Raw genomic sequence first — 106,831 nt, 5'->3', positions numbered from 1 at the left:
CTGGGACTACAGGTGAATTTTTGTATTTGTTTTTTTTATAGAGACGAGGTCTCCCTTGCTGCCCAGGTTAGTCTCAGACTCCCAGGCTCAAGCTATCCTCCTGAATAGCTGGGACCACAGGCGCACACCACCATGCCTGGCTAATTTTTGTATTTTTTTATTTTTGTAGAGATAGAGGTCTAATTATGTTGCCCAGGCTGTTCTTGAACTCCTGGGCTGAAGCTATCCTCTCGGCCTCTCAAAGTGCTGGGATTACAGGCGCAAACCACTGCTCCCAGCCCTTAATTCCACATTAGCCAGAATTCAAAGGCATTTACCCACTTAAGAAAATAGGGCATTCTCAGCTTGTTGAGATTCACGGTACATTGAGAATACTTATCTCACAGAGAGATATTCCTGAAAATCATGATTGTAATGACTGCGCCATATGCGGGCATGTCTGGAGCAGAATTTCCTTTGCCCCCTCCCCGTTGGTTTGCTCCACTTTTTCACTGAATTCAGACCGTTGAACACCGTGGACATGCTGTCTTGCGTTTCCGAATATTTCCTAGAAGGATACAGACGTTTCTTAAGACTCACGGTAAAGATTTTCTGATCGCCTTTCCAAAAGCTTGACACCAATTTGCACTCCCACGAATACTGTTACCGTGCCCATCTCGCCATGCTCTCCCCAGCACTGAGCGTGATCTCGCGTGTCATTACCATCGTTGCTAATTTGAACATGGACAGATGGAGTCCTATTATCCTGGGGTCATTGATTTCGTAGCAAGTGCAGTTGAAGGTGTTTTGCATGTTCATTGTGCAGTGCGCGCTGGGATTACAGGTGAGATTACACCTGCACCCTTTGGCCGGCAGGTGGGATGCTGGGCGGGGCTGTCGGAGCGCGTCCGCCGCCTGGGAGGCCAGTCTGCAGCCATCCCGGGCCCCACGGCCAGGGGGCGCTGCAGCCCCCCCAACCCCCGCCCCGTCCGGGCAGAGGCGGAGAAGCGGGCGGGGAGCAAAGGTTGGAGTCTGGGCGCTCGGACCGTCGCCAGAGGGTCCGCGGCATCATGACGGTGGGAGCCAGGCTCAGAAGCAAGGCGGAGAGCAACCTCCTGCGCCGCGGGCCCCGAGGGCGAGGGCGTACCGAGGGGGACGAGGAGGCGGCCGCCATCCTGGACCACCTGGAGTACGGAGACGAGGCGGAGGCGGCGGCCGACAGCGGGGCGAGCGCGGCGAGTGCGGCGAGCGAGCGGGGCCCGGGGGCCCGGGGCGCGCGGAGGGTGCACCTCGCCCTCCTGCCGGAGCGCTACGAGCCGCTGGAGGAGCCGGCGCCGGGCGAGAAGCCCAGGCGGAGGTACCGGCGGAAGCTGAAGAAGTACGGCAAGGTAGGGGCCCTGCCCGGGGGGCGCGGGGGCGCGGGGGCGCGGGGGCGGTGGCCCGCGGGGGAGCGGGAGCCGGGTCCTGACCCCCGACTCACCCGGTTTTTCCGGGCTGCACCTGCGACCCCCCTCGCCCCCACGCCCACTCCCACGCCAAAGGGGAGCCGCGAGTTGCGAGTCGCGATTAAAACTTAAATCGGGGGTTGCACTGGGTGGGCCCCGCTGCGCCTGCTACTGCGCTCCTGGCTGGTTGAGAACATTCTCAGGGGGCTCCTACCAAGGCGGTTCTTATGTAAGATCAGGAACCCGTGTCCCTGATTACAGATCGGATACTGAAGCGTTAGCGTGGCAGGTGACTTGGAGAAGGTGGCCCCTTTGGAAGGAAAGAAAGAAATTCTGCTACTCGGGAGGCTGAGGCGGAAGAATCGCTTGAATCCGGGAGGTGGAGGTTGAAGTGAGCCGAGGTTGAGCCACGGCACTCCAGCCTGGCGACAGAGCAAGATTCCATCTCAAAAAGAAAGAAAGAAATTGCAACCCACTGTATCTGTTTTCCAGTAACATCCCTCCAGGATATCCCACTAGTCCAGGAATATTTGGATTATTCCCCCAAATATTTCCAAGGTTATTTCCAGGGCCTGGGAGCGCAACAAATACATAAATAGGCGCTTGCTGACTTTATTTTTCTCTTCTAGACAACTATCTGTGTATTGTGGGACCTTCAAAACATTCTGCCATTTGTCTCTGGGAGATGGGGTTAGGAAGGATGAATATGGGAGAAAAATGACAGTTTCTGTCTCAGAAATCAAAGCCCAGATGCACTTCCCAGGTGTTTCTGCCTAGAAGCACTGGAAGTTGCTGCCTGAAGCTCTCCTGGCCTGGACAAGGCCACCCAGAATAAAGTCACAGAAGTGACTGTCCTGGCCAAGGGCCACAGGCCTCATCTGATTTATTGTCCAGTTATCTGTGTCACCCAATGCCCTCTTAAACCTGAAGCCATTCAGTCTCCATGCCTGGGAGCTTACATTTATCATCCCCTTTAAAGGTATACCAGCAGCTTCTGGAGCACAACACAGGCAGGGGTAAAAAATATTAATAAAAACTATAAAGTTAGGTCTTTCGGGCTTAGAGCCCTTGTAGGACGAATTGTCTCTGGTCTGGGTCCAGGCTGAGCACAAAGAAGCCGTCGTGTCCCTCTCCACTGGTAAAGTGATATTGTAGAAATCCTAGCTCAAGAAGTAGGACTTGAGGATATTTTGGGGGTCCTCAGTATGTGGCAGGCATTGTGTTGAACAGTAGGGGTGTGAAAATGAATACAGTGAGCCCTGCCCTGGAGAAGTGCACAGCATCCCAGGGAGACACTGACATAGCTGGGGCGCCACCCCCAGGGGCTTCAGGGCACAGAGCTCAGGCAGTTCACTCCTCAGCAGTGAGCTTATAAAGGCAGGGAAGTTTTCAAATCATGCTGACATGAAAACTGGGCACAAAAGGACGAGTTAAGATTTCACCAAATAACAGTGAAGTGGTCTGAAGTGGGGATATTTCATACCCACTAGGAAGGCTACTCCAAAAAATGTCCAAACAAACCAAATAACAAATGTTGGTGAGAATGTAGAGAAATTAGAACCGTGGTACATTGCTGGTGGGAATGTGAAGTGGGACAGCCACTGTGAAAAACAATTTGGCAGTTCCTCCAGAAGTTCCGTGTAGACTCATTTTCTGATCCAGCAGTTCCACTCCTAGGTATGTAACCGAGAGAATGAAAACAGGCACCCAAATCCATGTTTATATGCACATTTTCATAGAAGCATTATTTACGATAGCCGAAAGGCAGAAACAACCCAAGTGTCCATGAATGGATAGATGGATAAACAAGTGTGTTATATCCATACAATGGAATAGTATTCAGCCCTAAAAGGAAGGAAATGTACTAATCCATGCTACAGCATGGTGAACCTCTAAAAATACTATGCTAAGTGAAGTAAGTCAGACCCACAGGGTCACGTATGGTGCATATGATTCTATTTGTATGGAATGTCTGTGATAGGTCAACCCAAGGAGATGGGACACGGATTGGTGGTTGCCAGGGACTGGGGAAAGAGGAATGGAGTGCGTCTGCTTAATTGTCATGTGTTTTTTCTTGGGGATGATGAAAATGTTTTGGAGCTAGATGGAAGTGAAGGTTGCACAACATTGTAAAAGTACTGAATGCCACTGGGCTGTACGTACTTTCAAATGGTGAATTTTATGTTATGTGAATTTTGCCTTAATGAAAACAAATAAAAAAAAAAAAGATTTCACTGGATAGAGAAGTGGTGTCGTTTGAGGTAGAGGGACCATCACAAGCTCAGCTGTGGGCATGAAAGCTCTAGAGTGTTAGTTCAGCGGACCCAGGAGGCCAGGCGAGAGGACATCATCAGGTTAGGGTTGGATCTCTCCTTTCTGACCTTCAAAAGAATGAGTTCAGCGTCTACTTTCTTGGAGCCAACTGAGAGGGTTTCCAGGCTCAAACATGGAGAAATAAAGCAGGTGACTCTCTTTGTTCCCTTAGACCGCAGCTCCCCTCTGAGAGATTAGTTGGGTAGAAAGCTCTACTCAGATCAAAGAATCCCAAATGCACTCTCTTAAATGACACTGAAATAGTGGTTGAGAGATATTTTACATTTCTTCGCATTTCATTTCTCAAACCTGTGTTTTTGACAGTGTTCCAGTTAATGAGCCATTTTAGTAGATTTTCCCCCCTAAATTACAAAGACAAAGTGACAAGCAGCTTTTAAAGTATAACAGGCTGAGTAAAATGGATGCACAAATACCAAAAATGTCATATTTAATGCAGGCAGTTGTGATTCTGATCTTGTTTATAATGGATCACTCTTGATTGTTAGGCTTGTTCCCAGTGAATGTATTTCTTTTGTTGTTTCAAACATCTAAGTAAAATTCCCCCAATGAGTCTTATCACACATTTAGAGGAGTGTATCTCTTAGCAACATCACATACTCACACATGTGCATGCCCCAGCCCAGTGTCTCTGAGAAATCAACAGGGTAATAATGTCCAGGAAAGCAGTGTCTAGAGAAGACGCAGGCAGTACTTGGTTCTTGCAAAGCTCTTCATTTAGCAGGAGAGGTACCAAAGGAAACACCCAGCGTCTTTCTATGTGCTCAAGATACAGTAATGAGCACAACCGAGTCCCTGCCTTCCTTATGTTATTGCGAGGAACCCTGTTATTTAGACTATTGAAAGATCGGCTGGGCACAGTGGCTCACGCCTGTCATCCCAGCATGTTAGGAGGCAAAGGCAGGTGGATCACCTGAGGTCAAGAGTTCAAAACCAGGCTGACCAACACAGTGAAACCTTTTCTCTACTAAAAATACAAAAAATTAGCCAGGCATGGTGGCACATGCCTGTAATCCCAGCAACTTTGGAGGCTGAGTCAGGAGAATCACTTGAACCCGGGAGGTGGAGGTTGCAGTGAGCTGAGATTGCACCATTGCACTCCAGTCTGGGCAACAAGAGCAAAACTCTGTCTCAAAAATAAAAAATAAAGTAAAAGAGAAAAGAGAAAGCCCAAGTAAGCCAGAAGTCATAGGAAATTGCACTCCTTAAGAAACTTTCCCAAACAGGCAACAGATACCTTGGGTTTATGTATTACCACCACAAACCCAAATTACTATGTAATTTTTAAAACGTAGACGTTATTTTGCAGTAATAAAAGCTGACGCTGGGGAGCACTTACACTGCCTGCAGTTTTTACTGGGTCCTGTTCTAAGTGCTTTCCTTGCATGATCTCATTTACTCCTCTTAAAACCCAGTGAGGTGGTTACTAAATATTCCCATTGTATAGGTGAGGAAACTGAGGCCATGGGAAATTAAGTAAGTGATGGAGTTGGAATTGAAGCCCAGGCCGTGAGTAGTTAGCTAGAAGCTTATATATTGCCTTTATTTCAAAAGGGAAATATAGTATGGGGGTTAAGGTCATAGGCCCTGAAGTGAGATTCTTTTAGGATTGAACTTCAGCTCCTGTAACCAGATATGTAAATCTGATGCAATCTCTCTGTGCTTTCTCATCATTAAGCCTGATAGACAGAGTCCACCAGGAACATACCAGCAGCCGATCCACGTTAGGTTTCTGTGCTTAGGGCTGTGAGGGAGAGTGCATGCCAGAGGAATTGGGGGTCTCAAAAAGTGGAGATCTCAAGTAATGAATTGAATATTTGAGTCTGAGCTGAAGAATTCTTCAAATCTGGGAAGTACTTGTCATTAGAAATGGACGAGACCATCTAAGGAGAGATTGGAGGGCGAGAGAGAGGAGAGACCCAGGACTGAGTACTGAAGAACACCAATGTTTTAAAGTCTGGTGGAGGGATAATTAAGCAAAGAAAGCTGAGGAGGAGCTCCCTGTTTAGGTAGGAGAGAACTAAGAATATGGAGTCAAACAGGCCAGATGATTATTTCATAAAGTATGTTGAAAGCTGCTGAGAGGTCAGGGAGAGGGAGGCAGAAAAGCATCCATTGGTTCAGGCAGCATGGGAGTAGATGGCCGTGACCAGACAGTCCCTGCATAGGTTGGGGCAGGAGCCAGAGTCAGAGGGAGTAAGAAGTGCAGACATGGAGAAGTACATGCGGTTGGCTCTTTTGGCCGGCTTGGCATGATGGAGGGCAGAGACTGGGGTGGGATACGGAGGCAAGGTGATACCCGAGCATGTGTAATCTAATGGGATCCAGTGGAGAGGAAGCGAATGGCGGAGCTGGAGAAGGGAAAGCCAAGGTCAAGGTGGGAGAGGGCACCAACAGCAAGTATCAAGGGAATGGCTCGGAGGAAGAGGACCATTTTCTCCACGGTAACACAGACCAAGCGAGGGAGGCCAGGGGCAGACACAGGTAGGGCTGTAGAGAGTGGTGGAAGGTGACTGTGTTCCCTGATGATGTCTGGGGGTTGGTTTTGTTTTTCTGTGAAAGATGAAGTGGAATCATCTCACGGAGGTATGGAGACTTGGGTGTGTCTGCCTGCGTTGCAAGTGGGGAGTCTTAAGAAGGGAAAAGGTATGAGGCAGTACCTGGGGGAGAGAGAAATTCATCCTACCGGACAGATATGGTAGGTTTGTCAGGCGGTGTTGGAAGGCAAGGTGAGATTTGTGATTGTGATCAGGAACTTGAAGTCAAACCAGTGTGAGTGGTTTTAGTAATATGGAAAAGTCAAAGGACTGAGAGACAAGGTATGTGGCCTAAGGCACAGGTTATCTGCATGGGCAATGATGTCACTAAGAATGATGACAGAAGTTGGGGTAGAGAGGGGAAGACCGGGGCAGCCATGCAATAAATGTTCATTGGTGGTGGTGGTAATTTTTCTGTTGCAATCCCATTTGAGTCCTTTAGATGTCCCCTGTCTAGCACCTGACATTCCCTGAATGTTCCCTATTCAACCTCGCAGAAAACTAAGAGGAGGAGTGGTTACCAGGAAAGCATTGCCCAAGCCTGACTGGCAAGGAGTGTATAATGGTACTGGAAATGCTGAGCTTATGTGGATGTAGTAATTAGAAAATGACAGAAGACTACAAAGGGACAGATGTATGGGTCAGACAGAAACATGCCCTTGAGGTAGACAGAGGAGAAGATGGCTTTCAGGTAAGTCGAAGGAAGGAAAACTTAACCCTGCCTTATGATGGTCCAGTAATTTTTAGCTGGAACAGAGAAGAGGAGTGATCTTTGGTTTAAAAAACAAAACAAAACTGCTTTAGTTTTAGACTTGGCAGCCTCACTGCTGTTTCCAAGAAGGGCTTTGAATTATCTGGAAATAAGCTGTGCTTGAAAGCACTTTGCAAGTTGACGATGTTGCTGTGAGCCCCCACATATTCTTAGGCTGGGGGTGGGCACGTGGTAACTTGCCGATTTGCCACGGGAGAATCAGGAAAAATGATCTTTATGTATGTTGCCATGACTCATGGGTTTTTTTCTTTCGTGAAACATGGCAGAATTTAAAAATTGCCTACCCTAATCCTTTGCTTTTCCCTTCTATTCCTAAAACTAGAATGTCGGGAAGGTCATCATGAAAGGATGCCGCTACGTGGTCATCGGCCTGCAAGGCTTCGCTGCAGCCTACTCCGCCCCATTTGGGGTAGCCACCAGTGTGGTATCGTTCGTGCGCTAACGGGAGCCCCTGCTGTGGGAACCATGTGAATCTGGAGCATCTCAGACTTGAACACACAGCATACTTGGAAGAGAAAACATGCCTTTCTTTGCTGAATCACATGAGTATGATGATTGAGTCACCCCTGCCCATCTGCTGAGCTTCTCACGCCTCTCAGTCCCGTGTGGACCCAATGGTCAATCCTGCAGAGAATTGAGCTGAGGTTAGGTTTGGGAGTGGAGCTAGTGTGCTGAAGCCAGAGCCTTCACGTGAAGGTGGCAGGTGCTGGGGTGGAGGCCGACGCTCGACAGATCCAAGCAGTGTGGGTGTACAGCAGAATATTGGGGGGAGGAAGAGGATGTTACTGGAGTCAGATGATTTGCTGTATTCTCCTGGAAAGGTTGTGCTGACAGGCGCTCACATTCCTGGGCTGCCTCGATTCTAAGGGCAGCTAAGGAGCTGTTTATTCCTCAAGTCATTCTCCCCGATCTCCTTCCTCTGCCACTCTGTCACCAGGAATTTAATTACAGGCTTGAGAAGAGGGAAGGAAGAAAGAGCTCTTTGAAGGCTATGATGCTTTGAAAACTATGTTGGCAGTGTGGCATAACTGTTTAAAGTAGACCAAACTTGTCATTTTACCCCATCCTGAATGGCCGTGAGGCTGGTGAGGAAGGAGGGCAAGTTTGAACGCAGGGTGGGTGGGTGGCTGGGACAGGTTGGCCAAGGGACCACTCCTGAGGGCTCTTGTGCCCAGCGTTGCCCACTTCAGCCCAGCCATGTGTTTGCAGCCATCAGAGTCCCTGCAAACACGTGGCTGGCTGTGGTCAGGGCCTACTAACACCATCAATGCACTTCTGCCAGAGGCTCAGCTCCTCTCCGCCAGGCCAACCAAGAGTGCTTGTCCTGGGTGGGACATAGGGGCTGAGAGAGATGGAGGGAGACATAACACATCAGGAATGAAAATACGGATTTAGAGAAGGAAGCAGTAAGTAGGAGACAGATGTGAAGGAAGTGGAAACAAGACAAGAAGATGCTGGAAGAGAGAAAGAAGGTGGCCATCCAGGAGCCAGGCCTGGAGCATCAGTGTGGGGAGTTCAGGTAGGCTGGGCCTGTGCCGCTAGTAGGGACAGGGGAGGCTGGGTGGCCAGAGGTGTCATGGCTGGTGCTTAGAACCCCTGAGGCCATGAGCTCATTGGCTGCCTTTGTAGCATCCTTTGCTCTTCTATGCTGCCCAGTGTGACCTCATCTTACCCGGATTCAAAGGGTAGGGTGGGCTTGGGTCTTAGGCCTGACACCCACCAAGGATGACCTGTGGACTGCCATGGGATGCTGAACAGGGAGATGAAAGAAAGGAGGTCCCCCTTCCCATCTCCCCGAAAGGCCACTGTTCTGACTTTGTTTTCAGAATATCTGGAAATCCAAAAGGGCTGTCGCTGAGCAGTCTGCAGGATCAGTGACAGCACCCACCTGTCGTCCCAAGGCATGCAGGGGAGGCCTCCACACTCATGCTTCTCTCATCAAGCCCCACCAAGACAGACAGAAAGACAGACAGACGGAGAAAAAAGGAGAGGGTGGGGGACAAGGTTGAAGCTGTGCAGCTAGACTCCGCTTCACGTCCTGAAGCTTCAGCTTCATGTTGAAGATTCACTGGGACTGAATTCCTGCGCTGTTAATATTGGTGAGGAAAAGTGAAACAAGTGATGTGGCTTTCGCCCAGATGATGAAAGTGGATACGGCACATTTTCACACACGTGAGATAATTACAGCTTGCCCACCGCACTGGGTGTCAGAGAAAGGGAGAGCGAGATGTAAGCGGAAGAAAAAGCCAAGCACAGTGAGTGGGAAAGAGTGAGGGCCTGTGGGGGCAGGGGACAGAGCTGTGGGGGCCTTTCCTTGCCTGGAAATCTGTCCCAGGAAGAACTTCCCCACTCGCAGCCGCAAATTGGAAAAACTATACAGTCAAGCCTGTTTGGCCCTGAAATTCTTAAGAATCTGGTTAAGGCCGGGCGTGGTGGCTCAAGCCTGTAATCCCAGCACTTTGGGAGGCCGAGGCTGGTGGATCACGAGGTCAAGAGATCAAGACCATCCTGGTCAACAAGGTGAAACCCCATTTCTACTAAAAATACAAAAAATTAGCTGGGTATGGTGGTATGCGCCTGTAGTCCCAGCTACTCGGGAGGCTGAGGCAGGAGAATTGCTTGAACCCAGGAGGCGGAGGGTGCAGTGAGCTGAGATCGCGCCATTGCATTCCAGCCTGGGTAACAAGAGTGAAACTCCATCTCAAAAAAAAAAAAAAAAAAGAATCTGGTTAAAAATTAACTCAGAAATGTCAAAAGTCAAACCTTCCCAGAGATGAACGTCAGATGTCACTTGGCCTGAGTCCTCCTTCTCTGTGACGGGGCTGCCCTGGGTGTCTTTTACTCAGTTCCTGGAGCATAAGCATTCGGTCATGTCACCGATAACCATTTTACCTTTTCTTTCTCTCTCTTTTTTTTTTTTAAATATCAGTGTCCACACCTTACTGAGAATTGAGTTTTAGAGCTTTCGCTTGATGTGCTTGACCGAGAGACTTCTTTTGTGCCCTTTTCTTGTCCTCTGATGTAAATAAAAGCCTCGGTTTATGTAATGTTTCTTGTACGAAGGGTTCCTGGCTCCTCACGTTCTGGCCTTGCTTGAGGGACATTGCTGGAGTCCAGCCACACTGAGAACTGGGCACAGCAGGTGATGACCAGTCGGGAGAGACCCCCTGGGAACCAGTAGGAGCCCACAGCTGCTCCCCAAGGATCCAATGGAGGGAGAGACCCCAGTTCACCTGGGAATTCCGCATGTGTGTTAAAGGGGCAGTTCTCTCTAAGCCAGCAGAACAGGCTTTGCCATGTAGGAGCCTCAGCTCATGAGTTTGTTAAAAGTGGGGCTGGGCACAGTGGGTCGTGCCTGTAATCCTAGCACTGAGACGGGCAGATTGCCTGAGTTCAGGAGTTCAAGACCGGCCTGAGCAATGTGGCAAAACCCCATCTCTATTAAAATACCAAAAATTAGCCGGGTGTGGTGGTGCACTCCTGTATTCCCAGCTATTCGGGAGGCTGAAGCAGGAGAATTGAATTGCACGAACCCAGAAGGCGGAGGTTACAGTGAGCCAAGATTACAACACGGCATTCCAGCCTGGGCGACAGAGTGAGACTCTGTCTCAAAAAAAAAAAAAAGATTTCTAGAACCTCCAGCTCAGATTTAGAGAGCCTAGCATGGGGGCAGGAAGCTGCATGGCCCACAGGCTGCTTAGAAAACTCCAATGCAGCTGTTCCTCTGCCTCAGCTGGGAAATGCTGGCCCCCAGGGCCTGCTGCACATTGCACCTGCCAGTGGGACTCCAAGTGGGAGGCTGGGCCAGAGCGGGGGCCCTGCCAGGTTCCATCCCTGCGCCGAGTACATGTGGTATGCCTGCTCACTGAGTCATCACAGAAGTGATATTGAAGGTCTTGGAGGTGGAGTAGGTGGAGAGGAGAGGAGTGGTCCTGGTAGCCATCAGGGCCCACCGGTCCCAACCTGCTGTTAGGCTTACAGCAAAGCAGAAGCGAGGGACCACTGTGTCTTCAGCCACCTTGGAGTCATCCTGCTGTCCCTCTGCCCAGCACCTGTGTCTTGCCAGAGAAGTCCCGATGGCATCTGTGACCAGGAAGCAGCCAGAGGCAGGACTTGAATTTAGACCACCTCCTCCACCCTGCAGTGGTCTTCCGAGGAATGGTAATCTTTTTGTGTTTTTAAGCAGAAAACAGTTGTGGCATCAAGAAACACTTATTCCAGTGTTAGCTCTAGGCAGCTGTGGTTATGGGGTTTGCAACCACCATGTATTTTCCCAGTCTCTGGCTACAGGAGTACAGAGGAGCTGTGGAAACTCAATGAAGCCGTCACCTCCAGAATGTTGCTGGACATCTGAGAGAGCACCCCAGAAGCTTATTTTGTAATTAAAAAACACACACACACAAATACATTGGAGAGGTTTCATGGTTTTGCCAAAAACCCAGATGGTTCTTGAGTAAAAAGTCTCTACTGCACTGAGCATTTCAAAGACTCTATTGCCGGAAGCCTCAGGCCAAATCTCCAAGTCTGAGTGCCTTAGTTTACCCTTCAACCTCATCTGAAGACACAAACTCCGATCAGAATAAAGCACCTTGAAGATGGGCTTTGCTTTTTAAAAAAGCGTTTCTCAGGTAGTTCCTCTTGCATAACCTGTTGACAAGGCTCTAAACAAATGCATCTGGTTCAAACTAGACCTAAAAATCTCAGCCAAAGGACCAGACAGAAATAGAGCTGAAGAGTTCACACTTCCTTTCACTCGCTCTTTAATTCCATGGCGTTATCGTGCCCATGGCCACAGAGCGCGGAGGCAGAGATGCTTTCTGGCAAGGATGATGATTTTTGCATTTTGAGTTATTAGAGTCAAGGAGAAAAAAAAAGCTTATAATTAGGAATTTTTTCACAGCTGTCATTCTTCTATACAAAATCAGACTTGAATTTGTCTTTCAGTATTTTCATTTTAATAAAGCAATGAGCCATTCATAGAATCCCACAAGCCCCTGAATAGAAACCCATCTGCTTCCCCTGGTCACAGTTGGGGCATGAAGGATCAGAGCAAAATAAGGTGCATTGAATATTCAGTAGGGGCCAGGTGCGATGACTCACGCCTGTAATCCCGGCACTTTGGCAGGCCGAGGCAGGCAGATCACTTGAGGTCAGGAGTTTGAGACCAGCCTGGCCAACATGGTGAAACCTCGGTCTTTATTAAAAACATAAAAATGAGCCAGGTGTGGTGGCAGATGCCTGTAATCTCAGCTACTTGGGAGGCTGAGGCATGAGAATCACTTGAATCCGGGAGGCAGAGATTGCAGTGAGCCGAGATTGTGCCACTGCACTCCAGCCTGGGTGACAGAGTGAAACTCAATCTCAAAAATAAAATAATAAATAAAACATCGAGTACGTACACGAGACACTGCGCTGGGTGGTTTAACATCATTTTATTTAATTCTCCATTTCATTTTCCATAACAGTGTCAATGAGGTAGATACTATAATGATCATCTCTGTTTTATAGATAATAAAACCAAAGTGGAGGAAAGTTGGGGAATTCGGCTCTAGTGCTTCGGCCAGGAGGTGCTGAAACCAGGACCCGAGGCTGTGCGCTTTCTGTCAGTTTCAGCTGCCTCTTATTTCCATTTCCTCTCAAGCTCCTGTCAACTGAAGTAAAAAAAAAAATCAAGAGTTTAAAGCATTAAAATCAGTTTTATTCAGAAATCTTCTAGATTGAGGCTTAAAGCCAAGGACCAGCTAGTTAGAGAGTTCCTGTCAGGCGGCCCCAGCACTGTTTCAGCCCATTGCATAGATGCAGGTGGTGGAGGTTTAGTAGCTGCAAATCACATCCAAGTTTAGGTTGAAGATGACATCTAGCTCTAGCTTACAGAAGCATAACCGCTAACCGTTGGTCGTTCCAGCACCCGGACATACGGTGATGGATGTTTGCTAGATCACTTGATGTCTTCTCCAGCACACTGCAGTGACTGTGGAATGAACCCCCGTCTTCTATTATTGCTTGTTGGGGAGACGTTATCTCATGCGTGGGAAAAGGCAAGGGCTGTGATCATTTATCTTTTAAGGAATGTAGTGACTCAGGAAAGAGATATGGGGGCGCCCTGCACTCCACCCTGTTTTGTCTTCAGGGCATCTTTCCAGAGAGTTACGTGTCGTCACAGTCAGGGGCTTTGTAAAATGATGCTGGCAGGCAGAGTTGAGGGAACGTGGCTTCTTACCTTTGCTGCTTTGGCTCACATTCCTGTTACTCAGTGACCACGAGGAAGAGAAAGCTTTGGATGTAGTTACAGCCAACATGCATTCCTTGTTGCATTATTGTAATCAAAGTACTTAGCAAGACTCCAGTAAAGGCTTCAGGGGCTGACATTATACTCTGGAGTTTTGAGATGCTGAGATAGCGTAGCTGTGGACTTGCCATGGTTAAAACACAGAAAGGAGCATGTGAAGGGGTGTGTGTGTCCCCCAAGTCGATGGGGTTGAATGTACTTTGCTATTTTGCCACACTTTCTTGGGATGATTTCTGCAGCTGCTGTAACTGTTCCCATTGGCTGCAATTTTGTTCTCATGAAGCAACTCTCTGTTGTTCACCCCAGGGGCCCAGAAACCACCTTTCAAAGCTCCACGGGTAGCAGGATGCCATCCTGCCTAACAGGAACAGTGTTGGCATCTGACCAGCTGGCTTCCTATCCTGTATTTGTGTGACCTTGGACAAGCTCTTCAACTTTGAATTTCATTTGCAAATTAGATGGCATGGACTTCAGAGGCTTATTTGGAAGGTTAACTAAGAAGTATATTAAGAGCCCAACAATCTGTAGGATATTGTTCTGCCTCTGCAACTGCCCCTAGCTAAAAGTCGGCTGCCTCCGACCCGTGGGAGGAGAGGAAAGAGGCCTGAGAGTGGGGCGAATGTGGGGAGAGTGCAGGGAGGGAATCGGGCATGGGTGAGAGCGAAAGGAGAGGAGAGACACAACCTGCCTCCCCATCCATTAGTGTTTTTCTCTCCTTCCAGCCTCATGATCTAGATCGGAGACCCAGCTATCCCTTTGCTGGAAAGCAGGAGCTGCAGGGGACGTCGGTTGGGGGCTGGGGCTCGGGAGCAGCAGGAAAGAGAGGCCTGGAGAGGATGGAGCTGGGCTGGTTCAAGGCAGCGGGAGAGAAAGGGTTTGTGTGTAGCTTTTGGTCTCTCCCAGCCACCCCCGACAAGGAAGGACTCCATTTTTGTCCTGAACTCACTTCTCCTTCTGGTCTGCCTATGGCCTTGTTTCTGGATACCCAAACTCAACTTACCTGTAACGGGATGGAAGAAATCCTGTCAGCTTCTCAAGGCACAAGCGTGCACAGAACAAACAGAGAGTGTGAGGATCGATGGGAAAGCCCCTGGGCCCTCACTGATCTTCACACAGGAGGTGCATAGGGATCCCTGTCACTGCTCATTGCAAACACGATGGAAACATACTTATTAGTAGCGATTATGACAGCCTGGAAGGCAAACATGCACTGTCCTTTATCTCCCAAAGGGTCTTTTCATTCGTGTGTTATTCACTTATTCAACAAACACAGTTGAGCCCCTGCTATGTGCTGGCCTCATGCTAGATGCTGGGCTCTAATGGGAGGTGTTAGAAGGGATGGAACCGTTATGGCTGTGGGTCCTAGTGTCAGACTCTCTGTTAAGGGTTGGAGTTTAGTGTACCGGGTGATGACTAGCGGGAGTGCCTTGATCAACCCCGCAGGAGAAGGAAGCAGGAAATGGACAGGGGGAGAAGTTGAGCTGCAGTGCAGACTCAGCAAAGGCCTCAGCCCACCACACTAGGAGCTTGGAAACTAGAATGGCCCTTCAGGGTTGACCTGACTTGCAATGGGATGGCCAGACCATTATGTTAGCGAAGCAGGGGCCTCAGAGAGCCAGAGTCACACAATTTTAAAATCAACTCCATCTGCCGGGTGCAGTGGCTCCCGCCTCTAATCCCAGCATTTTGGGAGGCCAAGGCTGGTGGATGACCTGAGGTCAGGAGTTCAAGACCAGCCTGGCCAACATGGTGAAACCCTTTCTCTACTAAAAATACGAAAATTAGCTGGGCATGATGGTGGGTGCTTATAATTCCAGCTACTCAGGAGGCTGAGGCAGGAGAAGTGCTTGAACCCGGGAGGCCGAGGTTGCAGTGAAATGAGATTGCGCCATAGCACTCCAGCTAGGGCAACAAGAGCAAAACCCATCTCAAAAAAAAAAATTAACTCTGCAAGCAAGACACATTCCTTGCCAGTCATGACCCCTCCTAGGATGTTTACAGCTAAGGAAGTAGCTTGATAATGCCTTCGAGGACAAAGTGCTATAGCAGAAAGTCCAGCTGTCCCAATACCCATAACAATATAGGCTTTCAGGATAATTATAGTTATACTTTAATATCTTCACACACTAAAATGTTAGGGATAGTTTTCTTTAAATCAATACAAGAATAAAACTTCTCAGGCTGTCAGCCCGCATGCATGCAGGCACAGCTCACCTCGTGTTGACATAGGGAAGTGCCCCACGTAAGAACTTAGACATTGCTCTGCTTGCTTTCCAAGGACACCCTACTCTGTAACGGAGTCATTTCAATAAACTCGCTTCTTTGGCTGCACTCCACAACTTGCCTTGAATTCCTTCCTGCACGACATCCATGACCCCTTTTTCCAGAAACAATTATACCCCACGTTGATCAGCTTGTGGGTGCGCTGCCCTGGGACGAGATACCTTCAGGCCAGGCAGCTCTGGGTGGCTGCGGCAATCCTTGAAAGGGCCCTGTGCTGAAAAGCCGTCTGCTGACAACACTCTCAGCAAGTGGCAGAGTCCTTGCTTGAAGGAGGATCTGGGTGGCACACTTCTACCACGCTGGCTCTGCGGAATCTGACTCCACAACTCACTGTGTGACCTTCTTTGGCTCATTTTATTTTTTTAAAAAGAAGGTGAACTCGTGTGTGTGTGTGTGTGTGTGTGTGTGTAGCCATAGTTTGTTCATTTTTATTTGCTGTATGTTCATTTGCTATATAAATGCACCACATTTTTTCTACCTAGTGTGCTGCTGATGGACATTGGGGTTGGTTTGCCTATCACCAATAATGCTTCCCAAAACATTCTTGTATGTGTCTCAGTTTTCTAGGCTACTATTTAAGGTTACTGGAAACCGGGTCTCTGTTTTTATAAGGACTGCTGTTATCATTGCCAGACTCCTCCTTTCAGTCATTGCTTCCTCTGGGCTTTAGAATATGGCAAAAATGAAAGCAGTTCACTTGGCCCAAAGAAGCCTGGGAAACCTTGAGGATTTCACTGTGGCTGCCTTGAAGGCAGGATTGCTTCTGTCTTATTTACCATTAGACCTTCAGTCCCTACCAGACGTGGTTGGTTCCATGATTGAATTATGGAGGTGGGCGTTGTACCATGTCAAGCCAAACTAAAGCAGTAAACCTTTCCTGAAGTGTCTATAGGTCAGACATGTATTTCGTTATTATAGTATTTCCCAATTAACCCACTGTCTTTATTATACCATATGCTCAACAGGGTCACGATAAAGTGAGCCAGAGTGGGGAGTTTTTGATGCTTCTAATCTGAGTTCTTTTTTTTTTTTTTTTTTTGAGATGGAGTTTTGCTCCTGTTACCCAGGCTGGAGTGCAATGGCACGATCTTGGCTCACCGCAACCTCCGCCTCCTGGGATCAGGCAATTCTCCTGCCTCAGCCTCCCGAGTAGCTGGGATTATAGGCACGCGCCACCATGCCCAGCTGAGTTTTTGTATTTTTAGTAGAGACGGGGTTTCACCATGTTGACCAGGATGGTCTCGATCTCTTGACCTCGTGATCCACCCGCCTCGGCCTCCCAAAGTGCTGGGATTACAGGCGTGACCACCGCGCCCGGCCCTAATCTGAGTTCTTACTGGTTTTTGGAATTTTTTCATTAGTCATCCTAATAATTGGCTAGGAACATTCCAAGCTGTAGACTTGGGCTCCCCATATGACACTTGAAATCCATATGGCCTTCCTCAAGGAGTATCAAAATCTAAAGGTACACCCTTTCCTATATATATGATTAGGGAAAGTTGGTCCTTTCTGCATTATTCTCAAATATTAAAAAAAATTGTGAAACCTCTGAACTGGAAGAGAACCTCTAGAAGCTGTACAGTTAGATTAGGAAAACCGTAGGATATGAGAGAAAACATTTGTCGTCATGATGGCTTTTAATTACAGAAACTAATTGGGTGGAAGATAGACTTCTAGGTCTCAGAAATAATTATTCATGCAGCAGAAGGGGAACAGGGCCTAAATGAGGCACATGTACAGATTCTTTCTTCTTTTAACCGGGTATCTAGCATAGATCACGCCAAGTCTGTTTGGGCATTTCCTTTTACAACTTCTCTTAATACGTGCCCTGGTACCAGAGTGAGCTCCCCATTCAAAATATGCTTTTTGGTCTTTTTCAACAAGAAGGATAGAATCTTTCTCTTGACTCCACACCAAAAGTTATTTTTCCTCCCTTCGAATCTCTACATCACTAGAGATTTTCACCTTGAATTATATGTTTTTATTTATTTATACATTTATGTACATATATATATATTTTGTATACACTTGATTCTAAGATTCCAGGGAGAAAAATGCACCAAATTTGTTTTGCGAACTTAAGAGTCTTGCATATCATAGGTGCTCAGTCTGAGTTCATGTGTATCAATATTACAGCTTCTGGTGAGCAAACAACACTAAAAGAGATAATTGTGGGGAAGATGCTGATGAGGTTGGGTGGGGCGAGTATTACTAAATCTATTGGTCCTCTATTTTGATTACTGAGAGACAAAGAAAGACTGTTTCTTTTCTTCTCCTTCTCCTTCTTCTACTTTTTCCTCTTTTTTGAGACAGAGTCTTGCTCTGTCGCCCAAGCTGGAGTGCAGTGGTGCCATCTTAGCTCCTTGCAACCTCCGCCTCCCGGGTTCAAATGATTCAATGGTCTCAGCTTCCCTAGTAGCTGGGATTGCAGGCGTGTGCCACTACGCCCAGCTAAGTTTTATATTTTTAGTAGAGATGGGTTTCATCATGTTGGCCAGGCTGGTCTCAAACTCCTGGCCTCAAGTGATCCACCTGCCTTGGCCTCCCAATGTGCTGAGGTTACAGGCCTGAACCACCATGCCTGGCCAAGAAAAACATTCTCACACTGTCAAAGGCTCAAGTGATTTGCCGAAAGGAAGAGAATTTATTTGAAGTTTTGTTTTTGTCTTTTGCACACACATACACATACACATACACATACACACATGCACAGACACACACATGTATATATATTTTTTATTCTTTCATAAAGAAAAATTGTTTATATGGCAACAAATGTGGCTTTTGGTTATAAAGACATGTTCTTCATCCAAGAGCATTTATTCTCCTTTGTTAGAAGTTTTAATGTAAAATCAGCCAAGATTCCTTTTGTTAAAGCCAACAGGTGTTTTAGCACATCTTTCATATGAATTAGTTTCCTGTTGTGTTTCACAGGCCAATCAAAGATGGGCTGGGACGGTCTCAAATTGACCCTCTACCTGTCCTGTTTCTGCTCTGTGCCTATAAAGATTGAACTGTATTCTCATTCCACATCCATGAACACACGCAACTCCAGCTGCTGTTGAATAATGAGCTCTGATAAATGTAAACTTACTAGCACGTTGATGGAATTTCTATAGCAGGATGTATTGAGCCCATTTTTTATAAGTTAGTTGACAATACAGTATTCCGTTTCACTGTACCCTTTGAAGGAACATGAAAAGAGGGCAGTTCTACAGAAAAGCACCCCCCCAACCCCTGCATTTCCTCAACTCTCTACACACTTAGAAAGGGCATTGTCTTAGCTATTGCTGTTCATTCTCTGAGGCTTGGATTCAAAGAGACCTCAGAAGTCTTACAGGAGTGAGACAAATTGCTGGCCTATACTCTTTTGCCCCTTCAACAGTGGACATGTACTAAATGTTCTCAGACAGCTTCTCCATGTTTTAAATATCAACACCTAACCCTTAAACTGATGAGGATAAGAGATTGGCAAATCTGCTCCATGCTGCTGACTACCCTGTTCCTCCCCATTTTCTTCACCATGGCTTGGGATAAATTATCCAGTGTCCTGAGGGTTATTGCCAGGTGTCTCTGCACAGGCCCTGTGCAACTATCAATTCATGCCCTCCCTCTCCTTGATGACAGGTTCATCTAAGACCATTTAAGCAATCTCTTAAATTGTTTTTGTTAAGAAAGAGGGAATTTCAATATTGATGGGGGGAATTTAAAATGGTACAGTCACTGCAGAAAATAATTTGGTAGTTCTTCAAAAAGTCAAACACAGAATTAGCACAGGACCCTATGAATCCACTCCAGTATATACCCGTGAGTATTGAAAATACGTTATCTTACAAGAATTAGCCAGGTGTGGTGGTATGTCTATAGACCTAGCTACGCAGGAGGCTAAGGTAGGAGGATTGCTTGAGCCCAGGAGTTCAAGGCTGCAGTGAGCTGTGATGGCATCACTGCACTCCAGCCTGGGCAACAGAACAAGGCCTGACTCAAAAAAAAAAAACAAAAAAAAAACAACATGTACATGAGTATTCATATTAGTATTATTAATAGTAGCCAAAACAAAGTTCATCAACTGATGACTAGATAAACAAAATGTGGTCTATTCATAAATGGAATATTATTCAGCTATAAAAAGGAATGTACTGTTATATGCTACAACATATAATAGAGAGCCAGGTGAAGTGGCTCTTGCCTGTAATCCAGTACTTTGGGAGGCCAAGGTAGGTGGATCACAAGGACAGGAGTTTGAGACCAGCCTGGCCAAGATGGCGAAACCCCGTCTCTACAAAAAAATACAAAAAAAATTAGCTAGGTGCAATTGTGGGTGCCTGTAATCCCAGCTACTTGGACGCTGAGGCAGGAGAATCACTTGAACCTGGGAGGCGGAGGTTGCAGTGAGCCGAGATCACGCCACTGCACTCCAGCCTGAATGACAGATCAAGACTCCATCTCAAAAAATATATATATTTTTATTTTATATATTTTTATATATAAAAATATATAATGTATATATAACACATGTTTTCTATATGTATATATAATATATAAATATATGTAAATATATGATTATATATTTTATATACATTGTGTGTGTGTATATATATATATACACATATATATAAAACAGGGATGTTATATGTCGTATGTTCAGGGATGAACCCTGAAAACATTATGCTAAATAAAAGAAGTCAAACACAAAAAGCCACATATTGTATGATTCCTTTTGTATGAAATGTCCAGAATAGGCAACTCCTTAGCCACAGAAAGCAAATTAGTGATTGCCAGAGGACAAGGAGAGGACAGCTGGGACTAACTGCTAATAGGCATGAGGTTTCTTTTTGTGGTGACAGAAATGTTTTATATAGAAGTGAGGGTGAATATACTAAAAACCAATGCATTGCTGATAAGGTTTTCTTGTGTCCCTACCCAAATATCATCTTGAATTGTAGCTCCCAAAATTCCCATGTGTTGTGGGAGGGACTCGGTGGGAGATAATTGAATCATGGCACCAGTTTCCCCTATATCATTCTCGTGGTAGTGAAGAAGTCTCACAAGATCTGATGGTTTTATAGGGAGTTTCCCCTTTCACTTGGCTCTCATTCTCTCTTGCCTGCTGCCATGTTTGTAAGGCCTCCCCAGCCACGTGGAGCTATGAGTCCATCAATCCTCTTTTTCTTTATAAATTACCCAGTTTCATGATGTCTTTCTCAGCATCATGAAAACAGACTAATACAATTGTACTCTTTAAAATGGTACATTTTATGTTTTGTGATTTGTATCTCAATTTAAAAAAAACCATGACAATGGTTACAACCCACATGCTGTAGAGTGGATCATAGGTCACTATTTTCTGGTCATACTTAGGAAAGATGTTAGAGTGTCACAGAATAAATGAATGAACAAATGAATCAATGAATGATGAATGGATGAATATGTAGAGTGAAAGGGAGTCTGGGAAACAGAGGTCTTTTGTGGCTAACCATGGGTGAGGAGACACTTTGTATACTTTTTTTCTTGGGCAAGTAGTAGAACATGGAGAGTTCAGAGGGAAACGTTAGGAGGCCTTTACTTTGCAGGGGCCTTGTTTGGGAAAGGATGTCCCCAGGTTAGGAGATTCTCTTCCCTTCCCAGACCACTGTATCCTGCCATAGCCTTCTTCCTTCACTCTGAGTGGGGCACGTGCTGCCAAGATGAAAAGCAAATCTCCCTACAGCAGCCAAAGAAAACAAACAGAAAAATAGCAACTGAAAACTGGGAGAGGAAATAGGATTCTGCATCCTGGCTGATAACATCCACAGGATCAAAGCCACAATGACACACAGTCTCGGCCACTGATGGAGCTTAGGGGCCAACAGGGCAGGGACGACCAGCGGTGAGAAGGTCCTCGGAGCCTCAGTGTCATCAGCCCAAGCCCCCATAATTTTGTAACTAATATTGAAGGAATAACAGGGCCCTTCCTATATACAGGTTAAGGCCCAACAGATGCCTTAGACTATTTATTTAGTAAATATAAACTGAGATTTACTGGGCCTGAGATAGAGGGAGAAGCATAAGTCCCAGCCAAGGAAGGGCACCTTACAGTTAGGAAGTGTCCCAGAACGGATCTGTCAACTTCTTTCTTCTGGCCCGTCCCTTACATATTCTTGGCACCCTGTCTTTCTCCAGGGCTTCCCCACCCCTCCTAAAAAGGAAAGTGTGAGGAAGCGGCCAAGGCAGGGGAGCTGCCCCTTTCTGGCTGGGTGGGCGCTCCTGGGCGAGAGGACCTCTGGGTGGCTGGGCAGGAGCAGCCCCCTCCTCCCTGGGACATGGGATTGCTGTGAGGACCGAATAGACCTCTGAATCCACAGCGTTTGACAGACTGCAAAGTGTTTTCCAGATAGGAGGGAAAATAGAAAAGTGTGGCGTTGTTTCTCCCACACTTCTATGACTTCTGAGACTTCAAATCTAGTATTCCTCCTACTTCAAAATACTCTTAGTCCCGACTCCACTGAGCTGGGTCACAGCAAGTCGTTCCACGACTTACCCAAAGGAAAGGAGGGTTTTCCTTTCACTTCCCGTTAGAATCAACTCCGAACACTTCCTCCCCACCCTTCCCTTCAAAACGCTGATCACAGCGCCCCCTCGTGTAAATCTGGAGCAACTGCCCGGGAAATCCCCCGTCTACCCCGGGCCAAAGTCAAAGGCTGAGGGAGGGGGTCCGGTTGAATTCTGAGTGGGCGGGAACTGGGGATCCTATAGGGCGACGGGGATCCTACAAGGGACAGGCTCCAGTCAGGTCCGCTTGCTTCTCCTTATGCTGAATATAGACCTCATATTGCCAGATATTTTGGTTTTAAAAGACAAGCTAGAAACTTCTCTTTTAAAACAACTGTGTAAGCCAAATAAAACAAGCCATGGGCCAGGCTGTGGGAGGCTGCAAACCGCCAGGAAGCTTTGATTTCTTGTGGAAAAGATGAAGCTGATGATAGCTAATCCCAACACAGTGACGAGGAACGGTCCTGGTAACAGAAGATCTCTTAGATGATAAATAAAGATCACAACTCTGAACATATTTGACAAGGAGAAAAAAAGAGCAAACATACTTAACATACTTGCTTCTGAGTTTTCCCATCTATATTTGCTGGCTATATACTGATTTTCTTAACGTCCTATGTTAACCAGAATAAAACCAGGATGTTTCAGTAAAAATTATGGGAAAAAAATCAAAATAGAAAAAGAAATTCCCATTACTTTTTCCCCCACTATTTGGAAATAAAATCAATTTTCCTAAAGGTACGTATTTACCAAGTTCCAGAATACCAATGTCCATGAAAGGTTTCTGGAACTTTCTAGGGTAGAAAAGCCTGCACAATTTGGCCTCATCCTGACTGTCAGCCTTACCTCCTGTCATTCCCTTTGTTGCTCTGATCATCATCCCAAACTATAAGTTTTTTTCAGAAAATTGTATCTCTCATTGATTAGTTACTTTTACTCTGTTTTCCATTTTTGAAGCTCCTATGCGTTCTTCAAATCCCAGTTTACATGTTACGTCCCAGGAATCTTCAAGCAGAGTAATCTGTCCAGCCCCCAGCCTACACTTTCAAAGCTCTGAGCCTGTATCGTTGGGAAAACAATTATTATTTGGCTTACAATTATTTGATTACACACCTTTTGACATTGGGAATCTATGTAAAGCTGTATTGTTCACTGATGGGCCATAAAACTTGAAAAAGATCTAGTAGATTGTAAGCTGATAAGGAATATTTCCTGTCTATTCTGCTCACCACCAGACTCATTGTATCATATTTTTAAATAATTTTATTTAAATTTTTTTTGAATAAGTAATACTTTTCACGGTTAAAAATACAAAAGACAGATGTATACAAGTGAAGTTTCCATTCCTCCCGCGTTTCCAGCCACCCAGCATCTCTTCTTATTGGTACACAATGTTACTCACTTACGTGGAATGAAGTCCACATTCTTCTGCACCCAGTATAATTTCTTCTACCGTCTGTGCTTGTTTACCTTCCTATGACTCTCCTCTTTTCTGGCCTTTGCTCCTTACTTTCCAGCCAGGATTGAAGTAGCTGTTTCCTGATGTGTGACCTTAGCAATTTACTGGCTTCTTGAGATCAGACACTCTATCTTCCTCTATCATCGACTACATACTAACATCTAGCATATTGCAGGGCGTGAATGAAAGTTGCTCACCCAGTCTTGGAACCAAAGACCCCAAGAGCCCACTTGGTGCTGTACTTCACAGTGGCCGAGCTGGTACCCGAGCTTACTCTTCCCTCTGCTGGAAGGAGTCTCTCCCTGCAGCCACCACTGCTGGGAATGTGCTGGGTCACACCTGAAGCCAGCATGTTTCAGGGTCTCACCCAAGTTGAGACTTGCTTCCTGGTGCTTTATTTAGTTCACTTGGTGAGGTCATGTTTTCCTGGATGCTCTTGATGCTTGTGGATGTTTGCCAGTGTCTGGGCATTGAAGAGTTAGTTATCTATTGTAGTCTTCATAGTGTGGGATTGTCTGTACCCATCCTGGGAAAGCTTTCCAGGTATTCAAAGGGACTTGGGTATTGTAATCTAGGGTTACAACCTAGTATATGCTGTGTAGTATATTCACAAGATATACTACCTGGATACCACTGCTGATTATTCAGAGCTCTAGGGGTCTTTAGTGAGTAGGTGATGAATCCTGCCAGGACTGAGTCCTTCCCTTCAAGGCAGCAGGTTCTCTTCTGGCTGAGAGTATGTTTGGAAATGTCATCTAGGACCTAGGGTCTGGAGTGGGGGCTTCACAACCTCTGCCTGGTATCCTATCCTCCTGTGACCTGAGCTGGTATCCACATTGCAAGACAAAGCCCCCTTTACTCTCCTTTTCCACTCCTCAAGTAAGAAGTCTCTTTCACAGCTGTGAGCTGTGCTGCCTGCGGTGAGGAGAAGGGTGGGTCAAGAACTCGCTTAGATGCCCTGGCTGGTGTCTCACTAGGTTGCATGCCTCCCGGGTCCATTGCTCTGAGCCCAGCACAGCTCCAGGACTTGTTTAGGAGCTGCAGTCCTTGTGGCTTACGCTGCCTTTCAAGTTTATTTAGCACCCCAGAGTCCTTTAGCCTGTGGAAGCAAGGCTTGCTCAAACTCAAGTTGTGACTGCTGGAATGGGTGATTCCCCTCTGGCTAGTGCTGGTCGAAGTTCTCCCTCGATGGGTGTCAGCTGAGTTCTGCCCTGTATTACTTTCTGCTCTGATAGGGAAGCATTGAGTGCCAGTGCAAAGTTCCACAATTGCTGTGCCCCCCGCCCCCGCAAGAGCACAGATTGTCTCTTGGCACCAATCTCTTGGCCAGGAGATTGGGGAGGGGTGGTGTTGGCAATCTGAGACCATCTTTCCTACCCTCTTCAGTGTCTTTTTCAGCGATAGGAAGTTAAAACCGGGTACTTTGCTCACCTGATTACAGTGCTTTGTAATACAGATAGTTGTTAAATTGGTGTCCCCACATGGAGGATGATCAGTGGAGGCTTCCAATCAGCCATCTTGCTCTGTCCCCACCACTTGGTTCATGTATTCAAGGGAAAGCAGGTGAGAGGATCTGATGCCATCTTCCTTTCAAAGCTGAACATACTGACTATCAAACTTAAGTTTGTAAACGGGTGCTTTGAGCCCTGATCATGTGGCTTGCTTTTCATAGCCACGAAGGCACTTTGACTTCCTAGCGATGGTTCTTCTACCATGTGTATGCGTCATATCCATTCACACTCCTGAGTTTAAGTGGCCCTTCTGCCTCAGCATCCAGAGTAACTAGTAGTACAAGTGTGAACCACCATGCCTGAATCATTCTTTTTTTTTTTTGTCTTAAATTTTTTTGTAGAAACAGGTTCTCATTATGTTGCCTACGCTGGTCTTGAACTCCAGGGCTCAAGTGATCCTTCTGCCTCAGTCTCCCAAAGCACTAGGATTACAGGGGTGTGGCACTGGGCCTGGCCTAAGGGGACCTTTGATTAATGCTTGGCTTGCATTGAAGTGGGATGTAAGTGAAAAATAAACTTTTATTTTGTTAGGCCATTGAGATGGTGAGGTTTTTACAACATTTTAGCCTAGCCTGAGTCATAAGATTTGTTACAGGAGTTGAAGGTTGACTGTCCTCACAGCCTGACAATCTGCTGTGCTCATCTCCCCAGGAAAGAGAGCATACCTCCATGGCTGCTGGCACTCACCTTCCTGAAGAAAGCCTGGCTGGGCAAGGCAAGATTTGGGTTTTAGGCTTCTTTTTTTCTCTGCTTTCTTGGCTGATATTTTAATTGACAGAGTTGTCTTTATCTATATCAGTGCCTCTAGGGAGACAATGATGTCTTATTCACTACACAGAGAGATTCTTCCTAACCCGAGCTTAGGGTTAGGAAGATGACAAAATATGACAAACTTGGGGAAAAGGTTATGACTCTGGAAGGCATGATTAAAGGGTAATTTTCTTAATTTACAAAAGGATCTCATAAATCAACAAGAAAAATATAGATAAGTTGATTCAAATCAAAGGGGACAAAAGAAATACAAACAGTGGATTAGACTAATGAATCCTCAACCTCTGATACGGTTGGGATTTGTGTCCTTACTCAAATCTTATGTTCAATTGTCATCCTCAGTGTTGGAGTTGGGCCTGGTAGGAGGTGACTGGATCATGGGGCAGTTTCTCATGGTTTAATACCATTCCCCTTGGTGCTGTCATCACGAGAGAGAATTCTGGCTGTTTAAAAGCATATGGGACCTCCCCCGTCTCTCTGGGTCCTGCTCCTCCCTTTGCTCCGGCTTTGCTTTCTACCATGAGTGAAAGCTCCCTGAGGTCTCCCAGAAGCAGAATCCACCATTCTTCCTGCACAACCTGCAGCTCCATGAGCCAATTATATCTTTTCTCTTTACAAATAACTTAGTTTCATTATAGCGGTGCGAGGACGGACTAATACAACCCCATCATTTTGCACATGAGGACTTGGCGACATGGAAAGTTCAAGTTACCCATGTATCTAGGTAACGATTTCCTCTTTGATGTCCACAGATACCTCCCACTCCCTGTACACGACAGGCTCATCAGTTTTTTCCCCAGACTGTCTTCTTCCATTGAATTCTTAATCTCTGAGAATGGTACCCCCCACCCCACCCCAGACTTTGATGCCACAGAGCTGGGAGGCCCGTGGGCTCCTCCTCTCCCTCTGGTTCAGTGTTCTGTCATCACTACCTCTTGTTAATTCTGTCCCCTGACCATCTCCCCTAACCACATCTCTCCTAACACCCATCCTTGGTGTTCTCCGAACAGCCAGAGTGGCCTTCCTAGCCCCCAAATCTAATCACGCCACACTGCTGTTCAGAATTCTGAGGTGTCTTCACATTCAGTAGAGGTAATACGCCTGTTGATCTGACCTCTGCCCACCTGTCCTGGCTCAGCTCCCACCACCTGCTGCATGACAGGTACATCCGAATACAGCTGGATTGCTGGTGGTTGCCCAAACCTGCCACACTCTCTTGTTCCTTCCACTTTTTCAGGCTATTGCACGTGCTGTTCTGTTTGCCCAGAATCCTCTCCTCTACCCATCTCCAAACCCCTCCTCATGTTCAAGTTTCAGCGCCAAAGCTCCCTCTTCTGAAAACAGCACTATTCTGAGACTCAGCTGCTCTTTCGCCTCGCTTCCTCTGCTTCTTAACCTGGCTTCTCCTCTGGCATTATCTTCTAGACTTGCAGGGGAGGTGTCAGTCTTCTGGGGAGTCGGTGAACTGGATCAAAGGGCAGCTTCTTCTAACTGTTAAATTCCCAGCGCCAGTCTAGGACAAAGCCTGGTGAATGATTAATAACTATGTGGTGAAGGAAACAGACGATTAATCAAGAAGACATTTGCCCCGTCCTGGAGCTCACCTAGAGTCAGGCGATGATGGCTTTACAAGCCCCGCACACTGACAGCAGGCTCATGGGCAGGAAGGTCTCTGACCTTCCTCTGGAGCAAAGAGAGTCAGCTCCAAGTGTACGCACATCACATTCACCACACCATGCTCAAAAAACAAACGCCTTGGTCTCAGCTGCCAAGCATGATGTAAATGTATGCGGACTGAGGGACTAACTCTGCTGGCCTGAGGTTTTTCTCTGGGTGGGGAGAGATTCAGGCTGTTTTGTCTTTCACTTTTCACAAGGAACAGCCGAAGGGAGCCTGGCTCCTCCGGTTCTCCATCCCTCCCAGAGTCTCTTCCCACACCCTGGAGTGCACCTCTTCCCCCGGGGAGGCGGCGGGGGGGCGGGGGGGGGTCAGGCCAGATTTGGGAGGTGGCCCACTGGTTGGCCTCCTTACACTTTCCTAGGACTGTGCCACAGTTTATGTGACAAACTTTTGAAAAAAACAGAACAACAACAAAATCATGAAAGACTTCAAACCTTAATTTGTCTAAGAAAATCCACTGTTAACCCAATAGCTTGCTTGAATGGAGCTGTTAAATGTCAACAAAGTGGAACATTAGTTAAGGCGTGAAAACAGATTTTACTAAGTACTTATAGCAGGAGAAAGGGCTGATCATTCTCATTCGTGCAGAGGAGACTGGGCGTTTTAAAGGATGAAGGAGCGAGTAGGGCAGGGAAGCTAGAGGGGGCTCAAGTGAAAAATCACGAAGGGGTGGTCAGTATGGATGCTAGCGGTTATGAAGCTGGAATTCTATCCTCCCACAGAGACCAGAGGACACAGAGACCTATCCTCCCCAAAGCAATGGCTTTCAGGTCCTTGAGAAAGACGCTTCTGAGTTGTAGGCGATACTCACACATCTTACAGCAGCAGAGAAAGGATTCACAGCTGTAAGGCCTTTAAACAAAATTCCCCAAAAAGGGGAGGTCAGGGGCCTGACCATCGGGTGTTGACTAGAGTAAACGGGAAATTCTCATGGCTGCCTTGAGCCTTCTCAGGAAGACATTTTACTGCGGTCGAGGTTAGGGGGCAGCGGAGGGTGGGGCACCTTGAGTCATGCTCCTATAAGCCACGCTGGAGTTCCTGGTCTTTGAGTGCAGAGGTTTAGGCCGAGTCTTCGTGTGCAGAAAGTCTTGCAGTTCTCGCAGCGGCCTGCCAGAAAAAGTCGTTCCCAAATGTTTGTGAGTTCTCCGTTCTGCACCCCACCTTCACGTTCTGGGGTGCTCTAGTCGAGCGACGAAGCGCGCAGCATTAGCAGAGAAGGGGACGGCTGAGTGTGGGCGCTGCTGCATTGAACTCAGCACAGAAAGTCACCACCAGAACAAAAGGATGCCAAACTGCAGGGTTTATTGCCGGCGACCACGGAGGACTCACTTCTCTCCAACCCGTGGCAGACAAAGAAGAGTGACAAGACCTTTTTATACCCACAAAACCACTTTGGGAGTGGGGTTGAGGAGCGGAGATGGGAATGAAAGCTGTCAATCACCTCCTAGGCTGAGACGAGGGTGAGGGGGCTCCAGATATTCCAAGGGCCAGGGGACTTTTGTCATTCCAATTGCCACTTAAGTGGTTTACAGAGGTCAAGATAAACATTAGTTTATACATTATTTGGACAGGTGGGGGTCCACATAATTTTAGGTTACTTGGCGCCAGGATGGAATTATCTGGGGTGCTTACTTTGGTAAACAGAGGCCAGCAATTCTGGCAGTTACAGATAAGAGAAAGTCTGCAGCTTGTCCTCTCTTTGCATTTTGCAAGGTCATCTTAGTAGTTTACAGAAGCCGTGGCTAGCAGTCATTGTGAGGAGAATGGAAACAGTTTTCCCATTTTAGATGGCATTGTACTGGTTCTCATTCGAGGCCAGCTGTATCACAGGCGCGCACGGTCGTGTGGCACGCCGTGTAGGGCGGGGGCGAGGAGGGGTAAAGCGACGTGATCACCCCAGGGGCCGCCCACTTAGCTCGCAGGCTTTGGGGTCCCCGGCCGCTCTCTGCCCGTCTCCCCCGTTACCGCCTGGCTTTGTCGCCGCTTTAAGGCATTCCCGCTCTCGGCGGAACCGCCCCTTCCTCTCGGTGGCGAAAGGGGTGACACAGCCGGAGGTTGGGCCAACGTTGACTCCTCCCGCCCGCGGGGATCCTTCAGGGCCTCCTCGGCCTCCCGGGCTCCGGTAGCTGCCGGGTCTGTGAGCAGTTCCGCGGCCGCGCTCGCTCTGCCACGGGCGCCTCCACCTCCTCCATGCCGGTCAGCCTCGGCTTCCTGGCGCAGCGCCCGCCCGGGTGGCTCGGGGTCGCCGCGCTGGGACTGGCCGCCGTGGTGCTGGGGGCTGTCGCCTGGCGCCGCGCAGGGCCCAGGCGGCGCCGGCGGCTGCAGCAGGTGGGCACCGTGGCGAAGCTCTGGATCTACCCGGTGAAGTCCTGCAAGGGGGTGGCGGTGAGCGAGGCGGAGTGCACGGCCCTGGGGCTGCGCAGCGGCGACCTGCGGGACAGGTACGGGGCGCGGGCGCGGGGCGGCGCGGAGCCTGCCCGGGGTGAGGACGGGGAGGGAGGTGGGGCCCGACCTGTCCGCGGAGGAGCACGGAGTTTGCCACCTGGGTTTCTGGGCTGACTGTTGGACCGTTGGTTGTTTGGCTGGGAAGTTCAAGCTCATGTCACATTTATTTGTTGGAAAAGTATGTAGGGGCGATTCCTCGTCCTTCCCTAGATGAGAGATTCCTCGTCCTTCCCTAGATGAGAGATTCCTCGTCCTTCCCTAGATGAGAGATTCGTCCTCTGTAAGAGGAGGGAGTCTGACCTGTATCTTCAAGGCTCCTTAGCTCTAAAGTTTGTGATTCTATCCTAGTTTACAAAAGAAAAATAAATGCTATTGGCATTAGAAAGCAGCAAGAAAGACGCCAAGTGTGGTTCAAGGACATTGGCTCAGGCCTTGCCGGGTCTTGTTCCTCACATTTCTCCAATCCTGGGGGTGCCGGGGAGGCCTGATACATTTTGACAAAGGATGAGCAAGGGGAATGGGGACTCTGGGGCAGGGGCGGGATCCTTGCCGTTAAGGGAATAGTGTCCCCTCCCACCGGAAAAGTTGTTCACAGCCTGGAACTTTGGGACTTTTGGGTCTGACACATAAACAGGTCATACTTAAGATTATGAAACTTTTTTTTTGGCGACAGAGTCACACTTTGTGGCCTAGGACGGAGTGCAGTGGCATGATCTTGGCTCACTGCAACCTCTACCTCCCAGGTTCAAGCAATTCTCCTGCCTCGGCCTCCAGAGTAGCTGGGACTAGAAGTGCATGCCACGACACCTGGCTAATTTTTGTATTTTTAGTAGAAACGAGGTTTCACCATGTTGACCAGACTGGTCTCGAACTCCTGACCTCAGGTGATCCACCTGTCTTGGCCTCCCAAAGTGCTGAGATTATGGGCATGAGCCACCACGCCTGGCCAAGATGTCTTCTTATCTGGTCGAGATGATGGTTTAGCTGTGGCCCTGTGTCCTAGGGGAGGGAGGTTTGCAAGTTTATCATACAAGGAGTCCTCTAGCAGAGAGCCACCTGCATCCCTGTGTTCACTCCAGGACCCGAGAACGCACTGTTTTCTGAAGACTGCTATGCCCTCTTAAAGAAATGTGGGCTATCAGTCGGACGAGGTGGCTCATGCCTGTAATCACAGCACTTTGGGAGGCTGAGGCAGGCAGATCACCTGAGGTGGGAGTTCAAGACCAGCCTGACCAACATGGAGAAACCCCGTTTCTACTAAAAATACAAAATTAGCTGAGTGTGGTGGTGCATGCCTGTAATCCCAGCTACTCGGGAGGCTGAGGCAGGAGAATCGCTTGAACCCTGGAGGTGGAGGTTGCAGTGAGCCGAGATTGCACCATTGCACTCCACTCCAGCCTGGGCAAAAAGAGCCAAACTTCAAAAAAAAAAAAAAAAAGAAAAAGAAAAAGAAATGTGGGCTTCCATACTATTGGAAAACTTCAGTGAGTCTTAGGGAAGTGTTGTGTACACAGACCACGTGAATCATGGGAGGATTTTCAATCTCCCACCCCAGATTTTTAATCCTGGAAGCTTCTGAGATTCCCATCCAGGACTGCTGAAGCAGAATCACCAAGAGTGGGACCAACTTGCATAGAGTATTTAATTTCCCCCTGGTGATTTGGATGCTATAATTAAAGGGTTTTATCTGAGACCATGAAGAAGAAGAGATGTTTGGAGCTTATTCAAATCTGAAGCATAAGAAAAGCCTTCCTATTGCTGGAAAGACTATGGGAAGCTGGACACCTTCCAAAAACCTGGGAGAACCGAATTTTCACGATGCATGTCCAAAGAAAGGGTTTCAGGCCAGGTTGCATGGCTTCCCTCCTCACTTGAAGGACTGGGTACACAGACAGATCTCCAGTTCGAATCTGCACTTCCTCTGATCACCTGAAGAATGGTTTATTTCCCGCTTCTCTTTGTCACTGTTTTGCCATGATTGTTGCAACCGTGAAAGAAAATATGTGTCCTTGCTTTTTGCTCTCATTGGCATCCTAAAATAAATACAGCTCTATTTATTACCTTTTCCTTGTTTTAAACAGTAAATGCCTAGGATGGGGTGGGGTGATGTGAAGCCTGGGGCGGAGGGAGAGGCCATGAAATTAATGTTAATTCAGTGTTAAAATGCAGCAGATGCTGAATCCTGTTGCATAGATTAGCATATTTAAGCCTCATGACAATCTTGTGGGCTAGAAATTATTATCACCATTTTGCAAACAAGGAAACAGTATCAGAAAGAATGAGTATCTCATCCAAGGTCAGAAAACCAATGTATACTGTGGAGATTTGAACTTAGATCTGCGTGAGCACAGCATTTATGCTGTTTGTATGTAACTGGTGCATGATATAAAAGTCTAAGGATTGCATGAGAATCAGGAGACTCTGGGCACAAACTTTTACAAAGTTTTCTCATTTGCAAAAGAATGAGGTTGAACTTGATGGTCTCTAAAGCCCCATTTTAACTAAATTTTATTTATCAAAGGATAACAATTTCAAAGCAGGCTTGCTGGAGAGAACTCTATTTAATGGCTGCTGTTCTCTCAACGTGACAATATGATAGCACTACTACAAATGTTCCTGGAGTTCAGGGAAAGGCCTTATTTAATGAATTCCATTCTGAACCTGTGTTTTTGGAACTAACTGTTTGAAGAAGCTGGGATTGTTCTGGGTCTCAAATTTCTAGAGGAATGTTCAAAGCTCTTAGTATACTTGTGAACGAACACTTGGCTGGAGCACGCTAAGCATTGAGTGTTTAAAGTCCACCTAGCAGAATGCTGGCATTGGCTGCCTGGTGCCGTAGGGCGTGCTTGTCCTTGCTGACCTTGGAAATCTCAGCTCTCCGTAGCAGCCATATGTGGGCTGATCAGTTGTATCTGTCCAAACCCTTACTGAAGCCAGCCCTTTATTTCTTCTGCACAAATGACTGTTAGAGAAAGGAATCCCTTAAGTTTGTTACTATCCAGAGTGTTTTCCCTGCCCAATTCCTGCTGTTTTCTCATTCCACTCTCAGTGGTAGTGTTCATGCTTTCCCTCACTTTTCAGTTCTTCCTGCTCTCCAGGCCAGTTCGTAATTAAGAAATGAGATTTTTCTGTTGTTTCAGGCTCCACTTACCTGTTGCTGTTAGTCATTCAGAGCACTGTAGCTGTTTTGGGGAATCCAGGCTCCAGGCTTTCGGACTGATCCCTCTATCATGTACTCATGTTTTACCTGTAAATTCAAGGTGCCAGCTTTTTAGTGTTGTAGACTAGGTTGGGATAACTTGGTCATGATGAAATCCACACTCCAGACTGACCTCTTCTTTTAGATCTGGCAGAATAAAACTAGTTATTCATTCACTGGGCATCATTTTGTGCATGAGAGGTGAAAAATACTATTGCCCAGGTTGACAGGGAAATGAGATGGTTGGGGTATGTCACAAAAGGCAACCTTTTAACCTGTGATTGCTGTTTTTCTCCCGTCCCCAAATTGGACTCCTTGCAAGTTGCCACTTGCTTTTACAGTGACTGATGAGTGGGAAACCTCTAGTGACCACTTCCCGCTGTTAACCCCAGCAGTTTAACTCCTGTGTTATACAATAGGCTGGAGCCATGAGCCAGGCTGTGAGCCTCGGTGAAGGGCAACATTAGTAAGGGATGAATGGGAGATGAAAAGAGTCAGCCCAGGGAGGGGCTGTCAGAAGTGATGTGCAAACATGTTTGCCACTCCTGTTTGGACATGGCCCTGGTTTTGTGCAGATCTCAAAGGGAGTCTTGTCTGCGGATGGGGAATGCTGGGAGTTAAGAGTAAAGGCTTTGGTGACGTTAACCAAAGAACTCTGCACCAAGGGACAAGGCTGGAAATAGGGAATAGGGCCTAGCTCTATTCGGCATCTAAATCAGAGGATGCCTGCCTCTTTCATTTCATTTCATTCTCTGGGCAGACATCCTCTGATTTACAGAATCCAGCTCCAGGACAAGAGAGCCAGAGAACTGTGGGCATCTTCGACCAGGCAGGATGGCTCACATCTGTAATCTCAGTATTTTGAGAGGCTAAGGAGGAAGGATCAATTGAGCCAGGAGTTCCAGACCAGCTTGGGCAACACAGTAGGACTCCATCTCTACAAAAAAAATTAAAAAAAATGTGCTGGGCTTGTGGGTATGTGCCTGTAGTCCCAGCTACTCAGGAGACTGAGGCAGGAGGATTGCTTGAACCTGGCAGTTCAAGGCTGCTATGAGCTGAGATCATGCCCCTGCACTCTAGAGCCTGGGTAGTGGAGTGAGACCCTGTGTCTCTGTCTTTTGAAATTAATTAATTAAATATAAATCATCTAAATGAATGAATAACACACATATGCATATATACACTTAGAAAGGAAAAGATGGTCTCCTCAGAGGGATGGGGACTTGCTGCTGCCCTGTGTCACCAGCTTTTTGGAAGGAGGTAGGCAAGACACTTACTGAAACGCCTTTACATTGCCACACCATCATAATGCCAGTTAGCAGGGCACAGGCTGCCAGCCATTGTCTTCTGGTGTGGTGGCAGGGAAGGGACAGTTTAGCCAGCACCTGGAAAGGACTCTCCCGATAAGGAGGTTGCCTGCCAGGGTCAGGACAGGGGAGAGATGGAGCTCCCTACGATCTGATATTGGATGTCCTCCTGAGGTCTCCTCAGGTTTCCCTGCTGGCTCTGGTCACAGTTTGGAAAATCTCCCTGGGAGATTCTGGAAGGAGTTGTGCTTTTTATCCTCCTCACATTTGGAAAGCCTCTGGCTTTTAGGTGCTTTTTACTCAGCAGTGCCTGCAGTTCCTCACCCACTTGTCTGCAGATTCTATCTTCTTTCTAAAATAGTGATATTGAGCTGGGCACAGTGGATCACGCCTGCAATCCCAGTACTTTGGGAGGCCGAGGCGGGTAGATTACTTGAGGCCAGGAGTTTGAGACCAGCCCAGCCAATATAGCAAAACCCTAACACCACAAAATTTAAATATGAAATTAAAATACAAAAATTAGCCTGTTGTGGTGGTGCATGCCTCTAATCCTAGCTACCCAGGAGGCTGAGGCAAGAGAATCACTTGAACCCAGGAGGCGGAGGTTGCAGTGAGCTGAGATTGTGCCACTGTACTCCAGCCTGGCTGACAGAGCAAGACTGTCTCAAAATAAAAGAAACAAAACAACTAAATAAAACGAAACTAAAAAGTGATACTGAAATTTATTTTCCCTAGGAGTGGAAGATTTTTTCTTTTTGGCAACCCAGTCTTTTATGTGGCGCAGTCCCAACCTCTATGCTAGGCTGTAGGTAAAAGCCTAGCTAACTGGGCCTGGCCAGCTTTCCCTCACTCTTCAGCTCATCCGGTAGAAATACAAAGTGTGAAAACCAAGTCCAGCACAGTGGTGGGCTCTCTAGGAGATAAGTGGGATGCTTATCTAACATGTGACTTCAGTGAGTCTTTGTTCTCCATGTCAGAATGTGTACATGAAGAGGAAATGCCACTTGGGAGGTTTCCTGATGTAGGATCTGCACGCCACAGCAAGTTAAACAACAGAGGCCGGCCTGGGTCCTCTTGGAGGCAGCATTGCAAGACATTTGACTCAGGCTCCAATTCACTTGGCCAACCTCCTCTTGTTCTATAACAAAAGGACCTGAGCTGGGTGCGGTGGCTCACGCCTGTAATCCCAGCACTTTGGGAGGCCAAGGCGGGTGGATCACGAGGTCAAGAGATCAAGACCATCTTGGTCAACATGGTGAAACCCCATCTCTACTAAAAATACAAAAAATTAGCTGGGCATGGTGGCGTGTGGCTGTAATCCCAGCTACTCGGGAGGCTGAGGCAGGAGAATTGCCTGAACCCAGGAGGCGGAGGTTGCAGTGAGTCGAGATCGCGCCATTGCACTCCAGCCTGGGTAACAAGAGCGAAACTCCGTCTCAAAAAAAAAAAAAGGACCTGAAAGTGATTTTACTGTTCCCAGGGCCACAGAGACATATTTGACAGACCTACAGAAGCTTCTAACTAAAGCAGAGCCCGCAGGCAAGTGGCAGGGTTGCCTCAGCAGTGAAGGAAAGTCTCTGAGCCAGGCTCATGTTCCGGTGTTTGAAACTGGAGATTTCCATACATTGGCCAGACTCTCTCCCAGAACTGTTTCTGCCAAATAAGCTCGTTTTGGGGTCACCAACTTTTAGACCCAAATCATTTGGCTGGACTGGAATAATGATCTAGAAAATAATTGTTGGGTCCCAAGTCAGGGCGGGTGGAGAGTTATGCAGAAGGAGAAAGCTGGAGGGAAGCTGCTGGGAGGACGGAAGAGGATTTTCTGAGTGGGCCCTGGTTTGTTTCTCTGCAGGTTTTGGCTGGTGATTAAGGAAGATGGGCACATGGTCACTGCCCGGCAGGAGCCTCGCCTCGTGCTGGTCTCCATCACTTACGAGAACAACCGCCTGATCTTCAGGGCTCCGGACGTGGACCAGCTGGTTTTGCCTACCAAGCAGCCTTCCTCAAACAAACTCTACGACTGCAGGTGTTCTGCTTGGGGGCATCCAGGGAAGTGCAACAGGCTTGATTTCCTTTCAGGCTCCTCCCTGCCTTCTGTCTTGCTCTAGTTTCTACAGTAGAGGATGGCGTTGGTAAAGGAAATATTGAAGAGAAGTGTAATTTGGGTTGGGATCAGGCATGAGTGGATGATTCAGGGTGTTGTTTTAAGGGTACCTGGGATTTGTTTCATTCAGGTATGGTTAGACATGCAGACCCAGAAATGACTGTCCCGAAAAAAGAAGACGTTTATACCAGCAGATTCCCTAGAAACTGGAGGCACGCCCTGCCGCAGAAGGCCAGGTGGGGAAGCACCAGCATGGGTCAGGAGGCAGAGGGAGCGGGGAAAATGTGGGCAAGGGCCTTTATTGTGCTTTCCACAGGAAAGGAGAAGCAGGGCAGGGGTGGCAGGATTAGGGATGGCTAGTTTGGATAATTTCAGCAGGCTCTGGGCCACATGTTGTCTGGTACTTGGACCTGGGGTTGACTAGGGCAGGGGACTAGTGGAACGGCATGTAAGCACTCGATAAAGGAGGCGACTGGGAGTGTGGGCTCTGCATGGGCCGGTGTTCCTGTTACAGGCACACTGGCAGGTCATCAGTCTATTATTTCCAGGAATTGGTCAGCCCTGGGAAAAGTAGTTTCCTTAGTGTCAACAAGGCTCCAAGATGTCAAAGCAATAAAAATGCAGAAAATTGATAGCAAGGTTACTACAAGTATAAAGGTGTACAGTGTGTTCGTCTTTAGGGGTTTTCTCCTTTCGTTAAAATCTTTATCCAGAATTGTCACCCCTCCAACTAGGAGTTAGTGGAGACTTCAGCAGCTGAATCTCAGGGCTGGGTGAGAAGGATGCTGGAGCTTCCAGAGCTTTTCGGGTTGACTCTGCAGCCTCTGAAGTGCATGACAGAGATGAAAGCACATTCCTTGGGTGTATGAGATTTCCACTTCTGGGCAAAGACACACCTCAGGCCTTGGCTTCCTTTCGGCCTGTGAGACTTCTGTTGGGTTGTTGAGTTCCATGGCTTGCCTGGGTCTTGTCCTTCCACATTAGGAGGACTTAGCTGCTTGGCGAGGGATGATCTGGACCCCTTGTCAAGCTTTTGGGACCTTGGACAACACTAACTTCCACACACCTTAAAACCTGAGCTTTTGAAAAAGTGTGTGGAAGTTGGTGTTGTCCGAGGTCCAGGGCTCAGAGAGCCTCAGAGTTGCTCCCTCAACTCTCATCTCTTGCTTTTTCAAGCAAAGTGTCTAAGCTGAAATCCACCACTCATGGTTCCCAGTTTGCAAAAGTCTGAAGCCATAATTGCTGAATTCAGTATTTCCGGTAATTATTTAGCAAGCCCATGTGGGGGTTTCATTAATTCCACTTTGCAAATGAGGAAATGAGGCCTTAGATCACTGCCCTGAAAATGCAGAGCTGGGATTTGAACCCACATGCCTCCTAAGGCTTTTGCTTTTAACGTGTATGTGTAGGGAAAAGAAGAGCTTTTTCATAAATGACGGGTTTTGAGCCCATCAATTCATTGCAGAGGAAGAGTGTAGCCATCTCAGCTTGACTGGAAGACATGTGAAGCCCATAGGTAAATACATAACTGACGTGTGTCACATGAGTAATATGGGTGTTGGCTTGTAGACTCATTGTGTGGCCAACAGCGAGCAAGTTTTTCCCCCAAAGGCTCTTTACCAGCTAAACAGGCAGAAATCTAGGGACACACACACCTTCCTGGATGGAAAGAGGGAAAGAGAAAGCCCTTGTAGGGGAGTTGCCTAGGTCTGACAAAGACCCCAAGTGCAGCCTGTTCTTTCTTTCTTTATTTTTTGAGACAGAGTTTTGCTCTTGTCACCAGGCTGGAGTGCAACGGTACAATCCCAGCTCACTGCAACCTCCGCCTCCCAGGTTCAAACGATTCTCCTGCCCCAGCTTCCTGAGTAGCTGGGATTACAGGCATGCACCATCACGCCCAGCTAATTTTGTATTTTTAGTAGAGATGGGGTTTCACCACCTTGGCCAGGCTGATTTCGAACTCCTGACCTCAGGTGATCCACCTGCTTCTGCCTCCCAAAGTGCTGGGGTTACAGGTGTGAGCCACCGCACCCAGCCTGCAGCCTCTTCCTATGTCATTCTGTTCCACGCATCAAGCGTAGATCTGGATGCAGTGGGAATAGAGAGCTTGGTGCCCTGGCAGTTTGGTGACAATGACCGAGACCTGTGTATTTGGATTGACACAGATGCAATCAGCACACTGCCCTCTTCAGCAGGTTAGACATGCTGTACCTAGTTCAGCCTGTATTTATCAGCTATTTTTAATGGATTGGTTGCCAAGGGAACTGCTAAAAACTGAAGAAATGATATAAATTAGTGTGTTTAGTTAGTGCCAGCTGCTGTGACAAAACACATAGTCTGGGTGGCTTAAACAGCAGACATTTATTTCTCATAGTTTGGGAGGATAGGAATTCCAAGATCAAGGTGCTGGTGGATTGGTGAGGTCCCTTTTCAGGATTGTAGGTGGCCACCTCTCATATGTCTTCACATGGCCTTTCCTGGTGCCTGCATGAAGAGAGAGAGCGTCTGTGTGGTTCTACCTCTTCTCATAAGGGGACCAATCCCAGCATGAGGGCTCCACCTCATCAAGACCTAATTACCTCCCAAAGACCCGACATTGGGGGTGAGGGTGTCAACACAGGAATTTTGGAGAGACACAAACATTTAACCCCTAACAGATGGTGAGTGACAGAGCGATTACCACAGCCAGCCCATCAGAGCTCAAAATCAAATAACATAAACCAACAACTTCAAGTTAGAAAAAAGAAAAAGAAGTCCCTCAACAGCCATTTGAACAAGGCTGAAGTGTCATGAACTTTATAGTATTCTATACTTATTTTTGAATCAGCTTTCTCTGTTCACCTTGTGTGGTGTTAATTTTTTTTAGACTAACTATAGACTGGTATAGATTTTTTATTATTGCAAGGTTTTATGAATCATTATTATCTTTTTTTTTTTTTTTTGAGATGGAGTTTTGCTTTTATTGCCCAGGCTGGAGTGCAATGGTGCCATCTCAGCTCCAGCCTGGGCAACTGCAATCTCTGCTTCCTGAGTTCAAGCCATTTTCTTGCCTTAGCTTCCTGAGTAGCTGGGATTACAGGCATGTACCACTATACCCAGCTAATTTTTGTATTTTAGTAGAGATGGGGTTTTGCCATGTTGGCCAGGCTGGTCTTGAACTTCTGCCTGCCTTGGCCTCACGAAGTGCTGGGATTACAGGCATGAGTCACTGCACCTGGCCTGATTATTGCCTTAAAAGGTGCAGCTAATGTTTTAAAGTAGGGGAAAATAAGAAATGACTTCAACCCTACATTGAATTTATGGCTCAATTTAGAGAAAATTGATGTGAAAATATGTGTGCGTGTGCATCTGTGTGTGTTTAAATAAAGCACTTGCAAGAGAACCTGGTACACAGTAGGTACATAATTAGATATTAGTTCTTAAATAGCTATTATCTTTATTGTATTAATCTACCCTATCTTTGAATATTATTTTTCTCCACTTAATTGTATCTTATTTGATCTCTTTAATAAAGTTTTATAATTTTATCTATAATGAAATTTTACATGTTTTGTTAGATTTAGTCCTAAACATTTACTCTTCTTCCACCATTACATGGCAACTCTTAAAATCACTTTTTTGGTTTGCTGTGTAAGATTGGAATTATTTATTCTTTAAGTATTGGTAGAATTTGCCAGTCTTTGTAAGAGTCTATTCAAGTTTTTAGGCCCTCTTCCCTAATTTTTAGTGAGTTATTTTTGCTTTGTGAGTTAGTAGATTGCTTAATCATGACGTTTTATTGGATGCACAGAGTGAGGGTCGGGTTTTTCTGCGGCATGTTCTGATGAGACATTTTGTTTTAAAATGTGGAAGAGAGTGGATTCTGCAGAAAATTCTGCAAGATTTGGAGAAGACGGAATGGCAGAGGGAAAGCTACTGTCAGCTGCAGGGATGGAAGACAGGCCTGGTGGAGGGATCCTTTCATGGGTGGGAAGAGGCCCTGGTCAGTCAGTGTTCCCTTGCCCTGTTGAGGGCTTTCTACTTTTCAGAGTGCCACCCATAAGCTTCCTTGGGCGGAGAACGCTGTGGGTGGCATGAGTGCACTTACGTACCAGTGCTGCTCTGAGGGGATGAGGGAAGAGTTCCATCCAGGAGCAGATTCTTAGGGAACTGCCGAACAGCGAGATGGAATCAGTTTTAGGGGAAAGGCAGAAGGCCAGGAGACGATCAGAGATGTCCACAGAGCCAAGAGTTAATCAGAGGTGAAACAGTGACTTCAAGAAGGAGGTTTAGAGAGAAAGAAAAGGCTCAGTAACTGTGAAAGGAACAGCACTGAGATCTGGCAGTAGATGGGAGAGGAGGCGAGAGGGTAGAGTCTCTACCCTCAGACCAGGATTGTGAGCTGTAGGGTACACGGGTTCATCTAAGTGGGAGCACTTCAGGTGTCCACACTGGATTCCTCAGGAGTCCTCCTCGCAGTGGTGTGAGCCTTCCTGTGGGAGTGGCAAGCCCTTCCCATGGTAGATGAGGGTAGGGGAATCAATTTCCGATCCTCTGAATCATATCGATAATCAGCAAGTTCTCCTGTCCCACCATAAGCCTTTCCTCTTTGTACAGAGGAAAGGCTTTTATCTGCCCACCCCACATCTTACTAGGGGCATTACCCTTGGAGGGAAAAACATACAGGGTCCGAAACAATGCAAAATGCTAGGCTGGATAAAGAGGGTGGCGTTAATGACGGGGAAATCTGCTGTTCAAGTCAGTGGTAAAAACTCATTGTCTTACATTAAATTGAAGGGGCCTCCAATCAAATTCTTGCTGATAAATAATTAAAAGTACTTATGGATGACAAATCACTATGTAACAAATATTGCCTAGAGGTTCAAAGAATAAGTGAAATTACTAAAACGCAACTTCCGTTTCTATTTATTTGTGTGAAAAAATTCTGCAGGGTTTATTTAAAAGAAAGGAATAAAATTGATACTGAACCTTGTCTTATTCTGGCAATATATAAGATTCATTCAGAGTTTTATGGATACTCTATAGGGTTCATTAAGCATTTAATTTCAAATAAAATCTCATTTTTTATGTTCAGTAATTATTAATCTATATAGCATAGCTATTTTGTTATGGCCAATTGCATACAAATCATAACTGTAATAACTCAGTCCTGAAAACATTTCTTCACACTTGAAAGCTTAAGAAAAAAAAAAAAAAACAAATTTAATTGATTCAAAAGAAATACAGTAAGTGATCAATAGGATAAAAGCCGGGTGTGGTAGCTCACGCCTGTAATCTTAGCACTTTGGGAGGCCACGGTGGGCAGATCACCTTAAATTGGGAGTTTGAGACCACCCTGACCAACAAGGAGAAGTCCTGTCTCTACTAAAAATACAAAATTAGCTGCATGTGGTGGTGCATGCCTGTAATCCCAGCGACTCAGGAGGCTGAGGCAGGAGAATCACTTGAACCAGGGAGGTGGAGGTTGCAGTGAGCCGAAATCATGCCATTGCACTCCAGCCTGGGCAGCAAGAGTGAAACTCTGTCTCAGTAAATATATGTATATCTAATTTATATTATATATATTAACCATTTAAACATTTTTATATTATTCTTTTTATTTGCGAACATGAATATTATTTTACTTGTGTAATTTTAACCTAATATGTATTATATATTTTATTTATTTATATTTTTAATATATTGCATTTATTTTATATATATTTGTACATATTATTTATATATATTAGGATAAAATTACGTAAGTAAAATAATACACATATGTGTTCATGAATAAAAAGAATAGTAATACAAAAATGTTTAAATGGGTAATGGTGGATATCAAACCACATGGCATTTAGATCCCATTCCATACTTTTAAAAGCATAATCATTTTGTTTTAAATATCAATGTCTAGAATTCAATGGAAATTATCTTTCAGAACAAATTAAACTTATGATGAAAAAGTTGACCTGTCAACTTACAGTTCTGTGAAGCTTTTAAAAACTCCTCTAGTGGAATTAAAGCAAGAAAACCTTGAGGGCCGCCGTGTTATCTAAAGTTATCTGTTCCCACCAAGGGGCATAAGTAGGTACCATATTATTATCTCTAATTTACAACTGGAGACAGGTCAGAGGAGTTAAATGATTTGCTTATGGTCACGGAACTAGAGGATGGCAGAGTTCCAATTTGACCTGGGTCTGTTGGATTCTAAGCTCAGGGTGCATCGGCCACAGGGCAGCCCCTCTCCTCTTGTGAAAGTGCCCTAAATCCCTGCTACTCAAAGCATGGTTCATGGACCAGCAGCTTAGGCATCCAGAAGCTTGTTGGGAACACAGAATCTCAGACTCCAACTCAGACCTACTGAACCAGAGTCTACATTCAGACAAGATCCTGGAGGCTTTGTGCGTACATTAGGGTTTGGGTAGCTCTTCCCCAGCCACATTCTACTCCTATGTCCTGTGCTTCTGCCCAGCTTTGACCCAAGGACCACTTAACAGCCCTCTGGGATCGTCAGGTCCCAACAGTCCAGCTGTCCATCTTTGACACCATCCCTCAGTGTATTGATATAAGTAAGTAACCTGGTGTTCTTTTGTGACCTTTCCAGAATATTTGGCCTTGACATTAAAGGCAGAGACTGTGGCAATGAGGCAGCTCAGTGGTTCACCAACTTCTTGAAAACAGAAGCGTACAGATTGGTTCAATTTGAGACAAACATGAAGGGAAGAACATCAAAAAAACTTCTAGCTCCTATTAATTGGAATTACCAGGTGAGCTTACAGAGATTCACCTTCACTCCTACTAGTTACCCTTCTCTTTCTGGCTTCCTTCCTGGCCAGCAAAGAGCCTCTCTGGGAACCTCAGTTAAGAAAATGTGATAATGGCCTCGGTGAGTGATAATTAGGGCACAACCTGGTAGGCAGAGGTATTGGGGGATGGAGAAGAAAGTGGATACGGAAGATGCCTCAAGACTGGGATCTCTAGGGTGTATGGAGGATTAAATATGGGAGATATTGTGCAGCGGGGAGCCAGGGGTGACTGCCAGGCAGATGAGATGAAAGAGAAAACTGGTTGGAGAAACAAAAGTGAGAAGTTTGTTTGGGACTAAATCCAAGTTTCCTGGAATTACAGAAGCGGACTTAGTTCTGACCCTCCCGTCACAATCTATGAGGTGTGCTTATTTCAGGGGCTGGCAAGCTGCCTCCCCTAAGGAAAACTGCCCTCTGGGCCAAAGACCAAAGTCTTTGATTCTGCCATGAGTTAACGCTTAAAATACAAAGACCTCAGGGAGTTTCTCTCCATAGCCCCTAATTTACAAGCTCCTTGAGGGCAGGGTTTTTTATCTGCTTTCTTTACTGTGGTTTCCTACCAGAACAGTGCCTGGTAGGTGTTCAATCAATGCCTGTCGAGCGAATGGTGTTGTTGAGGAAATTATTACTGGAGTATAGCTGATTGGCAGCAGGACCCCGCTGTTTGAGGATGATGTGGAAAGGGGTCACTGCTGGAGTGGGAGTGGGGACCCAGGAAGAGGAAGCCTGGTGGGTGATATTGGCCCAGAGCCGGCCCTGGCTGCAGCCCTGTCCCTGTGTATGGGTGGGAACTGCTTCAGCTCCTGGTCACTTGCAAGCCTGAAGTCTCTCCTTCCCAAACACTGCTCCCCTCTTCGGCACTGAAGTGTGGGTTGGCTTCTGGACGTTACTTAGCTTTGCAGTTGGTCTAAGCCATTTTGTGGAGTGGTGGGGACCTGACTTTCTTGTGTTCTTGGCAAGGTGGCTTACCCAGACTACAGTCCCCTCCTGGTCATGACGGATGCCTCGCTGGTAGATTTGAATACCAGGATGGAGAAAAAAGTAAAAATGGAGAATTTCAGGCCAAATATCGTGGTGACGGGCTGCGATGCTTTTGAAGAGGTAAGCGACCCACAGCTTTTGTGCATTGTGCTAAGATGTGCTGCTCGCGGTGCTAAGGGAACTCTGCTCTAGCCAGCGCCAACTCAGATCCACCAAGGTCAATAGCAGGGAAACTGCTTCCTTAAATGCACCTTAACCTTGTGGAGTCCTTCACTCATTGCTGCTGCCATCAACTCACTGGCCTCAGGGGGGCGTTGCTCTCACCCTTTAATGCTTGAGCCCCAATGCAAACAGTTAAAACTCGAAATTGTAGCAAATCTGAGGTTGGAATGTGTAATCACAGCTCAGAGATAGCCGAGGGAAGGAAGATCAAGAGAATCGCCATTTTCCCTTCTCCATCACTCAGCAGTGCTCTCGAAGATTTGAGACTTTTAGAAGCCCCATGCCCCAAGTGGAGGCCAAGAGGACACAGGCAGTCTGTCCTGGAGACATACCATGCTGTGGCCTGAGTTCTCTCCCAGGGCACCCACATGCCCTTTTGTGATTGACACCAGAAATGTCCCCCCTTTTCAAGGACATACCTTTGTGGTCTTAAGGGAAGACTACATTAGAACCCAGAAGAAACCCTGAACTCTACACGAAATACGTATGGCTGCATACTGCTTGGTAATGAGAAGCATTAGCTGTCACATTAAGCCTGAGGGGTGACCTAAACTTTCTGAGCAGTGGGAGTAACAATGACGAATATCATTTATTGAGTGTTTACTGCGAGCTAGGCATTGAGCTAAATAATCACTTCAGAGAAATGACTTTATTTGATCTTTGCAATAGTCCTGTGACGTTCGTGTTAATGTCTCCTTTTTATAAGGAAAATGAAGCTCAGAGGTGTTGTACACTTTGCCTGGCAGAGAAGTGGTGGTGCTGGTATTGGAACACATGACTTGTAACTCCAGCATCTGCAGAGCTGGGGAGACAGTTCCAATTTAGAGATCCAAAGTCGTTCACTGTGGGAGGAGAGGCTCTTAAACACCCTTTCAATTCTTTGCTTCCCTGAATGACTGCACTTCCTTTTGTGTGAGTAAAATATGCCCTATTTTTTTTTTTTTGTGATGAAGCCTCGCTGTATCACCCAGGCTGGAGTGCAGTGGCGCAATCTGGGCTCACTACAACCGCCGCCTCCTGGGTTCATGTGATTCTCCTGCCTCAGCCTCCGGAGTAGATGGGACTACAGGCACGCACCACCACACTTGGCTAATTTCTATATTTTCAGTAGAGGTAGGATTTCTCCATGTTGGCCAGGCCATTCTCGAATTCCTGACCTCTGGTGAGCTACCTGCCTCAGCCTCCCAAAGTGCTCAGATTATAGGCATGAGCCACTGTGCCCGGCCCCTAGTTTGTTGATAAACATTGTTCGTTAGGATAAAACTTTGCACAGAGCCTAGTATAAATTATCATACATGTAGGCACTTCATATTATTTGATAATTTGAAAAATAGCAGCAAGGCTCAGTGGCTCATGCCCTTAGTCCCAGCACTTTTGGAGGCTGAGGCAGGAGGATTGCTTGAGCTCAGGAGTTTGAGACCAGCCTGGATAACATGGCAAAACCCCAACTCTGTTAAAAAAAAATATATATAAAAATTTGCCAGCTATGGTGGTGCATGCCTGTAGTCCCAGCTACTTGGGAGGCTGAGGTGGGAGGATGGTTTGAGCCTGGGAGGCAGAGATTGTGCCACTGTACTCCAGCCTGGGTGACAGAGAGAGACCCTGTCTCATTAAAAAAAAAAAAGAAAAGAGAAATAGCAATTGATACAGAAGTTGTCTACTTGATGATGTTATCTTGTCATTTGTGATCTATTTGAATTCCTCTGTGCCTTTGTTACTTTTTAAAAACCAGTCATCTGTTGTGGGCCAGGCATGGTGTGTAGGAACCTGGACACAGATGAAAAGATCTAGATCCCGCCCTTTAGAATGTTTCAATGTGAGAGGCATGGCCAGGGAACAACGAAGCCCAGCATCAGAAGTGCTTTAATGTACACATTTAGAAGGTACCAGAGATGTGTAGAAGTAGAACTGCCTAAATCTGCCTGGAGAAGGGAAGCCTGGGCAGGGGAGGGGTCAGGTCCAGCTCCCGGGAAGCCTGGGCAGGGGAGGGGTCAGGTCCAGCTCCCGGGAAGCAATGCTGTTCATCATGTACTTGTGTGGACTGTGTACCAGGGGAGGGGTCAGGTCCAGCTCCTGGGAAGCCTGGGCAGGGAAGGGGTCAGGTCCAGCTCCCGGGAAGCCTGGGCAGGGGAGGGGTCAGGTCCAGCTCCCGGGAAGCCTGGGCAGGGGAGGGGTCAGGTCCAGCTCCTGGGAAGCCTGGGCAGGGGAGGGGTCAGGTCCAGCTCCCCAGAAGCCTGGGTAGGGGAGGGGTCAGGTCCAGCTCCCGGGAAGCAATGCTGTTCATCATGTACTTGTGTGGACTATGTACCAGGGGAGGGGTCAGGTCCAGCTCCCGGGAAGCCTGGGCAGGGAAGGGGTCAGGTCCAGCTCCCGGGAAGCCTGGGCAGGGAAGGGGTCAGGTCCAGCTCCCGGGAAGCCTGGGCAGGGGAGGGGTCAGGTCCAGCTCCCGGGAAGCCTGGGCAGGGGAGGGGTCAGGTCCAGCTCCTGGGAAGCCTGGGCAGGGGAGGGGTCAGGTCCAGCTCCCGGGAAGCCTGGGCAGGGGAGGGGTCAGGTCCAGCTCCCGGGAAGCCTGGGCAGGGGAGGGGTCAGGTCCAGCTCCCGGGAAGCAATGCTGTTCATCATGTACTTGTGTGGACTGTGTACCAGGGTCAATGGAGGGTCATTATGGGTAAAGGGGACCGGTGGGTGGGAGGCCTAGAAGCATGAGAGGCCATGAATGAAAGGGTGCTTGGGAGTATTTTTGAATCACATGAGGGTCAAGGAGAAATGTCAGGGAAGCTGGACTGGAGCTGGCTAGAGGCCATCACATCAAGGAGTTTGGATTTTATACTATGGATATTGATGAGCTGGTAAAGATTCTGAGTAAGGAAGTAATTATGATTTGCATTCTTCCCACAAATATCTGCTGAACGCCTGTGCAGTGTGCCAGGCACATATTCTGGCAACTCTCTTGAACAATCACTGAAAGGCAGGGAAGCCTGAGACAGAAATATCAAGGCAAGGCCCAATCACAAGAGAGTCTTTTTTTTTTTCTTTTTTCTTTTTTGAGACAAGGTCTCACCCGTTACCCAGACTGGAATACAGTGGTGCGATCACAGCTCACTGCAGCCTTGAACTCCCCAGCTCAGGTGACCTTAGCCTCCCAATCTCCTGAGTAGCTGGGACTACAGGCGTATGCCATCATGCCTGGCTAAATTCTGTATTTTTTGTAGAGACAGGGTCTCCCTGTCTTAAACTCCAGGCTTGTCTTAAACTCCTGGACTCTGCCTGCCTTGACTTCCCAAAGTGCTGGGATTATAGCATGAGCCACCTCACGTAGCTAAGAGTCTTTTAAGTGCAGATTAGCAGGACTTACCTGAAACCTACATGAGCACTGTGACAAAGCCTGTACCTCTGTGCTGGCAGCATCATCCCAGGTGAATCTCCTGCCCACAGTGTCTGCAGAAGCACTGAGTTAGGGGAGTGCAGGGACCATGGGGGTCAGAGATGATCAGAGGTGACACGAGGGTGGGGTTGGGAGGGCCATGGAGAGTGCTAGAGAGGAAGAGGCTCCAGTGTGCTTAGGAGACTGGTTTCTTGAGGGAAGGAACTAGATTTTTCTCTCTAAGAATGAATCTAGACTTGGTAGGACCTGAAGTTTATACAATTTGGGGGACCTTTAGGAAAAAAAAAAAAGGTAACAAAAATAAAATTAGGTTAGGTTCAGGGACTTGAAAGGTTCTGTGTAAAGAAGGGGCCTGAGGCTCAAGCCTCACGGGCTTCCCAGTAAACCCGCCTGCTTCCCGGTTCTAGTTTCCCACGTTGTCTAGTAGGGTGCAAATGACATCGGATTCATTAAATGCTTGCTAAACACCAAATGAAGTGAATGCTCTGTGTTAAGAATGTATGTTACTAAAGCTTGTGGTGGAAATTAGTTCTTGGGTAGAAATTCGTCTGTGAAGCAGCCGTTCCTCCGCAGGAGTCCTGTCATTCATCCATGATTTTCTGAGAAACTTGCTTTTAGGGAACAAAATTTTTCTTGAGTTGTCTCCACTAAAGAACAGATTATTTTGGTATCAACTTTAAGATTTTGTGCCAAGAAAATAAGAAAAAAAGACACATTTGTCCTCGGCTGATACATTTTTGCTGTCCTGTAACTTGCCAACCCATAATTTTTGCTCTCCTGTAACTTGTCAAACTGAACCTAAGGCTAATGTAAATCTCATGTTGCTTTCCTAGGCGGTGAGAGCGGATTCTTCTTCTTTTTTTAAATAATAAACTGAAAATAAGAATACAAAAAAAAGGCCGGGTGTGGCCCAGAACTCTGGGAGGCCAAAGTGGGCGGGTCGTGTGAGTCGAGGAGTTTGAGGCCAGCTTGGGCAACCTGGTGAAACCCCATCTCTTAAATAAATAAATAAATAGTGAAAATAAGCTGTTAAATAAATCTGTGCTCCCAAGTCCATTTGTCATTTTATTCCTGCACAGTGATGGACTTACAGAAATAGAAATAAGGTAGATGCTCTAAGCTTGTTGGAACAGTCCTCTGGCCATCCACATTGGAAAAAAATCCTTCCTACTGCGAGGCCGAGGCGGGTGGATCACGAGGTCAAGAGATCGAGACCATCCTGGTCAAAATGGTGAAGCCCCGTCTCTACTAAAAATACAAAAAGTTAGCTGGGCATGGTGGCGCGTGTCTGTAATCCCAGCCACACAGGAGGCTGAGGCAGGAGAATTGCCTGAACCCAGGAGGCGGAGGTTGCGGTGAGCCGAGATTGCGCCATTGCACTCCAGCCTGGGTAACGAGGGAAACTCCGTCTCAAAAAAAAAAGAAAAAAAAAAATCCTTCCTACTAAATGATGCTAATGTTGCTGATTTATTCTTCCTTAAATCGGAAGCCCAGTAGTTACAGGGCTAATGCATTAACTGTCTGCCTGGTACCATCACAAAACCGTAACTCTTTAATTAGTAGGACTCTGTTAAATATTAATGTAATATGATAGAACCCATAAATATTTACCAGACCAATTAATCATTAAAAAATAGCAAACCTCAGGATGAAATTCAGGCCATCATTTATTGCAAAAACACCGCGCGATGGGAGAATGTATTGTGTAACGTTTATACTTTTTGTGGCCTAAAGTATTTTGTACTTTTTCCATGTAGCTCAGAATATTAAGCAATTTTTAAAAGGCTACTTCCTTGGGTCAGTGTGATGTGCTTGAGTTCTGGGAATGCAGCACAATGCAGTTTAAAAATAATACAGTCGACCCATGCTTCCTGCCTCTGTAGTCAGCCATGGTGGGGTCAGTGTTTACTGAGTTTTGCTCACTGTTCTGATGAGCTAAACTCGATATTTTTAATGGAATGTCTTGTTTGTGTCAGTCCTCACTCCGCCTTATGAAAGAACTGTGGAGAAGCTTGCAGAAAACTCTTGGTGTTTTATCTTTTTCACTCAGGAAGTGCTTCTCCAGGAAATGTCCAGAGAGGGAGATTTTGAAGCTGGACAGCTGTGCTTGGACTCTGAGCATCACCACTTACTGGCTGTGTGGATTGGGAAAGGATAGGGTCCCAGTCCTATCCTTTCCAGCTGCTGAGAAACAAAGTTTTTATAAATCACGATCACTAGATTTTCAGTCCCCAGAACCTGGGTTTGGATGGGTTAGGATTTGAGATAGTACATCTCTTTTCTGGTGTAAGAACAGCGGTCTCTACCAGGCTTCAGGGATTTCTTGAACTAGCAATAATGATGACATCTATGAAAATGACACCAAGCATCATGGCTACGGCCATTGAACACTTACCAGGCTACAGGCAGCGTGCCAAACACTTTACATGCATTATCTCATTTAATTCTAGTTCCCTTTGAGACTGTGGGTCACAACCCATTATTGGGTTCTGACATCCGTGTAGCGGGTCCTGACCAACACTTTTTAAAAAAAGAATAGGATGCAATAAAAGATATTGGAGTAAACTATATGTAGAAGGGTTAGGAATTGTCTTGCACAACTTGTGCTTGTTATATGTGACATGTACACATGAGAGAGTATTAGGAAACTGTGTAAAATGTAATTTTTACCGCGGGTCATGGTGGAAAATGATAGCCATTGAGGCCGGTAGTGTTTTGATTCTTCTTTTTCAGATGAGGAAACTGAGACTCAGAGAAAGTGAGTAACTTGCTCTTGAGGCTGCAGAGCCAGCATGTGGCCAAGTGAGGACTTGCAGTCTGGCTGGCTGTCAAAAGTCCATGAATATCAGCCATGTACACAACTCTGATGCCTTGTTAAAGCCGTTTTCAGGTCATCTGACAAACCTGTATTGGGCCCCAGTCACTGTGGGTGGGCTGGAGGTCATCGGTGTCAAGGGCTGCCCTCTGAAAGAAGCAGGACAATTGTGCTCAGTAAAAAATGGAGAGGAAGAACAGGCATTAGCTTTGGCATAATGAAGATTACCCTGAATTTCATGTTCATTAACTCTGTCAGAAGCAAGCTGAAAGCATCTGAACGTCATTTTTCTTTGTCCTTCTTAAGCTACACCCACTGTCCAAGCAGTCCCATTGAAATGCACCTGGTACCTTGGTTGGAAATGCGGAGATTGCTCACCTTCTGCGACGCTCTTGCTGGGAACTCACTCCAGAGCTGCTCCTATTCCTTGATTAAGCAAAGCCCAAATGATTAAAAGAGGAGGCTAGGGATCAGGAGCGGGTGGAGTAGGAGTACAATCATGTTGCTGAAGAATTTGCCAGCAGACCTCCTTTATTTAAGGAGGCAAACCTATCCGAGACTCTTGCTGGAGTCCCCTCACAATATATGCATGTCAGAAGCTTCCCACATGAGAACGGAGACCTCCTTTATTTAAGGAGGTCTCCTTCTACATTTGCTTTTTTGATTACACCTGTGTCATTTGAAATATTTCCCAGAGGGACTTTTAGGGATTGGGCAAGAGGGAGTGGAAGATGGCACACCCAGGTACTCCAGGGCTTTTTAGCTTCTTTCATAAGTAGGAGAAGGAGGAGATGCTTCTCCCGGGTTCCTTTCACACAGCCTCACACGGATTTCTTCATCACTACACCCTGTGAGTAAGTGAGACACCCCTGGAAAGCCTGCAGCTAGGGTGGTCAGCAGAAGACGGAGTAAGAGGAGATCAGCAGTGAGATCTACCCGGGACGGGGGGTTCCACTCACTACACTGCACATTGGACTACCGGACAACCTTAAACAACGCTGGTGGCCTGTGGTGGCCTGTGGTGGCCTGTGGCTCACGCCTGTAATCCCAGCACTTTAGGAGGCCGAGGCGAACCGATCACCTGATGTCGGGAGTTCCTTGTTTCTTTCAGTTTGAAACCTCCATGGTTTTATCCCTGCACTCTAAGTAAATGTCACTGGGGCCTAGATTTCGGCAGACTGTAGAAAGGTTGATTACCAGCAGGGGCGCACTAAGCATCTCGAGCTGATTCTGTGTTTAGGGAAGACCCTGCAATCTTTTTCTGTACTTATTTTCTTATTTCCAACTTTTACTTTAGGTTCAGGGTTACAGGTGGAGGTTTTTTATATTGGTAAATTGTGTATTGCTGGGAGTTTGGTGTAGAGATTATTTTGATAGCCAGGTAATGAGCATAGTACCTGCCAGTGTTTCGATCCTCACCCTCTTCCTACCCTCCACCCTCAAAAGACCCCCGTCTGTTGTTCGTTTCTTCGTATCCATGTGTATTCATTATTTAGCCTCCACTTTTAAGCGAGAGCATGTGGTATTTGGTTTTCTTTTCCTGCAGTAATTCTCTTAGAATAATGCCTCCAACTCTATGTTGCTGCAAAGGACATAACCTTGTTTTTATTACGGCTGCACAGTATTCCATGGTTTATGCATACCACATTTTCTTTATCCAGTCCACTGTTGATAGGTATCTAGGTTAACGCCATGTCATTGCTGTTGTGAATAGTGCTGTGAGGAACATATGCATGCATGTGTCTTTGTGGCAGAATGATTTATATTCCTTTGGGTATATTCCCAGTAATGGGACTGCTGGGTTGAATAATGGTTCTATTTTAAGTTCTTTGAGAAATCTCCAGAATGCGTTTCATGGTGGTGGAACCAATTTACATTCCCACCAACATTATATAAATGTTCCCTTTTCGCCACAGCCTCACCAGCACCTGTTATTTTTTTTACTTTTTAGTAATAGCCATTCTGACTGGTGTGAGATGGCCGCTCACTGTGGTTTTGATTTGCGTTGCCCTAGTGATCAGTAATATTGAACATTTTTCATATGCTTGGTGGTCACATCTGTCTTCCTTTGAGAAGACACTGGAACTTGCCGAATAGTGTATTTCGCTGTTATGAATGTCTAGTAGAATATAATGAAAATTTTAATTTCATGCATTATTAAATTTATTTTAATGGTTTAAAATTATTGCTTTTAATAACTGAGTTAAGTTGCATTTAAACTTAATTAGCATAGTATTTTTTTTACTGCAAATAATGCTTTACACCAAAATATTGATAGTGATCAGATTAGTGTGAGAACATACGTGATTATATGTAGTGATTAATATTTTAGGAAGTAACTAGAGCTGGCATTTTGGGGTGCTGCAGACGATTCTTACCAATCCAGACAATTTTCTAAACCAGACCTTGCAGTTGTCTAACAGTGAGAATAGATGACTAACTGAATTTGTCAGACTCCCTGCTTTCTATCATAAAAACGACGCAGAATTGACGCAGTTACGTGGCTTGGAAATCTTAAATTCATCAGCACTCATTAAAAAAAAAAAATTGAATGGAAGATACTTGGAGAGGCTGGGTCCGTTCAGCACAGGGCAGCTGGGTCGGCTCCCATTTCTGTGTCCGCAGCGCCCTCGTGTGGTAAAATGCGCCCAGTTTTCCTGGCTGCCTTTCAGGCCAGGGGTCCCATTGGTCCTCACCTCCCAGTACAGGAGCTGCTGTCCTGGGTCACACCCCATCGGAGATCACCATCTGCCAGGAGGCTAGATCCCCGCTCCGGTTGTTTTGTAGTTTTGCGCAGTAAGTTACTGACTGGTAGTGCTGGTAGTAAGTCCTGAGTAGGACATGGTGATTCCATTCCTTACCCATGATGTGTACACGCAGTTATCCTCACCCGGCTGCTTGGAAGGTGGTGTTTATTTCCACAAAGCAGCAGTTTCCTAGAGGATGGTTTAGAACCCAGCGCATCCACGGAGACCTCCTTACTTCAGTCTGTAGCTGTGGTCATGCCCAGTAGGAGATTTCTGAGTTTCGAAGACCCGGTTAGGTACAGGAAAACCTTTTGCATTTGCTGAAGCACCACAAGGCTGGGGAGGGGGTTGGGGAGAGGCTGGCTTACTGCTGGAGGAGGACAAGACATGGCCTGGTCATCAGCGCAGAGGGGGAAACGTTATGGGGTTAGTCCTTACCCCGTACCCTGCTCTGCCTCCTGCAGAGACTCCAGATCTCTCATGCCAACCAGGTGAGTAGGAATACATTTCTTTGTTTCCTAACTCGTGAAGATTTTTTTATCCAAATTCCTTAGACTCACACAGTGTATGTTGTTGATTTACAGAGGCAGTAGTGAGGCCCCATACCCCAATGCCTCCCACCTTGAGACCTGGGCAGAGGATTGCCCTGGGAAATTCAAACCTTAAATCAGTAGGTATCAGCAGAGACAGGCATGGTGGCTTAAAGATGAAGAACACAGATGGCCTCCCTATTCATGGAGAGGCCCGCAACCTTTATGTGACTCTACATACACCTGCTCCTGTGTGCGGATGCCTCTTGACTTACCATGGGGTTACCTCCCAATAAACACAGCACAAAGTCAAAAAGTTGTCATCTGTCTGGATATATGTATTAGTCTGTTCTCACATTGCTATAAAGAAATACATGAGACTGGATAGTTTATAAAGAAAAGAGATTTAGACCAGGCATGGTGGCTCACGCCTATAATCTCAGTAGTTTGGGAGGCCAAGGTGGGCAAATCACCTGAGGTCAGGAATTCACGACCAGCATGGCCAACATGGTGAAACCCTATCTGTACTAAAAATGTGAAAATAAGCTGGGTGTGGTGGCATGTGCCTGTAATCCCAGCCACTCTGGAGGCTGAGGCCGGATGATCACTTGAACCTGGGAGGTGGAGGTTGTGGTTGCAGTGAGCCGAGATGGTGCCACTGCACTCCAGCCTGGGCAACAGAGTGAGACTCTGTCTCAAAAAAAAAAAAGAAAAAAAAAGAAAAGAAAAGAAGTTTAATTGGCTCATGGTTCTGCAGGCTGTATGGGATGTGCAGTGGCTTCTGCTTCTGGGGAGGCCTCAGGAAGCTTCCAATCCAACTTCCTACATGGCAGGAGCAGGAGCAGAAAAGTGAAAGGGAAGTGCCAGACACTTTTAAGCAACCAGATCTGACGAGAACTCACTCACTATCCCGAGAACAGCACCAAGGTAATGGTGCTAAACCATTCATGAAAGATCCACCCCCATGATTCAATTCCCTGCGCCAGGCCCCACCTCCAACAGTGGGGATTACAATCCGGCATGAGATTTGTGGGGACACAGACCCAAACCGTAGCATGTATCATATTATATATGTAGATGTAATATTGAAGGAGCTAAGATCACATGGCCCCAGAATGTGCTGCTCCAGCACACTGACTTTTTTGAGTTAAGGACACTTGAAAAACAGCAGGTGCCAGAAAATCATGCTGCCCTTCCTTCTGTTTCTTAAAAGCAGGAGATGAAATTCCTGTGTGAAAGATGTCTTCCAATACCAGGAGAAAAGTGTCATGCTTATCATCAAGGACAAAAAGTTGAGGCTGAGGGAAATCTGTACAAACCCTGTTAAACCAACCCTCCCCTTCCCTGCCACTCTCTACCCAGTTAAGTACCCCAGGCCTGCCACATCTCTGCCCAATTCTGTATATAAATGTAAGCGTTCAACTCTAATCGCACCTTCATTTTGCTGTGGAGTTTCCTATGCCATGTAAAAGTAGATTAAATAAATATGTATGCATTTTTCCTGTTGATCTAACTTATGTCAATTTAATTCTCAGGCCTAGCTGAAAAACCCTAAGAGGGTGAGGTGATATTTTGCTTCCCAATAATATAATCCATATAACCACCATATATATGTGTGTGTGTGTGTGTGTGTAAAAACAAATCATATTATATATAATACAATCTATACATCCCTCATATATGTTTCTGTATATGCATGTGTGCATATATAAATCTGTATATATATGGTTAAAAGCTGGGTGGTTCAAAGTCCTACCTTCAGAATCAGAAAGATTTCAAACCCAGCTGCCCTACATCCTCCTGATGTGACCTTGGGACAATTTTGTATCTCTCTAGTCCTCCATTTCTTTGGGTAAAATGGGGCTCTTGCTAGTGCCTCCCTCAAAGTTGTGAGGATTGAGTGCAGCCGTTTGGCAAGCGCTGGTGGCACCCATGTTCAAGGGTGGGAAGGCACAGTGTGGTGGTGGGATCGGGACTGCGTTAGGCTGCCTGTCTGTGAATGTGTGAATCATGACCGCCTTCTCTTGGGTGATGTCCCCATTCTTCAACGAACCCTCAGGTTGCAGCTTGGCTTCCATCTCCACTTAGCTATGAGGAAAGCGTGGGCTTGTCTGGCAAGTTACACATTTTTCATTGTATATCTACACATTGGCCTCCCTGTTAATTTATGACTCATATGCCAAACTGCACCCTAGAGAGGATCTGTCATCCCTGAGATGATGGAATTGGGTTTTGAGACAGGGCATCAAGAGGTGGACCTGAACTTGCCAGCATGCTGCCTCCCTTTGGGTCCTTTGGGAGATATTTCTTGGTGTCACTTTGTGCTGCATTCTTCTGCCGTAATAATTTCATACTTGCTATGAGTCAAAGAATAAATGAGCTCAAAGACTAATGAAGCCTCCATTTAAAAGATAACTTTCTCCTTTCTCCTAGGATACCTGGGATGAGCTCCTAATTGGTAGTGTAGAAGTGAAAAGGGTAATGGCGTGCTCCAGGTAAGGACCTTGCTAGACCCCAGGACGGCAGTGCAGCCCACCCATGGGTTCCTAACCACCACCTAACCCTTGGTTATTGCCTCACAGGTGTATTTTGACTACGGTGGACCCAGACAGTGGAATCATAGACAGGAAAGAGCCACTGGACACCCTGAAGAGGTACAATGCCAAACTGGCCAGTGTATTGTAAATATTGTCTCCACCCCAGAACTACCTATGGGTTTAGGTGGTATGTCTGCTTTAAGGAAGACACAAGCTTTCTCTCCAGAGAAACTTCCACTCTGTCTTCGAACCGATTTGTGTCAATTGGTTAATGAGAGCACTGTTCTTCCTCTCTTTTTCTGGATGGATTCTCTAGTGGTTTGGATAAACCTTTTTTTATTTTTTTAATTTTTTTTTTGAGAGGAGTCTCACTCTCTCCCCTAGTCTGGAGTGCAGTGGCATGATCTTGGCTCACTGCAACCTCCACTTTCTCAGTTCAAGCAATTCTCCTGCCCTGGCCTCCTGAGTAGCTGGGACTACAGGTGTGTGCCACCATGCCTGGCTGATTACTGTATTTTTAGTAGAGACAGGGTTTCACCATGTTGGACAGGCTGGTCTCGAACTCCTGGCCTCAATGATTTGCCTGCCTCGGCCTCCCAACAGTCTGAGATTACAGGCATGAGCCACCACTCCCAGCCTTGATAAACTTTGAATTGCATTATACTACATTTTGAAATTTTAATATCTCTCGTATCAATTTTTAATAATATTTATATATGCCTTTCCAAATTTAGGCCTCAAACACTTTATTTAATCATGTTTATTGCAACTCAAATTCCTTTATTAGAATTGATATCAAGGAATATGAGAATAATTGAAATTACATAATAAAATATTAGAAAAAAGTGAAGGCAGTGAGTTGTTAGAGTTGGTTTACCCAGAAGCTTCTTATATGCTATACATTTCTCTTTTGTTTTGTTGTTTAAAGAAATGTGGCTGACTTTAGTTCCCAGCGTAGGGAGTGTTTTTAGGCAGAACGTTCTTTGGAGCTGTCTTCCAGTTTGATTCTCTCCTCCATTTTGTGGTTTGTTTCCAATGGGTTTAGCTGAGAGAAGAGGTTATTTCATGACGCCCCCAGACTTGCAAATCTATTTTGTTTCTGGTTTTTAAGATGTAGTGATAATTATTTAAGACGCCGGGACAGTTACTGTTTTCTTTAGACGGGACAGTGGAGAAACTTCTGCAGTAGTCCAGGCCCACTTGCCACCTGCATCTCTGCCTGAAGCTTTGTTCACCACTGAACCCCAGCTTGGGCTTATAAACCTGGAGGGGGTTGAAAGCACGGTGCTTAAATGCGCTAAACAAAACGGCTGCAGAGTTCGGGGCCATTCCATTTTCAGATTTCATGGGGGTCTGTTTCAGGGAGTCGTGAAGCTGAAGGTACCCATATAGCCAAAGTATTGATTTTATACTTACACATATGATTTTTCCTTCTGGCCTTAAACTGAAGCCATGGAGAAGTTGTTTAGACTTTCAGAAAACTTCTAGAAAAGCTGGAAGTCACTTGCAGTTTGACTGATTGTCCACAGACTTCTCGGTCAACATTTTAGAAAATCCCTGCTGTGTATTTGTAAATAACATGGAAGGCAAGCTTGAGTTCTCCTGAGAATACTTCATTGCTTCCTTTTGGTGTCTGATGATTGAATTGGTGCTTGTCTCAGCTACCGCCTGTGTGATCCTTCTGAGAGGGCACTGTACAAGTCGTCTCCACTTTTTGGGGCCTATTTTTCGGTGGAAAAAGTTGGAAGTCTGAGAGTTGGCGACCCCGTGTATCGGATGGTGTAGTGGCGGATGCACTAGGATGATATGGTAAGGGGTCAGCTTTGCTTCTGAATACAGTCTTGAAGCCATTGCTGCATTGTCTCGTGTTAATTTTTTTTATGTTATGCTGCTTTAATTATTGAGAGAATGAGCAGTTTTGCATTCTGATCTTTGGAGTCGGAAAATGCCTTAAATTCCATTCCCTGCAGTAGTCTGTACTCCTGCTCCAGCCTTCCCTACCCCTATTTCCCATCAGTGATAAATGGTGATGGAAGAGCCCCAGCTGAAAGACAGGTATATACTCACAGCTCATTACAGAGCAGTATTAAGGAATAGGGAAAGGAAGGTGAGTGATTCTCAAGAGTTATGTATTTATTTTTTCTTTCTCAGATAGAAGGGGAAATATTTAAATTATCCAACATCAACTTGGGGAAAGTGTTTAAATTGAATGCCTTTTATCAAATGTATTTTTAATGTATAATTGAAGTTTGAAAAAAAAATCCATGCATCGCCTATAATCCCAGCACTTTGGGAGGCCGAGGCGGGTGGATCATGAGGTCAAGAGATCGAGACCATCCTGGTCAACAAGGTGAAACCCTGTCTCTACTAAAAATACAAAAATTAGCTGGGCATGGTGGCGCGTGCCTGTAGTCCCAGCTACTCGGGAGGCTGAGGCAGAAGAATTGCTTGAACCCAGGAGCCAGAGGTTGCAGTGAGCCAAGATCGTGCCATTGCACTCTAGTCTGGGTAACAAGAGCAAAACTCCGTCTCAAAAAAAAAAAAAAAAAAAATGCATATAGGTGATTCCTGAATCATGAGTTAGGAAATAAGGTTCTCATGTTGATTTCATTGTGCCCAATACAGCCCTGAATCCTGGAGGTAAAAGCCTAACTTCCAAATGAAAGGAATGAGAAAGTTGGTCAGAACACCTCAAGTTGGAGATTTTAAGCAAGTCATCTCATAAAATCCATGACCCACTTCTTAAAGTCACCTCATCTCCAAAACCCTTGACCATCCTTCTCTCTGATTCTGCCCCGGGCTTCTCATGTGTGTTACTTGCCTTTGAAGTCTTTACACCCACAACCTGACTGTCCTTAAGGACAGTGTAACACAGTGGCTTAGCAGGTCTAGATCTAGCATTGGATAGACTTGGGTTTGTAATCCAAGCATCTTCCTAACTTGGTTGAGATGTTAAACTTCTCTTAAAGTCTCAGTGCTCTTATCTGCAAAGTGAGAAAAGTAGTACTTACCAGAACAACCCATAAACGTTATCTTGAGTATATTCACATAAAGTTGCAGCATTGCAGTGCAAAGCAAGTGCTCAGTAAATATTAGCTACTGTTTTTATTGCCATCGTTCCATCATGATACAGTCTTAGGTTCTATAGTGGGTAAAAGATGACACAGGCTTAGCCCTTGAGGTGGGCAAAAAGGAAATACATTTCTATTGACTCCTATTATGACTACGCATTTACAGAACCATAACCATATTTCATCAGATCTGAGATCCTATTCTAACGTCTCTCCTATCTGTCAGCTTCTTATAACATTCAGGATGCCTTTTGAAAAATATCAGTGCTGCATAATATAATAGTACCTCTTATGATTAGTGTATCTTGGATTTGATGAAATACAGTAAGATTAAAACTAGAGAGGAAATTGTGAAACTCCTAAGTGCCTGCCACTTCTAAAAGCCCCATCTGGGGATAGTGGACCCAGGCCTGAGCCATCTAGCGTGAGTGAAACTGATCCTGTATCCTGCTTTTCCAGCCATGATTGACTGGACCTGGATCAGTGTGTGAGCCAAGGGCTTTCACATGTTCTCTGCATCTGTGGGAGCCCAATGGTTGTGAGATACCTTAATGATGGAGGGTTTTCCATATCACTTGGTCACAAACTCACCCGATCAGATCCTGTTGTGCCATGGATGGAGGCAAGGAACATCTGTGGTTCACTCAGTCTCAATTTCCAGTTGTCTCTTCTCCCCAGAAGGCCTTCTATAATCTTTCTCTATGCGAGGATCTCTGTGAGATAGATACGATAATAGGCATTTTATCGATGAGAAACAAAAGCTCAGCGAGCTTAGCTGACGGAAGGCCATGGAGCTGAAGCTATTTAGAGGTAATAGGCCATGTTTTCTACACAGCATTGTCCCATACATTTATATGTGTAACCTTATAAGTGACTGTTCTGTGGGAGTTTGAATTATTTATGAATGGTAGGATAAATCACCAAATCACCAGAGATTCTTATTATTTATTCAGGTTTCAGCAACCAGGAGGGATCGACTGGGACCTTAACAACAGTGGCAACAGTACATCAGCAAATCCTTATTATCCAGCCTTCAACTATCTTTACCCTGGAGAGGAATCTTGATTTTTTGACTTTTCACAGTTGTGTATGCTCCAGGTTAATGCAAGGAAAGGATTAGAGGTGGGAATATGAAGGTATATATGTAAGTTTTAGGTACTGAAGCCTTCAAAAATAGTTAATATCATCAAAAAACTATTTTGGGTGTTATCATGGCTATTATGCTTTTTTACTTCCTGACTTTAATATTGATGAGTAAAGCAAGTTTAATGAATCAACTAAAAAGCTGCAGAAATATTTTTTAAATGTATATCTCTTATTACCTGTCAGTCTATGTTTTAGGAGAAATGGGAAGCAACAGATCACTGTGTCTGGATGAGGAGGACACATGTTACCACACTCACAAATGCCTCATGTTGGTCTTTACACGGCTATGGAGTCCCATTGACTTTTCACTCACGTGCCTTTTACTCTAGCATGGAATCAGGGCTGTGCTTGACTATGGAAATTGTCTTACAGACTTTGCTTTACACTCTTGTCTATCACACCTTTATCAAGCCGTATAAAAGTAACGTGTATGAAATTGCCAGATATACCACCTGAATTCCAAGTAAGATAAAGGAGAGGATGACATTGAAAAGAGAATGGAATTCTGAAAGGAGGAGTGGGAGGAAGGCAGCATGAACATATTTTTTTCAGTGCAAAGAATTTTTTTGTAACAAAGAAACAAAACTATTTTGGTATGACCTGAAGCAAAAAATACTCACTGAAGTGGTCTATAGATGAATTCAAAAATAGTTAATTTTTACTACTTACAATTTTGTGGTTTCTTTGTAAATAATAAACGTGAATTGCAATCCTGCTTTATCTTGGGTGTTTGTGAGTCTTCTTCCTGGGTTTTTCTCTTTATATTAGAACTTGAGGCACGGCAATTTATTTTTCCTTATTCTTTCTGATTGCCTCCAGAGACACAGTCTGACTCCACACACACTGGCTTCTGTCATTGATAGGGGCGAGGGCGTCGTGAGCTGCGGGCACACAGCTGGCCTGTCTGCGGGAGGATGGCCAGTGTCTCCAAGGGACCTTCCTAGTGGTCAGTGAGGAGCAGCTGTTCCCTCCTCCTCCATTTTCCTTTGCTGGGTTCTGGGACTGAAATTCACCACCACTCCCCACACCCTGTGAGGTAAAAGTGGTAAGTGAGCTGTAGCCCTGGGTAAATTCTGGAAGTGATGAAATTGAAAAATTGGAACTTTAAAGTCAACCATTAAAATAGGGAAGCCATTTTCCGCTTAGATTTTCAAAGAGAAAATCAGGAGGGAGATAAACAGAAATGCACAAAATTTGGTGCCCCAGAGCTGCCTTTCTGCCGGAGAATCATGTCCCTTGTCCTGCTGAGCTGTGTCCTTCACAGAGAGGGTGTGACCTGGGGTTGGTACAGAATAGAGAAGAAAAACAGGACAGATAAGTATTCAGGCCAATAAAGACAGAGACTCCCTGAGCACGGAACTGGTCTGCGGTGAGTTGTCAGCTGCAAGAAGACTGTCGTTCTTTTTTCTTAGCAAACTCTCGCTTCTCTCATCCAAGGCACCCTTGCCCTGCATGGACAATTCTGGCTGAGTCTTGAAACGTACACTCATGGTTCAGGGGACCGTGGCTGAGCTGGGATGACACCGAATCCCCTTGACCAAACTTCGGTCTTATCTGAGCCATCTTTTTCATGAGGCCTTGAACTTGTCACCCTCCTCCCTTGCAGAGCCCAATTTTAGCCAGAATCCTGCTTAGTCAGTTTCAGGAGTATTCTCCCATCCTTAATATCTGATCACCCTTGATGTCCATTCAGATTCCTCATCTGTCACCTTCAGTGTGTAAGTCCTTGCCTTGTTCAGAATCCCTGTTAAGTGGGTTTATCAAGAATCCTCTACACTTGATTCTCCTCTTAGTGATTTTCCATTCACTGACCCCGAGGAACTTTGCTCCTTGGCTACAAATCCTTAGCTATCTTTGCTGTACTACAGAGTTGAGTCCAATCTCTTTCCCCTGTTGGGATGCCCTCGTTGCAATAGCCTTGAATAGTCTTTCTTATCTTTTTAACAAGCGTCTGTGTAATTTCTTTCTTTAAAAGCTTGGTACACCAAACAGGAGCCTGACTCCTAAACCACCTTGTTCGGGGTAGTCTGACGTTGTTTGGAGTATAACCTGATTTGGAAATGACAAGTGACTGAGGTGAGTGCCTGCAGGACCAAGTGGCATTGCCTCACGGTGGAAGCAGCTGAAAACCTTGTGAAGTGCTAACCTTTTGAGCCAAGGCCCTTGCCAAAGCAGCTCTAGTTCGAGGTTCCTCTAGGGAGGCGTCGAGCAGCCCCGGCCGCGTAGGAGGCGCTGTCAGACGCTCATTGCCGCTCCGAGCTGCCGCTGGGAGAACTCTGGCCTCGGCTTGCTGGCGGGAGGGCCTGGTAGCATCCTCCTCCTTCAGACCCTCACTCTCTGGAAGCTTCCTAGCCCCTGGGCAGCCTGCGGGGAGGGCGGCGGCAGCAGATGGCTGGACACTGCACAAGCGGGGCGACCCGCTCCCCGATATTTCCAGGAGAGGCTGCTGCCCGCTGCCTGATTTCTAATTTCAAAATCACGCGTTGTCCTGCAAATGTTGTATATTGTCTATTTTTGGTCAAAGAACCCCATGAATACATAAATAAATAATTGGTTACTTGCAGCAATCGTGGGGGAGGGCACAGCGCCCTGCTGCTGCAGGCGACGAAAGGTGGCAGAGGCAGCGGGGCGCAGACCACGTGGAAGCTGAGCCACCGACTCCCACGGCCTGCGCCTTCCCCCAGAAGGACGCAGTGCACTGATTGGCCCGGAAGGGTTCAGGAGCTGCCCACCCTTTGGGCTTGGGGCCAAAGGCCAAACCTCCCCCAACCCGCGGCCCGGGGCAACCAGTGCGCTCCTGGCCCCGCCGCCGCCACCTCGCCGAGGAGCCAGCCATGAGCGCCACGGGCTCCTCCGCGCTGGCCCGCTTTTTCCTCCTAGCGCAGCTCCGGCCCGGGTGGCTCCGGGTCGCCGCGCTGGGACTGGCAGCTGTGGCCCTGGGGGCTGTCGCCTGGCGCCGCGCTTGGCCCAGGTGGCGGCGGGGGCGGCGGCTGCAGCAGGTGGGCACCGTGGCGCAGCTCTGGATCTACCCGGTGAAATCCTGCAAGGGGGTGACGGTGAGCGAGGCGGAGTGCACGGCCCTGGGGCTGCGCAGCGGCAACCTGCGAGACAGGTACGGCCCAGCGTGGGGACCATGCGGCGCCAGCTCGGCTCGGGTACAGGGGTGAGAAGGGAGGAGCGCAGGGGAGGTCTGCAGAGTCTGCCGACAGCTCCTTCCACCCATTACAAAGAAACTGGGAGCTGGGTGAGACAAGGCCAAAGAGGAAAAGGAACCCTCAGTCCCTACAGCAGACCCCGGGGCTCTGGGACTCGGAGCACGTGGACCCGCTTTCCTGGAGTGGGCGGATTTCCACCTCCCACTGGCTCTTTGGCGTCATGTGCTCCTGCTGAGGTGTGGTGTCCTCCCAGGTGTCTGCCAAACTTCTTAATCTCCATGTAGCGGTGGCGGTCAGTTTAAAGGGATTGGTTCCTGGTCGTTTTATTTTGAGTGACTTTCTTGAGATCTTGGGGAAAGCTCTACAGAGTCCTCATTATAGTAATGACAGCAGTTGAACGAATTCCTTCTTGCAGCATAAAAGGGGCCATTGGCCGGGCGCGGGAGCTCACGCCTGTAAGCCCAGGACTTTGGGAGGCCGAGGCTGGTGGATCATGAGATCAGGAGTTCGAGACCAGCCTGACCAATATGGTGAAACCCTGTCTCTACTAAAAAAAAAAAAAAAAAAAAAAAAAAAAAAAAAATTATATATATATATATATATATATATATATATATATATATATATATACAAAAATTAGCTGGGTGTGGTGGCGTGTGCCTGTAGTCCCAGTTACTCAGGAGGCTGAGGCAGGAGAAGCTCTTGAACCCGGGAGGCGAAGGTTGCAGTGAGCCGAGGTCACGCCAGTGCACTCCAGCCTAGGTGACAGAGACTCCATCTCAAAAAATAAAATAAAAAATAAAATAGAAATAAAAATAAAATAAACAGAGGGCCATTGCAAATGCCATTTTCCTCAATTCTCTCCAGCACTCTTGTGGATAAAGAAACTGAGTTCAGAGCCACACAGCAGTGGGACCAGGACTCTTACTTTCTTTAGCACACTGGGGCGTTGTGAAGAGTGATTTTGTTAATATCTTGTCTGGGTTTTCAATGCTGCGTAAATTCCTGGGGTTCAGCGAAGGTTGTAAAACCCGGGAGCCAGTGGCTTTGTCCTCTTTGGGGTCTGGCTTCAGACCAGCTCTGGGACTCATTGTGAGGCTACACTTGAAACTCTTTTCCAGAGCAGTCCTCACAGCTCAGCAAGTGACAGAGGACTGATGGGAGCTGTAGCCTTTCTTCTACCAGCTCCCCAGAGAGAGAGCAATTCATGACATAGTTGAAAGGTGATGAATGCGTACATCTTTGCTTCAGGAAGGAAGCCAAGAATCCTAAATATTCCCTGTTTTCTATAGAAGGCTCTGAAAAGTGATATAATTTACTGAATTAGTTTTCGTAGGCCCCAGAGGCAAAGGGCACTGGCATTTTACTACATAGATTAAAAAGCAGTTTTTGAGCTCATATTATGATAGATGGTAGGAAGAGCTGGCCTTTGTAACAGACACTATGATAAATGCTTTATTTTCGTCATCACACACTCCCAAAAAGTGTGACCAACACTGGCTTCAGTCCTAGGTGATAACCGACTAAACAGAGGTTTTGACAGCGCCAGGGAGCATAGAGGGCGCAGTGCTGGAAGCTGGCTGGGGCCGTCAGGGACAACTTCAGAGAGGAAGTAACAGCTTGAGCTAAAACCAGGGAAGTGATTCAGAACTTGCTGGGTTAAGTTAGGAGAAGAACTTTCTAGAGAGGGAATAAGCTGAGCAAAGGTACTCGGCTTGAGAGGATGGGGTATTCTGGGGGAAAGCTGGGGACTCTATGCCAGGTGGGGGGTTCCAATCTTTTGGTTTCCCTGGGCCGCATTGGAAGAATTGTCTGGGGCCACACAGAAAATACACTAACAATAGCTGATGAACTAAAAAAAAAAAATCACAAAAAAACTCATAATGTTTTAAGAAAGTTTATGGATTTTCAAAGCTGTCCTGTGCCACACATCGCCACACACTGGACAGGCTTACTCTAATGTATTTACCAAAAGGAACTGGGACATAAATAGGATGAATGTTCTTTGCAGCATTGAATGTTGAATGTTCATTATGATGTTATTCACAAAAGGTGGCAACAACTCCAGTGTCCATTGATGGATGAGTGGGATAAGCAACATGTGCGATATACACACAATGGAATATTATTCAGCCACGAAAAGGAGTCAAGTTCTGATACGTGCTGTAACATGGATGGCCCTGGAAAATATAATGCTAATTGAAACAAGTTAGACACAAAAGGACACATATTGCATGATTATGGTTATATGAAATGTCTAGTAGATAAATTCATGGAGACAAAGTAGATTAGATGTTACCAGGGACTAGGGGAAGGGGAAAACGGGGAGTTATTGCCTAATTGGTACAGAGTTTCTGTTTGGGATGATGAAAAGGTTTTGCAAATAGTGGTGATGGTTGCACAACACTGTGACTGTACTTGATGCCGCTGAATTGTACACTTCAGAAACGGTTAAAGTCATGTTTAAAAAATTCCGTTCTCTTGGGCTGTTTCTACCTTTTTGCATTTTGAATAAAGCCGCAGTGAACACTGATAATGCACATGTCTGTCTGAGTTCCTGTTTTCAATTCTTTTGGGTCTATACATAGGAATATGCCAGGTATTTTATGTTATATATGTTTTACTGCCATTAAAATAAATAAGTATATAACAGGCTGGTCTGTGTGAAGACCTGGGGAGGTGAGAATGGCTAGAGCAGCCCCTGGATCATGAAGGGCTGTGCGTGCCTTGCTTAACAGTTGGTTTTATCCTGAAAGCAGGAACCGTGGAGAGATTGTGAATGAGGGGTGATAAAGTTAGATTTGCATTTTAGAAAGATCTAAACTGCCGTTACCAGGAAGAATATTAGAGAGAATATTCACCTGCTGGTCCCAAGGAATTGGGGGCAGGGGAGGCCTCTGTGTGTGTGGAAGCAAAGTCTGCTAAAAGGGCAGGTAGGGAAAGGACTTATACTAAGGCTGGTTTTCTAGTGTAGCTGAGCAACTCAACCATGATACCCTGCTGGAGTGATGCAGGAAATATCTTGAACGATCTAAAGTATCTGCCGTACTTTTTCTTACGTCTGGAAATCTCAAAAGCACACGCTTATTTCTGTAATGCAATCATTTGATCACTGTGTACTGAAATCATTGAAATGCCAGTATGTTTTGCTTCCTTGGTAGCTGAGAGATAACCTACAAAAATGTGTTCTTCTTGTTCTGGAACTGGCTCTCTCTATTGCCCTCATTTCTCCATTTCTCTCTTTTCTAGCAACTACCTGTACACGAGTAGGTAGTTTCTAGAAAAAAGAAAAATGGAGAAATGAGGGCAATACTGGGCCAGAAACAAAATACTGTCTCATTTAGCAAACTACAGAATGCACAGCACTGAATATTGAAGCATAACAATTTTTAAAAGGTGGGGGAGGTGGAACTGGCAGAGTGTAAGTGGCACTGTACATTGCTCAGCTAAACTCCATGCTCTGTGAACTATATATATGAGCAACAATCCTGCTCTTTCCATTGACGAGAGCCCACTGCCCACCTGGTCTACCTGGTGCCAGATCCTGTGTTTCCTCCTGCCCTTAAAGTCTTCCTGTAAAATCGATTCTTGTCATCTGCTCGAGGCATGTTTGGTGAAAGCGATCAGGCTTTCTGGAGATTGAGATGAAAATACAACGAACATCTTTGGTTTCTGGGCCATCAAGGAGCTCAAACTGTTCCGCAGATATATGTTGGATGCTTGAGTGGTTATTAAACCCTTTGAAATTAAGCGACAGACTCAGTCCTGCTGGTTTGATGTTTAGGACAGACACACACACTCAAACTCCCACACACCAGGCTTATGGGGAAGAAATCAAAGAGGACATCAGTGTCTAATTGAAGCTCCCCCTGAGTCTGGCTTCCTGTCATAATGGTTCACACATATCCTGTGTTTTGAAAATGACAGGTTTTGGCTTGTGATCAACCAGGAGGGAAACATGGTTACTGCCCGCCAGGAACCTCGCCTGGTCCTGATTTCCCTGACCTGTGAAGGTGACACCCTGACTCTCAGTGCAGCCTACACAAAGGACCTGCTACTGCCAATCAAAACGCCCACCACGAATGCGGTGCACAAGTGCAGGTAAGGGAGGGGCAGGCCTTAGCCCTTGTGTGAATAAACAGTCATGCAATTTTGAGAAAGCACAAACTCCAGAGGGAATCTTGAGAAACATTTCAACAATGAACCATGGATTGCGTGAGTACCACATGCAGGGCCAAATCCTCAACATTATGGAGATCTAAAGGTAGGAGAAAGAAGGAAGCAGCTTCAGAAACTTGTGTTGTAGAGATGATAGACATGAAAGTGCTATGTAGAAAACCGTGAGAACAAAAGCAAATTGACATCTCAGCTGGAGAAAAATACTACCACCCAAAGATCGAGCACAAAAATGGGGTTGGAGTGGTGGGGGCCAGTGTCCTAGCAGAGGTGGCGATTCCATCTTTGTATTCTCATAGAAGTTTTCTTACTTTGCTTGGAAAAAGTGGGAACTTTCTAAATCTGAGTTAGGAAAGGAGTTGCAAATGGCGATTTAGTTCTGCTGAAAGGAAGTTCCAAAATAAGAAAGAGCAGCTGCAGCTGGAAGAGTGATCTGGCCAGCGGCTGCCCAGGGGTCAGTGTCAGACTGAGTGCAGCCCAGAAGCGTGTTCTATACAGAAGCCCTACCCTCAAATCAGAAGGGCTGCAACGAGGCAATTCTTCTGGGAAAACTAGCTTTGCCTCTAAGCAGTCATGTCTAAAGTTGATTTCTTGTCTTATTATGGGAAAATTAAAGTCCGTCCAGTTATCTTCTTGTTATAGTTTCCGCATATGAAATAAAAATGCAGCGTGAATGTTACATGTAGTTTATAGCCTATCATAAAAAATAGTATCACCTCAAAAAATGTAGTCATCTGAAAAATGTCTAAAGACATTGAGAAGTTCATAAAATGTAATACTGATACAATTTCTATGTTTTAGAGTTTTAAACATGATAATATAATTTTATTGAATTTGGTGGTTTTTCAGATGATAAAAGTAGTACATATTCATTGTTGAAAAATTGAGAAATACCAAAAAAAAAAAAGAGAGAAAGAAACAAAAACTATCTGTGGTCAGGTATGGTGGCTCATGCCTATAATCCCAGAACTTTGGGAGGCTGAGACAGGCGGATTACTTGAGGTCAGGAGTTCAAGACCAGCCTGACCAATATGATGAAACCCTGTCTCTACTAAAAATACAAAAATTAGCCAGGCTCGGTGGCATGCCCCTGTAATCCCAGCTACTTGGAAGGCTGAGACAGGAAAATCACTTGGATTTGGGAGGCGGAGGTTGCAGTGAGCCGAGATCATGCCATTGCACTCCAGCCTAGGCAACAAGAGCAAAACTCTGTCTTAAACAAAAAACAAACAAACAATTATCTGTGATAACTGTAATTAATATTATGGCATGTTTTCTTTCTGTCTTTATGTCTACTATTTTAAAACCAAATTGAAATAATACAAAAAAAGCCCCCAAAGCCTTGAATATTGTTTATATACTTAAATTGATATGTTGAGTATTTTTTCATATTGTTAAAAAATCTTCAAGGATGCCATTTTTCACGTTGGCATATTTCATTTTGTGGGTATCATCTAGTGCATTTTAACCTGGCCCATGATTAAACATTTTGATCGTCTTAATTTTTTTCCCGGTATGAAGAATGTGATGACTATCTTGGCGTAACTCATTGTTCATATCATTTGTCATTTCATAAGGGAAAAAGTTCTAGCAGTAGTTTTGTTTGAAATAAGAATATGGATTCTGTAGGCTTTTTTTTTTTTTTTTTTTTTTTGAGATGGAGTTTCCCTCTTGTTACCCAGGCTGGAGTGCAATGGCGCGATCTCGGCTCACCGCAACCTCCACCTCCTGGGTTCAGGCAATTCTCCTGCCTCAGCCTCCTGAGTAGCTGGGATTACAGGCACGCATCACCATGCCCAGCTAATTTTTTGTATTTTTAGTAGAGACGGGGTTTTACCATGTTGACCAGGATGGTCTGGATCTCTTGACCTCGTGATCTACCCGCCTTGGCCTCCCAAAGTGCTGGGATTATAAGTGTGAGCCACCGCGCCCGGCCTCTGTAGGCTTTTGATACATCTTGCTAAATTGTTTGCAGAATGGTTTTACCAACTGCGTTTTAACCATTGTGTTAAAAAATATTTTGCCATTTTTATGGTCAAAAATGATAATTTCTTGTTAATTTAATTTGCATTTTCCCCTGAATGAGGTAAGCTTTTAAGTATTTCTATTGTAGTTTATAGTCATATTTGCCCATATCCTGGTTTATGCTTATTTGCCATGGTTAGATACTTACCCGTATTTTCCTATAGTTAATTTTTTTGTTTAATTTTTCATTTATTTGAAATTGTGTGGAAACTTTTTTCACAGTCCCATATGGGCATTTGGTTCATGCCCAAAAGACTAAACAAGGGTATGCTTGGAAATTGCAGAATGAAAAGGCTTAGAATGCTACAGTAGTATACAGACTCTTCGAGCAAAGATTCCAGGGATCTTCTGAATTCAAGTTTCTTTTGACAACCCAACCTATCCTCTTATGTGGGAGTTGTAATCTCAGCCCACAGTTTCCTAAAGATTTCTGATGAGTTCTTGGGGCTCTGGAGCCATTTTCAGAAGGTCGTGATCAGTGGCGGTACACCTGTTTTCGTGGTCAAAGTTGTTACTTGACCTTCTCACAAGCCTTGCCTGCTACTAATAAGACACAGAGAATTAAGGCCTTTTGCTATGGATTATTCAGGCAAACTACCTCAAACCTCACACCACCTCACACCATGCCTGCATTATCTCTGTCAGAGGGTCAAAAGTTATCGGAGCATTTGGAATTTTATTTTATTTTTGCTTGCACTCCCTGGGACAGTGTGCAGGTGGAGTGCTGGGGCCAAGATACAGCAGAGGCCAATCAGAACTCAGGACAGATGTGGAAGGAGCAGGAAGAAGACAGAACAAATTCTATTCGTTGAATAGAACCTCAAGTTCTGAGTGACTATGAATCTGAACCCCAGGATCTAGGAGTACAGGTTGCAATGGAAATCAGTGTCAGATTAACTGGGCCGATGTTTAAATAGCCCAATATAGATGCAAATGCTTTGACTTTGTAAAACTAGCCGTTGCCAACTGAAGCCCTAAGGAGTCAAGGCAGCCTTCCTGTCCACCTCCTTTGCTGCGTGCCCCGCCACCCTCCTGGGCTGCCGAATGGCAGGTTGAGACTGAGAGGGTGCCTCGATGGGCTGTAAGAATTTGACTCAGGGGAAAGGAGACTGACTTTTTTTTGCATAGGCACCAGCAACGATGCATCTAACAAGGAGATGACCTTCAAGGCTGTCTCCATACATAGATTTTTGGTAATGCTGCTATTTCACAAGACGCTTCTGAAATTAGTGTTTTAGACATTAAACCGCACACACACACACATAGATGCTAAGCCCCTCAAATACACTTAGTTCTAGAACTGGTGAATTTGATTTTTGGGAGAAGTAAAACAATTATTTGGAGCTAAACCCTGTGAGTAAGAAGACAATCAACCTAAATAGGACCATTTTTTTTTTTGTTTAAAAAATGAAATTAGGCTTAAAAATTGTAATAAGCAGATATGATTAATATTAGCTTAGAACGGTTACTTCCCAAGGTGACTGCTCTGGAAGGTAATATCCACTTGGGTGTATGAATTTGGGTATGTTTATTTTATTCATTTTATTTATGTTTTATTTTGATCCAGAAAAGACAGACACTCCTGGTATTTGTAAATGGTCTCATTACTCCATAGGCCTTGCGTATATATTTCAGCCCTCCGATGCTCAGGAGGTCAGTTTAGGATGGGTGGGATGGCAGATGGCAGTGTGTGAAAAGGCATCAAGCCATGTACTACAGCAGTACACTTTTCTACATGAGTGCTATACTTCTATAAAAAGCTCTAAAAAATTTAAGAAAACTTTGAATACACTAATCTCACTGCTTAATGTAACCCAGACACTCTTAGTAATAATTTCTCATTTTAGATAAAAAGCAATAAAATAATAGAAAAATATTTAGGATACTATACTCAATATATTTTACAATATAAAACTCCATTTATACATTATTAGTAGAGAATTGGTACTTATATTCGATTAAATGTTTGATTTCTGGAGTAACTATACAAAGCTTGAAATAACTTGGGTGGGGACTGTCAGTCATTGCTACTACCTACTGAGTGTAACCCAGCCCTAAGAATTGTTTGGGAACTCCTGGACTGTTCTAATCTTCACAACAAAGTTGTGCTTCTATCCCCATTTTATTGATAAAGAAACTGTATCTCAGAATAAGAAACTATCACCAAGGCCGTGGAGCTAGTCATTTGTGGAAATGCCCACCAGGCAGATTTACTTGATGTCCTAGCTTTCTCAGACTTCAGGCATTTGTCCGCCATGACAGGGGACAAACCACAAGCCACCTGTGCTCTTAGTCACTTAATATTTTTCTTTAAATTGATTCAGTTTAAAAACTTGTCTTAAATACATTTATTTAAAAAGGAACCTTTATATGGCTTTCTATATAATTTGCCAGGCATGTGGCCTTATATGGCTTTCTATATAATTTGCCAGGCATGTGGCCTTATATGGCTTTCTATATAATTTGCCAGGCATGTGGCCTTATATGGCTTTCTATATAATTTGCCAGGCATGTGGCCTTATATGGCTTTCTATATAATTTGCCAGAAGGTAACAAACACTCAGGGTACTAAAACATTACTTTGCCTACAGAAGTCTCTGAACCTAACGTGTGTTCTTTCTTTGTTAAAAGAGGTGATTATCAAGTGTTGCTAAAAGGTAGAGGTTTATTACCATGAAACTGAAAAGAATCACTTTCTCTCTGTGCAATTCACTGTTATTTAATGCTGTACCCAGATGCCACCTACAGTTATCTTGAAAGCCAGCAGTGGTAATGGTCCTGCACTTTGTGAAACACTGGCCTCACCATATCATTTTCCTCTCTATAGCTGTGAAATTCATGTAACATCAAACAGCCCTGCACACAACTATGTGCTAAAGACCAGGAACTTCAAATCCTACAAAATAATTACTAGCAATCAAATCCAGTAGGTGATTATTGTCATTATTACATAGACTATTATTGTTAGTTTGATTTATGTAGCATTATTATCTGTAATGTTTTAGACTGTATAGAACATTTCACGTTGTTGCTATTACTATTCTGGCAAAGTATAGCCAGGTCTGTGGATAAAGATTTCTGGTCACTATTCAGCTGGGTGAACCAGATTTTGCAGTAATTCTGAGTTTAATTATTTATTTATTTATTTTTGAGATGGAGTTTCGCCCTTGTTGCCTAGGCTGGAGTGTAATGGCATGATCTCGGCTCACTACAACCTCTGCCTCCCAGGTTCAAGTGATTCTCCTGCCTCAGTCTCCAGAGTAGCTGGGATTACAGGCATGTGCCACCATGCCTGGCTAATTTTGTATCTTTAGTAGAGATGGGGTTGGTCAGGCTGGTCTCGAACTCCCGACCTCAGGTGATCTGCCTGCCTCGGCCTCCCAAAGTGCTGGGATTACAGGCATGAACTGCTGCGCCCAGCCTGTTTACTTTATAATGACGTATTCGTTTTCTTCTGGAGAACTCAGTACATTTTCAAATATTTCATTTCATCCTCCCTGCATTCCTTCCAGGTAGGGAGACACAGCTATACATCACTTAATTTTTAAAATGGAGAAAGCAAGGCTTAAAGGGGTGCTTTCATTTTCATGTGGGCTTATGCAGGTTTGTAGGCAGGCCCAGGACTAAAATGACATCTTCTGGTAATTAAGAAATGACAGTAATGTCGCAGCCAGGAGCAGCTTTTCTCATCTATCTGGGACATGTTAGGGTGCTCAGATTTTCAAAGCCATGCCTACCCTTTGCCCCTGCCATCCCTGCAGAGTACACAGCCTGGAGATTGAGGGCAGGGACTGCGGTGAGGCCGCCGCCCAGTGGATAACCAGCTTCCTGAAGTCACAGCCCTACCGCCTGGTGCACTTCGAGCCTCACATGTGGCCGAGACATCCTCACCAAACAGCAGACTTGTTCCGGCTCAAAGACCAGGTGAGAGGCTCGGGCTGACTCCATGGGTGGAAAGCAGTTGCCCCCAGCCCGGAGGGGCACAGGTGACATCTCTGATGACCTTGGCTCTGTTTTCAGGGCAGCTGTCTGGTAGCTCAGATCACAAGCAGTAGGCAGAAATAAAGCCCTTTCCTTGGAAGTGTTGTTTCTTCATATGGGGGACTCTTCAATTTTTGCCCTTGAGCATCTAGCTTCCTATTTGTGGAAGCAGTTCTGGTGCCAGGAGGGATTCCAAACTCTTCTGCACCAGTGTCTTTTTAAAATCCCATTCTGTAATTGTACATGGAATCCAGAAATGTTACAGTTTGCAGTTGAATCTCAGATTCCAGTTGTGCGGGTTGGCGTGGGTATGGAGATGCACAGGCTGAAATGATCAGCCTTAATGGCATAGAGCTGTAACGATTCATCATACAAGCAGGGTTCACAGCACCATATACTGCTTTTACCGTCACCGTAAAAAAATTAGGCTGTAGTCCTTGCTACTAAGGAGGCTGAGGTAGGAGGATGCTCGAGCCAGGAGAGTGGAGGCGGCAGTTACCTGTGATGGCGCCATTGCACTACAGCCCGGGTGACAAAGAGACCCTGTCTCAAGATAAATAAATAGATGAGCAAATGCATAAATTATGGTCAACATAAATATTAATTTGTAAGTTGCATACAAATAAGTATCCATGGAATTAGTGAACATTTAAATCAAACATAATGAGGTCATCAAACTCAACCACCTTATGAAACATTTAAGAAATTGGAGGCTGAGAAAGGTGCAGTGATATCCCCAAGGGCACATGCATCATGGCAGCTCTAGGATTGAAGTTGAGTCCTTGTTCCTTTCCACCATGCAGTTCCTGCTATCTACCAGGCTATTTAAAGCTTCTGAGTCACTGTGACTTCTATTAAAAGAACTAGAGAAATACTTTGAAACATTCTGTGTGAGGTGGGGTGGAGTGTGCAGGGTATTCCTAAGAGCTAAGCACACCTAACCCCTGAAAAGGTGCTGTGCTACAATATGACCATATCTATTTCCTTAGCAGATTGTTTACTCTGACGCCAGTCCATTCATGATCCTTTCCGAGGCGTCGCTGGCGGATCTCAACTCCAGGCTAGAGAAGAAAGTTAAAGTAACCAACTTCAGACCCAATATTGTAATTTCAGGATGCCACGTCTATGCAGAGGTAAGATGCGTCCCTTTGCATCTTTCCTTGGATTTGACTTCTTTTTCAGGGTATTAGAGTCTTTGACAGTGGATTAGATGATTCCGAACAAGGCATTATTTATTGACTCTGGAATACACAGCAATTTGATCTTTAGGTTTATTGAGCACCTAGTAAGTGCAGACTTCTGTGTGGAGGATACAAATATTGATGAGTCAAGACTGTCTTCAGGGAGGCAGTTCAGGACCTGAGGCTTCTAAGGAGAATTCTGAGTTGGCAGATTCGTTGTTGAGCTGAATTTGTTTACACAGACTACATGGTCGATGTGGCTCACGGAACAAAGTGTGGGCTCCTGTCTTGTGAAAGGACGGTCTTCCTGTTTAGCAGACGGCTCCCTAGGAGAAGACAGGCGTTTACTGCATGGCTGCTGGGTGGGGTGGGAGAGGTTGTTGCTCCTAAGCTTGATGGCACTGCCCCAAAACACTTGCAGTGGCGCCTTCCATCTGCCCTCGATGTCTGCATGGTGACTTAGTCTGCACAGCCCTGAGGCTTGCTTTCCAGGATTCCACGTGATTCTGGCAGCAACTTTACCTTTGTAATAAATAGCCTCAGCTGTTTAACCTGATTCTCTCCCTGGGCTCCGAGGAAGGCAGAGGTTGGTGGCCTAGAGGCTTGGTGAGTGCCCACCAGCTGTGGATGCTCAATAGAAGCCCTGGCCCCCAGCTAGGAATTCAGGAGCTCTGGTTATGCCTCATGTTTATGTTGAGAGGGGAGAGGTAAAGGGGACAACACAATGATTCTTATGTCTGCCCATTTCCTACGCAACAGGGAAAAACGGAGTCAAAGCAATTGAGTTTTATTTAACGTTTTATACTCAGGCGAACCAATTCTGTTCTTCACTTTTGTTGTACGGAGGCAAAACTGTGCTGAAAGAGAAGTAATCTAAGAATTTGATTCCCACATTCAGACCAGAGGATGTGGCGCCTGGTCTCAGCTTCCGTGTTGGCTTCTCACGCCTTTGAGCAGCCCCACCAAGTCCCATTTTCCTTGCCTGAACAATGAGGCGATCATATTTCTGCCTATAGTAACCTTAAAGGTCTGTTGAAGGATCAATTTGGATAATGTAATTTACGAGATGTACAAAGACAATGTCAGTTGATGGAAGATAATAAAAGTACGCCTAAATCCAACTCTAATGCTTTAAAATACTCATTGCTCCAGCCTTCCAAGGGTGGCGTTTCTTCTAAAGATGGCAGATAACTTTGTACTGTGAGGTGGGTGAACCGTGTCAGATCCCCCACGGTCCTGGGTTGGGCATGTCTAGGTGCTTCTTTGTGACAAGGGAGCTCTGCACGTCCTGCTCCTGGGCGTGGAAAGGCACACCTTGGCTTAGACAACAGGAAAATGATCAGTGATTGGCTTCACCATCTGCTTTGATTCATCTTCCCACCAGCTATGGCCAGGAGAGCCATTTCTCCCAAGAGCATTCCTTCTCAGGAAAGGAGAAATGAGTGCGGAGGGTTTTTAAGGAATACTTGTGTTGCACTTAAGCATGTTGTCCCTTCTGGGCCTCACAGCAGCCCAGCAGGGTAAAGTTACCTTTTCCATCTCACAGGAGAGAAGAGAGAGGCTTGGGGGGGCGAGGTGGCCTGCCTAGATTATACCACAGCAATGAGGGGCTGGGTTTTGGACCCCGACTCTATAAGGCCAGAGGAACTCTGAGAATTCTAGGGGATATGTATGGGGCTGGGATAGCTGGATTCTAATCCGCCTGCTTCAGCAAGTGACCGTACAAGCCTGGACAGGTCACTGAGCCCGCCGAGGCCTCCGCTTCCTGCAGTTGTAAAACATGAGCAATTTCAATGGGTCCCTCGCCTGATGGGAACTGTGAGAATCAAGGTCGAGGACAACGCGTGGAGAAGTCGTAGGACATTAAGTACCGCAGAGGGGTAAGGAAGAGTTCATTCCCGGGAGCTTGGCTCAGGTAGCACTTTTCTCCCCATGATTGACGTTAAGCTTTCGTTCCCCCCGGTGTGGTCTGTGCACTGAGGGTCATGCTGAAGTCATTTCCACTCCAGAATTCTGTGACAGTAAGATTCGGATGAGAGGAGAGGAGGAGATGGCACAGAGCAGAACTTCAGATCTCCGAGAGTTCTTTCAGTTGACTCTTACTCTAAAATCCTGAATCTCTGTCTATCTCTGAGTGTTTCCTAATTGAGCACATTCTGTATGTGGAGTTGGGCAGTGACACAACGGTGGCTGAGTCAGGCTGGTTTTTAGTAATTCTCTCATCAGCTAGTGGGTTGCTGCCCCTGTGTGGATGCGCTGTGAATAGACATGTGGGAACAAGGATTGAAGAAACACACTTGATTCTCCTAAGGAGCTCAGGGTGGTCAGAGAGTCAACAAGCAATCACAGCCCAGTGAGCTGTGACCAGGAGGGTGGCGAGCAGCCAGCCATGGGGATGCGACTAATGCCTGCGGTGCGGGGGGAGCTGAAGCCTGGGGCACCCAGGGCTCCGGGCTCAGACCCTTTCTCATCGCACTCACTTTTCTGATCTGTTCTTTCTTTTCTTTTTTTTTTAAATCATCTGTTTTCAAAACCTTCTCTGCCCTGAGGACGCCAATGATACCCTTCCACCAGAGCTTTCCCCTGCCTTCTCCATATCTGCACGTGGATGTCAAATCCAAGCTCGGGATGTCTGAAATTGAGGGTCGGGTTTCACCCCAAGCCTGCTGTGCCCGTCTCGCCCGGCTCAGCACTCAGCAGCTCTGACTTCTGCTGCCTCGGGCTCCACACTGCAAACCACCCTTTGTTCTTCCCTTTCTCTCACATCCCCTTTTCCTGGTGGCTGGGCCCTCCTCCCCGCTCGCCTCTCTCCCTGGACGCAGTCACCGCCGGTGCTGCAGCAGCCGGGTTCACTGGTCTCCCTGCCCTGTCCTTGCCCCAGCCCTGCTACTATCCACGGGTTGTTCTCAGCACATCTGTCAAGGTAACCCTGCTGATGTGAGTAACGTCACGTGATTCTTCCACTCAAAGCCTCTCGGGGTTCTCCACCTTTCTTCAAGTAAAAGATGGGGTCCTTATGGATGGCCTTGAGGGCCTAACATGACCTGCACCCTGCCAGCTCCCGGCTGCCAGCTTCTCTCACTCCCCTCTGCAGTCTCTCTGCCCCAGCCATACTGGCCTCCTTTCTGTGCCCCGGCCGGGTCCTCTGCCTGGCATACCTTCCCTCACATGCCTCATGGCTCCAGTGCCTCTTTCACGCCCTGCTGTGGGCTTCATTGACCCCACTCACCCAGCCCCCCACAGCACATCATACCCATCATATCCCCATCTAACAAGCCGTGTGCACTGAGGTATTAGTGTATTGTCTGTTTCCCCTATGCTTGCAAGCTCCTTGAAGACAGGGCTGCTATAGATCCAGCCCCTAGAGGAGCCCCTGGCACATAGTAGGTGCTCATTAATTATCTGTGACATGAATGACCAGATTGGTATTGTCCAGGAGAAGGGGGAGCACTGAGGGAGGGGTGCATACACAGGGCTATGAAGGCACGAGAAAACAGCCACCTCACAGGGCTCAGGAGAGGAAGGGAGCTGAGAGCACAGGTATTTGATGTCAGGTTTTGGGGGGTCTGGGAAGGATTTTTGGCCAGGGAGTGACAGAATCCGACTTATATAATACACAGTTGCCTCTGTCAGGAGCCTGGAGAAGGATTAGAGCAGGCAGGGCCAGCATGCGGAGGAGGAGGCTAGCATGGAGGAAGGCCGAGGACCTGCACAGAAGCTTCTGGAAAGCAGACCCACTCCTCGTCTTGGAACCTACCTTCTCTGCACTTTTCTCTGCTTCACTGAATCATCTGCACTCCTCACACTCAGTTCTTACACCTCGCTTCTCCCCAAAGCCACAGTTGATACCCACCCCACCTGCAACAGTCAGTGACCTTTTCCGAGTCACCACCACCCCACTCTGAGGACCCATGGGCGCTACTGACTGAAACGTTTCTCCTTTGGCACAACAGCCCTTCCTTCTCTGCTGTTTGTCCTTGTTCCTTACTTCCAGAAGTTCTAGCCTTGACCCTTTTCTCTCCCCTTCTTGGTGATCACTCTATCTCCTGTGGCGTCACCCTCTATCACCCCACATATGTCCCTCAAATGCCCATCCTGAACTCCCTCTGGAGTGCTGGACCACAGTTCCAATTCTCTGTTGGTTGACGGAGAAACTGGGACTTACGTGCTCCCTCCCTAGCTCCTACACTCTCACCCCACCTCTCCAAACTCATTCTTTCTTCTTTTGTTGAAACAGTGTCCACTCTGTCACCCATGCTGGAGTGCAGTGGCATGATCTCAGCTCACTGCAACCTCCACCTCCCAGAATCAAGCAATTCTCCTTCCTCAGACTCCTGAATAGCTGCAATTACAGGAGTGCGCCACCACACCCGGCTAAGTTTTGTGTTTTTGTTAGAGATAGAGTTTTGCCATGTTGGTCAGGCTGGTCTCTGACCTCAGGTGATCTGCCCCCTTGGCCTCCCACGGTGCTGGGATTACAGCCCCGAAACTCCTGTTGGCTTCACAGTTTCTATCAGGGCAGCATGCTTTTTCTTTCACCCAGGCTCAGAGTGACAGTCGGCCCTGGCTCCTCCTCTGCTGTCTTCCTCCCAGCCCCAGCCACGTCTGCTCCCCTTTCTGTTCTCAGCCACCAGCCATATCTGACCTTTGCTACTTTAAGTTTGTACTGCTGAGTGCTCCCTCTTGAGCGTGGCCACAGCCAAGCCTCCCCGAGCTGATCAGCGTGATCTCTCCCGCTCTACAAGTTTGTAACAACTCTTGCTCAGAAGCCTCTAGTGGCTTTCCATGCTGCATAGTTTCAAACTTCCCATTCAGTCATTACATTCCTCCGTAACCTCACCACAGCCTGCTTTTCCGGCCTTTATTACCAACCATATTAGTTTATTTTCATACTGCTATGAAGAAATACCCGAGACTGGGTAATTTATAAAGAAAAAGAGGTTTAATGGACTCATAGTTCCACATGGCTGGGGAGGCCTCATGATCATGGCAGAAGGCGAAGGAGGCGCAAAGGCATGTCTTACATGGTGGCAGGCAAGAGAGTATAAACCATCAGATCTCATGAGACTTACTATCACAAGAAAAGCACGAGGAAGACCTGCCCCCATGATTCAGTTACCTCCCACTGGGTCCTTCTCAGGATATATGGGGATTATGGGAGCTACAATTCAAGATGAGATTTGGGTGGGGACACAGCCAAACCATATCACCAGTGAAAGCTCCAAACTGCAAACTGGACCAAGAACCTAATAGGTAGTTGCTGTTTCCTGGTTCCTGAGAATCTTAACTCCCTTCCCTGCTTAAAACTCCTGACCTTCTCCAAAAGCCTGGATTAAAAGCCCCCTCCCTGGGAAGCTTGCTCTGATGGTCGGACCTCAAAGCACCCCCTCCTTTCTCTGAAGCCACACTGTGCTCTGCAGCCTCTCCGGTACCAGGCTTGTCGGGTTTTAACTGGTCACCTCCAGGTGCTGAAGGAAGACTTTCCTGGGCTCAGCATCGCTTATGACTCAATTCCCAGTAGTTTTTACTGGACATGGAAGGGGCTCTGGAAGTATTTCTTTAATTAATAATTTAATTCTCTAAGCAGAACCCTCGTTTCTCTCCTTTTGCACCCTTTATGTATTTTTGTGGCCACAGTGCCCCCTAGTGGAGAAATGTTCACAGGACAGGCTGTGGCTGTGCTAATCCGCTGTGTCCATTTTCTGGACTGTTGAAAACAGGCACTTGAGACCCATTTTATGATTTACCGCAGAACAAAACCCCCGCGGCACGTGTATCAAGAATAACACACGCTACTGGAGTTAAAATTCTGAGCTTGAAACTCTGTCCCTCAGCTCATGATCAACCAAGGACACGGCAGTGTGCTTTTTTTTTTTTGAAACGGAGTTTCACTCTTGTTACTCAGGCTGGAGTGCAATGGCGTGATCTCGGCTCACCGCAGCCTCCGCCTCCTGGGTTCAGGCAATTCTCCTGCCTCAGCCTCCTGAGTAGCTGGGATTACAGGCACGCGCCACCATGCCCAGCTAATTTTTTGTATTTTTAGTAGAGACGGGGTTTCACCACGTTGACCAGGATGGTCTCGATCTCTTGACCTCGTGATCCACCCGCCTCGGCCTCCCAAAGTGCTGGGATTACAGGCGTGAGCCACCGCGCCCGGCCCGGCAGTTTGCTTCTTAACTCCAGGTCTTTGCCTTTTGCCCTGTATGGCGGGCACTTCTCTCTGAGAGTAAGAAGGTCAGCACTGTAATCAGATGTCGTCCTCGGAGCCCTTCCTTGTCATTGCTGTCCTCTCTGCCCGGAGTCCCCTTACGCTTCTTTCGTGCCTGTCCTTTTAGGCTCAGCACGCATCTCACCTATTCCATAAAACTTCCTCTGACCAGACCAGCCTGGAGAGCTGTGCCTCTAAGTCCCCAGAGTAAGTGTTGCCTGCACAGTTAAACCAAGACGACGTGCTGCCCTGGAGTGATTTTTGTAAACATTTCTGGCATTTAAAGATAGAATATTTTTAGCGTTCTTAAAAATAACGCTATTTTTTGGTCCAGTTTGCAGTTTGGAGCTTTCGTTGGCGATACGATTTGGCTGTGTCCCCACCCACATCTCATCTTGAATTGTAGCTCCCACTGTAGCTCTTCCTCTGTCTTAAAAATAGAAGATCTTTAGCGCTCCATGCATGGATGGCCTATCTCGGCTGCTGGATGCAGGGGCATGGTCCACTGATGCGGTTTGTCGTGGAAAATACACTCCACTGACCCAACCCACAGGCAATGCCTGCAGAGCTCCCCTGGCTGCAGTTCTTCGTAAATGCTCCAGCAAAGATGAAAGAGGAGTGAGGGCCGGGCGCGGTGGCTCACGCCTGTAATCCCAGCACTTTGGGAGGCCGAGGCGGGTGGATCACGAGGTCAAGAGATCGAGACCATCCTGGTCAACATGGTGAGACCCCGTCTCTACTAAAAATGCAGAAAATTAGCTGGGCATGGTGGTGTGTGCCTGTAATCCCGGCTGCTCGGGAGGCTGAGGCAGGAGAATAGCCTGAACCCAGGAGGCGGAGGTTGCGGTGAGCCGAGATGACACCATTGCACTCCAGCCTGGGCAACAAGAGCGAAACTCCATCTCAAAAAAAAAAAAAAAAAAAGGACTGAGGTCGCTGGTCTGGATGTGTCCATATCTGGCCAGGGGAGACGTGCACACGTGCAATGACTTAACTCTGAATCCATGTAACTTAAGGATATTAATCCATAAAACTTAATGCAGGCACGAAGGGATCTGATACAACCTGAAGTAATGAGTAATCCTCCCACTTCCACCACCCCATCCACCTTGTGCACCCCAACCCCCACCAGGAGTCAAGTGGGATGGTCAGGGAGCCTCCCTGAGGGAGGTGAGTTTCCATGACAGTTTTGTAAGTGAGAGGAGAGAGAGCGTCTCATCTCAGGGGAATGAACTGGCATATCAAAGCCAGAGAGAGGGAACATGAAGATGTGCAGGTATGGCTTGGCAGAGCAGGCTGGGGGTGAACAGAAGGCTGCCGTCGCTGATTTAGGTGACATCATTAGGTCTGAGGGCTCCTGAGAAGTCCCCATACACGCGTCAGGGCCAGGGCCCAGAGGTGCTCATGGGAGTTTGTGCTTTGTCCCCCAGGATTCTTGGGACGAGCTTCTTATTGGTGATGTGGAACTGAAAAGGGTGATGGCTTGTTCCAGGTAAGGGGCTTTCCTGTCCCTGTGGGGTGGGGGTGGGGAAAAGGTCATTCTGCTCTGTCCCCCTTATGATGCTCTTTGTGTGTGTCCAGGTGCATTTTAACCACAGTGGATCCAGACACCGGTGTCATGAGCAGGAAGGAGCCGCTGGAAACGCTGAAGAGGTAGGATTGGGCAGACGGGGGTCTCATCCTTGGACTTAGGTGCCTGGAAGAGAAGTAATACTTGTTGCTTAATGTTTATACGAGGAAGCAGTGAAAACACCACACACATGGTCTTGAAGCTCAAGGGGGTCCCATTAATGAGATACTGGGTGTCCTAACGGCATTGCGGTTATATAAGAAATGTCAATATATTTTAGAGAGGCTGACTGAAGTATGTGTGTAGGAGTAAAGATGTGGCATCTGGAGCTTGCTATATATTATTTTAGCAAAAAGAAAAAAAGGATAGATGAGTACATTAAAAATGTGTCACAATCTTCATAAATAGAATCTGGGTGATAATTATGTGGGGGTTTATTGCACTATTCTACGTTTATGTTTACTTTAAAATTTCTTGAGAAAAAATTTTAAGTGAAAGACACAGTACTGAGAATCCTTGTACATTGTGGATAAGGATAGTCAAGGTACCATGTTGATTTTACAAAGGTGATTATAAAATAGCACAATTTACTTTTTCATTTCTGTTTATTTGATTTTACTTTTTAAAAAACACATAAATGCACATGAGTAGATAAAAGGCTGCAAGAATAGAAAACGCAGTGTTACTGGAGGTGATCTTTTGGGCACAGTCATGGAATTATGGAAAAAGGTTCTTATTTGGAGGCTCCAAGCTTTCTCTAATTCCTCTGCATGACTTTTGCTAAAACAGCAACAATAACAGTTCAGTATCTGAGAACTTCAGTTCTGTTATCTGACACATTTGGGACCCAGGAAATTGCTGAGACTGTGAAAATGAACTAAAGGTGCTTCTCTTCATTGGTCCCTTTGACATTGAATGCTGAGTCACAGGCCGGGTGTCAGGTCTCATCTCTATAGTCCCTGAGACCCCTCCTTGCCCTTCGTCCTGACCTGTCATCCCCAGGTGTAACTTGTAGAAGGGAGGGTCCTGGGAACCTTGAGGAAGGAATGCAGTTGAGATGTGACAATCTTGCATGAAAACCTTCATGAACGAGAACATGACAGAGAGGTTGTGCTGGACTTCGTGGAGGAGGACTCACTCCCTGTAACATGAGGCTGCCTGCCTCCCTTCCTTTCAAGTTCATGGCCTTTTTGGGGGCAAATCAGTCTTCTCTGATCACCACCAATCCCTCCCTGACAATTCAACTGCCCCAGATCTGGCCCTCTCTCTGGGCAAGCTGAAGCCCTGGGCTGGAGGGCTGTCATCCCAGCTGTCACCTGAGCATGAGGCTCTGTCTGGCCTGATGTCTCTGGCCAGCACCTGTAGTCCAGTAGATGAGCCCCAGTGAAGGGGCCAGGCTGCTGCAGGGTCGGCAGGTGGCCATCAGGGCCTAAGCCACCTGGCAGAGAGACAGCGGTCAGCAGGGAAGTCAAACAGGGTTGATGGAGGGAGTTACAGAGAAGGGGGTTTGTGGGACTCAAGGAATCCTTGAGGTGGATAGCAAGCGGCTGCTCTCTACCTGGCTCCGACAGCACTGGGTATGATTTGCAGCGCCCTTCAAAGAGGGGGCTACAGACCAGCTTAAGGGAATCCCAACATTTTTAGGGATGTTTCTCAGTACTCACAACATTAACAACTTTTTTGAAAAAGCTAATACTGTGGAACATTTAAGATTGGTATATTTCATTCCATGTAACTTTCACCTCAAAAAAAAAAAAAGCAAATAATGTTGTTTACTTTAGGTAATAATATTCAAGCTGAACTGTTCAGAGGTGAAACGTACTGATACCTGCAACTTACTTGGAAACCTAAAAAGACAATACAATAGATTGATGGATAGATATGTATGTGATAAGGAAAATATAGTCAAGGCTGGGCACAGTGGCTCAGGCCTGTAATCCCAGCACTTTGGGAGGCTGAGGTGGGCGGATCACTTGAGGTGAGGAGTTCGAGACCAGTCTGGCCAACATAGTGAAACCCTGTCTTTACTAAAAGTACAAAAATTAGTTGGGAATTGTGGTGGGCACTGTAGTTGTAGCTACATGGGAGGCTGAGGCAGAATCGCTTGAACCGGGAGATGGAGGCTGAAGTGAGCTGAGATTGTGCCACTGCACTCCAGCATGGGTGAGACTGTTTCAAAAAAAAAAGAAAATATACTCAAGTGTTAAGTGTGGAATTTGAGCAGTGGGTAAATGGGTGTTTGCTGTAAAATTATTTTACTGTAGGCCTGTTTGAGAATTTTCATAGTAAAATTTTTTGGGGAAATGTCAGTATGTGTGATGAAACATTGATTGATTGGAGGGGCAGCGTCATAGTTATTCTTTGAAATGTGCTCGCTCACTGTCAGAACAAACCAGAATTCAGTCTTTCTGTTTTCCATGGCTACAGAGGAGCTACAAGGGGCAGAAAGCAGGGTGGGCCAGCAGGAAGAGCCTGGCCTGGGAGTCTGGAGACCTGGCTCTGCAGCACACCAACTGCTGTGCTCGCCAGCACGTCCCCTCCTGTCCCCACCCCCACTCAGGCCCTGAGTGTTCTCTATAAAATGAGGGAGGCAGGACAGAAATAGATGATTCTGTGTAAATCAGCAAAATGCTTTGGGGAATTGGCTGTCATCCTTTTTTTGTGCATCTTGCTCTCTCTTTCTCCCAGCGTGGTGCTCGGTGTGGGGCGTCTTTCCCTCTGGATTTAGAAGGTTTATGCTCTTGCAGAAACAGCCTCCGCAAAGTACTTCGTGTGTTTGGGCTTGTTCTCTGAATCTTCAGTGCCCCCCTTCCTCCACTGGGAGCCTGTGTTTATAGAAGGAGGATAATTGACCCTAAACACAGAGTGAGGGCGGGAAGGTGGGGGGTGCAAGGAGCCAGCACACCCCCCTGATCTTCTGCAGGCTTTGTACAACCAACCAATCCGGCCCTAATTGCTTCTAATACCCCAGGAGACAGTGCAGCTAGCCTAGGTGTCTTCTCCTATCTCTTACTGAGATTTAAACTGCCAAGGATGTGTAATTGATGTTCTTCCCAAGGCAGGTGGTCATAAATCGGGAAGAGAAAGTCCTGGCTGCATCCCATGAATCATGGGTAGGGGAGCAAACAGTGGTGTCCACAGCATCTCTCCTGCCGGGCAGGTTGCTCGGAGCTACACCGCTTTCTGCCTCCAGGTACTCATGGTGCCCACGGCTGGGGTTGCTTCTGGAGTGCAAATGCTCAGCTGGGAGACCCCTCTGCCTGCCCAGCCCTGCCTGCTGATGTTAGTCCCTCATAGGCAGAGCCTGGGTGGCACCACAGTGCGAGAAAAAGAAATACCGAGGCATAGGGGAGCCTTTGTAAAATACTCACAGTGGGCAGCACAATGGAGGCCTGTGTGCTAACAGGAAAATATGAAAATGGAATTTTTCTTCTCTTTCTTCAGGGAAAGTGACATACACGCTGATCCCCATGGTTGAATGACTGGCCTGTCATTGTCGCTTCCATGACATCTTGCCCCTAATGGAAAGAGCACAGCACAATTACTGCATGGGCACTCAAAGCAGCGTTTTGCTGGATGCACGAATACCATGACAGTAATGATGTTTGCCAGCAGCCGCTTGTGTCAGCCTGTGCTCTGCTGACTCCACCCCTCTCTAGCTGTGTCACCTACTAATTGTGTGAGATTGGGAAGTCGCTTAGGTTCTTCAACTCGCAGTTTCTTTATTGGTATAAACTGGTCTTCTAATGCCTCTTCTGGAGACTGGAATAAGGCAAGAAATAGGAGTTTTTTTTATAGATGATAGATTATTGTACATAAGGTCAGGCGTGGTGGCTCAAGCCTGTAATCCTAGCACTTTGGGAGGCTGAGGTGGGGGGAATCACCTGAGGTTGGGAGTTTCAGACCAGCCTAATCAACGTGGAGAAACCCATGTTTTAGTAGAGTGGTGTCTACTCAAAATGCAAACAATTAGCTGGGTGTGGTGGCAGGTGCCTGTAATCCCAGCTACTCGGGAGGCTGAGGTAGGAGAATCGCTTGAACTTGGGAGGCAGAGGTTGTGGTGAGCCAAGATTGCGCCTTTGCACTCCAGCCTGGGCAAAAGGAGCAAAACTCAGTCTCAAAAAAAAAAAAACAAAAAACTGTACACAATGACCATGTAAGCTGTGTCATTGAGAGTCCCTGTTTATAAACTCGACACCTTCTGAGAGGAGGAGAAGCCTGACACTTCTTCCCATTCTCAGAGGCTGCTTTGAATGAAACCCAACACGAACTTGCCCAGTGGCCAGCCTCTGCAGGTTCACTGTGGGGCCTCTCTCTGGAGTGTTCACAATGCTGTTTAATTATTTTATTTTATTTATTTATTTTTTGAGACAGAATCTTACTCTGTCACTCGGGCTGGAGTGCAGTGGCATGATCTAGGCTCTCTGCAACCTCCATCTCCCGGGTTCAAGCAATTCACATGCCTCAGCCTCCTGAGTAGCTGGGATTGCAGCCGTGTGCCACTATGTCTAGCTAATTTTTGTATTTTTAGTAGAGATGGGGTTTCACCATGTTGGCCAGGATGGTCTCGAACTCCTGACCTCAGGCGATGTGTCTGCCTCAGCTTCCCAAAGTGCTGAGATTAACAATGCTGTTTAATTCTTAACGTGGCCATAGAGATAGGCAGTCATGAGGCGTCAGGAATGGCTTCTGCTCCTGGTGATTTATGGCCCCATGAACACCAGTGGTGGGACTGGGCAGCGAGCAGAGACTCTGCCTGGAGTCATGGACCTGGACGTTGACCAGTGAATGAGTAACCCAGGCAGTGTAAACAAGGAGCAGCCCTCTGTGGTGCACAGCACTTTAAAGGTAACAAGTGTTTCCATTTACAGTGTACCTTGTAAATAATGGAGACGTCAGTTTAATTAAGTGTCTTGGGCTTCTTGCTCGTTAGAATAGTTATGTTTCGTATTCATTTAAGGAGAAAGTGCACTATGAAAGATTTTAAATGAGTTTGCTATTTATTAATACCAACAGAAATACCTACACGAAAAGTCATATATTAAAAAAAAAAATCACAGAAGACCCATGTATGAAACAACACTATTTTCTTTCTGTCTGTTGAACTTGGTGTGCACAAATCCATAGGGCACTTGCAATACCTCTTAGTGCCACAAAGGGCCGCTAGTGACCTCGTTGAGTCTTCCCACAGCCTGGAGAGGGCTTCAGCAGCAGCAGCAGCAGCAGGAGGAGGTGCAGGAGGCAGTGGGAGCCCGCAGCAAAACCAGGAAGCTGTAGGGAAGCCCTGGCAGGCTGGCGAGCCGAGATCCACTTCTCCACTCCCATAGCTCTTCCCACTTCTCCTCCTAGACAGCGGAGTGGACTGCCGTCTGGGAGCCGCTGACCACACCTGCACTTTTACAAAGCAATTCCCTGAGCCCGATCTGTGCAGTTTAGGGAGGCTGTGCCGGGTGGTGTCCTCTTTAGGGTCCTCTGCTCCTCATGACCTGGTTGGGGAGTGAGTGTATGTGTGTGGTTAGCAGGAGGGGGTAAGTAAAACCTGTAAGTGGCTAGAAATTTGTGTAGATGACTAAATTGTGAGACCCTCGGATCTTCTCAGGCCTGTGGGGTACTCAGGAGGATGCCGATGACCAAGGTTGCATCCTGGGTGGGAAGAGCCCACCAGACTCTGAAGTCAGCCAGGCCTGGGCTCTGGCCGCAGCTGGACCCCTTAGATCTGTGATCTCAGGCAAGTCTGTTACTCCCCTGAGACTTAACTGTAAAATGTAGGGAGACAAGTTCCCACATAGGCAAGCTGTGTAAAGTTCCTTGTAAACTCTCCATGTGTGATACGCAGAGCTCCGACTCTCAATTTCTCCCCAAGGTCATGAGAGCCTGGACTCTAGACTACAGAGCTGGGCAGCAACAGAAATCCCAAGCTATACAAGCCGTTGATGTGTCTCCTGTTCCTGAAGAGGCCCTCTGACAGACAGATCCCAGAATGTCATGGTGTTGCATGCTGACAGAGGAGAGCCAGGCTGGGAGAGAGGCCTGGGCTTGTCAGGTCCAAGGTCACTGCAGAAATCTGATTACAGAGAGAGGAAATACTCTTGGCAAGGCAGGGAAGCCTGCATCAGCAGCTTGTCATTTTCGTTCATTCATGTGTTTGTTCATTCATTGTTCAACCAATATATATTTTTATTTTTATTTTTTTGAGACGGAGTTTCGCTCTTGTTACCCAGGCTGGAGTGCAATGGTGCGATCTCGGCTCACCGCAACCTCCGCCTCCTGGGTTCAGGCAATTCTCCTGCCTCAGCCTCCCGAGTAGCTGGGATTACAGGCACGCACCACCATGCCCAGCTAATTTTTTGTATTTTTAGTAGAGGCGGGGTTTCACCATGTTGACCAGGATGGTCTCGATCTCTTGACCTTGTGATCCACCTGTCTCGGCCTCCCAAAGTGCTGGGATTACAGGCGTGAGCCACCGTGCCCGGCCCCATAGATTTTTTTTGAGTGGTTACTGTGTATGTATGAGGCACTGTTCCAGGGCATGAGAATGCAACAGGGAGCAAAGCGGACGCGGTGCTGCCTACAGGATGTTTACAGTCGGGGGAAGGAGCTGCCGGTCTCCAGAAGGAGGCTTTAGATCTGACTCTGTTTTCTCCTTAGCCATTTCTGATCTGAAGAACAACATTAGAACTAAGTTGTTGCAGTCACTTTTTAAAAAAGCAAGGCAGAATGAAATGAACGGTTTATCTAAAAATGTTTTAAATATAAAAATGATGTAAAATTAGAGTTAGATTCAATAAAAAACTGAAGGTTAACTTCTTCTCAGTGGGGAAGGTGGGAGGAATCTTGCCATGTTAGCCCCACACATCTGCTTGTGTGCCCTCTCCCTGCGGCTTCTTGAGTTTTCCGCTGGACAAAGATATTCATATATCTACTGTCTCTGACAGATGGTTTTACTTGTGAGCGTACCAATCCATCCAGCAAACAATGGGGGGCGGGTCACAGGTGACATAGGAGGCCCAGCATTGGGCGTGAGCAGTACAAGGGCATTAATCACAGTTCCTGTTCTCTGGGACTCTGCCTTGTAGAGCAGACAAACTTGTGCCCTGACATTACAGGACAAGACACGTGAGTGTTGGAAGGACAAAGAGAATTGAGGAGGGGGAATTACTCGTGATTGGGGGATCCCGGGCTTCCTTCCTGGGAGATGTGGTATTTGAGTTGAGACTTGAAGCAGGTATAATTCTAAAGCATGAGGATCTGGAGGAGGGACATTCCACGGGAATCACAGAGGACTCACTGGGTCAGTAAAATGCAAAGCAAGGGGAAACCCAGCAGAGAGCTGCAGAGGTGCAGGTAAGGAGCAGATAGCAACAGGTTTGAAAAAGTAGGCAGGGGCCAGGTGGAGCCCTACACACCAGGCTGAAGAGTTGGAATGTTATTCTGTAGGCACTGGGGAGCCATGGAAGCTTTGTGAGCCTAGGAATGATAAGACCAGGGTATAGTTAAGACAGTGATACAGTGCAGCATCAACAATGAGTTGAAAACAGGTAGAGAAAGAGGAAGAGAGGTTAGTTAGGAAGTTACTACAGCAGTCTGAGCATGCCGGAAGCAAGATCGTGATGGTGGGAATGAGGAAAAGCAAGCTAAGTCAAAGGATGCTGTGCGGGAAGAACCTTGGGACCGGGCAACTGTGGACAGGCTGTGGGAAGGGAGGACAGGTATAAAGTAGATGGGCTCCCAGCCCAAGTGACGGCTAGGACGGTGATTCAGGTGACAGGCATGGAGGAGACAAGGGGAAAGATGCCTACGGCAAAGGAAGGTGATAAAGTATGTCTGGACATACTGAGTACCTAATGTCTTAATGCCGAAAGGGGGAACGTGAACGTAGAGAAAAGATGTGAGGATGTGGCCATTGCTGATGCTTCTGTAGTTGCCTGCTGGGCAGGCTGTCCACTGCCCCCTCCAGGAGGCACTGTTCTGTTAGGCTTTGGTGGGATGGTGCCCTCTGGAGCTGTGCACACGGAGGCACTGTGTGGGAGGGAAGACACGTGCTTGTCGAGCTGTTACGTCCGCTTGGCTGTGACTCATCATGATCTTTTCCTATTGCAGTTATCGCCAGTGTGATCCTTCAGAACGAAAGTTATATGGAAAATCACCACTCTTTGGGCAGTATTTTGTTCTGGAAAACCCAGGGACCATCAGAGTGGGAGACCCCGTGTACCTGCTGGGCCAGTAATGGGAACCGTATGTCCTGGAATATTAGACTCCTTTTTAAAGTGCCCTTAAAAATGACAACACTTGAAGCATGGTGTTTCAGAACTGAGACCTCAACATTTTTTTTAAATTCGTGATTTCCACATTTTTCTCTTTCGGACTTCTTGCATCTCAATGGCTTCAATGTCCCAATACACAAAGCAAAGGATTATAGTCTCAATAACTTAGTAGGACTTCAGGGAGTCACTTAAGTGATGAGATAACATTCTGATTATGTGATTATTTAACTGTGATTATGGAGTAGTTCTTTCTCCTGCGTCTCCATTTATCTACCAAGAATGCAGACCTTCATCCTGTCACTACCACTCGTTAGGGAAAGAGAGGAAGAGAAAGGGGAAGAGTGGGTGGGCCGGAAGAATGTCCTAGAATGTGTTTTTACCCCTGTGCATGAGGTATGCGATGAAAATTAGCTCCCCAGATATGGGTGGAATGTCACTTCCCTCTTCTTCTCAAGCCCTGGGCTAGCTTTTGAGATGGCAATAAAGAACCGAGCTTCAGGAAGCACTGCAGATACTGATTTTCCACAGATCCTGGATCTGGCGCTGCTGCTCCTCAGACAGCCTCGGGTTTCCTAAAGGTGCTCAGGAGGGTGGCTGTGTAGTCACAAAGCCTCCTGGATCCTTGCCGTTGCCCTCAGCTCATGCCTGTGCTCCTTCTCCAGTTCAGGGTGAAAGCTCTGAAGTCTGCAGAGAAGAACAGGGATTTGGTGATTTGAAATAGACAACTGAAGACCTCTAAAGGGAGAAAAGGAAAGCCTATGTCAGTTTGTTTAAAACCCAGTGTCTATTATTTTAACTGATTGTATAACACTAAGATCTGATGAAGTGTGTCTTTTATTGCCATTTTGTCCTTTGATTGTACTGGGAAGTTGACGAAACTTGAAAAATGTTTTAAAAACTGTGAATAAATGGAAGCTACTTTGGTAAGTTTCAGATCTTAGTAACTTCTTGGCACAAAGTTAGAGTGTGAAAGCTGACTGAGGCTGGGCAGAGGGGCTCATGCCTGTAATCCCAGCACTTTGGGAGGCCAAGGTGGGAGGATGGCTTAAGCCTAGGAGTTTGAGACCAGCCCAAACGACATAATGGACCTTCTCTCTACAAAAAAATGTTAAAATGTGCTAGGTGTGGTGACACATGCCTGCAGTCCTGGCTATGGCCACTTGGGAGGATAAGGCAGAAGGATTGGTTGAGCTCAGGAGCGGGAGGTTGAGGCTACAGTGAGCAATGATCGCACCACTACACTCCAGTCTGAGTGACAAAGTGAGAGCCTATCTCTCAAAAAGAAAAAAAAGAAAACCGACTGAGGCGAATGGGCAAAGCCGATTAATTCTGACACCCGACCACAGCTGGGTCTTCTGCACAGTGGACCTGCTCATCCGTAGCCTCCCAGGCAAGCACCCACCTTTCAAGGACTATCAGGTCAACATGCTTTTTACCAAAAGCTGTGCGTTTTTCACTTTGATTTTATGAAAGAGGTCAGTAATCACTGAAATCTAGCTGAGCTCTGAGGTGAAGTTCTGAGCTAAGAGGTACATGTGATTGTTTTCCGGTTGGTGAATTACTACAATTTGTTTTCTGCACACTTGGCGTGAGCTGAAGAATGACATCAGTTATCCAGAGAACCTGAGCCAGCACCTTCCTCAACAGGTCCAGTTGATGTCGAAACTGCAGATAGATGGAGACAAAGTGACGTGTTCAGCAAGTAGCATTACTACTGGGACCTGGGGGACCCGTGGGACACTGAGTGTCCATGGGAATAGCCAATAGGTAGGGAGCAATCAGAAACCCAAGGTTGGGTTTGGTGGCTCTTGGTAGGTATTTATGATTAATGGCAAGTGAACGCCTTGGTCCTGAATTTCTAACCACTTGTAAGAACAAACGGCCACTTCTCCCTGCCTGATCAGTGCCAAAGGCCACACTGCAGGGAGTACCCCTCATTCTCCATGGATAGGCTCTCGGGGTAGCTAGCTCTGCGGGGCAGCTCCCAAATGGAAGGGAGTACCCTCCTCACTGGACAGGCCTGCCGTTCTGTCACACTGTGAGGAAGATTCTTGTTTGAAGAGAGAAGTTCCAGTGACCTCTAGAATCTCAGACTAGTTGCCAAGCTTTCTGTCAGTGAGATTTAAAGGCCATTTACTTGTGTTTATTTTATACTTAATGAGTTGGTTAATGCCAGAGACAAAGCTGATGTCCCATTTATTTTGGATACTGAGCATTTGCACACTATTCCACTTAAAATGTAGGATTTTTTGGAATGTAGGCCAGCCCAAACTTTCAGATCTTACAACAGTGGATGACGGACATTTGGGGTCAGGACAAAGTATCTACCCTCGGTGGGCGTCTCCTTCTGTGCAGGGCAGTGGAGAGTCACAAACTCAGAGCTGAAGAGGGGCTCCCTAAAGGCTTGCTTTTGCAGCCATTCCGCAGAAAATGTTAGAAACCTGCAGCAACTTACACATACAAAGGCAGAAAGAAATCAGCGTGGGCTGTTGGAATTCAGGCAGTTGTCCTACAGGGAGACATGTTCCTGCTTTCCTTCTCTCTTTACTGATAATAGGGTGGGGTGAGAAGATGAGAGTGGAGGTCTGCCGGTTTGCTAAGAGTGCATGGGGAGGTCAGGTAAACGACACTAGCCAAATGGGACTTTGGGAAGCCATCTGTGAGGCTGTCACCAACAGTGATGGTGAGCTGAAACTCCAGACAAGTGCTCTGGGCATTCCGAGGGTGTAACAAATTAAAGCAACCCATGATGGTGGAGAACAGATACATTAAAGTCCCTTGAAAGCGACAGAGTGGCTCTCAGACCAGACATTGATTATAGGTGTAATCGGAGTGTTGATACCACACCCTAACACTGCATTTCCCAATGTCTTATTGGTCCATGGAATTCTGAAAGTTTGCCTTTAGGGATGCGCCTAAAAAGAATTCCATGGACCAGTAAGTTTGGAAAGTCCTGCTTGCGTCATTTCTCTTTAAAAGCAGAAGGCTCTGGAGAGGCCTGCATGAAGACATCTGTGTTTAATGCCACCCTTCCGAAAGGTCTGTTTTTGACTGTCTTTTGAGAAATACTCCTCTGATCTCCAGCCAGCCAGCCAGCCAAGGAATCCCAATTAGCAGGAGGAGTACACTCATGGGAAGACTGAAGAAGTTAAAAGTGTCCCCATGTGAAGGAGACCTCTCTTGGGATCTTGTCCTCTCCCTTATCACTTCTGCTGGGTTAAAAAGATGGAACTGGGACTTGATAGGTTAAAGGAGGTGTGGGGAAGTGTCTCTCCTGTTGTGGGCCTCAGGGAGAAGCTCCTCTTTCTTTGGGATCATTTTCCAAACGTGCATTCCTGGATATCCAGTGAGGGATCAAGGTGAGGGAAGGTAACCCAGACTCTCTCTAGTCCCGCCCTTACAGCAATACCTGTGATGTAAGTTACAACAATACCTGTGACGAGCGCAGTCCTGCAGCAGGGAGGCATTTCTGCTGTTTTCCTGTTTCTCTTTCGCTAGCTTTTCCTTTCTGTTGCAACTCCTTTCATCTACTGCTGCCTTCATCCTATAAAGCAGGATTACCTCAGGGTCCTATGGCCCTGCCTCTCCCTACATCTGCACAAAGCACTACTGTGCTTTGCTCTCTGTGAGAGCAGACATTGTTTGCTTCACTACTTTCTTGGAATTGGGTAAAAATTTCAAGCAAGAGGAAGACTCTGGCTTTGCACCACAAATGTTCTTAGAATTGGGACAATAGAAAAGTACCCGAGGCATCCCTTGCTCTACTCCGATCACAGTCTCTTCAAAGGAAGGGGCCCAGCCACAGCTCTGCCTGTAACCCCTCTCTCCCTCCAAACAGCTGAGGATGGGGTGGTGGAGCACCTGCTCCCGTGCTCTGTGGCCTGGCTGAGAGAGAAGAGCTGCCTTACTTACATTATTATTCTTCCTGGACAGGCTGTAGGTTGTGTAGGGTAACAAAAAGGACTGAGAAGTGACTTCACGTTCAGCTTCTTCCAAGGCCATTTTTGATGGGCAGGTCAAGTTCACTCACATTTGGCTATTCGTTGACCAATCGAATGCATTCACCCTTGGTGGTCCTCAGTCCTGCTCCTTTACCTTCGCAGAGCATTCTAGACTGCTCTTCCTCTTACCTTTTTTGTGAAATCCACAACCCCTAGTCCCTCCTCTTCAGTGGCGTCTCTTATGCCCTCTACCAATTCCTGACCTGGCATTGGTCTATCTCCAATCATGGTGGAACCCTGTGGGAACTAAGTCGAGTCTAACTTCTGTCTCCCTGTTTAGAATTTACTGGGAGTACTGTAAATAAAGTATTGTTGTCATAATTATTTCTGATTAGCATTTTTACACCTAATAAAGTCTCAGAGAGATTGAGTTCACTGGGTCCAGGGGAGGGGCACCTTCCTCATGACTTGCCCAGCAATTAAAGCTGCTTGTTAGTCCAAGGCCTGGGGATGGCCGAGGACAGCTGGAGAGCTCTTCGTTGCAGGCAGCTCTGGTTAACATCAACCAGGAAAGCTCTTTGTAAACACATGAATAATTGATCGTCCAGCGCTCACATAGCTACCGCGGATCTGAGCCCGTATGACTCATTTGCGAGTCATTCCTGTCGTCTGGATGCCATAACATTGGAGGAATGATGATGGTTTCTTGGAGGTTCTTCTGTGGCCAGAGTTGTCAAGACCAAGGCTGTAATGGTTTGTTATGATGACCTTTGTTATTCCATTAGGCTCAATTGCTTTAAAAAATGATGTGTGCATACTTTAGGAACGTTTTTACCCTTTATGTTGACCTGACATCATAGTTTATATTACAAAATGTATTAATGACAGAGGAGTGTTTTCATGTCCCAAGGACAAATTTTAACAACCATAATCTGCCCTTAGTCATCATAAATATAAATGTATTGGTCAAACAGATCTCGTTAATGTGGCCAAGATAAATGCAAGTCTATATTTTAAGGCAGTCGAAGTCCTAGAGAATATATTTAGAGCTTTTTGTGGGGCTAAGAGATCTTGTATATGTGCTATCAAAAGGCTGAGAAAATTAACATGCTCCCCCCTCTGATTTTGCGTTGGACAGATATAAACGTCTTGGGGATGTCGAGTAAGATTATTCACATAGTTTCTGGACACCATTAATGCCTGATGGGGTGAATCTTAGTTCTTAGAGCCATATTCTTCTCATTACACTCTCAGGGTTTTTGAAAAGAGAAACAAAATAAAGATTTCAAATCTTAGCAATGTGCTGCCCAGCCAACATTTTTCTGAGTTATACTGTGTCTTAAGTTTCTCATTATATCATTCTCCCCATTCCCCAATAGCTTGCTTCCTGTGGGACAAGCCCCTTTTCCGCAGTTGTACGTTTGACATTTTGCGTCATTCCAGTTGGCAAGCCACATGTTGTCGGACAGTGCTCTGGGCATGATCTGGAGGACAGGATGAGTGCTTCGTTTTCTCTTTGTTTTGCCACACTCACAAGTTTGGATCATTATTCGTGGTGTCCACATTTTAAAGCTTCTTAGGGAGAAAATAAATCCTTGTTTAAGAAACACTTTATAATAGTGTTTTTATTTTGAGCCATGAAAATACATTTAAAGCAGTAATGTCTCAAATGCTACTGTCAGAGCAGACTGTTTACAGAAATGAGTTTATTTCCCCCAAATATGGGGAGAAAAAAAAAAGAAAACCACAGTGCCGTAATTAGCCTCTCCAAAGATTACGGTCACCTGGCAATAAATGACGAGCACTTCAATTAAAACCATTTACTCTTTTTCCCTTTGAAGAATCTTCTAAAGCAATTTTCTCTTCTGAATTTGCTGCCATTTTTGGCAACACCAAGTATTGGGCTTTAGGAATGAGTTTTGCCTGGATAAATGATCTGGGACTGGGGACTGGATTATTCTAAATAATTCGTGCCGTGAACATCTGCTGTGTTGGTTGAACTTCTTGAGCAATTTAAAAAGTGAGTGCATACGCCCATGTTCATAGCAGCATTATTTACAATAGCAAAAAAAAAAAAAAAAAAAAAAAAAAGGAAACAGCCCTTGTCCACTGACAGATGAATGGATAAACAAAATGTAGCCTATACATACAATGGAATATTATTCAGCCTTGAAAAAGAAATGAAATTCTGACACATGCTATAACATCGATGAACCTGAGGAAATTATGCTAAGTGAAATAAGCCAGTCATATAAGGAAATACTGTATGAGTCCACTAATATAAGATACTTAGAGCAGTCAACCTCATAGAAACAGAAAGTAGAGTGCTAGTTGCCCGTGGTTGGAGAATGGAGAATGAGGAATTGTTGTTTCATGGGTATTGAGTTTCAGTTTTGTGAGATGGAAAGAGTTCCAGAGATTGTTTTCAAAACAAAGTGAATGTGCTTAATACTCCTGAACTGTACACTTAAAAAAAAAATGGTTGGCCGGGCGCAGTGGCTCAACCCTATAATCCCAGCACTTTGGGAGGCCGAGGCGGGTGGATCACGAGGTCAAGAGATCGAGACCATCCTGGTCAACATGGTGAAACCCCGTCTCTACTAAAAATACAAAAAGTTAGCTGGGCATGTTGGCGCGTGCCCGTAATCCCAGCTACTCAGGAGGCTGAGGCAGGAGAATTGCTTGAACCCAGGAGGCGGAGGTTGCGGTGAGCCGAGATCGCGCCATTGCACTTCAGCCTGGGTAACAAGAGCGAAACTCCGTCTCAAAAAAAAAAAAAAAAAATGGTTATGATGGCCGAGGCAAGAAGATCACTTGAGGCCAGGAGTTCAAGACCAGCCTGGGCAACATAGTGAGACCCTGTGTCTACAAAAAATGAAAGTATTAGCCAGGCATGGTGGTGCATGCCTTTAGCCCTAGCTGCCTGGAAGCCTGAGGTGGGCAGACAGCTTGAGCCAAGGAGTTCATGGTTACAGTAAGCTACTGATCACACCGCTACATTCCTGCCTGGGTGGTAGAGTGAGGTGCTGTCTTTAAAAGAATAAAAACCGGGGTTGGGGGCGGGTATATTTTATGTTATGTATATTTTACCACAATTAAAAAAAATAATTTAAAAAGGTGCCGCTCTTCAGAGACTTGGAGTTGCACTAATCCAAACTCTGAAGTCCGTTCCTGGAAAGGCATCCTGGGCCGCTGCTGCTAAAAGAACACCAGCCCCACGCAGCCCATTCAGAACTCTTCTTGTTGACACCAAAAAGAATAGGAAATTGCAATTTAATGCTTTTGAACTTGAGAGTGAGATAACTTAAGATTTTACTTTCTCATTTCGCCTTCTTTGGTCCTTAACTTGGAATTTAATTTTGGACTTGAGACTCCTTGGTAACTTGATGTTGAGGAGGTTTATGTTCAAATCTAGAGCCTCCTATTGTCATTGTATTGTCAGGTTACCTTTGTGATATCACTTGACTTTGCTGCACCTTTTCTGATAGGTTATGTTGGTCAGAGTGATGTCTGCATATAATTTGAGATGGAAAATAGAAAAGGATCTGCAATTTGTATCTTGACTACAGAAAGGCCTTGAAGAACACAGAGTACTGTGCCGGCCCATCTTAGAACCTCATGGGGCAAAAACACACAGTACCCTTCTAGGAAGATGTACATGGAAGTGACTGGAGATGGGGGTAGGAGTTGATTCCCCCTGTGAAGACGCTATCCCTATTGTGTATGTATATCTATATATGACTGTAGGTGTAATGTTTAACATAATGGGCTCAAAGAACAAAAAATTGAGGAATTTGGGGATAGAGATAACTTAGCTATAATAAATGTGTTATAATCACACTTATCCCTAATGTGTCCAAATAAAGAGACATCCCTTAGCCCTTAGTCTTGGCCCCTCTATGCCTCCTCACACTCTCCTGCTTGGCAGAGATCTGACTGGTACATTTAGAAGTCATGAGTTTGAGCTCTGCCCTTTCTCCTTCTCTTTTCTACTTGGGCTCTTACTGCCTTCAAGCTGCTGGGACCCTGGTCCCTTTGGTCCAAATGGTGATTTTGGCAGAAAAGACCCTTCCCTAGTTGGGAGATGCCTGCAATTTCCCAGTTTGGCCTAAGGCTGGGGAGATAAACTCAATGTTAGGGTTCAGTATTATTGATAAAAGCCAGGCTGGAGGGTGTAGTTTAGGAATACAAAAGCAGTGGAAATTCTATCAGAAATAAAGCAGATATTTTGATCTCAAAACAAAACAAAACTAAAACTCACAAACAAAACCCAGTAGGACCACGTTCTAAGTGTACTTTGCATTTGTAAAGTGCCATAAAGCCCACAGTGCAGTTTCATCCACTCTATGCGATGAGATCTTGTTGACGACCAGTGAGGTAGCATGGATGTGAATGTCTCTGGTAAGCTGCTTCTGTATCATCATCACTCTCTCTTGAATGCATAACGCATGTCACAGCTTTGGGGAGGGTAAGTGACTTGTCCACACTGCAGGTGATCGGCTAGAATTAGAACTGAAGGCTTGTGCTTTCTGGCAACTTATGTTTTAACATAAGTTGGCAAGAAAGAATTCAAAGAGTGGTCGGACCTTCATCTGGAAACTGGTTTGCTCCTCCAATCTGGAGTTGAAACAACTGCTTATGAGTTAATGAAGGGAGCTTTAAGACTGGTGTGTGCATTTGGATCACCAGCAAACCATGGCTAACGCAGGTTCCTGTGTCAGATTCTCAGATATCTCGATTTAGCAGTTCTGCTGTGGAACCCAGAAATTCTCATGTTTATAAAGACTCTAAGCTGTTCTAAACTTTTACTTGAGTTTCTGTAGACCAAGTTTCCATCACCCCCACTCACCCACATTAATGTTGACATTCTTCTTAGTGGTGTGTAGAGAAATACCAGAGAAACAAATTTTGGCTTTCTGAGATAAATGGAACCCATTAGAATGCTCCACGGCTAAGCATGGATGTGCTCATTTTAGGTGATGGGGGTCACACTGATCCGAACGTACCTCCCCCAGCCCTCAGGGGACCCTAGCCCCACTTTGGGGTGCAGCAGAGGACCGTATATGGAGCAAAGCTCTGAAGGCACCAAACCTACAATCTGAGCCTCCATGAAACAGTCAGTGACCACATCATTAGCAGATCCTGAATTCATCAGCCAAGCAGAGGCAACGTTTGGGACTTAACACTTGTGCACAAATCATGCAACAAATGACCATGTGTGCATGTATGTGTGCGGGTGTAAGTGAGAAAGCATGTTTTGTAAGAAAATTTAATTTCCTTATAAAAATCAATTAGTGCCTTTTAGTGAATCAACAAGTAAGGGCGTCCCAAATACAGCATTAGCAATTTTAAAAGCAAGAGAGTCAATGGTAAAATCATTCTTTCTTTTCTTTCCTTCCTTCCTTCCTTCTTTCTTTTGTTCTTTCTTTCTAAAAAAAGACAAGGAAAAGATTGGGAATGTTGATGAAAAGGCCCTTCCCTAAGCTCAGCGGGAGTATGTGTGCCAACTGGATTTTCTCTCTGCCTCCCTCCCAGCCAAGCTTCGGAGGAAACTTTTCATGTGAAATGGAAGGGATGAATTACAAGCTCCATTGAGAGCTTTAAAACCTTAAATTCTTCTTGAAAATAACCTCCCTCTCAGGAATCCTAGGTCTAAAGAATTGTAAAGCTTTCCCTTAAGCTGTCGAATGGCTCCATTACTAACTGTGATTACTTAAGTCTCAGAACAGAAGGATGTAATAAATCTGACAGTATTTGTTCTGGTTTGCGATGAAGCAAAACTGTATAATATTAAGTCAGATGTTGTTATAAACATATGAAATGGCGTGTTTTTTTCCAACTTGGGGCATTGTGGCATGAAGCATGCCCCCCAAAATATTTTTGCATTCTTGGATATCGGCTCTGGTTTCTGCTAGATTTCTCTCTTTCTGAGCGCAGATGGCTAAATAAGATTGCTTCTTTTTAGCCATCTGTGTATTCCCTGTGAATTAGCAGGCTGAGGAGATACATTCTCATTCCTTTGTGTGCTCTCCTCTATGGGGTGGAACTGGAGACTCGAGCAGAGTGTGTGGGTGTCTGTGTGTGTGTGTGTGTCTGTGTGTGTGTGGGTGGAGGAATGAATGGTGTTCTAGGACCCTGGAATGTTTGGGTTGGAAGGGCTATTAGATACAAACTAGTTCACCAACATCCTCATTACCCAGATCATATGTTTAAGCTTAGGTCCAAATGTATGTGAGAGAAAATGCTGGAAAGATCTTGTGGTTGGAAAAGGTTTAGAAAGGGCAGTGAATTCATCCCTTGTCTTCACTTCTCTTCCCACCTGTGTCCTCAACAAAAGGGACATTTCCCCTCCTTTTAAAGACTTCTTGAGAAAGGGAGTCTTCATGGACTCCCCAGTAAACACCAGGCAGCACAAGGGAGGGGGCTCCAGTGGTGACAAAGTTGGGACGCTCGGGCACATGGTTGCAGAGGCGCAAGGGTGGGAACATTCTAGATGGATCTTCCACAAGGCCCTGGTGGAAGGGACCAACCGCGTCTCCGAAAACTGCTGGGGCAGCTTCCCATGATGCTGGACTGAGTCCAGGTCTCTAGATTTGGCTGGTGTAAGCTCCTGGTATGCTAGAGAATTGCTGATGAAACAGAAGGCTTGTCAGGCCATGGGACAAACTTGCCACTGTCCCCAGGGGTCACCCTGCCTCACCTGGTATGCTGACAGTCATGGCCCTTTGGATGTCTGGATGTTTGTCTCCGGGTAAGTGGCTGTGTGGCAATTTGGTTTTCCACCTTTAGTTTCCATTTGCTGTACCATGAGCAAAGGACCACAAACAAGGCCTAACGCACCTAGTGTTAAAAAGTGATCATCCTTGCCCTTGTTTTAGAACTTAGGTACTTTTTTTCTGTAGCTTCCAAATATATTTTTTATAATTAAGGAAGTAAATTAATATAAGTTTCTTTTCTGAGACAAGGTCTCACTCTGTCACCCAGGCTGGAGTGCTGTGGTGCAACCTCAGCTCACTGCAACCTCCACCTCCAGGGTTCAAGCCATCCTCCCACCTCAGCCTCCTGAGTAGCTGGGACACAACCCTGCCCGGCTAAATTGCGTATTTTTTGTAGAGCTGAGGTTTTGTTGTGTTGCTCAGGCCGTTCTTGAACTGCTGGGCTCAAGTGAGCCACCTGCCTTGGTCTCAGAAAATGCTGTGGGATTACTGGTGTGAGCCACTGCACCCAGCCTATATTAAAATTGATATTAATTTTTCAATTAACACTTCTATTAATTAAAATTGATAAAATTTATATTAAAACTATAGCCTAGAATCTTTTCATATGTAAGAATCACCTTTTAAAAAGGTGATTTAGGATATGGACAGTGTCTTATGAATTAGTTAGAACTGCACCGTCTGACCTGATAAACACCAACCATGTGTGGTTGTTGAGTGCTGGACACAGTCAGTACAAATTAAGATGTGCTGTGTGTGTAAAATGCACACACCCAATTTCAAAGACTCAGTACAAGTGAAAACGTAAGCTCTCTTAGTAATCATTTTTTTTAATAATGATTACATGTGAAATGATAATAGTTTGTGTAATATCGGGTTAAAGAAAGCATTAGAATTAATTTCATCTGTCTCTTTTCACCTCTTAATGTGGTTACTAAAAGATTTTAAATGACATATGTGAGTGTCATGTAAAGAAGAAAAGATCGGACGGGTGTGGAGGCCTGTAATCCCAGCACATTGGGAGGCTGAGGTGGGGGGATCACCCGAGGTCAGGAGTTCAAGGCCAGCCTGGCCAATATGGTGAAACCCTGTCTCAACTAAAAATACAAAAAAAATTTAGGTAGGCCTGGTAGCAGGTGCCTGTAGTTGCAGCTACTTCAGGAGGCTGAGGCAGGAGATTCGCTTGAACCCAGGAGGTGGAGGTTGCCGTGAGTTGAGATCGCACCATTGCACTCCAGCCTGGGTGACAAGAGCAAAACTCTGTCTAAAAACGAAGAGAAGGTTAGCATTCCCCTTGACAAGGATGGAAGAGGCCTGTGTAACACTCATAGAACTTGGGCATTGCCACCTGCTTTGTGGCATTAACCATGGTTTTGAGGATGGAAAATGATTGCGTAGTTGGCACCGGGTTTCCTTTTGTGATGATTAACATGATCTGGAACCTGATAGTGGCACCAGTTACACACTGTCGTGAAGGTACTACATGCCGTGAATGGTAAATTTTATGTTACGTGTCTTTTACTGCAGTAAAAACGTACATGTCTCACCTTATATTTCTATGTGCAATGGGTGTTTGAAGGTAGAGGGTTTGAGGTAGAGGGTGTGGTTTTGCTTATAACAGTGTCTCTAGAATGGGGAAGAAATGGAAAGAGACAATGATGGGAGGAAGACTGTGGGAAGGGGTTGGAATTCTTTTCCCTCTCCCTTTGGTAGAAAATATGAGCATATATTTAAGTTTCCTGCCTTCTTTGCAGGCTGTCCCTGGGGGCCCCGACCTCTTGTAGCTCCTGCCTCTTGACAATGCCTTCATCTTGTTGATCTCATCTCACTTTCCTCCACACTTGGCTGGCTGCCCACCGCTGTGTTTCTCTCTGAGATAATTCTGTCTCTATGATTCCTCCGGTTTATGTAGTGTTAAGGGTTAGGGATCTTGACAGTTATAAGTAACGTAGAACACCCAAGACAGGCTCCAGAAGCCTCCCCAGCTTCAGGCATTATTGAGGAGAAAAAGGAAAGTCTTTTCTGTGCATTTCTGGAATCAGCTTCTGAAAAGTGACCCCCAGGAGGCAAACCTGATGTGTGGTGCTCGAAGTCGGGACAGTGGTTACACTGGGTGGGAAGGAGGTGGGCAGTGATGAGGGACAGTGGTTACACTGGGTGGGAAGGAGGTGGGCAGTGATGAGGGACAGTGGTTACACTGGGTGGGAAGGAGGTGGGCAGTGATGAGGGACAGTGGTTACACTGGGTGGGAAGGAGGTGGGCAGTGATGAGGGACAGTGGTTACACTGGGTGGGAAGGAGGTGGGCAGTGATGAGGGACAGTGGTTACACTGGGTGGGAAGGAGGTGGGCAGTGATGAGGCTGAGGTGCAGACAAGGACTTCTGGCAGTGGGAAATACTCTGTTACTGATCTGGTGCAGATGACTGTTTGTCCACTTTGCGAAAATGTATTGAGCTCTGACTTCTGTACTTGTCTGAATGTGCATTACACATCAGTAGGAAGTTAAAAAACAAAGAACATATCATCCCATAAGGCACATAATTTTTTGAGTGAAAAGCTAGCAGCCTAGGGTGAGTGAATGTGCTGGGGTGGGAACATTTTCTGTGAGAATGGCCATCAAGGGTCCCATTCCTGTGGAGACCTGGATTGACAATGCCTCCTCGAGTCCTGGTGAGGTGGGTTCTGGAGGTCAGTCCCACAGTCTGATCCTCAGACTAGAGATTTGTGAGTGGGTGAGCTGCCTGGGAAAATTCACCTCAGCACCTCTTATGTCTCTTGGCTCTCCATGTGGGGCTCCCATACACATACAGAGCAGAACAGACCGGATTTTTACATTTATCTTTTACTTTTTTTTAGAGGCAGGGTCCTGCTTTGTTGCCCAGGACTGTAGCTGGGAATACAGGGGCACATTACCCCTGTAGTAAATTTTAATTGCCTGGCTAAATTTTAAAAATTTTTTGTAGAGATGGAGTCTCCCTATGTGGGCCAGGCTGGTCTCAAACTTGTGGCCTCAAGCGATTCTCCCATCTCGGCCTCCCAAAGTGCTGGGATTACAGGCATGAGCCATCATGCCCTGCCTTTTTAAAGAAATGTCAATTCTGAATCCAAAGTGTTGAGGATGTGAGAGTGAGGGCTTGCTCATCTAGGAGCTGGCTGAGTTGCTGGGTGTAGGTAAGACACTTTAAGAGTCACATTCTTGGGAGAAATTAGGATTCTTCCCTTGCTATAAGAAGACACTGCAAGAAGCAGAGGGTTGGCTGTGAACAGGGGACAAGCCAACCAGGCCCTGCTGTTATCACCTACGGAAATCCTGTGTGGTGGTAAATACCATCCTCAGCAAAGCCTGGAGAAGAGATTACAGGGAGCACTGAGGGGCTGGGGATGCTCATGTGGAGGTTATTGGCCAGATAGCGGCCAGGAAACCAGAGACTAGGGGGAGTTCAGTTGAAGGAGCATAGGCGGAAATGGGAGAGAAAAATAAATAAATGAGATAAGCAACTTCATTTGCTTCCTCCCTTATTACTCTTTTGTTTTGTGTCTAGGACTCTTGTCTCCCCTGAGGTTGGTCTCTTCTGGGGACAATAGCCCTAGGCTGATTTTGAAAAGCAGGCCCGACTTCGACTTCCTTGTCCTGTACTCATCCCACCTGGTGTAATTCACCTTAATGCAGTGAACTTCCACATGGCTGCTGGGCATGCTTCCCAAAGCCAGCCCCTGTGCCGGGTTCAGACCCCTGTCCCTGCCTCTCCAAGTGCAAAGTGCACAAGGCTCCATGCCCAGCTGCGCCCCCTCCCATACACACCCTGGAGAGACCAAATGTTTGGGGTCACTGTTGGGTAGCTGGGTCAAGAGAACTTAATAACACTGTTGTTGGCATGTGGAGGGCTTTTCTTTTTCTTGGATCCCAACTGGAAATGATCAGATCGGCCCCTTGGTGACATGCCAATGTCCAGGCCTGCCTGTCTGCTGGAGGGCAATGCTCCAGGTGCCAACATCAATGTCAACCAGTTTTTTGAGAAAACTTTGAACCTCATGAGTTGGGCAAGAGGGGCCTGGCAGGTGGAAGGAGAACAGCCTGTCCACGCCTCAGCTCTGGCCCCACTGGCTCTGTGACTATGCAGGTTTCCTAACCTCTGTTTGGGTAACCATGAAGTAGGTATGATGGTGCTAATACCTACCTGTCCGGTTGTGAAGATCTAATAGCATAACACGTAAAAGTTATTACTACGTGTTAGTTATTTGGTGGAGGCTCTTAGCCAGTGTGCTACGAGGTGTGTGCAAAGTAAGTTGTTACCAATAACGCAACGAACTCCAGTTTGCACATGGTTTACTTAAGAGAATCTTTCCAGGAGAATTCAAATCAATTAACCCCTCCACTGTCCGAGAGCTTATGCTGTAATTGTCCCAGACAGAAATAGCTCGACAGAAAACCAAGTCATGTAGTTCTGAGCACCTGTTCTTGGGATGTCACCTTAGGGCTTCCATAGCTGAAGTCATTTTGTTCTCAGTCCACCTGTGTGGCATTTCTGGCCTGCTCAGCCATGCGTCCACAATAGTGAGCGGGATGACCCAAGGGACTCACTTCTTCCAAGCAGTCAATGCCTTTGGAAGTTAGGTCGAGATTGCTTGTTCAAACCCTCTCTCTGCCAGACCTGACTCTTCAGGCACGGTCCTTTGAAGATGTGACTTGCCAGGTAGTACTGAGAGGGGAAATAGCCCAGAAATAGCCTTGTTAAAAACTTCTTTTCT

At 46.2% G+C, this 106,831-nt stretch overlaps 3 protein-coding genes and 1 pseudogene across 4 annotated transcripts; all 4 read left to right on the top strand.

Moving 5' to 3' along the window:
* Positions 1 to 974: 974 nt before the first annotated feature.
* On the top strand, positions 975 to 10,111 carry C19H1orf115 (chromosome 19 C1orf115 homolog). The gene is made up of 2 exons (XM_054247991.2): positions 975 to 1,367; positions 7,387 to 10,111. Exons 1-2 carry the CDS (start codon positions 1,050 to 1,052, stop codon positions 7,504 to 7,506), a joined length of 438 nt encoding a protein of 145 aa, XP_054103966.2. The 5' UTR covers positions 975 to 1,049; the 3' UTR covers positions 7,507 to 10,111.
* Positions 10,112 to 29,709: 19,598 nt separating this feature from the next.
* Positions 29,710 to 61,585, top strand: MTARC2 (mitochondrial amidoxime reducing component 2). Its single transcript, XM_078356480.1, has 8 exons — positions 29,710 to 30,029; positions 36,392 to 36,565; positions 43,230 to 43,392; positions 44,392 to 44,532; positions 56,545 to 56,606; positions 56,694 to 56,765; positions 58,310 to 58,457; positions 60,673 to 61,585. Exons 1-7 carry the CDS (start codon positions 29,779 to 29,781, stop codon positions 58,431 to 58,433), a joined length of 987 nt encoding a protein of 328 aa, XP_078212606.1. The 5' UTR covers positions 29,710 to 29,778; the 3' UTR covers positions 58,434 to 58,457; positions 60,673 to 61,585.
* A 2,068-nt stretch (positions 61,586 to 63,653) lies between these two features.
* MTARC1 (mitochondrial amidoxime reducing component 1) lies at positions 63,654 to 92,349 on the top strand. 2 transcript variants are annotated; one of them, XM_002760493.6, is made up of 7 exons: positions 63,654 to 63,977; positions 67,948 to 68,121; positions 73,983 to 74,145; positions 75,195 to 75,335; positions 83,022 to 83,083; positions 83,173 to 83,244; positions 91,262 to 92,349. In XM_002760493.6, the coding sequence occupies exons 1-7, from the start codon at positions 63,700 to 63,702 to the stop codon at positions 91,386 to 91,388; spliced, it is 1,017 nt and encodes a 338-aa protein (XP_002760539.1). In that variant the 5' UTR covers positions 63,654 to 63,699; the 3' UTR covers positions 91,389 to 92,349. The 2 variants fall into 2 exon arrangements, with proteins under 2 accessions (XP_002760539.1, XP_008983431.1); XM_008985183.5 differs by having other exon boundaries at positions 75,192 to 75,335.
* Positions 92,350 to 103,342: 10,993 nt separating this feature from the next.
* LOC118149613 (U6atac minor spliceosomal RNA) lies at positions 103,343 to 103,459 on the top strand (annotated as a pseudogene).
* Positions 103,460 to 106,831: the final 3,372 nt, after the last annotated feature.

The sequence above is a fragment of the Callithrix jacchus genome, chromosome 19 (assembly GCF_049354715.1).
Source record: "Callithrix jacchus isolate 240 chromosome 19, calJac240_pri, whole genome shotgun sequence".
Taxonomy (NCBI): Eukaryota; Metazoa; Chordata; class Mammalia; order Primates; family Cebidae; genus Callithrix; species Callithrix jacchus.
Note: the sequence above shows the minus strand (reverse complement) of the source record. Positions and strands in the feature narration are given on the sequence as shown.

What these genes read in the sequence shown, in the direction of transcription:
- C19H1orf115 (XM_054247991.2), top strand. Translation starts at nt 1,050, where the DNA reads ATGACGGTGGGAGCCAGGCTCAGAAGCAAGGCGGAGAGCAACCTCCTG. An exon ending in AGCTGAAGAAGTACGGCAAG is followed by an intron (nt 1,368 to 7,386) that starts GTAGGGGCCCTG and finishes TCCTAAAACTAG; the next exon opens with AATGTCGGGAAGGTCATCAT.
- MTARC2 (XM_078356480.1), top strand. Translation starts at nt 29,779, where the DNA reads ATGCCGGTCAGCCTCGGCTTCCTGGCGCAGCGCCCGCCCGGGTGGCTC. An exon ending in CTATTAATTGGAATTACCAG is followed by an intron (nt 43,393 to 44,391) that starts GTGAGCTTACAG and finishes GTTCTTGGCAAG; the next exon opens with GTGGCTTACCCAGACTACAG. An exon ending in CCACTGGACACCCTGAAGAG is followed by an intron (nt 56,766 to 58,309) that starts GTACAATGCCAA and finishes TGCTTGTCTCAG; the next exon opens with CTACCGCCTGTGTGATCCTT.
- MTARC1 (XM_008985183.5), top strand. Translation starts at nt 63,700, where the DNA reads ATGAGCGCCACGGGCTCCTCCGCGCTGGCCCGCTTTTTCCTCCTAGCG. An exon ending in TGTTCCGGCTCAAAGACCAG is followed by an intron (nt 74,146 to 75,191) that starts GTGAGAGGCTCG and finishes CTATTTCCTTAG; the next exon opens with CAGATTGTTTACTCTGACGC. An exon ending in AGGGTGATGGCTTGTTCCAG is followed by an intron (nt 83,084 to 83,172) that starts GTAAGGGGCTTT and finishes GTGTGTGTCCAG; the next exon opens with GTGCATTTTAACCACAGTGG.